The 144,179-nt window shown below is 33.1% G+C and overlaps 1 protein-coding gene across 1 annotated transcript; it reads left to right on the forward strand.

Moving 5' to 3' along the window:
- Positions 1-14,700: 14,700 nt before the first annotated feature.
- LOC128984185 (putative nuclease HARBI1) lies at positions 14,701-15,777 on the forward strand. Its single transcript, XM_054403480.1, has one exon. The coding sequence runs from the start codon at positions 14,701-14,703 to the stop codon at positions 15,775-15,777; it is 1,077 nt and encodes a 358-aa protein (XP_054259455.1).
- The last annotated feature ends 128,402 nt before the right edge of the window (positions 15,778-144,179 follow it).

Genomic DNA, 144,179 nt, shown 5'->3' on the forward strand with positions numbered 1-144,179 from the left:
TCATGATGGTAAAATGACAAACTAACATGAATACTGTACAGTATTTTTACATAGACACTAGAAAGCATAGCCCTATTCTGCTAAAGCTATGTACCATTCAGTATCCACTCTTTAACATTATTCTCAATGTGCGGACATTTTACAGGTTTTTTGCTCTCAACTCCACAATGAGGTGGTCAGCACTAACTAATGGCAGACTTTTCGTAAGGCATAATGAGGAATTACGAGGGAAGACTGTCAATGAATTACGTACAATGGTTACTGATTGCCCATCTTTATTGAAGAAAATTATGTGCTATGGAACAAAAATAAGAGGTTGGTTTACTGTTCATATAAGTTATAAGTATGCCTACTATAGGTCGGCCGGTTAGAAAACGACCTGCGCAAAATTTTTAGCGCATGTAGGGGAGGTAACGGCGAGGTAGGGTATGTTCCCCCTCTCCGCCAATGGCCGTTTTCAACTACACGACACGATACGGGCACGACACTGACACGGCGCCGCCTCGGTGTCGTGGGAGTTGAAATCCTGTGTTACCAAATGGAACTGCTTACACACTGATATAATAACATTTCATGGTGCTCAAATATTGATGCGATTTAGGACAATATTTTTTGCAGGACCTATTTTTCTATTTTTATGAAGAAAGTAATTGTTTACATTTTGATCAGCTGTAAAATTTAATTTGATTAGCTAGGTTTGGGAAGGTTGGGGGTGAGGCGGCAGTGGAGTGGGGGAAGAGCCATAGTCTGTCTCACTCCCACAGCTCGGTATCTCTCTCTCGCACCAATGCTACAAGGAGGATGCTTTCTAACCGGCCGACCTATACAAAAGTAATTTGCACACTAAAATGAATTATTCTTGGCTGCAAAATCAATCCAAACAGTTGAAGTAAGGATTGCATTGTCCCTTATATTGTATTAGTAAAACATGAAGAAACAACAACACAAACCATAGGAGAAAGATTTTAACACGTTCGCTGCTGACTGCTAGACGGCGCCAGGAGCTGAACTAACGCTCGCTGCTGCATAACATTGCCGCTGATACACTGAATTTCAGTAAAAACAACAGTAGTTATACTGGATGGCAATGTTCTGCAATAAAACTGGCTTTGAACATATTACTAAGTGATTCAGATAGCTAGCAGCACTACCCAGGATGCAGTCGGTAAAGTAGTGTCGCTAATTAACATGAAAAAGGGGGGACAAAGCCCTGTTCTAAATGACCCTGGTGGTGATTTTGGAAAACTATATTTTTTACTGTCAGAAAGTACGTCCCCACGAGCTGCAAAGAAATATAGGACACTCGTGACGAGCTGGCTGATCCATGGCAACGTTTAACTCAATGAACGGTAACATTCCGGAACGTTCTAGCTCCTGGCGCCGTGGCCCAGCTGACATTCCGTAACGTCCGAAGCAGCAAACTAATATATAAAAATCATTTTTAGCTGATTAAATAATATTTGGACCCTAAATGTAGAACAATTGCCCCCTTTTAAGTAAGCTAGATGACTATATGAATTTCAGGCAGATAAATTAATTTAATTAATGGCCTAACAAAGTAAACTATTTATGATTTATATAGGACAGAGGTCTGATAATTTGAATTTCCTTCTAAGGCTGAATAGGCTGCATAAATTACACCAAAATATAAAATGTCACTTATTCAATGTCAAAGTATTAATGAAATAGCCCAACTCATCTACTTATTAAAAATGCCTGTATGTACGACTTAGAAATGTTATTATCAATTTATTATCTTCACAATTTCATTAATCAACATTAATAGCTCAGTATAGCCTACCGGTCTGTTTTTGAGCCCTAGATAAATGCATAAATAAAAGTTTAAAATGTTTAAGTTTTCCAGGATTAAAAAAAAACAATTTTCTCCTAAAACCCCAGTTAGTTTTCATGGTCTGATTATGCTGGTTTGGAAAATACATCTGATAAATGTGGCTTTACATTATGCCTACTGTACAAAATTCTATTGTAATCTATATGCTTTGCTCAAGTTATCATTTTATAATTATTTTAAGTTATTAATTTTAATGATAAAAGGACATTAATCAAATGAAAAAAAAAATGATCTTACCCCTAATATGCCATTTATGGTACTAAGCTACATTATTACTGAGAGATTTGATTAAAATAAAATATAGGCCTACTGCAGATTTTTTAGTATATTTTTAAGGAGGTAAACATAATAAACCATGTAGGGATTTCAATTTGGTTTATTTTTAGGCACAAAGGCATACTGGAGAGCTCGACTCAGTGAGCTTTTGGATATGGAGGCACAGTTAGGATTACCCACAGTCTTCGTGACACTAAGCGCAGCTGACCTGCATTGGCCAGATGCAATAAGATTAATGAATCCTTCATTGTCCGACGATGAAATCGCACAATTAAGTGAAAGGGAACGCTCTGTGTTATTGAATAGTTTACCAATAGTGGCATCAGAATTTTTCTATCAAAGAACCGAATTATTTTTGGACAAAATCTTACATAAAAAATTTGGTGTCATTGACTATTGGAGAAGATATGAATGGCAGCATAGAGGAAGTCCTCTTATTCATATGCTACTTTGGCTTCCCAATGCCCCTGATGTTAGTAGGCCTTGTCTTTTTGAGATGTCAGAAGAAGAAAAGGGCAACATTATTAAGTAAGTATTGGCGACATTTTAACACATCAATATATATCATAGGCCTATACCCTACATATATATGTGAATACACACGTAAACAAACACACATTTATATACGTTTACATAGTTCTATTAAACTGACAATTTAATTCGTAGAATAATAATTCATTATATCTATTGAATAGATGCAAAGATACTTAATAAATGAAGATTATTAACTTTCTACTGAAATTTATTTTTTTGTGGTCTCCATATTGTTCCATAAAATTATATCAAATTTAACAACTAATTTACAAACACTACACTAAATATTAACTTTACTAACAATAGATACTTCATATGTAATATATTTAATGTTTATTGAAACAGATACTTTGATGAACTGATAAGTACAGTCAACTTGCAACCAAACCAACGCCCAGCGACAACACATCCATGTCGGAAGCGACTTAAAGAAGTGCAAAATAGAGAAGAAGATCTATCAGAGCTGATTAATAAGGTATATTAAACAAAAACGATGTATTTTACTTGTCCAATCAATCCTAAATCTAAAGCAAGCATCGCCAACTATTTAAGTAAATCAAATTTTAATCTGCTAATTGAATATAAAGAATAAAACCATTTAATGAACATGCTTTAGTAAATTTCACTATAAGGAAGTAGCTATTACCATGAAAGAACGGTAAGATATACTTTTTTAATTTATAATTTACCTTTTTAACCCAAAACTAATATTCATTTTTATTTTGATGTCCCCAGATGCCAAAAACACTATTAATTAATATTATTGTATGTCCAAAAATATGTATATATATAGATTTAAAAAATACAATCAAATTGTATAACATAAATAATGAATATTTTATTTTAGGTACAGCGACACACCAAATGTTCGGAAAACTATTGTTTGCGAAAGAACAAAAAAACTCATAATCTTGAATGTCGCTACCATTTTCCTTTTGAACTTTGTGAAGAGAGCCATCTCACACAGGATGAGAAAGGCGAGCTTAACTTTGTATCAGAAAGGAACGACCCTCTTATAAACAAGTATAATCCGTGGATTCTGCAGCTTTGGAGAGCAAACATGGATATCACACCTGTTATGTCAAAGAATGCTTTCTTGAACTATATTGCGAAGTATGCAAGCAAAGCAGAAGTAAGTTAATTGAATTATTTTACAGATTGTTGGTAAATGTAGCAAATTACCCTAGAGACCCTTTTGGATTTGGAGATACTGTAAGCAAAAAATACACTTTGTTTATATATGCACACCCAAATCTGCATCCCTAAGCACAATAACTCAAGCCAAAATGCTATAATTTCATATAAATTTGCCACAAGCGCCTACAACTATTTGATTGAGTAACAAACCACTATAATCAATCAATTTCTAGGTAGATGTTTTATGGGGCTTGTTAATGGTCTTGTTAATTGCCTGGTGGCATACCATATATAAAATTCTGCAAATAAGCGCACAAAGTACTTAAAGAACTTAAACATTGACAAATATAATAAATATAGACCAGTAATTAGTACTGTGGTTAGCAAATGTTCCAACAGCCACCGCTAGGAGTCACACCTCTGCAGCGTCTGCTGGTAGCATACGGCTCCAGTGTCCTTGCCTGGAGCAGGAATATATGTTGAATAATATGTTGAAAACCGTAGTTATATTTTCTTAAAATATTCTCCTTTAGCCACTGTAGATAATCAGGAGTGTACAGCACTGTAGGTAATTCTTTTGGTGTATAGAAATATAACTGAATAACTTATTAAGTCTCTTAACTAAATAAAATCTCATTTGGAATATTCAATAATATTAAATAATTAGTATATAACCTAATAGTATACTATAAAATAGTAATATTAGTATAATTAGTATAAGAAGGCCCCCTAGCTGTTAGTCGTCATTAGTAGCACGGTAAAGGGGTGTGATTGTTGGAATTGCCTAGAAGCATTTTGTAGAAAGTTTAATTCCTGACCATGAATAATCTTGCAAATCTTTGCTAGATCCGTTTTTGAGTTGTAGAAGTAAAAAAAATGTTAGGTAGTTTCGGAAGGGGGGTTAAGTCTTTAAAATGGAGCTTTTAAAAATTGTAAGGGCTAATTTTTGGTAATGTTGTACATTATTGTAAAGTTTAATTTTCTAGCAGGATTCTAAACTTTTGAGATCCTCATACCAAAGTCAGCCACTTTCAAGTTTATTCTCCATAAGAATAACAAGGGGGTGGGGGTAGTTTGATATTTTAGGGGGAAGGTTTAATGTTGTACAGTGTAACTTTTCGAAAAAGGCGCAAGACCTATAAACGTGCCAAATTTCAGATCTCCATCTTATATAGAAGTGGGTAAGATTATCCTTCAAAAGATTTTTAATGCACTATAATTTAATCTCAATGCTATAGTTTATTGACATTTTATGTTTCAGGTGAAATCCAAGACCATGACTGAAGTATTTGACAGTGTCATTAACAATTTGGATGACAATGACACAGCAAGAAAGGCAATACAAAAGTTGTTGATCCAAACATGTGCAGAGAGGGATTACTCCTCTCAGGAAGTCCTTCATTTGGCAACTGGGAATAAACTATTCTCTTCATCTCGCACATTTGTCAAGATCAACCTAAATTCATCTGAATGGGTGTCAGTTGGAACTGATACAAATCATGGACAAGTTAGTACTACATAGTTTATTGTGAAATATAATATTTTAAAGTGTAATTATTACAAACTTTATTAGGCTTACTATTATTTATGGATGGAGCCAACAACTGTCTAGATTGAGTATGTAATTAGCTATTTTTTGATTATTCTCTTTGATTATTTTTTCCACACTAATTGTCAAATACTACTGTTAAGTGAAACAACTCTGATTTCAGTGTGGTATCTGAAACATGCTTCTTGAAACTTTATATATTCATTTAAGTCCATTAAGCAAATCAGCATGATATGACGATGGGACTAGGGCCAAACTCTAACCCTGAAAATTAAAAAAGTCAACTATTTACCTTAAAGAAATTTAAAATACCAAACAAATTTTCATAATGAATCATCACCAGGGTTTTAAGTGTTGGAAAGATAATTATACAAGATTCCAACATATTGACTCCTAGGATATGGACATATATTACAACATTTGATAAACTTCGGAAAACATGTTTTTAAATAAATTGCTATTTGTCAATAATCCACTTTTGAACCCAACTTATTGCAGTAAACCTAAGTAGTCATTATTTGATTAGGTACTAAAATGTTCTTAGTTTGCAGATTTACTGTGACAGTGGTATTTAATTTTTGTAATCATAACAAATATATTATTTATTTAGGACGAAGAAGAATCAATTGTTGAAGGAGTAGGTAGCACTCGCTCCTTCAGCATAGTTGAAAAGTATAGGCGAAGGCCTCACAATATAGAGGGTGTAAGTTTGTGGGATGCAGCTCGCCTTTACGTCCCTAAGCGTCAAGGACCCTGGTCACGACATCGGAAACCTGCAATAGTGTCAGTATTCCCCAAATACTGCCTCACTACTGACCCAGACAACAATGAGCAGTACTATCGTCTCCATGTACTTCTTCAAATTCCATGGCGCAACGAAACTGATGCAAAAGGTATTACCTCCTACCCCATATTGTTTGATATTGGTTGACTACACATTAGACTGACAAAACTCCAAAGTAATAAGTAGATGACAAATTAGTTACAAAAAAATTATTCAATTTCTATTATGATGTAAAAATAAAACTAAACCTAGGTTTATTTTAAACAACTAACAATTTAAAATTGGCAATAATAATAACCATATTTGCTTTACAGGGAATTATGAAACATGGCAAGGAGCCTATGATTCCTGGAATGCACGGCACGTACCAGCTACAACTGGTATTCCACCTCCCCCGGAAGATGAATATGAAGAAGTACCTGAAGATGGTAATGTCCTGCCATTGGATGAGTGGATGGTAATTGCAGGAAAGGGTCCCAATGACCCTGTCTCAGCTGTTGAACCAGGCTGTAGAGAAATTGACCTCCAATATGATTGGGGATCATCATCTACACTCTATGGGGATCCTGTTAACCTCAGAAGATTTATTGATTAAAGAAAAGAGGAACATCCAGTATCAAATGTTCAACATATTGCTCCTGCAGTGGATTTAACGCATGCACAAAATCAAGTAAATTATTAATTATTAATTAATTAATAATTACCCCTATTAATTAATTTATTTATAAATGGTTAATTAATAATTAATTAGTAATCAATTAATTAATCATTAAATTAAAATTATCATCATTATCATCATGAAAATGTTTTTTTTTTATGTACCCCTTGAGGGAAAAATCAATAAAGAATGATGATGACGAAATTTAAATTATAATCCTAAGTGATTTAGGATGTTTTTAATTAAAATTTTAAAACATAGCCTACACAAATTGAATTTAAAACAACCTGTTTCAAAATATATTATATTACAATATGCAGCTAAGTAAATTATTTGTATTTATTACAGGTAATTCACATCCTTGAAGAACAATTGATGGCAGAGAGTAACACCAACAGGATTCAGCTTTTGATCGTTCAAGGAAAGGCTGGATGTGGCAAAAGTACTTTAATAAAAAGTATGACTGCACGCTTGTCTGAAAAGCTGGGGAGCGACAGTTTTCTGCTTTTGGCTCCAACTGGTTGTGCTGCACTAAACATTAATGGCAACACTATTCATGCTGCGCTCAACATCCCAGTGAAGGCATCGCAGTTTAAGCCATTAGTAGGAGCAGCTTGCAAAAGCTTTTTGAAAATGATGGCTCCAGTCAAATTCCTAATTGTTGACGAGTACTCAATGATTGGCTTATCATTGCTGGGAATGATGGAGCAGCGATGTGCTGAAGCAAACCCTGATAATGATTTGGTAAGCTATTTCAAAAAATAATTTGGTACTTGAGTATTAAATGGAGGCCACATTTTGTCAGTGCGCTGCGGCTTTTATGTTAGGTTGGGTTATCATAATAGAAAGTATAACTCGTCTGGTATCGTTCGATTCATAACGAAGCGAGGAAAGTCCTACACACATAATATTTACGATAACCCAACCTAACATAACCGCCGCAGCGCGCTGACAAAATGTGGCCTCCGTTTAATACTCAAGTACCAATAATTTAAGCAATAATAAATAAATAATATTTTTTCTTTCTCTTTGTATTTTTACACTTCAGCTTTACTTGCAAAGGATAACTATGACAAACAACAGTAGACTATCTACAGACACTCAGATATCAGTTTCATGGAAGGTTAGATTGGATCTATAGAGTTGAAACAATAATTATTATAACTTAAAATTCACAGTAGGTTCATAAATTTTGAATAAACTTTTATTGGATAAACTAAAGTAATTACAATGTCATTGCAAAACTTATTTATTACGTTTATACGTTTTGCCTGCTTGTCAATTAACTAAAAAAACATAAATAAAACCTTCCTTTTGAGTTTTTTAAGGAATACTTTGAATGCTTGGCAAAATATTATCAGTACCAAGCAAAATAAGAATATTTCAAATGACATTTACATACAGTAATGACATTAAAACTCTATATTAATGAGTCATGCTATCTTGTTTTCCAGATTTTTGGTGGAATAAATGTCTATCTTATTGGAGACCTAGCTCAACTGCCACCAGTAATGAGCAAACCTATTTATTCCACTCAGCCAAAAACTGATCTTGAGAAAAGGGGGTGTATTACCTTTTCACAGTTCAACCATGCTGTCATTCTCACACAGTCTATGAGGCAAAGTGATGACAAATACAGGTAAACATGTTTGTTTTATAAAAATCATTGACAACGTTAAACCTCAACAGTTAGGTACAGTAGGTCCATGCTGCATAAATTCTTAATAATTAGTTTGGAGGGTACCAATAATGCATTTTCATGCTCCCTGTTTTCACAGTTTTGAATAAAGTGTTTAGGTTACTATTGAGTTGGTCTTAGCTTGCTATTTCTCTATTTTTATTTTTATTTGTATAAAATACTAACATAATATCGGTATGGCTTGCTATTTTCAATAATTATTTTAATTTGTAAAATACTACCATAATATTGGCATAGATTTGCTAATGACTTGGATACTGTCATTGAAATTACAAAAAAAATATAATATAAGAACTAAAGAAGAGCTTAAACCCCACTGGTTTGCCCATGTGCACTATAACTATAACTAAGCACTATAACTACTTGCCCATGTGATTCCTGTCTTTATCAATTGCTAGATACTGTTTGGATCTTGAGTTTATTATATACAATGTAAAATTTGCTGTGAACAAATATCTTATAATTTTACAGACATGCATTGGACGAACTTGCTAAGGGAATATGCTCGGCAAATAGCTACAGTCTTTTTTGCCAAAGGTTCAAAAGATTTGTAGACAGTGAAGACTTGGAACATTTTGAAGACAGTGTTCACATATTTGCCACAAGAGTAAACACCAAATGTCATAACAAGAAGAAATTGCTTGCTCTACACGGCCCAATAGCACGAATTCCTGCCAAGCATAACAATGCTACTGCAAAAGCAGGAACAGTAGACTGTGCTTGTGGATTGGAGCCAGTCCTATATCTGGCCAAAGGCGCTAAAGTAGTTTTGAGGGCCAACCTCTGGGTTACATTTGGATTGGTCAATGGCTCCATGGGTACTGTCGTAGACATAGTCTATAAGGAGAATGAAAAATCTCCAGAAAATCTCCCAGCAGCTGTAATTGTTCAGTTCGACAATTACCAAGGACCTTCCCTATGTGATAGGATGGTTCCTATACCTCCGCTGCTGAGGACCTGGAGTACAGGAAATGTCAATTGTTCCCGTGAGCAAATTCCTCTTTGCCTGGCTTGGGGAACAACTGTACACCAAGCTCAAGGACAGACCTATGATAAGGTTAGTTTTGAAAAGAAATTAATATATTTAGTTAATATCTAAAATAAGGTTTTTTGACAACGGTTATTATAAACATTCTACTGATAAAAAAAATAAGTGGATTTTTTAAACTAAAATATACTTTTAGCCAACAAAAGAAAACAATTTTGAATATATTGAATGGAGTGTCTTCTCCCACAAAGCCTAAGAACCTTATGTAATGTTGTCACCTGTGCCATGTCTTTTATACGAAGATAGAACTTGAAATCTATCATTCCGTATTTAGAAATGTATTAACTCCTTATACTGGTACCAAGTGTCATTTTTTTACAATACATAGGTACAAAATATTAATCACCTGAGATATAGGACAGTGTGCATGACTACTGTAATGTTTTTGTATCAATGAATGTAAAACCATTTATAACCATTCTTGGTGGAGAAACCCTAAAATTAACTTTCTTTATAATATATGTGTTTTTTTTTTAGGTTGTGGTTGACATAGGACCACATGAGTTTCAAAGTGGTTTATCTTATGTTGCCTTGTCTCGAGCAAAAGCATTAGAGAAAATGATTATCCATCCAGAATTTATCCAAAAACGCCTGGATAACATCAAATATAGAACTTCTCACAAGGTAAGTTTATTTACTATAAAAGAGAATTTGTCATAAGTTATTTCATTACTGGACTCGAGCATTACATTGATTTGTGTCTACAAACATGGAATGTACCATTTGCATGTCTTACTCAATTCAAGTCTTATTTCATAATTTTACTAACATCTTTGCATTTTGTCTTTGACTATTGATACGACCAGACATTCCATCCCTATGTTTAACTTATTACCAGAATTTAATCAATATCATTGTAGTTTTGTGAGCTACTGACAGATGCTGATCTAAATTACTAATTTATGTCAAATACACAAATTTGTTTATCAAGCCAAACTAATGGGACGTCTTACTGTGAGCTATAGCAACAAAACTATTACCCATATACTTTGTAAGCATTAAAAATAAGGCATATATTATAATTTTATACACTAATACATTCTGGTACTGGCTCTCTGAAAACTATATTCTTTTTAATAAAATAATTGGCGTTAGTTGGTCCATTACAGATGGGATGTCACTAAAGTATCCAATTGTCAATGATTTTGTGCAAAATAAGGTCATGGGAACAGGATTTATAGTTTTAAATTTTATAAAAATTATTTTCTTAAATCATGGAAATGCCTAATTTTGATTCCAGCCATATTTTAGATCTTAAATCAACGAATAATTTTGTATTTTTAAGTGTTGTTGTATTTAATGGTGTAATGGGGACAGTGAACGTTCCAAAAGTTTACTCGTCAATAAATAAATAATGATAAAATTTGACAAATTTATTTATTTCATCCTATGATCAAAAATACACTTTTCCTTCTCCCCTCCTTTCCACCTAGCATCTTACTTGACTTCTCATTATGTCTAATTATATTTAAATTGGTAATTTATATATCTTGTTTATGAAAATATTATAGGTAAGTTCCAATCAGACTAATTGAAATTCACTTAGTCTGCAGGTTAGCTCAGCAAGGGTAATATCAATAAATGTATTTTAATACAATTTGCTGTGTTTAATTTGGATCCCATTTAAGCATAAACCCCAGATAATTTTACAATAGCCTAATTATTTGTAAAAAAAAAACAAGTATACACTCTCTTCTGTCTTATGAAAATTTTAAGTTTGATGAAACACAGTTATTGCTGCAGTTGTATGTTAATCATATGTATTGTGATTGCATATTTATACTATTTTAATGAAAGAGGTAGTAATGTGACGAGTCAGGTAGGTAAGTCAAATTGACTTTAATCAAGCACCTCCTCAAACTAAATCAGTTCATAACAAACTCATACGGAGATAGATGAACTTGCACAAATATAAGATGAACTGGGAAAGGTGAACTCACACAAGATATTCATAAATCTAAAAAGCTATTGTTGAAATTAAGTCAACTCACTTTCCTCATTGGTCAAAATTGAACCACTCTTCTCACTTGACCAACAACTGCATCTGTAAACTGAAGTTAATAACCAAACATACAGCTGAAAGTGCCTCTCAGTAGTTGTATGTATTTGGGTTGTATTAAAAACATATTAATGGATGGGCCAATCAGTGGATTAGGATGAAGAAATGTTATACAACACTCACAGTAGCATACAAGGATGCTACTGCATACAAATTATTTTGCCTACAGTATCTAATAAGGAGGGTATTGTAAAGAGTTGTTCCGATATTATAATAACAAGTTTTTATTGTTTTTTTTTTAGAATAAAATGCATGCGTTGAAAAAAATTGAGATGATTTCCCAAAATTTACCCAATTTGTCTTCTAAAGTTCCATCACCACCAAATCCTTCTCCCTCCCCACCTAGCAGATGTGTTCCCTCAGTCCATACAGAAACAATTTCAGTAGCAGAGGGTGCTGCAGAGATAGCTGTTATGCCTGGGGATGGACATTGTTTATTCTCTGCCCTTTTACATCAACTGGGAACATCTAATCCCAGCCATCCTGACCACTTGGATAAAGTTATGCACTTGCGAATCAAAGTGGCTAACTATATTAAAGTCAAGCTCCAGGAGCCTGATAATGGTAATTTTGTAATATTTTTTTGTTATTAATTGTAAGACCTTAAAATGACAATTAAAAAACACCTATACTACTATAGTTAAACAAAATCATGATTGAGAAAAGGATTATATAAATTTCACTCTGAAAACAAACAAGTTATTTTCCAAGGAATTGCCTATCTGTAAAAAAATATTTTACTATCATATGTTTCGACTTTATTCAAGTCTTAAACTCAGTTGCCAACATTTCAAACAAAAAGCCAATAAATAATAGATAAAAATGTATTTCTTAAAAATAACTTAATACATAAGGGTATAGTTCCACAGGTAACAAACATACGGGGTAACCACGGATATTATGGGATAGAATATTCCTTAATATTGAATGTAAATATTCATTTTGAAATATAAATCTTTTAAAAATGACAGTATGTTTACAGTACAGTTAGTAGTAAGTTACGCTGTGACGTTTAGGGTTGGTTAGGTTAGTTTAGTTCAGTTTAGTTTATGGCATTCACAAAAAAGGTACTATTTAAACAACTTATCTTTATATTAACTCTTGAAAATGGAAACAGGGATACAAATTGACGTCTTTCCAAAATTGTACAACTCATACACTTTTGATGTTATACATGTATTATGTTTGTAATATAAAATAAACTATGGTACCGGTGGTACCCTAAACTTGACTAAAATAGACCAACCATTGCATCGCATTGTGAGAAAATCTTCTAGAAAACATCATATGGTCTAAGACATTAATTTTTTAAGTAGAAAAGTGGATAGGCTATTTGTATTGCATGTATTAAGTAGCCTGTATCCATTACGATTTATAAATCAAACTAATATTTCATTCAAATATATGTTAGGTAGTCTGTGAATTTGTACCCAAACATTTTATGAATAGCCTACTTTTTATTGAAAAATAACTTTTTTAACACATTTATTTTGAGTTTTGTAAGTAAGTTAAATGGCAGCCTGAATAATTTAATGATGTTCAAAATCATTATTATCAATCAATAGATGTGTGTGTGTGTAAAAATATACCAATAAGATGCTGTCCAGTGTCCAATATACTTAAAACAATTATTAAGGCAATGAGAAATTTCTAATTATTTTTATAATGCATGTGCCATGAAATAGCTTTGATATGTAATAGACATCGTTGTGTACACCTATACATTAAATTAATAGCAAGGAAATAATTTTTTTTTCTTTTTACAGGCTTGTGGTTGGCTCAAGTGGAAGACAGTATCTCAGCCCAGCCTAACACGTACCAACCAGAAATCCCATTGGATGCCAAAATTAAACAATTTATTAAAAACCTAGAAACGTCCAATGAATGGGGGGGGTGTTGAGACCCTGGTTGCTGTGGCTGAGATGGAAAACGTCCAAATAATAACATATTTTGACAATACCACGCCTGCTCAACACACTACTCCACAAAGTGGAGATGGCCTATATAACAAAACTTTAAGAATTGCCTATCGAAGACAAAACCACTATGATAGTGTTGTACAGTTGATGGTTTAAAAGATTCCCTAGAATAGGCGGATTCTTTTTAGGCTATTAAATAGCCTATTATATACCAATTAATGTCAAGCCACCATTTATTTACATTTAATTAATTAATTTACATTTATTTTTTTATTTATTAAATTATATTTTTATTATTTACCTATATTCTTTTTTATGAGATATTAATCTTTAAGAAGAACACCAAATGCTATTTGGTAATTTATGTTGGTTTGAATATAAATTTTAATCCATAAATTTCATGTAGTACGTCTGCTCGGAATTTCAACCCTATTGATACACAATAACCTGAAAATAGGTCTAATCTCATCAATTATCAATTTATGAGATCCAATAAAGGGTTTCTGATAGGCTTGTCTGATTTTAACATTACAAAACTAAACATTTCAAAGCGAATCTGATTTGCAATAATAAAATTGATTTCATTCTTTTCAGTAAAAGGTGATTTGATTAAACAAAATACATCTAAATTATGTAATCATAACATCATTTTTTTGTCATGTACCTTATTATTTGCAGAATTGAAACATTTTGGTTATGTTGTATCTTTGACTTACTTTTGAATGTCCATTCCCATGTTAAAGCTATTCGCAGTTTAGAAAAATCCTCGTAGTTTATGTGAGCCACAGACTGATTGCAGTGATCTAAATTTACTGATTTCTGTTAATACTTAAGAACTGTTTTACCAAGTCAAATCCGTTAAACGACTAAGGCCCGGTTTCTCCAACGCAGTTTAAACCAATGCTGGCGTTTAAGCTGTGGTTTAAACTTGAAAGGTGTTTCTCCAATGTCTTTGACAAGCTTAAACCGAAGATTAGTTTAACTTCATTCAGGACCATGGTTAAACCAGTGAGTCAAGTTTAAACTACAGCTGTTAGCTATGATATGTTGTCAAATATTGTTTACATTAATAAAATAAATAAATAAAGTCTTCATTTGTCAAGTCTACACCAGATTGTATGCATTTTTCTCACTTTAGTTATTTACTTTTCTGTTTGTGCCCCAAAATCTATGTCCTAACATATAATGGAGGAAGTCATAGATATTCTGGATGGGATAGAAGACGAAGATTTCGAAGAAGTAGTTCAAATTAGAAGAGGACCAGTAAAAATTCGAACAAGAATTGACCATTTTACAAAGTGGGATGAAGCAGAGTTTTTTGCCAGATATAGGATGAGGAAGAGAACGGCTAATATAGTGTTGGAATTGATCAAAGAGGAAATAAAGTGTGCAACAATTAAAAACAGGGCTATATCTCCTGAAATGAAGTTCCTAGTCACACTCAAGTTCTATGCTTCAAGTGGTTTTTTAATAAATGTAGGGGATCAAAATGGCATTCATAAATCAACAGTGAGCAAAATTGTCAAACAGGTATCAGAGGCTATTGCACGGTTACGTCCACAATTCATTTGTATGCCATCAATACAAGAAGAACAGTCAAAGACGAAACTTGGCTTCTTTGAAATAGCTCGGTTCCCAAACTGTGTAGGCGCTATCGACTGCACTCATGTAAAGATTTTGTCTCCAGGTGGTGACAACGCAGAGTATTTTAGGAATAGAAAAGGTGTTTTTTCAATAAACGTACAAGGGGTTTGTGATAGTTCCCTGCGCCTTACAAATATAGTAGCCAGATGGCCTGGCTCAACCCATGATGCCCACATCTTTACTTCCTGTCGGATTAAACAAGAATTTGAAAATGGACTGTTTGGAAACGGTGTGTTGGTTGGAGATAGTGGTTATGCCTGCAGTAATTACTTAATACCCCCTTTAGAAAATCCAGTTCTTCGAGAAGAGCAACTGTTTCAGGAATCACAGATCCGTACAAGAAATCCTATTGAACGTTGTTTTGGTGTATGGAAAAGAAGGTTTCCAGTGTTAGCCCTAGGAATAAGACTGAAGCTAGATAGACTGGAAAGTGTTTGTGTTGCTACAGCAATATTAAACAACATATGCATTATGGAAGGTGATGATACTCCGCCTGTTTCTCCTGATGAATTAGCTGCAATTGAAGCTCTTCATGATCTGCTAGGAAATGACGGCCAAGTTCCAGAAAGGCAGAGGAAAAGAGGAAAAATGGACACTTACAGACCCGCAACAAACTAATTTACGAATATTTCAGAAATATGTAACACAGATAGGCCTAAGAAGTATGGCCTTTATTTAAATCTGTTTATTGTAAAAGTAGGTCCTTATTTGATTTTGTTTGTTTGAGGACAGTCTGATTTTTAAAAATATTTATTTTTTATTTTTAAGATTTTGTGTATTTTGCATCTTTGGAATTTTGTGTAAATATATATCATAACTCACTTTTTAAATGTTAACATAGTATAAACAAACTGTAAAAAATGTGTACAATGCTTTTTTACAAGGGCTCGGATGGCAACGCCTTTGGCCACCGGGAACTTAAACTGAAAATAGAAAGGATGCCGGGGCTCATCACGCCAACCAGCTGCACTGGGCTCAACACGCCCAGTGCGGGGATGGGGAAGCACCAGGCTCAACACACCATTTTACATTGCCAAACCTTGGCCTTCTTAAACACTTCATTACAAGTACAAATAAGTAAATAACACAACATATAATTCAACTGAGAGAAATATTTTTTATACAATCAAAAGAAATTTATTAACAAACGTAAGTTAACATGTTTTTTAATGAACACTGTGACATGGTGATAACTACTTATGCATAATCTCCACTTAAGTTTAACTGGTTTTTTAATTTTACCTCTTCATTTTTTATTTTTAACTGAACTAATCTTCTTTCTTCCTGGAGTAGTTCCATTTTCATGCTATGCTCTTCCTTCTGCATTTTTATTTGTTCTTCAACCATTCTCTTCTGAAGGCCAAGAAGTTCTTCCTTTGCCTTCGCTACTAATTCAATCTTCTGGCCAGCCCTTGAACTGTCTATTATTGTTTTTTTATTTTTAGTAAATAATGGTGCAGATTTTTGTGTCCTAAGGCTGGCAATTGAAAAATCTTTACCAAACCCACAATGCTTTGCTGGTGTTGTGACGGATACCTTTGAATCAGGGATATTCCTTGGTGGTATGAAAGGTTTTTTTTCATTAGGAATTAAGCTTGAATGTTGTTCATTTATGATAATTGAAGAGCTAGGCTTAGAAGATTCAGATTGATATATACCCATGAATTCACAGTTTGGACTTACACTTGGCCTACTATTCCCTGTCTCTGTAATTTCGATTTCTACAGGTATGCTCAGGTTATTCGCAATCTCTTCCTCACCCACAACTTCGATTTCGTCCATCTCAAAACACTGGATCCCGTCCTCAGCATCATTGTCAAACCTTGTTTGAATTCCAAATAATGGGAGCTCCCCTAAAATTTCTTTTACCTTGCAATCTGTTTCTGTAATAATACTCGGTGGTTTGTAGGAGCCTCCACCAGTGCCTAAAACAAACTTTTTGTCCTCAGCCAACTTTTTTTTGAAGTTTTCTTTATATTGTCGTATTTTACTTTTAGAGATTTCCAGTCTCTGTAAATCTGCCCGCTTTCAAGGTTGAAATATTTTTCTATTGTTCGCCAAGTTTCATCTTTTTCTTTGAGCGTTATATGGTCGCTTCTTTTACATTCTAAAATGTCCTTGTATTTTCTCACCAAATCTAATAACAAACTAACCTCACTTTCCTTGAAATTTTTAGTTCTTTTTAGTCCATCCTGTGATTGGGTTTGGTCCATTTTATCAGAGAAACACTACTTATGGAATGTTTAAACTATACACTAGACACAGAAAATAGCCAAATAGTTAAAAAATTCTTACAATTTAATAACATCAACTTGAGTCAATATAAGGTTAAACACAGTTAGCACTGTAAACAAAAACAGATATTTACACTCTGAGCTATGAAATAAACAAACAGGGCTGCCAACTTACTCGCACCCCAGCTTAAACTAAACCTCCTGGGTAGTACAGTTGGAGAAACGACAAAAAAGTTAAACTTAGGTTTAATCTTTTATTTGGTTTAGTTTAAACGTATTTGGAGAAACCGCCCCTTAGCCACAAAATATAAGGTACAAAAAGGACATTGAGACACTAGCACAGTCTGTGACTGGTTAACACAACCATAGATAAAACAAGGCGAGGGACTATTTTTTTTTTATTTATGACACAACTAAGCTATTTTTTAAATAAAAAATTGCCAACATCTGGTCCATATAAATGTGATGTCTACTTCAGTATCCAATAGAAATTAATACAAAACCTATAAGGAGCAGCACAATGCCTTTGTTAAAAATTCAGTCTAGGAATATTTGAATTTCGGATAGTTCCCGCGGCAGCCACTGGGTATAATCATGTATACTATTAATTGCAAGCGCGCGGCCTAATCAGGTGATCGGAGTTAGAGCGGTAGCTGTGAAAGCGATCCTAGCGGTGGCCGCACGAATCTCATTTCGGTGGCAAAATTCCAGTCTGACTATTCTCCATAATAATTTAGCTTCAAGGGGTTTGTCAATACCAATAGTCAACGGTTGTATGTATGTTGTCATGTGAAAAAGTGAGCAATCTTCTATTTTTTATGGTTTGCCATATGCAGACTTGGCTATATGCTATCATATACAAAATTCTATTTGTCTATGATGCTATCTAGCTTTTACCATAGACAATAAAGAATTATTTTTGTCTAAGCTTTTATCCTATTCTGAAGACACTACAAACAGCACAACAAAAGGTTAATTACCTGTGTCCGCCGGTCGATCCTGTAGAATCCTATTGCAGGATATGCATTTCGGCGATGTTAAATCGCCATCATCAGTCCTTAATATAAGAGCTTTTATGTCCGCAGTAAAAGTAAAAAGTAGGCCTACCGTGTATTTATGTGTTTCGTCATGTGTAAAATTTGTGTACGTGTTTTCAAAACTTTAAGACGCACCTAATGGGGAAGTACAAGCTCTTATATTAAGGACTGATGATGGCGATTTAACATCGCCGAAATGCATATCCTGCAATAGGATTCTACAGGATCGACCGGCGGACACAGGTAATTTAACCTTTTATTGATTGTCAACCGATCCGGAACAACAAACAACATAAAATGAAGTTGTCAGCCAGCCAGGCAAAAGTTGTTTACAAATATAAGAACTTGAAATTAAAAGTTTTGAAGACCATACAGAACATTAAGTTTAACACTAAATGTGTACAAAACAACGTCACTCCTAAGTACATCTCTGTGAAAATCAAAAACAACTCATTAGCAGCAAAAAAGGCAAAATTAATCGCAGAACAGTCTTGGTTAAAACATGAAATAAAACAGCAGTACTGCAAAAAGTCTATGTTGAATAAATTACTGCTTAAATCTCACGTTGAGATGCTTAACATTATCCATCCCGCACAACTCAATAATATCTTGTTTACAATAGAATCACAAATTAGCAGAGACATCCTAAGAAAAAAGAAAGTTTTGAACAAAAAACTAGAAGCCCTTTTAAATAAAAAACATGACTTTGATCTTAATAAGGTTAGCCATAAGTTTTACCCAAGGACAATTAACCTCACTGACATTGTTTTTGATGTTGATGAGATAAATTTGCTAAACAAAGGCTTCAAGTATAATCTGCCTCAAAAAGGCGTTAAAGGACTATTTTCAGAAATTATCAATGCTGACGCAGCAATTCAAAGTCTCAGTGATATAAATGATCAGAATACAGTCAGAGTAATGGTAAATAACAAACTGAAAAAGACCTTTAAAAAATCCTAAGAAACTCAAATACAATTGCTTGTATAAAAAAGAAAACGTAATCCTAAAAAATATCCAAGCAAAGATAACAGATAACAACCTTATCATTACAAAAGCAGACAAAGGCAATACATTAGTGATAATGAACCAAGCAGAATACAGTAGCAAAGTTATGGATTTTATTAATAACAATCTAATCGACCAACTACCACAGGACCCGACAGCTAAGTACACCAAAGAGTTAAATAAGGCTTTATCCAACAGTAAGCTTTTGTTAACTGACAGGGAGATCAGAGAGTTTAAACCAATAAATCCCCAAGCTCCCCGCCTAAAAGGCCTACCAAAGCTACACAAAGAAGGCAACCCAATTAGACCCCTGGTTAACTACATGCCCGCTCCCGCTTACAAATTAGCCAAAAAACTAGAATGCATTGTCAAAACACACGTAACTTTAGAAAACAGCCACAGCCTGAAAAATAGTTTTGATTTGATCAATAAAACAAAAACTATCAAATTGAACCCAAGATATACGTTAGCTTCATTAGACATAAGCAGCTTATACACCAACGTTCCTGTCAGTGAAACACTAGAAATTCTACAAGACAATTTAAAAAATAAATCCAACTTAAGCACAGAGGAAATAAATGAACTAATGTCTTTACTAAGAATCGTACTAAACCAAAATTATTTCCAGTTTGACAATATGTATTACTCTCAAAATGAAGGACTTGCGATGGGGTCGCCCCTCTCAAGTATCCTTGCAGAAGTTTTTCTAAACCACATAGAAAACAAATATCTGTGGACAAACGAGAGAAACAAGTACAAAAGCAGAATAATTTTTTATTACAGATATGTGGATGACATCTTGACATTGTATGATGGTAATAGCAGGCAATTTAGAATGTTCAGCAACTACATGAACAGCTTTCATCCTAAACTAAGTTTCACCACTGAGTTAGAAGCTGACAGCAAACTTAATTTCTTAGATTTAACTTTAACAAAGAACGAAGAACGTATTTCATTTAACATATACAGGAAGCCTACAGCAACAGACACAACCATCCACGAAACCTCCCACCACCCTATAGCTCATAAATTGGCAGCTTACAATAGCTTTGTTTATAGATTGCTATCAGTACCACTTAGCCCCGTAAACTTCGAGAACGAGAGAAATATCATCAAATATATAGCTGTCAAAAATGGGTTTAATCCTAACATAATCGACACATTAATTAGCAAACAACGAAAGAAAATTTGTACAGAAACTGCAGATCCAAGGCCTAAAATAAAAACAGAATTTGTCTCAGTTGAATATGGAGAAAAGATCCCCCACACCCTAAAAAGTGAAATCAAAAAACATGGCAAAACTGTAGCATTTAGAACATCCAATAACGTCCAAAATCTCCTTAAACCTAGAGCCCAACAAAGTGATAAAAACCTGAGTGAAAAGTCGGGAGTGTACAAGATAACATGCAATGACTGTAATAAGTTCTATATTGGACAGACTGGCAGACCATTTATTAAGAGATTTAAAGAACACCTTCCCAAAAATAGTCTAACACAACAATCCAATTTTGCCGAGCACCTAGTCAATAGTAATCACAGTTATTCCAGCTTGAACGATAATTTAAAACCTTTTCATCACTCCGTAACGAAAGTAACTATTTTCGATAACAGCTGACATCAATGAAAGTAGCCGTTTCCCAAGCTCTAATTTAGGGCGAGGAAAAATCGATCAGCTGATTTTCCCTCGCTCTAAATTTACTTTCGTCGCTCTCAATTAGTTCTCCATTTATTCACTACGCGCGCTAGTGTTTTGTTACAGTTTAATTTAATGATTTGAATCAGCTGTTTTTATTGTTTGACAATCTAAATGTAAACATAAACAGGCATAAGCTTGTTTTGCTGTGTTTTTAGCTTAGTGCGTATTTAAAAGCGGCCAAAATATGTCTATTATTTCGGACGATTTATCGAAGAAAGCTTTAGAGATAACCAAAAACCTCCTTCCAGAGAAATCGAGAGAGAGGTATAATGAGGAGTTCAGGAAGTTTATGGACTGGTGCCAAGGACACAATGTTTTACCAAAGAATGTAAGTGACGAAGTTTTATTAGTATATTTATCTGAGAAATCTAAAAGCATGAAACCAACAACGTTGTGGAGTAAATTTTCTATGATAAAGAGTGGTTTGAAATTAAAAGAAAATGTGGATGTATCAAAATTTAACAAATCTCTAGCATTTCTTAAACGTCAATCAGTGGGTTATCAACCTACAAAAGCTAAGGTTTTTACTGAAGACGAAATTCAAAGATTCATGGTTAACGCTCCTGACAATGAATGGCTATTGAGCAAAGTCATCCTAACGCTCGGTATTTATGGAGCTTGTCGAAACCACGATCTTATAAATTTAAAAGTAGAAGATATTACAGACAATGGCAGTTTTTTTGTCGTGTTTCTCAACGATGGCAAAACACACATTAAACGCAGTTTTACCATAACCAATGACAACTGTCCATATAGACCATGTGATTTGATTCGCAAATATTTGTTATTGCGCCCCAGACAAATGAAAAGTAACCGATTTTTAATTGGTTACAGGAAGGGTAAATGCGTGGGACAAAATGTAGGGGGTCACACAATCAGTTCAATCCCAAAAAAGGTAGCAGAATACCTTAAATTAGACGAACCGGAGCGCTATACTGGACACGCCCTCAGGCGTACCTCAGCCACCATGCTAGTTGAGGGAGGAGGGGATTTACTTGCCCTTAAATCACACGGAGGTTGGAAATCCTCTAATGTCGCAGAGAGTTACATAGAAAATTCCATTGGAAGAAAATTACAACTGTCAAGAAAACTGTTTAAAAATCCGCATGCAATGAGTTCAACAGCTGCTGAGAATACAAACAGAAATGTTGTAGAAAAAACACATTCAGGAAGCCAAATAGATTTTTTTGACATTGATCATGTGTTTAACAACTCAGAAGATGAAGAATGTCCTCAGAGAAAAGTAAGAAAAGTTGATGAAACAAACACGACCACTACAAACGTTTCAACGATTCAAGAACTTCAGAAAAAACTTTTAAACGAAGGAGTGAATGTCTCCAACAATGAAAACTGTACAATAAACATAACCATAAACTTCTAATTTTTTGATTGTTAAGTAGGTTCCCTTTAGATTTTTTTATGTTTAAAAAAAGATTAATCGAGAAATATACAAAGGTTTCCTTTTAGAAGATTTTATTTTGATGTTTAAAATAAATAATTTAGAAATAAACTAGTTGTAATATTACTGAGGTCTGTTATTCTGTGTTTGTGTATTTTTGCGTCGTGATGAAAAGTATCGTTCATAACTCGTACCGAAAGTTATTTTCCGGCTCTTGCTCCATTATTCCCGTCCTCGGCTTCGCCTCGTACGTGAAAATAGCTCTCACATACTCGGCTTCGCCTCGCATGTGAAATTGGATTTTCCTGTGTTCGGCTTCGCCTCACACAAAAACTTGAGCGCGCTCCGGAAAATGCCACTTTCGGTCCTAGTAATGAAATATACTATTACACGTTTGTAGAAAAAGTCGAGTAATGACATCATTAGAGCAATACGAAATTTACAAAGCCTCAAAAACCACCCCCCACAACCTTCTGAATGATAAAAGTACACTACAATCCAACATATTATTTGAAGCATTGTTAAAGTTGAATGAAACGCCACCTGTAGCTACAAAGGACAGAGACAGGACAAAGGTCAACTCTGCAAGTAAAGTCTGACTCCAGTCGGGACTAGACACACGACCGACGCGCGTCTATTTTATGTCCGCAGTAAAAGTAAAAAGTAGGCCTACCGTGTATTTATGTGTTTCGTCATGTGTAAAATTTGTGTACATGTTTTCAAAACTTTAAGACGCACCTAATGGGGAAGTACAAGCTCTTATATTAAGGACTGATGATGGCGATTTAACATCGCCGAAATGCATATCCTGCAATAGGATTCTACAGGATCGACCGGCGGACACAGGTAATTTAACCTTTTATTGATTGTCAACCGATCCGGAACAACAAACAACATAAAATGAAGCACAACAAACGCTAATCGTTGCTAAATACTGTCCAAGTTATCCTTTACGGTAGACTACTACTTACTGATTATAGATGTGCTTAATCAATTAATATAACTTGAAAGAGTTTATCTGTCCCCGTAAACTATAGCGATAAAAATCAAATAATTGAAGTGATTTGATAGGTCTATATAGTCAACTTATTATCTTATTAAGTAAATGAATTAAAACCAATATAGCTAGGTACCGGTATCCTGATTACTTAACTAAAAGTTATGATAATATATTTCTTGAAATATTAGTTCAGCATTTATCCAAAATAGTATAAGTTATTTCGTACCTTGGGCCAGAAATGAGTATTAATCTCAACTCTCGATTCTCTAAACGTTGATTTGAACAAAGCTGTAAGTTATTGTCAATGATAATCAAAGGACTAACCTCATGAATAATTAACGATTATTTGTCAACATTATCTAATCATTATTTAAAATTTAAATGCTTTGCTCCGTTATAAAATGTCGAATATATGACAACTTTGCGAAACAGTACAAATGGAGTTACAGAAAGTTACAGTTACTTAGATCTTTTAGTTCAGACATCGTTGTTTTAAATCATCAACGTTACACTTCGATCGTATTTCAATAAGTTATATATATGATGAAATGCTCTACTTAATGCAACACGATTAACACAATTTACTCAAAATAATATAACATTGCAACAATGTTTTTTTAGATTTAAGCCTACATCACTATCCTAAATATTTGTGTTTCGTTTCGTCCCCATACGGGAAGAATGAGCGTACACCTAGTAGAATTAGGTAGGGGGCGTAACCGAAATTCTAAGACAGATTCGGGAAGGAAAAGATGTTTTATTCGGCCGTTTTTCATCATTAACCAAACGAATGAAGAATGAAAAGTAAGGCCTAGGCCCTGGGACTTGTATCTTACGAAAGAGACTACACTTACACAAGAGACACATTATGGCAAAACATCAGAAAAAAATCCAATGTAAGCCATTACATAAAACTTGTTTTGAAGTTAGTGCATGGTTTCGTGCTGTTTCTCTTTGGAGGTTAGGATCTACTATTCTAAAAGCTCTTCTAGTTTTTGAGGTGGTATTCGAAATCTTTCGTTGATTTCAAATGGACTTTCAACTGCAAACTTTTTCTCTTGAAGGTGCTTCTTTGGCGTTGTGGAGGCTCATGAGAAGAATCGTCACCATTCTACATTTTTGTCTTAAAAATAATAAATTGTACAATAGCAACAAAGGTTTACAGGCAAAAGAAGCTAGGTAAAGAATTCTTACATTTCTACAGGTAAATGTAAAATTGTAATAACTTTATAGTAAATACAAGTTTACACACCTGTAAAGTTGTTAAAAAATGCCTGTAAATTTCTGTTTTTGAGTAGTTGTAACAAGTATGTAACTTGTCTGGAACTTAGACACCTAAAGCGGTCAAAGGGTAGGAACAACACCAAAGGTTTTATTTGAAGAAAACACGGCCAGTCACTCGAAGAAGGATAAGTTTCTGATTAATATAGATAATTAACAGCGATTTATCAATAATCTCTCAAGTGAATTTCAACACAATGGGTATTTGACTATATCCATGCAGCTGATGATGCGAATTTAGTGATTAGTAAAACAAGCTGTTAAGAGTTCTATCACAAAAAAAAAAGAATTGTTATTGGTGATGACACCGATTTAGGCCTGTCGGCATTGTCGTGCTTTCATGCAAATTGACATCAAGCCCGAAAGTGACGTCCAGAAGTCAGATGTTATGTCAGCAGAAGAAAAAGCTCTCATCTATTATTTTGTATGGTGGCTCCGAAGGTGATAACCTTTGACTGCCTCCACAGGCTTCGCAGGAAAGATTTTTGTCAGAAAACTGCGGAAGCTGTTTCATTTGTAAAGGGTAGGAAACTTTCTCCAACATTAGCTGCTGGTAGCTACCACAGCCAAAAGGTGTATCATCAGGATCCTATTGCATAAAACTATAAGTACAAGTTTGCATGTTTACAGTTTACAGGACCCTGTAATATTACAATTTAACAATTACAGGTGTTGCTAGTATAATTTGTATACTTGTGAGAACAAGTACAAAAATTGTGAACAGCTGATTACAATTTTACAATAAAATTACAGATACGTAATTTTTTGCCTTATCTGATATTGGTTTTCTTAAAGAAGAGCACTTGCACTTGATAAAATGATAAAATTAGGAAGGGAGCGAGAATCGAAATTTTAAAACGGATTCGGGAAGGGAAAGATGTTTTATTCGGACGTTTTTCAAAATTATTAACCAAACGAATGAAGAATGAAAAGTGGAGGGAAATTTACAACAAGGCCCAGGCCCTGAGACTTGTGTCATACGAAAAAGACTACTCTTATGAGACACACATACTATGCAAAACCCTGAGAAAAATCTAATGTAAGCCAATACATTGAACTTGTTTTGAAGTTAATGCATGGTTTCGTACTGTTTCACTGTATAGGTCAGGACCTACTATTCTAAAAGCTCTTCTAGTTTTTGAGGTGGCATTCATAATCTTTTGTTAATTTCAAAAGGACTTTCAAACTGAAATATTTTCTCATTTTGAAGGTCCTTCTGTGGAGGCTCTTCATGAGAAGAACCTCCATTAATCCACATTTTTGTCAAGGGGAGATGCCCAGTTTTTCGGTCAAAAAATTAATTTTTTGTTTATTGCATTGAAAAATTCGTCATCTTTTCCTGATTCAGAAAATATATAATTTTAATATATTTACTACAGTCTAACAATCATAAAAAATAATATAAATAGTACTACACACTCGGTTTTAGTCACAATGGGCTGAATTAGCGTCAATTAAATTTAATGTTAGAAATTTAATTTTTTTGAATGGTTGCACTGAATAAATGTTGTTGCTAGGTTAAATAGTCAACAAAAATCTTCTTCTGTTTGTTTTTCTTTCTTCATAACATATGTGTATATAGTAATAGTGCTGTTTGTGATGAGGAATAATGTGGCATAGGGTAGGCCTAGGCTTGACTTTAAATGAGTTTTTCCGAAACTGTGTTTTTTAATGTTTAGGTACCATTTTCCAGACTACTATAAATACCACTGACTTCAAATTTTTTTCTGTTACTTAGGACATCATGGCCCACAAAGTGTACTAAAAGTTTGCTTCTATGTTTAAAAAAACATTAACAATAAAATTAATTAATATTTGTAAAATAGTGAAAAAAATTATATATTTTAAAAATTTTGATAAAATATGATTTTTTTGGTAGAACATATTTAAATTAGTACAGTTTGTCTTAAATGTCAATACAAATAAGTAGTTAAAATTTGATATGCATAGCTAAAAGGGTTCTTTCTTAAATGGTACCTAAGCAACACGATGTTTACCCATATAAAATGCATTAAATCTAAAAAGTGGGCATCTCCCCTTTAAAAAGAATAAATTGTACAATAGGAACAGGCCAACACCACACGAAGGAGTTGTAAGGTTAACAGGCCAAAGAAGCTAGGTAAAAATTTCTTACATTTCTACAGGTAAATGTAAAATTGTAATAATTGTATTGTTAATACAACTTTACACACCTGTAAAATTGTTTAAAAAATGCCTGTAAATTTGGGTTTTTCAGTAGTTGTAACAAGTCTGTAACTTGTAGTTTATGCAACACCTGCAATTACAATTTCTGATGAGCTCTTCAGAAATTCGCCTGTAAACTTGTAAAATTGTAGTTTTATGCAATAGGGCACAGGTTCAAGTATGGCGTACAAGTCTGGTAGTGTTACTATAGTTTTCTATGGATATCCTGAGGATGATGCCGAAAAGAGTATAAAGTCTGCCGAAAGAGCTAGAAGAGTCTGTTCTGTCAGCATCGTTAGTAATGTTCCAGGAACATACCAAGGGCAACAATGATCGATTCCTGTTGAAGGATCAAAATAAGAAAAGTCTCATCAATGCTAAAAATAGTGATGGACGAAGGCATTTACGTAAAACAAGCGTTGGAAGATGCCGATACTCACACAGCGGGAGTGGACACTGATCTGTTGTTGGTCCTGCTCACTTATCATGCAGGTGTTTATGAAGAGCACGTATCCAACATGTTCCTCATAAAACCCGGAAATAAGAACCAGGAACAATCACCTGCATAAAAAGACAAGAAATAACATGCGATATTTCCTCATGCTTCCACGAGGTACGACTCCCCGTCCTCATTTTACCACCAAGAAAAAATTAAACTAATCAAAAAGGTTATGGCAGACTAAATCCTTCATCAGGCTTTTTTTCTTGACCCGATCTCAAGAAGCAGTTTTTTGATGTAATTAAAACATTGTATATTGGTAAAAGCAGCGAATCCCTCAATCGAATGATGTTTGGCCTCTTCCGCTTTCAAAAAAAAATATTTTGACTTGGCGTCATTGCCTCCTACCGAAGTGGCTACTCGCCAGCACCCCTTTAAAGTGTATTTTTAAGTGCAGCTATGGAGGAGTAATGCGTTAGACCCAGAGAGGTGGCGATGAAAAATTACCGCTGAAGGGTTATCTCCCTTAAAAAGTTACCACCCTTAAAAAAGAACCGAACAATAATTTCTGTAGAATGCGTCATTTAGGAGTTGTAAGCGAAAAAAAAGTGAAGTGTATGAATTTCGTAGTTTCGCAAACTAACTGAATGTTATCCGGTCATCGCAAACTAGCTGCACTGTCGCTGCGTGGGTGTGTCTGTAGTGTGTGGTTACCATTTAAACCGCACATGTGCTTCGAGCACTAGCTTCTCATTTTCCCCTTCCAGAAACTGACGAGAACCTTTTCTGCGAAGGAGTGGGGTATTGTGTGAGAGCCCCTCACGTCGATTTAAGAAAACCTTTAAATTTATTTTAAATTTATTTCGTTAGGAAACGAATTTTTAATTATCAAATTAAACTGGTATAACCTGACCTAACCAACCAAACTTGCTGATAATATAAAAAAGATGTATGATAAAAAAAATGAAGGTTTACTTATAACTTTTAATTGTAAAATTAATTTTAAAAACAGTTAAGAAATATTCGCTTTCTAAGCAAAATCTTGGACAAAAAGTAAGAGTCGCCGGTTGGATTCGAGCAAGGAGCCGGAGCCTCCCAGACCACCAGTTCGAAAAGCTATCAACTGAAAGCCGATCGCAGTCACACCACCACGAGCCACTCAAAGCATATTTCCGTTAATGTGGGCTGCTTTAGTCTGCTTGGGTAACCAGAAGGGGGAGCAAATATCAGTGCGAGAGCTAAATGGCGAGTTTTTTAGGGCGGGTTTCTGATTCAGGTATTAGCCCTAGTTTTAGACTAAAGCTCGTGTTAGTACTGAACTAAGAAACATATCTTTCTGATTTGAGTACTCATAAGACAGCGACTAAAATTATCAACAACTAATTTTTAAGTCTGGGCTAAAGAAATTATAATTCAGTCCACGGATTATAACCTGTTATATTTTATTCCTGCATAGGGGCAGGATTAATTTTATTCATCCACTTTTAACCTAAGCAATTTTTGTGTGTTTTAACTTAAAACTGATATGGATTACATAAATTATTATGATTTCTACCGTTTTAGGAGGCCGCAAATTCGTCGTGAGCGGGAAAATAATCCATTTGATGACTTAAGTGAAGTTGAATTTAAGGATCGGTACAGATTTTCGAAAAACTCCGTGGGAGAATTGATAGAATTTCAAAGGCCTAGTTTGGAAGGCACTTCCACAAGGGGAACAAGGTTGCCTTTGTGGGAGAAAGTGTTAGTTACTTTACGTTTTCTTACTAGTGGAACACTTTTGCGGGAAGCCGGTGATCTGGCGAATACGTCTGAGTAATCGGCATGCCGCCATGTACATAAAGCAGCATTGGCAATATGCCGTGTATTGAGAAAAGATTATTCACAATTTCGTAAGGATCGCTATGCTGCACAATCAAAGGAAACGTTTTAAAGATTGGGTCGTTTCCCTGGCAAACTCAGTGCAATTGATGGCACACATATTCCGATTGTGTGTCAATCAATTGACGATCAGGGGGAGTACCGAAATCGCTAAGAGTATTTCGTTATCAATGTTTTTGCACGAGTTCAACGGCGTGCTTATAGGAGATGATTAGTACGAATGTAACATGTAGGATATGGGTTTGGAATGCTTCTTTTCTTTTAGGATTTAGCCTAATTACAGTCTGTACATTATAATTACAAACTTAAGTTTATACTGTTAGCAATAATAATTTGTTTTTGAATAGAAACTTCAACTGAGACATTAAATCACAAATCCTTAAGCTGTTCTCTAGTAGCCTAGCCTATATTGAAAAATGTTGACTAATTTGCATAAAGCTCGTAAGGAATTTTCAAAAGAGATCATATGTTAGGGTTTCAATACTTCTAGATTATATATATATATATATAAAATTTGGGGAAAATAAGTTTAGCAAATTCAACTCCTAGGCTTGCTGCATTATTTTGCAGGCTTATTATGAAGAGATATAACTGTGAAGATATTTGTCCTGTATCAAACATTTTCTTTTCGATCAACAAGGTATGGCATGTTTTTATTGGGAATCACATAAGGTTGTTTTTATAAATATATATATATATAAATATAAATATATATATATAAATATAAATATATATATATAAATATATATATACATTATATATATACAGTATATATATACAGTATATATACAGTATATATATATATATGAATAGTTTGAACCGAAAAGGATTCAGCCGTCAAAGGTTTGATTAAATTTTTAAATTTCTATTTTTAAGTCAAATGAAGAAAATACTATTTTTAATGATGCCTTAAATCCTCAGGCCCTAAAAATTTAAACTTATCTTGAATAATTTAGATAGGACTGATTCTAAATATTGTTTTTTTAATGTGTAGCCTAATTTATTTCAAAACTTTATTTATTTCATAACATAAGTTCTATCTTACTTTATTCATTTTATTTTGAAAATGTATTCCCATTTGTGTGGCAGTTAATTTTTATTTTTATCGTCTTCAACTGTCAAGGTGAGGGCCAATCATGCAACTCATTACAATACCTACACATTATATTATGCTATCTACATAGCAGATAATATACATACAGTATAAGTCGAATGCAGCATGTTGCAGGGGATATAAAATCTTAACTTCGTTCAGCATTTTTATTCAGATTATAAGAACATATTTTAGTACGGTTCTTTTCCACAGTGAGTTACTTAGAAGTTAAAATTAATTTATTGTCAGCTTGCCTGCATTTTGGCTCCATGTTCTGAATTGGAATAAGTGTACGGTAATTGAAAACTATGGGTCTCTTTATAGGAGAAGATTAATGCTCTACCTGTACCCACAGATCAAGAAACTCATTAATGTGTGCTGTAACTAAACATAGCATACTCCATGTTAAAATCTGCGTGAGAACGTTTTAAAAATAGATACTCTTCACACACTATGTCTTGAAATTTTGATAATTGTTTATAGAATGATAATGGATCAAATTGATTGGTAAAATAGTTTAAAATTTTTGAATAAGTGAACTGTATTTTGTATAGGAGAATTTTGGTTTAATTACATTGAAAGATTCACTTACTGTTCTTGGTAAAATAAATCTTCTTAAATAAAATTTATCTTCTTGAAGTTGAATAAAACTTAAACAATAATTTTCTTGAATTTAGTTTTTCATACCAACACTTTTTTCATGCATCTTCATTCAGGTAATTCTGTCTTCTCTGTTGATCTTCATCACAGTCACATGTTTTTTTTTTAAGATCTAATTGTTGTACATTTAATTTTGAGTAGTTAAACTGCATGCATTTACAGTGTTGCCAATTTTAATAATGAAATATTCTTTTTAGATTCAATGTGATCATAATATGATATAACATGTGATAATTTGTAATATTGAAATTAATTGTAATTTAAGCTTTAATAATAATAATTGGTAAACATAAACATAGATTAATGAATTTTGGTTGACTTGTTTAGTTAATTTAAATATGATTGAAATAAAGAAGACTAATAAATACTTAACACCCTATCAAGGAAAAATGATAATTAATAATTTTGTCGATATAGTTTTCTTGAATCATACAAACATTATTATTATTTGACAAAAAGTATTTTTTTTTTTTTTTTAAATAAAATGATTTACACTAATACTTAACATTTGAAAACATCTTTTTAAAATTTGTATGTTATTTTAACTCAATTAACTTTTCACAGATATCTGGTGACTCCTTTAGCAATCCCTGTTACATCAGCTCAAGCTAGATAACAGAGGTCCATCATAGATACCAGAATCATGGTGGAGAGAATTTTTGGAATCTGGAAACCCCGATTTAGGTAATGCATTTTTGCTATAAATTATGACTAGTTAAATTTTGACAATATTTCAATGTCATGCAAATTTTTTGACCAATCAAAATATTCATGTCCATGCTATTTGATACTTACCTAGGTTTAATAAAAAAATAATCAAGATTAAAAAATATTAATAACTTTGTCTAAATTGTTGGACAAATTGTTAAAGACTGTTTAGACTACTGTCGTTGCCTTTATCTACCACACTCTGTTTTGGCCAATGCAATTGTGTTGGCAGGTGTATCCACTCAGAAAACACTTTGCGGTTTTTACCACAGCGCTGCTGCACCATCATTGTAGCGTATGCTGTGCTCCACAACTTTGGCAGAAATAAAGAGCATTTGCAGGTCGACAATGATATTCCGGAAGAAGAGGAAGGAGAAGTAGCTGCTAGAGAAGATTGGGTTGCTTCTCGTGCAGAACTCATCCAGAGACATTTCTGCTCAAAGTGTTGGAGGCAAAGAATCGTAAAGCATTTTTCTGATAAATAGATTTGTAAATACTTTGACAAATATAATACTATAACCCTAACGTCCATTAATATGTTAATGAACAACTCTATTTTATAATCGTATTTTAAAGTTTTAAATTCTATTTTATACACAGACAAACCTATTTATAAATTAATTTTGAAGATTTATTTAACTATGTTGAATATATAGATTTATTAATTTTTGCTTGCATGAGGGAAACGAACTGAGTAATTTGACTTAGTAAAAAGAAAAATAGCTGATAGAGCATATGACTTCTACAAGACTCCTTCATAAAAAAACCTGTTTATATTGTTCAAAGATTTTTACTAAATATCCAAGAAGCTGCTTTTATTTGATTTAATTTCCAACAGAAATTCATAATCTGTTACAAACGTCAAAAAAAATGCTGAATTTTTATTGAAAATTAAGATTTTGACAACTGACTGGGAGAACGTTTAACAAGAAGCAGATGACACGAATAATAATACTTAACACTGACGAGACATGTAAGTTTGACATAAGATTGACGAGACTTAACCTGAAGCATGGTTAACCTTCCAACATTACAGCTATTTACATCATACATTCGCTATTTACATGCATACAGAAAATATTTCCTTCCATAATCATTTTTATTTACAATTCAAATTGGTACTTTAGACAAACAAGGGCTTCGGTTGTGACAATTGATAAATTTAAATAGATAAATTTCATAAGTAAAAGAAACAAGGTAGCACAAATCAATTTTATGGTTCAACTATATCCCTTATAGAGAACCCATTTTTGTTTGATCTTTTTCCTAATCTTGCCAATATAACAGCTATTGCTGCAATACCTGCATCTGTAGATCATGCTCTTCTTTGAGATAAGCCATTTTTCGATCATGAAATATTTGGGCAAAAGTTGAAATTTTCTTGGAGGTTTTATTTTTTTAATAACACAATAACTCGTTTATTCAACCAAAGTAAAATAAACAGATTTGCATTAGTCATGTCAAACAAAATATATCTTTAAGTCTAAAATTAAAATAAAACAATTGTGTTTCAATCAAACTAGATCTAACGTCATTTGTAATTTTTGGTGGGGAAAAGGGTATTGGTGCTGCTACTCTTTGAGTTGGTGAAGAAATTGATGCATCTTAAGTCATGAAAGAGACAGGTTGAAGGTGTGAGTCTAAGTTGACACTTAGATTTTCCTCTTCTAAGGAATAATCACATTTGTCTGGGGAATCTAAAGGAAAATTAACAAGGAATAACATGGGTTAGAAAGGATGTAATGGTTCTTAAAAGCAAAGAAACCCTTGAAGACTTGGATCATGCTACACCACATTAGATAATATAATTACAAATTAATCAACATAAAAATCTATCAAAGTTTCTTCATAGTTCTTAAAAATAATAATAAGCATTAACTTTAAATAGGGGTGTCCACTATAACTCTTTATTAAAATTCAATTTCAGTAAAGAACTACCTCTTTGTTATCTAGTTTGTACATCGTGAAATACTAAGTGTCATGATCGTTAACAGTTAATAATATTTTTTTTGGACCGACACAATGTTTTAAAATACAATTTTCTACATTTATTTTTAGTTTTTGAAAACTGCTTCGTACTATAAAATCTCCTTGATACTTGGCAAAGTTCCATTGTTTTCAAACTAAATGTTTTCAAACCCTGCATTATATACTAACCTTGTAATTCCTGTGTGTCATCCTATAAAACACACTAAGCCGATGTCGTCATATTGTCAATCGCAGAACTCTGCCCTGCTAAGCACAGTTGTGGTAACTGACATTTTTGGGGAAAATGAAATATGGTTACCGTGTGATTCTACACATACTTAGGATCATATAAATAGCCTTAAATGCCGTATATGTTGTTGTATTTATTTATAAAATGCTTATTTTCTTTGCCGTATCTGCAGTTTAGGAGTGTTTTACTAAGCGCAGTTGTTGTAACTTACATTTACTAGGGTATTTAAGTTGTATCCAACAACAGATACAACGATTCCCCTTAGGACTGATATGTTACCACAAAATGATTTAGCAATCCATCAGTTACGACAATTTAGTTTAGCATCATCCCCATTATTGGCCCAGTATTCCTATAAGTGCTGTGTTGTTGGAAACAAAGTTTCTGTCTCTTTGAATTGAGGTGACCTATTATTATCAAATAATGAATTTAATTTTCTTTATATTGACATTCCACTTGGTGATATTGATAATAGTATATTTTTGACGGCAACATTTTAACAGAGTTTCTTGTAGGCCTATTCAATGAAGAACCTTTCTTTAGAAGAGGTCATTTATTCAGCCAATAAAGTAAGCCTATTAAAAGAAATGTAAGTTAAGTTTTTACAGGCCAATCTGATGAAATAAATTATGACTTGAGTAAAGGGGTTTCTGATTCCGATAATGTAGGATTGATAAATGAAATTGAGATTTTAACAGGTCAATCATGCACAATAATCTTCGGTTGACTTGCTTGGACCATGAGTCCACCCTCTTACAATCAACAGGTCAATCTGATGATCTTAATGAAGATGTACCTACTAATGGAAATTACTCATAACAAAAACGTCTCAAAAAGTTGGTAGAACATATTTTTTTACAACCTTGGGTTATAACAAAACCAATGATAGGATTATTCAAGATATGCCTAAGGAAAATGTTGTCTCACCAAAACCTGATGGGAGGAAAGGATGAGTTCCCCAAAACAAGATTGACAGAACAGCGATTGTTAATCCCCAATGACCATACAATTGTTAAAAGCTGTATTACAATAATTGTTTTACAGCCATTAAAAAGCATTTTGATTTAAACTTCATATTACACAACAATTTTAATATAAGATTGGAACTATCTCTAAATTGTTTAACAATCAGTTTTATGCAGTATACAAAATAAGTTTTAATACACGTTGTAACTATTTTAAAACAATTTTAAAATTGTTTTATTCTTAGTTTTGTTATAACGAATTTTAAAACCATTTTCCAAACAATATTTAAATTGTTTACAAAAGTATTTAACAGTTGTTTGTGTTGGCCTAGTTCTTAAAAAAACAAGTTTCAACAGTTTTAAAATACGATTATTACAATTTTTAAATTGTTTACAAAACTATTAGACAATAGTTTGTGTAGTTCTTAAAAAACAAGTTTCAACAATGTTGAGATTATTGTTTAATTGGTTTGATTATTTGTTTGATTACATATGAGATGTCCTAATCTTAATTAATGGGTTTTATCCCTGTTTTGGCAATTTTTTAAGTTGCCTGCATTTAATTTGGATTATATATGCGAGCTAAATGTGTTTTATCATTCATGTTTATATAACAGCTTACAATGCTTTAAATCTTTTGTTTGAAATTGAAATGAAGTTATTGGAAAAGTATTAAAATAAAAAAATATTTTTATCATTATTGTACAGTTAAAACATGTTAGTTAAGTAATTCTTCTTATAAAGCTTTTTTTTTTGGAAAATATAATACAATTGTTTATAATTTTATACCAGTTATGTACATAAAACCATGTGTGTTTTATGTGTTCTATACCAGTTACCTACATGAATTAACATACATATGTAGTGCCGTGTGCTTCTATTATAAATACAGTATTGAATTACTTGAATAGGTAAATTCATAATGCATAAGTTATCGACTTTTGTGATAAGTTACCGATAACGTTGTGATAGTTGCGATACTAGATTCAGTGGTAGAACACCAGCTTAACATATAATAATTAATAATAAATACAAATATTTTTTTTATATTTTAATTTTCTAACTTATTTGAGAAAACTTTTAGTAGGTAGTTGAACAATTTAAGGGGGATTAATCATGTAACAATTATAATAACATTACTAATGGTATAGTTCATATATATTTAAATACCAGTATCCTCTCCAACCCCCAGAAAAACAATATAACAACTTGTTGCCAAAACAGAATCATAGTATCTAAAATATTTCAATCTAGAAATTTTATTTATTTTGGGAACCTTATATTTTGTTGCATTTGAAACAATAACCATGATTTTGCTAGACCAGTTCGTGGCATCTGCAGAGATACCACATATTGGCTTAGGAAAATTAAGTTGCCACTATACGGCCAAGTATATTTGATTGTAATTGATAAGAACAAAAGCATTATCTAGTTTCTTAAGTATTTAGAATGTTTTAATGTTGAAAATAATTTTGGAAAAAGATTTAGCGTAAACAAATACATAAGATGAGACCAAAAAAATGTTTTAAAGTCAATTTTTGACTGTAGGGCATAGTTTTAAATTTACTTCCCTTATTTTCTCAATTTTACTCAGATGTCAGTTACCACAACTGTGCTTAGCAGGGCAGAACTGTCTACACATACGCTGCATCTGTGACTAGCACTGTTGATTTATTCCTCTGTGTGCTGCAGTTACCAAATACTCCACAGTTTGATTATTTTGCAGTGTTGCATGGATTCAGATTAATCTCTCCCGTGTCAATGTTTTATTGAAACTTTCATCTCTCCATAAATTGTTGGCTATCCAGAACGAATTTGCTACCTGAAAAAATGTTAGTTTCGTTACTTCTTTGGTATGTAATAAACACACAGTCACATATTTTTGGCTTTCCCACACTTGTTAGTATTTATAAAATGTATATTTAGGATGATTTTACTTAAGTTTATAGTTTAAATATGCATAGCTCAAAGAGCGTCTGTGATATTGCGGTAGTGAGTAGGGAGGGGAAGGCTTACAGTGGTCCCCTGGCTGTCGTTGGTGTGATGTATGAGGTAACGCCATTTACACTACACTTTTGTCTCTTCCTTCTCATTCCAGCATCCAAGTGAAATACAGACGCATAATACGCACACGTGACTTTAAACCCATTTTTAAAATTAAATTTGTACCAACAGCTTGTCTCATAAAATAATTATATTGCTAACTAAATAGACGGAAACGATTTATAAATAATTTACAATATTTATTATTACTGTAACACAATTCATTTGCCATTCATAGACATAAATCTTACATAAAAGCATGCTGCTGCATGTTTAAATTGTTTTTATAACTTTATACAAATATAAAGCCCTCTGTCAGAAAAAAGGAATGATCAGCTGTGTGTAGAATGTGTAGAAACAATATGTAATAAGCAAACTCTGGAATTTCTCTTCAGATGGAATTTGCACCCCTCAGATTTATGTAAAAGCGATGATTGTTGTTTCACGTATTGGAATCTCTCAGGAGAAGAGGCGTGTTGCTTTGGAATTTACCGAGATAGCTTTACAACTGCATATTCGGAGAACAGTTCAATGTCAATGTAATCCTGTTATCCTGTAATACAATCCTTTATGTATTTTGAATTCTCAAAATATAACTTAGGCCTAGCTAGTTAACTTGGCTAGATTGTTTTATTTAACTTATAAAAAAAACAAGTTCCTTGAAATTAGGATTAGGAAAATTAATGTTTTTCTAAATAAATCACTTCATAGATGGAAAATTGACTAACTCCACCGATGTTTGTCTAGATTACACATACAGTACCTAAAACTAGACTAAGAAGGCAAATCGACAGCCCGAAACGACTGTTTGTTTTTTTTTTTTTTTAGCATTTTAAGGTTTTGGTTGCAAGCTGGGTTGCAGAGTATAAGGTACAACATTTAACAGAATAACTTAATTCTTAATGTACCTTAACTTAACAACAAAAGTAGCAAAACTCTTTAGTTGAGCACGTGAAAAAAATGTTTCCTTATGAAGTTTTTATCAAAGACAAACGATTAATAGTATTTTACAACCTTTTATTTCCAGAACTCTAAGATGGAGTTGAAAGAGAAGTTGCCATGCGATCATCACAGGTCTTGAGAACTACACCGGGATTGTTTAGTCACTTTAAAGTGAAGTAGGAGGGAGTTGAAAATAACCATACAGAACCTATCGGAAATTTCTAAATTTCGATTCAAATCGTGATTTTTTTATAGACCTAAAGAAGTTTTCGTTTATGAGGGTGCAGCATAAAATAGCATAAAATGTGGGTAGGTAGTGTACATAAAGTGCAATAATACTACTACATATATTTCATTCTTGGGTTACATGTTTAAAACCTTTAGTGTTTTCATGTCGTTGATACCGATTTTCCATAAACCGATCGGTGGATATGGGCCAACCGTTTTATTTCTTCAGTGGTTTTCGATTAAAAAAGTAAAATGATACTTGCCCTCTTTGTTGATGGCAGTAACATCAGCCAAGCATGATATTTTAAGTCCCTAGGGAAAGTTAAAACCTTATATTATCTCATATCATTTAACTATAACCTATCAATAATTATAATGTTCTATAAAAGAAACATTGTATACATTAGTATAATTAGAAGGAAATCCATTACCCATACTTCAGGACAATCTAATCCAAAATTAAATTTTACCTAATTATTACAGGGCTTGTCTTGTAGAGTCCTACGATTACTAAAATTATGTTATATCCTTTTATGAAATCGAGCATGTCCATTTCGTCCATTGTTGGTATTAAATTTAAACAACATTATTAACGACATATTTGAAGGTAACATAATGTTTGCGAATATTATTACTTGTCTTTGTAACATCTTATTTGCTTTGTAATTACACAAAGTAGTGTGTTTAATTATATCCTGGTTTTATTTTGATCATGTAAGATTAAATCTCCCATTTATTTATTTATGAATTTTAATTTAGTTTGAGTTCCAACCAGTTAATGTCCATAGCATTTGGACGTTAATTTTGGTGGTTACTGAATTAATGATCTATTGTAGCTTGTAACACTACGGTAAAATAGCTTTAATCACTCAATCATTGAACCCAACACAGTTCTGCACCCTGCAGATCAAGCAAGCAAAGTAACAATGTTAAGCCATTATAACTTGATAACAAAAGCCTATTGTTGCGCTGACGCCAAAGTCTTTATGTTTCGTAATTAACACAAGCCATTACCGGAAACTTACAGTATAAAAACGTATGCTGAATCTAGGAAATAATATTGTCTAGCTATACTTATTACGATCCGGTTAAAAGGGTGAATATTTCTATTGAAATAATTGTGTTTTTTTATGAAAAAGGTTCATTTTAATCTAGCTTTAGCCGGAACCAAAATTTACGGCAAAGGGCAAACTAAATCTACAAATGGATGATGATAAAATAATCCTTATAAACCTTGTAATGTATGTAAATGATAAATGTGTAATACCTCATGATATACAAACTTTTGAGGGGACAAATTAATTAATTCAATTATTCATATATTTAAAAATATATGAAAGAAGTTATAAAATTAATATATTGTTAAATACTGGTGTGTTAATAAAATACTTGCCAGCCTGAAGGCCATCATCGTGATGAATATTTGTTCTTATCTATTTTGGACTTTTCACAATTGATTGCAATTGTTTCTTCCAAAGGGTGGAACAGATACAAAGTTAGTGACCCAACATTTAGCATAATCGGTCTTCCTAGAGGTGGCTTTGATATTTAATGCATTTTAATGAGAGTAAATAAATGAGAGAGTGCTGTAATGTTTTTTAAACCTTACTTGACTACACAACTGAAGAATAGTTAACAACTAGATATCGTATTCGACAGATATACTAACAACAGTTTGAAGGCGGATACTCAAGAAACAACAGAAAGTAGCATAATTATTTAAGTATCGGACCCAACTGCAATTCCCCCCCCCCAAAAAAAAACAAAAAAAAACAAAAAAAACAAGCAATTATTATGTGTCAATGACAACAAGACACAGTTGTTCCAGTTGCTAAGAAAATGGTTGGAGACGAGTATCCAGGAAAACATGTTCTCTGTACTTATGATGACAGAATCCTTACGTCAACAACTATGGATCTATAAAGCGTTTCTCCAACCTCGCACGAAGAAGCAGATGACCGCTTACTTCTCCATGTTAAGCATGCAGTAGAAAGTGTACATTCTCGCATCTTAATACGAACTATGAGTCCACGATGTAGTGGTTATGTCAGCATTACTGTTCCAACAAATACAAAAAAATTGATGAACTATGTATTGAGTATGGATGTGGGAAATACAGGAAATTCATTTAGATTCATAAGGTTTGTGCCAAATTCTCACTGAAAAATTGCAGAAATCTATCGGCTTTTCATTCCGTAGCTGGCTGCGATACAGGTTCCACGTTTGTTTGCCGTAGGTAAGAAGACAGATTGTAAGGTCTGGATGTCATTTCGTGAAATTGTGATTTTGTATGGCATTAGGTCTGTACAGGAACCTCTGATACTGATGATGAATTGCATGATATGTTGCAGCGATTTCTGATAATTCTGCTTTATGATCAAGCATAAGATGTTCAGAAGATAAATGACTGCAGACGAGTGTTGTTTACAAGAAACAATAGAAAAATGCCTCCTACAGTAGATGATTTAAACAACACCTCAAACTAGCTACTCTCCAGGCAGAAGAATTTGGAATAACAGCCTCGTTGCACAGTACCCAATACTGTCGCCAGTGGGGTGGAGAGAAACTCCAGGAAGGCAACAATCCCAGAAGAGTCAAAAGATTGTGTACAACTTACTTTAGTACTTGCCGCAAGCGATGCACTTCTTGTAAATGTGTTAGGATAGGAATGCGATGTACAAAACTTTGTGTAGTTATGTGAAGGACAGTGATCGGTAATCACAAGTGAATTTACACAAATTATTTTGATAATATAGCATATGGCGGCAAGATATTATTTAATTATTATGGTTAATATTAGTGTATTTGGCAATGTATAGGATATTAATGAATTTGGATATTAAATTGAAATAATATTGTATTGTACACTCTTTTTTTATAATTTTTTTGTATTAAAATCAGTGACAATAAAGTTAGTCACTGATTTTAAAACAAAAGTGAAAGTTTCATATCCCTAAATAGCGCTATTACTTTTAGGAACCTATAAAAATTGCATTTTTGTCATAACGTCTCATTGTGCACCGATATATTTTTGTGGCAAATTTTTAACAAGTGTTTGTATAAAAAATAAGTTGTATATACAGTTAGAAAGGTAATATTCTGTCGAAAAAGTTTTATGTAAGACATTTTTAGCTACATGTAAAGGATTCTATGATACTTAGCAAAATGACTCTAAAAAAATCGAAATAAAAACAATAAATTTAATAAGGTTATAAATAATCATAGTATAAAGCTAAACAATGATGTCAAATATACTATCAGAAATTTCATTTTTCATTATTAATAATCAGGACAATATTAAACTATGAGACCGAGTTTATAAGGAAATTTGAAGCGTGTCACACAACTTTGACGGCCTTATTGATTACGTCATCAACACCCATGGAAAGCCAGAAAAATTTTCATCCCGGACTTTTTAGACTCGCCTACCTATGTACTATCTGAATACAAAGGGGCACGTTGGTTACTAGATGTTATGTTTTTTTCAGCTATCACATCCAACCAAAATGCAAAATCTGGTTAAATACTCATAATATCCTCAGTTGCGCTTAACAACATAAAATCTGCACAACTTCAAAATATGTCTGACATAATTTAATCAACATTTATACTTTAAAGATCCTGCCATTAAGGCAACTCCTTTTTGAAACTAATTCTTCATGGAATGAAAGGTAGAGAAGATATTAGATATAATTTAGATCAATTCAGACTGGCAATAGAAACACATTTACTTTATCATCATAACTATAATTCTTTTCATGATCGTTCAAATGAGAAGGTGAAACCACCAATTATCCCCAAAGTTTTTCACGTGTACACTCTTTTCGATTATTCTTCTGTTTTAAAATAAACGTTTCAACAATATAACACTTAGTAATAATGCTCGTGGTCGCTCAATCAGCAAGGGATGCGAGGACAGGTGGGAAATGTCGACAACTTTTACAATCGACCGCGTAGCCAAGAGGCTTTTATTTGACTGAACTTTCCCAACGGGAGTTTTTAACGTCTGCCTTTGAAATAACTTGCTGGTTCTTTATATCGCTATTCCAAGGAACCCAAGTCTTAAAAAACATTCGTGGGACATTCTTGTGTATTGACTAAACTTATCAGTCTTTATGTCCTTCAATGTAATTGATTTTAATAATATAATAAAACAAATTATTGTAGTATTTAAGCAATATCACTTCTTTAACAAAAAAAAAAAATTAATAAAAAAAACAATATTATTAGAGGTGCAATAATTAAAATTTAATGTAATAACATGGAAAGAATATCAAAATAATTATAGTAATGAATTTATCAAAACAAAATTACACGAACATGAATTTAACAAAATTACATTGGTGTTTTCAAAATATTATTGTATCCATTTGGAAGGCGTAGCCGGCTTTAATAAATAACCGTTATGAAGCTACTTTTAGGCCGTCTGCAAAGTAACTGATCATTCAAGCAAATTACTAAACCGTTTACTTTGAGTCACTTCCTATGTAGTTTAATGGGACACCGCATACGGCGCTACTGTTTGGTGACTGCAATGTGATTCACGGAAACCAGTTAGTAACTAGTTCCCTGTTGACTCACATGTCCAGTCTCCTGTGATTCAAGTTGCAAACTCGAGTGATGGGTGACCAACAGATCAACAAGTGGGAGAAGTAAAAAAAATACCCAACTTTGTATAATTTCAACCTTCCTGGTTATTCAAGGAAACATGAAACGGACAAGTCGTGGGCAGAAGTCTGTAACTTCGTAAAATTGACATGTATGTTCAAGTACAAAAGTAGACTAGCATTGTTCAATTATCAATTAAAGGTTAAGGTTGGTCAGAAATTTACAGGTATGGGTTATGATTTTTCTTCTTCTCCTCCTTCTTATGTAATTATACAATATTGTGGTTTCGTCACCACTTGAGTTGTCCGACATGTCACCTACGATATCCATGATCCTACTGAACTATCGGAGATTTTGGTTAGTGATGATTAGCCTCGTGTGTGGACCCAATTCGTTAATCAGTCTGTAACTGGTTAGGAACTCGAGTTACCATGTGGTTGAGTTACCAACTAGTAGCTCCGTGTTTAGAGGGTCTTAGTGTAGTAACAACATCAATTAATAATTAATACTGCGAGCATTATTCTACAAATACCTTTAAAAGACAAAAAGTTATTGGTACTTTGATATTTCTGGAACAGAATAATTCTTTTTACGGTGAAATCTAAATTTATATGAATAAATGAAATAATTTAACCAGTCAGGTACCATTCAAGAAAAGGTTCTAACTATAGAAATCGGCAGTGAACATAATGAATTTGTAGTGTATTTTATATAGTACACCTTGCTGTATATAACTATTGTCAATGTATGTATCATGATGGCCGTGTTTAAGTGAATAAACCGTTGCCGTGGTCCGATCATCACGCCACCCTCAACCGACCAATCACAACACAGCCTGACCACGCTCCTATTTTCCCGGCTTTTCCTCACAGTCTTCCAGCAGCTCCCGTGATGTAACCAACTCCCGTGTTAGTCCCGCCCGTATCGGCCGCGGCATTTTTAACTGTAAAATGTGTTATTATTTACTTCCATTTCATTCTTAAACCACGGACATTCCAATTTGGCGACGAGGCAGTGAGAATTCACGTAACCGGCAAGCGGAAGGGCTGTCGCGTGTGTGCAGAACATTGTTACCGGCAAGCGGAAGGGCTGTCGCGTGTGAACAATTAATTGTGCGACCAACAGTAGAAGGACTGTCGTGATCGCGTCTTCAAGGAACTGTGTGTGAACTGTGCAGTGAGAGTGAAAAAGTGCAAACTGGACATTAATAGGACAGTAACGGGAGGTAAGAGTTTGCAGTGTAACGAGACATTCGGTGATTCGTAAATTAATTTATATGTCAGGAGTTTCACCAGTTTGTATAGATAGATTATTTAACGAGTATAAAATGGCAGGTCTTATAGGGTCTATGAATGCGTTTGATGCAGCTGAAGAAACGTGGTCCTCATATATAGAGAGGTTATTAATTTTTATTGACGCTAATGATATTAAGAACGAGAAAAAAGTGTCTACTTTGTTAACAGTCATGGGTTTGAAAACGTATAATTTAGTGAAGAATTTGTGCGCACCGGATAAGCCAGCGGATAAGACATTTGACCAAATTGTGGAGTTAGTTGAAAAACATTTAAGTCCAACGCCATCGTTTATAACGGAACGTTATAAATTTAGTTTGAGAACTCAGAGAGAACATGAGTCAATCTCTGATTACGTAGTGCAATTAAAGGAACTGTCGATGTTTTGCGAGTTTAAAACCAATCTGTCGGATTATTTGAGGGATAGGCTTGTGAGCGGTATCCGAAGTGACGTCATCAAGAAACGGTTACTCGGCGAGGCGGAGCTGACTTTTGAAAAGGCGGTAACCATAGCAACCAATATGGAAATGGCGGAGCGAGGTGCAGCGGCGCTGATGTCGGGCATGCAGACAGCGCGGGGTCAACAGCAGACGACGCAACTTCACTACAACGCCGGGAGGAAGGGGCCGGCGGCGGCGGCGCACAACAACAACAGTGGCAGTGGCAGTCAACGTCAACACTACCCACAACAACAACAACAGAGCCAGAGCCGGTCAACCAACTACAGGAGGGAGGAGAGAGTGTCAAGTGGAAGTGATGTGAAGTGTTTCTGCTGTGGAAAGCTAGGGCATAGGGCCAATGTGTGCAGGTTTAAGTCATATAAGTGCAATAAATGTGGAAAGCTAGGGCATTTAGCGAAGGTTTGCCGAAGCCAGGACAGGTGTAAGCCACTTACATTTCATAATTCTAGTCATAAGAAATATAGTAAGCAGCACTATGTTGATGAAAATGAAGATGGACATAATGAACAGACTACAGAGAGTGATTATGATTTAACTAATCTTTTTGCCTTAGATAATGATGAGAGTAATGTAGCAAATGATAGGGTAAGGCCTATTATGGTAAATTTGCAAGTTGAGAACAGATCTTTGAATTTTGAAGTTGATAGTGGCGCTTGTGTAAGTGTCATTAATGAAAATTGTTACAAGGAGAATTTCAGCTCATTGGAGTTACAAAGTACAAATTTAGTATTAAGTTCATATACTAATCAGCCTATTAAGCCACTTGGTAAATTGAGCGTAAGAGTTAAGTACAGAGATGTTATGAAAGAGTTAACCTTGTATGTGATTGCTAAGGGCGCGAATCCCTTGATGGGAAGAGATTGGATTCGAGATCTTGAGGTTGTAATTAAGATACGTAATGTAAGGAGCAACACGGTGTATGCTAACTCAGGTCAGAGTAAAGCTTTTTGTAATGTGATAGAAGGGGAGTCTAAAATCGTAAGTGAGTTGTATTAAAAGTTCCCGGAAGTATTTACAGACAAACTAGGATGTTATAAGGGCGAGTCGGCTAGGTTAGTGTTAAAAGATAATGCAGTCCCTAGATTTCTGAAGCCTAGGCCAATTCCTTTTGCCCTAAAGAGTAAAGTAGAAGCAGAGATAGATCGATTAGTAGAGGAAGGAATCTTGTCACCGGTCAGTAACAGTGAATGGGGAAGTCCAGTTGTTCCGATTATTAAAAAGTCAGGAGAGTTACGTTTGTGTGCTGATTTTCGGGCTTCTTCACTAAATGATTCTTTGGTAATTGATAGACATCCAATACCTAGAATAGAAGATCTTTTTAACACCTTACAAAAGGGGAAAACCTTCTCTAAAATCGACCTATCTCAGGCTTATCAGCAAGTGAGTTTAGATGAGCAGTCAAGAAAGTTGTGTACCATAAGTACTACAAAAGGGCTTTTCATGTATAATAGAGTTCCCTATGGTGTGGCGTCAGCACCAGGTATTTTTCAAAGGATAATGGAAACCATTCTTGCAGGTATTCCAGGAGTAGTTTGTTTCCTGGATGATATTTTGATTACGGGTGAGAACAATGAGGTACATAAAGAGAGGTTAATTGAAGTGTGTAGTAAACTTAAAGCTAATGGTTTGACAGTAAGCAAGAAAAAGTGTGAGTTCTTTCGTAAATCGATTGAATATTTAGGGTATGTTTTGAGTGAGGAAGGTCTAAGTACCTCACCGTCTAAGATAAGTGCTATAAAGAAAGCTCTCATACCAACTGACGTGTCACAGCTAAAAGCATTTTTGGGCATGGTAAATTACTATGGCAAGTATGTACCCCACTTATCAACTATCGCAGCCCCTTTGTATAATTTGTTAAGAAAAGACAGTGTTTTTGAGTGGACAGCCACCTGTGATCAAGCATTTAAGCTAATCAAAAGTAAATTGGTGTCAGCACCAATATTAGCACATTACGATCCTAACTTACCTGTAAGCCTAGCTACTGATAGCTCTAGTTATGGTTTAAGGTGTGTACTAAGTCAGAGACAGAAAGACGGTTCAGAGAAACCGATTTGTTACGCTTCACGTACATTGTCAAAAGCTGAGGTAGGCTATAGTGTCATAGACAAGGAAGCACTAGGTATTGTGTATGGGGTTAAAAAATTTAACCAATATTTGTATGGTAGGAAATTCGTCTTAATTACAGACCATAAGCCTTTGTTGTCCATTTTCGGTCCTAAGAAAGGGTTGCCTGCGTACGCAGCCAGCAGACTTCAGCGCTACGCGCTCTTCCTAACTAATTACGATTTTGACATTAAGTACGTGAGGTCAGAGGCGAATGCCAACGCCGATTGCCTATCTAGATTGCCCTTAAATATAAGAGATTTTCCTTTTGAGTCAGACGATGTAAACTATGTTGGCACGTATTTGCAATACATTTAAGAAAATGACATTCCTGTTAATTTTAATAATGTAAGAGAAGAGACAAAAAGGGATGTTGTGTTAAACAAAGTTTTAGGTTATGTTTTGTATGGCTGGCCAAACTACGCACCAAGTACTGACGAGAATCTAAAACCCTACTACCAGCGACAAAGTGAATTAGCTGTTGAGAACGGTATCATTATGTGGGGGCATAGAATAGTGGTACCTCAAAATTTACGGAAGTTGCTTTTGTCAGAATTACATTGTGGGCATCTCGGAATTGTTAAGATGAAAGCCATGGCCCGATCGTACTTTTGGTGGCCTGGTCTAGATGCGGATATAGAAAATCTAGCTAACAGCTGTTCACTCTGTCTGATGGTACGTCAGAGCCCAGCTAAGTGTAACTTACATGTGTGGGAACACCCCAAAAACGTATGGGAACGCCTACATGTTGATTTCTTGGGCCCCATTAATGGTAAATTGTATCTCATCATAGTAGACGCTCACAGTAAGTGGTTGGAAGTAGAAGAAGTGAGCTCTACGGCAGCCAAACAAACTATTGCTAAGCTCAGACCACTATTTGCGAGATTTGGTCTTCCCCACCAAATAGTTTCTGATAACGGACCACCGTTTACTTCTTTTGAATTTAAAGATTTTTTGAAATCTAATGGAATCACACACACATTGACACCACCATTTCACCCAGCTACAAATGGTCTAGCCGAAAACTCTGTCAAAAATGTTAAGAAAAGAATTAAGCTAGCTATTATGAGTAACGACAGTGTAGATTTATCTTTGTGTAAGTTTTTGTTAGCTTATAGAAATTCTGTGCACTTAACCACCAACGAAACCCCTGCAAAATTGATGTTTAATAGATCATTAAGGTGTAGGTTAGATTTGATCAGGCCAAACCTACCACAGTTTGTACATGGCCGACAGAGTAAACAGATTCAGAATTATGGCGGAAGTAAGACCCGAGTGTTGTTTGAGGGTCAGCCAGTAATTGTTCGTGACTATAGGGGTAGAAGTAAGTGGATAGAAGGTGTAGTAGTTAGACAATTAAGTGCAGTGTCTTATTTGGTTAGGTTTAAAAATGATGTAATATGGAAGCGTCATATTGACCAAATAATAGGGGTAAACAGTATACCACCCACTTTTAGTATTGACAGAGAAGCGTCTGTACCATTGTTGCCACCAGGTCTGTCAAGTGAGCAACGGCCAGTAGTAGTAGTGGGGGCATCAGCTGTTCCAGGTACACCGCCACAACAGGTCCGTGAAGTTGGCGTACCCATATTAGCGTATCCACTTTTGATCATACCAATCGTTAGTTCATCGTTAGTTCTCGATAGTTCCCAAATTTTTTCGTTAGTTCTCAAAAAATAAAAAAGTTATAGCCGATTATAAGTGGGTACGCTAACTTCACACTTCCGGGTTCTAGCACGGCCCGTATTCTGAGGAGAAATGTTTACATCTATATACCAATCGTTAGTTCTTCGTTAGTCCTCGATAGTTCCCAAATTTTGTCGTTAGTTCTCAAAAAATAAAAAGGTTATGAGGCATACAAAGTGGGTACGCTAACTTCACAATTGTACAATTTCCAGCGGGAACAGTTTTTTTACTATAAATACCTATATCTATATACCAATCGTTAGTTCTTCGTTAGTCCTCGATAGTTCCCAAATTTTTTCGCTAGTTCTCAAAAAATAAAAAAGTTATGAGACATACAAAGTGGGTACGCTAACTTCACAATTGTACAATTTCCAGCGGGAACAGTTTTTTTACTATAAATGCCTATATCTATATACCAATCGTTAGTTCTTCGTTAGTTCTCGATAGTTCTCCAATATTTACGTTAGTTCTCAAAAAATAAAAAAGTTATGAGGCATACAAAGTGGGTACGCTAACTTCACAACTATACAATTTCCACCGGGCACTGTTTTATGACTATAAATGCTTATATCTATATACCAATCGGTAGTTCTTCGTTAGTTCTCGATAGTTCTCCAATATTTGCGTTAGTTCTTAAAAAATGAAAAAGTTACGAAGCATAAAAGTGGGTACGCCAACATCACAATTATAGAATTTCCAGCGGGCACAGTTTTCTAAATAAAAATGCTTATATTTATATACCAATCGTTAGTTCTTCGTTACTTCTCGATAGTTCTCAAATATTTACGTTAGATGTAAAAAAAAAAAAATTACGAGGCATACAAAGTAGGTTTGCTAACTTCACGATTATACAATTTCCATAGGGCACCGATTTCCAACTAAAAACGCTTATATCTATATACCAATTTTTAGTTCCATGCACTGTAATTTGATTCATCTTCACACAAGATCAAAATCAAAGTAACACTGACATTAGAATAACTATCACATTATGATTCTCTCGAAGAGAAAGGATTGCTTATCAGTTCCAGGATAGCGCTTATCAGTGATATCCGCAATAGTAGTTGCAGGTGTCACTCGGTTAGATTATTTTTTAGGAGTGATAATTTTGATTACGGTATCAAAATGATTAACAGTTGAATATGTTCAGTTAATTAGAACATCCAAAAAAGACAACGCTTCCAAAAATTGGTTTTAGATAAGCAATGAAATCATTTTTATACCTACTTAGTTGTGTGAAAAAGTGCATTTTATAAAAAGTCCATCATGGAAACAAAATAAACTATCCATCAAAATGAAAACCAGAGTCTGCTAAGTAAAATGGTATAAAGTAATTTATAAGCAGTGATTATTTGAATTGGACTAAGCAGATAAAATATGTACGATCAAAGAACTTCTGTTTGGTTAATTGAACTAATCGTTTGTATTGTTTGTATTTGTTTGTTCGGTATTAGTATTATAAAATTACATCATTAAACGTAACACGTAACGAGTGACAGTTGCACGGATCGAGACTGGAAGGTCATACGGACTTGAACAAACTGGAGACTAGAGTGGTGGATGGAATAAATGTGTACAACACATTACTAGCATGGCGTATTGGGTATGGCGGGGTCGAGACAATATTGATTTAGTTGTATAGTAGTATACTGTAAGCATTTTTCGTTGAATGAAGGTGCGCGCTGGAAATCAGAAGTATTAAATAAGTTTATCTATGCATTACTGGCTATACGTCTATTTATTTAATTTTTTTAGAACTAACAAAAAAAATCGGTGAGCTATCAAGATCTTATGATTAATATTAGGATATAGGCACTTTTAGTCAGACAAGGGTGCACGCTAGTATTGATTTGGGTGTGAGGTTGGCATAACCACGTTTAAGACCTTATTGCCTATTTATTTTTTAAGAACTAATAATAATATTGGGGAACTAACAAGTAATAACGAAGAACTAAAAATTGGCAAATAGATATAAGCGTTTTAGTCAGAAAACGGTACCCGCTGGAAATTTTATAATTTTGAAGTCAGCGTACTCACTTTGTACGCCTCGTAACTTTTTTATTTTTTTGAGAACTAACGTAAATATTACAGAACTATCGAGAACTAACGAAGAAATAACGATTGGTATATAGATATAAGCATTTATAGTCAGAAAACTGTGCCCGCTGGAAATTCTATAATTGTGAAGTTGGCGTACCCACTTTTTATGCTTCGTAACTTTTTTATTTTTTGAGAACTAACGCAAATATTGGAGAACTATCGAGAACTAACGAAGAACTAACAATTGGTGCATAGATATAAGCATTTATAGTCAGAAAACGGTGCCCGCTGGAAATTGTGTGGTTGTAAAGTTGACGTACCCACTTTGTATGCCTCGTAACTGTTTTATTTTTTGAGAACTAACGTAAATATTGGGGAACTATCGAGAACTAACGAAGAACTAACGATTGGTATATAGATATAGGCATTTATAGTCAAAAAACTGTGCCCGCTGGAAATCGTATAGTTGTGAAGTTAGCGTACCCACTTTGTATGCCTCGTAACTGTTTTATTTTTTGAGAACTAACGTAAATATTGGAGAACTATCGAGAACTAACGAAGAACTAACGATTGGTATATAGATATAGGTATTTATAGTAAAAAAACTGTGCCCGCTGGAAATTCTATAATTGTGAAGTTGGCGTACCCACTTTGTTTGCCTTTTATCTTTTTTATTTTTTGAGAACTAACGTAAATATTGGAGAACTATCGAGAACTAACGAAGAACTAACGATTGGTTTATAGATATAGGCATTTATAGTAAAAAAACTGTGCCCGCTGGAAATTCTATAATTGTGAAGTTGGCGTACCCACTTTTTATGCTTCGTAACTTTTTTATTTTTTGAGAACTAACGTAAATATTAGAGAACTATCGAGAACTAACGAAGAACTAACGATTGGTGTATAGATATAAGCATTTATAGTCAGAAAACGGTGCCCGCTGGAAATTGTATAGTTGTGAAGTTAGCGTACCCACTTTGTATGCCTCGTAGCTTTTTTATTTTTTGAGAACTAACGTAAATATTGGAGAACTATCGAGAACTAACGAAGAACTAGCGATTAGTATATAGATATAGGCATTTATAGTAAAAAAACTGTTCCCGCTGGAAATTGTACAATTGTGAAGTTAGCGTACCCACTTTGTATGCCTCATAACTTTTTTATTTTTTGAGAACTAACGAAAAAATTTGGGAACTATCGAGGACTAACGAAGAACTAACGATTGGTATATAGATGTAAACATTTCTCCTCAGAATACGGGCCGTGCTAGAACCCGGAAGTGTGAAGTTAGCGTACCCACTTTTAATCGGCTATAACTTTTTTATTTTTTGAGAACTAACGAAAAAATTTGGGAACTATCGAGAACTAACGATAAACTAACGATTGGTATGATCAAAAGTGGATACGCTAATATGGGTACGCCAACTTCACGGACCTCGCCACAACAATCGCGTAGTCCAAAACAAAATACACCACACCGCGCGAGCGCTACTAGGCGGAAGTCTGACGTCATAGCAGACATTCCTACTCCACGTAGTATAGTAACAGCTGATAGTCCAAAACAAACGGTAGTAGATCGACGTTACCCTACTAGGGAACGTAAACCAACCAAGAAACTTGACTTGTAAATAAAATATATGTACTTAAACCAAATGTTCTGGATATTGTTTTGAGTTATGATGTATTTATGTATGCTGTGTTTATTCATTGTTTTAACAGATTCTATATTCTTTTATTTGTGTGTTACAATTGATTTTTATTATTATTATGGTATCATTTTTGGTTTGAGTGAATTTCAGATATCATAACGGTTCAGTAGTATTTTATTGATTCTATATTATGTGTGTAACTATTGTTGTGTTCTTTTACAATGCGTGATGAGTATTTTGCTGATAATTATCGTGTTATATTTATGTTCTAATTCAAAACAGTTTTATCAATTTTATATATGATTTGATAGTCATCAAAGTTAAGGGGGAGGAAATGTAGTGTATTTTATATAGTACACCTTGCTGTATATAACTATTGTCAATGTATGTATCATGATGGCCGTGTTTAAGTGAATAAACCGTTGCCGTGGTCCGATCATCACGCCACCCTCAACCGACCAATCACAACACAGCCTGACCACGCTCCTATTTTCCCGGCTTTTCCTCACAGTCTTCCAGCAGCTCCCGTGATGTAACCAACTCCCGTGTTAGTCCCGCCCGTATCGGCCGCGGCATTTTTAACTGTAAAATGTGTTATTATTTACTTACATTTCATTCTTAAACCACGGACATTCCAGAATTGGACAACGAACGTTGGACAGTTGAATACAGGCCATCGCTAGCTGGAACTGTACAGCCCTGTTCTAGTTGGATTTGAAGATATTTTCATAATATACTTTATTATTTAGTTTTTGACAGACATTTGTGGTTTTTATTTAATAAAAAAATAACACAACCATAACAAACCCCTAAAGTAAAACTATACGTGGCAGAATTAAGTTCAGTAGCTTGGCGGTTATCTTCTCTTAAATTCAATATAAAGAGGTGATTCTATAACTCAATAAGTTGATATACGTTAAAGACTTGTGCCAATTAGGAAGGTGAGGCGAACAATAGTCTATTGTTATCTACTTGTAATGGCTTGACGTTAGCAGCCTTCCATTATTTTTAGAAAAGAGACGTTGATTCAACAGTTGGCAAGATGTCGACATCATAGATGCATATGTACTAATTACAAAAAAGTGTATTTCCTCATAAAACAAGAGTTACTTTACATTACAAAGTTTTTCTCCAACTTGTAAAACATTAACTTAAAATAACGTACTTTCAGCATGATAAAAATAAAAAAAAACCATTTTGATTATATGTTGAATTGAATTAAAAACTGGTGCAAGACAGTACCATAGTGTCATTATTATGAATAAGAAAAACTGAATCAATTTAAATCTAGGCTTATAAATCTACATTGTAATATCAAATGTTTGAATACAAATATACATGTGAATGATGTTCATAAATGTGGGGACATAATTTACCTAGTATTTCCTTGTGCCAAACTAAAGAGAATATCAAGAATAAAACTTATAAAGATTGTTGTTTCAACCGATCTTGATTAAATCTAAAATGTGGGCTAAGATCAAACAAATCTTAGCTAATGGTAATCTTAGCTAAAATTGATTGTATATATTAGCTGAATAAAATTATTTTATTTGATTTAAAGGTAAAAGAGGCCTATGTTAGGAAAACAAGTTACTTTGATACAATTTAAAATTTTAAAATAGCGGCCGTTTTATTATAATTTTTTATTATTATTGTGTGGTTTGATAGAAAATTTTATAGCATAAATAAATATTTCTATATTTCATAATATGTATTATTTTTTGAAGAAACGTCAAAATATTATTATGAAATAAGTCAATTTGCCGTAGTTGTTTTTAACTATGTATCCATAAAAAAGTACACCACAGCAGTTTACTGATTCTTCATAAGAACCACATGAGAATTGTTGATTTGGATTTTTTAATACTTAACTTAACCAACGTTGCAACAAAATACACAATTAATTGTGTTTGTTTTTAAGCTATAAAACATGACTTACAGAGAAACAGCATAATTTTATGTCATGAGGGTTAAAAATGGGAAAACCCAATTTATACCCACTCAACGTGGTCCCATAGTTCCCAAAGGTCATGTTGGTTTGCGAACTCGTTGGATTAAACGTAGGGTTAAGTTACATTGATGGATATTCATATTCTACGTATATATTCTTTTAACTTCTTAAATGAAATTCAAGACTTATAGTGCATAGTTTGGTGAATATACCAAACAATAACAGTTTGGTGTTAATGGTACAATGTTAGGCTATAAACAATGAATTCAATATGGTCCGCCTTCTGTCATTTCCCTAACGAGTTTTACTGCTAGCCGTAAAAGTCAGTTGCAGCTTAACGTATCAGTGCAATTCCAGGTTGAAGTTGAGCAGCATTTATATGGCGGAAACGATGAACTTTATTCAGGATGTCATAAAACAGGTATAATGTATGTAAATTCAACACTTTAATTTTTAAATAACCCCAACATTCTCAACGTTTTTATTTAGTTTGAAATTCATTAATGGGCCTTAAAACATATCACTAAATTTTGAGCTCTCAGGTACTCCTAGCTATCCTTGGAAGCCCCCCCCTCCACATTATACAGAGATAAAAAAATATACACACTATTGTGCTTGTGAGATAGAATGTCTTCTTTAAAGTGTTGGACAGTCAATTACGTACTTACGGATGGATAGGATTACAGATACGGTACGGATTAAGTACGGATTGTCACCTTGTCTCGTCAGCTTTGTTTGTGTTTTAATCATTTATTTTTTTAGTGCGTTGCAAATTTTTAAAAATCGTGTTTTACCCATAAAAAGGAGGATTTTGAACCGATACAGAGGGTTCTACAGGTCATAGTATATTTAAATAATTTGCCATTAATTAATTAATTGAAGAACACGAGTAACAAACAAAATTGTTCAAAAAACAGAGCCGAACTTGCTGATCTTGTCAAGAGAAGAGCTGAAATCGCTGAAACTCTAGAGCATTTCTCCTTTTGTCTTGCATTATGCGAAAAAAGAAAAGAAGATCTTCATTAACGATAGAAATGGTGAGAAAGACGTTTAACACATATTATATTATCTTCAACAACCCTTACTCAATACTTTGTCTCCAGAATTCATCATAACTATATGTGGGAGTATTCATCAATTTTATGTTGATCGGTAAAAATTTGAAGAATTTTGGGAAAGAATAGGAAGTTGTTGATTTCACACGAATTATTTCTATAATCTATTCACAATTTTAAAGTTAGGTTTATTCATCTTACATATTATCAGTATTTTATAAAGTGCAAGTAGACGTAATATCCTATTGAAAAATCTGAAGCCTGATATATACAAGACGTATTTTTGTATCTGATTGCTGTATCTATAACTTACTTAATTACTTGTATCTAGTAAATGATTACAAAAAAAAAAAAATAATATTGACAATAGGAGTCTAATGTTTAATTAATTTCCCTTCCAAAGTTATATAAATATAAGATATGTCCGTAGTGAATTTATACAAGTCGAACATTGATTTTTACATCTAATTTTATAAAAAAACCCATTTAAGTTTATTGGATTTCTGGCAGGTCATGGAGTATTAATGAACAATGAAGGCTGTCCATAGTATGTGTATGATTTTTCTTGAACGTGTTTTGTAAACTACAATAGTTAGTGATTACAGAGCGAGGATGAAGTGGAATGTGAATGTTGCTAATCTGTCTGTAGGACTCCCAGGGCGGTCGTTCGCCTTGTACTGTCACTTGCAACATTCGTCTGGGAGTAATTGCATTGGACAAAAGTTTGCAAAGCTAAAGTATTCTATCTGAGAGTTCGTCACATCATAAATATAAACACCGCTGCAGTAAGTTTAGATACCAACAGTGAATTATCATCCAACTATGCAATTAATGTAACAATCTATGCAACAATAATAACCACTTTTTACATGCAATACCTTCAGTATCCAAAAGTCAACAGTAATACCTTGATTCTTACCTACCGAAATAAGTGAAGGGTAAAGTGCGGAAATGGGTTAGAGAATTAAAAGATGACCGTAAATAGTTATTTGTGTAACTAGTGGTGCAAGTGGCACTTTGCTGCACACGAGAGCAATGTTTACGCACGAGCCGCAGGCGAGTGCGGAATGATCTCGAGTGCAGCAAAGGCCTTTTTCACTCGTGTTACACATTATATTTTTCCTACAGTCACTATAAAGCATATAAATAATTAGTCTTTCAAACACTATACGACACGTTTTTAGGTTCAGCTGGCAACACAAATGGTGCCTTGCCTTAGAGAAAGTAGTACCCGCGGTCCGTATCACTCCGCTATTTTTCCTCGGCAAGAAATGTGCTCCGCGTTTTGAGAATATAGTTCCGTATGTTTTTGTAATTTGAAGTGGTTTCCGCGCCTAAAAAAAATGCTTTAAAGGTATTTTCTTGTTTATTAAGATCGTAGGAATGTTTTAAAAACGTTTAAAAGAAAAGTCCAGAAAGTTCAGAAATACCGAAACTATAAACACGAAATGACAGGTTAAATCGTAGTTATAATAGTCAATCAGCTGCTCATAGTATTATTATCTTTGTGTTGCCAACCTATTTCCAAGCGTACACGGATTACGTGCATAATAGAACCACGCTGTTTTGTGTTGTTTCGTTGGAATCCTGATGTGCGGCAAAGTATAAACCGTACGGCAAAGTATAAATATGCAGCAATTAGCAGCTTTCTGTACTACAAACAGTACAAGGAAGCCAACTTTGTCGGGTGACTGTAGGAAAAATACTTCCCCATTGTGGTATTATGTGAAAAGTCTCGGTACCCACAAAAAAACATTCTTCCGAAATGGACATTCTTACGCCCATTTTTCTCCTTGGTCCGTTTCTGCACTTTAGCCTCACATCAGTCTGCCATAAACATCAGACATCTGGAGATGAATGTCTGCATCCAACATGTTTCATGTAGTCAAAGAACTTATCACTGACCATATCAGAAGAATAAATACTTGTAAGATTTAAAACAAAAAAACGTAGGAGGCATACAATAGATAAATTACAATTAGCTTCACGTATTGAACTATTGAAGTATTTATTCTCTCCACTTATTTATAAATTATTTTCTACTTTTTAGTGCGTTTTAAAACGTGGCATTTTTAAATAAAAAAGTGTTTTTATTTATAAATTTTGATATAAACTTTAACTTGTTGTGTTCTATTTATTTGAATAGTTTAGTTACCGTACCTTACCATTTAGAATAACTACTGGAAATACATATTTTATATCTTGGAGTTAAAGTTTAAACGTAATCTTCTTAAAGTATTCATAATTAAATTTAACTATTGATTTCTTTTCTTGTTGAAGTTTAAAATATAAAAATTAACTTATGCTCAAGGACGGAATTAATTTTTTCATAAAAAAAAAAAAATACTGAAAAGGGCACCTACTTGCGCAAAATTAAAGATTAGATACTTTGCATTTTAATTTGAACGAGTAGTAATTAAAGAGTAGGAGGTTACTAAGAGGAGGAAATACAATATATAAAGATAAATTAAGAATTCATGGTGATCGTAGGCCACTCCGAAGGTTAAAATTGCAGTTCATCCATAATTAATAGGGAATTGTCGATTCCAGTTCACAAGAAGGGCCGCAAACATTGAACGCGTTCTGAGAACATGTACCGGTGCAGATAAACAGGAGTCTTGGGCTCCCAGAACGGTTACTCACCGGTCTCCGGTGCAGATAAACAGGAGTCTTGGGCTCCCAGAACGGTTACTCACCGGTCTCCGGTGCAGATAAACAGGAGTCTTGGGCTCCCAGAACGGTTAGTCACCGGTCTCCGGTGCAGATAAACAGAAGTCTTGGGCTCCCAGAACGGTTACTCACCGGAGACCGGTGTCACTAGTAAGCAGAACAAGTCTGAGCGGCAAGAACAAGAAGTGCAATTAAAGTTAAATTTACACCGTCAATTTTCTTTTCCTAATTCCTATTATCCTTATTTCTTTTATATTTATTAGTTTCCTCGAAAATGAACGAGTTGATTTTAACAGACGAATTGGCAGAAAATAACTTCCCCGATGCGTTACAAGACGGTTTAGATCTCGGGGTTCCTCTGAACGTGCATGGGTTATTTGATGTGAGAGGAAAAAGATGACCTCACAATGAATATTATTACGAACAAACCATTCCATTGTATAATGTTAATGAGTTGAGGAATCATTTTAGAATGTCTCGACAAACAATGCAAATAAGTATGTATGCTAATTATGCCCCTAAGCCTAATTTTACTAAACCTTTTTTAGTATTATTAGTAGTGGAATACGCTATCTATCTCCGTATGCCGTACTACCCAATTTACTAATATAAGTATGTGATAAAATGGTTATAAATGTGTCATTACTACTGCAATCTATGCTGTTCCAAGTTGCAATGGTGAATATGGTCTTGGTTATGCCCCTTGTGAGACATTTTTAGGAGAATTTAGCTATGTCCATGAAATGAACTTTTATCAATGACCAACATTTTTATGATGTTTTTTTTTGTGACTTTAAATCAAAAAAACATTAAACAAAACTGTATTTATTTCTTTTAGGATTTTTTAATTATGTCAGTCCCTCTACTTTAGTCACTAGCTTCATGACCTTTATATTTACAGGAATTTCCAGTACGCTCTGGAGGATTTTCTGTCATTGTTGGTGCTATTGATGGCACCCACATCCCCATCAGGATGCCAGTGGAAAATGACGTCGATTATTACAATCGCAAGCAGCGCCACTCTGTAATTCTCCAAGGCATTTGTGACAACAAATGCAGATTCATCAACATCTCAACTGGTTACCCAGGACGGCTGCATGATGCTCGTGTCTTCAGATTGAGTCACATAGGCCAAGAGTTGCAGGTTGTTTCTTCCAGGCTTTTGGAGTCTTGTGTTTACTACAGCCTATGTATACAAAATGTATACAAAATTTATCAATGTCCAACTGATCTGATCTGAAGATATGTTCATGGCTTACATAGAATATCGTTGTTTGCTAAAGGCTTTTAGAAATTACTTTTTCCATTTATAGACCAATTAGCAAAAAATATTTTCAGCTTAAATACTCTTCATGTGATTATACCTTTTATTTAAGGTTAAAGCTTTACTTCTTTGCTTTGAGCAGTGAGACAGATCCTCCAGCAAAAATACCAACAATGGAGGTATCTGATGCTAGGGTTATTAAAACTCTCTTATTAAAAGTAGAATCTTCCTCTTTAACTGCCTAGTGAATAAAACTTTATTTATAATATGACTTAGAACCCCCCTTTCACGGTTTTCAAGATCTTCAGGCCTCCATATAATATGAAAATACCAAATAATGTTACCTTGACCTCAACTGGAATTGTTTAATAATTTGTTTTTGTAGCAATAAATTGTTGATTTTAAATGTTGCAGAAGGACCATCTCAGGCTGATCCCTAATGCAGACCACCACCTCATTGGAGACGCGGTTAACCTATTGCCTAACACCTTTCAGAGATACTTGTCATTTATCTGAAAGGCACACCAACCACAACAGAAAACTGTCATCTGCCAGGTCAACCATTGAAAGGTAACCATACAATCAGTAAGTAAAATGGTTATAAGTGTATTGCAAAATGTATTGAATCGGCCCTACATTGAAATTTTACACAGTTAAGTCAACTTTAAAGTATCTCAAAAACTAGGCAAGTAAAATTAAATTTATAAGACAAAAATTCAATGGCCCTAAAAAATTACAGCGGTATAGTTAAACTGCACTTTGGAATTAATTTTCAGTTATGACCCACTTTAAAGGCAAAACTCACTTTAAAGGCATTCAACTAAATTAATTGTTAGACAAATAATGGTTACTAAATTTCAGGTGTTACGGCTTGTTGAAAGGAAAGTTTAGGAGATTGAACCTTCTTGAGTTAACCAACTTGAGGCTCATATCAAATACAATCACAGCCTCATGTGTAATACACAATTATTAATAATGATGGCGAAGACATTGACGATGATGTTAATTACGGAGAAGACTTTCCGGAAGATCCTGATGCTGGTGTCAACATGGAAGAAGGCAGTGTCAAAAGAAACCAAATTGTGGCAACATTACCAGGACCAGGGTTTGGCTGTAATTAGTGTTTGTTATGTAGTCATCAATTTTGAAGATTGATTTAACTGTTTTATCTTTGTTATTTATTATTAGGATTCCATTCAGTATTATCTTTGACCATAAATAACAACTAGACATTCTATCCCCATGTTAAAGTTGTCGCCAGTTTTTTTACCAAATTTGTCATAGTTGATGTGAGCCAACTACAGATTCCGCTGATATAAATTAATGATTTCTGCCGAATGCACTATGGTTTTTATCAAGTCAAACTAATGGAATGATTTATTATGAGCTATAGCAATCTTCCGTTGTCATCTGTTAGTTGTTACAAATTCTATCTCAGTTATTAATAAATACACTGTATTTGTCTAATGTTTGTAGTTTCCATGTTTTTATAATTTAATTTAATGCAGCCAAATCTCAATCTGTGATATTATTTATTAATTATCCTACTGTGATATTATTCTGTGTATTGAGTTTAAGAAGTATGGATTCCATCACAAATATACACAACTTATTTAAATTTATAGCAAGTATTTTTGATTTTTAACACGATTGATATATATACGATTGATATATTATATTAAATTGGTCAGTACTCTAAAACCTGTGTTCTATTCTGATTAATTTAAAACAACAAGCTAATGAATTATATGAGCTTATTCGACGAAAATCGCGTGAAAATTAATTTATAAAAGAATTTCTATATTATTTTGAGAATATCTTAGAAACTAATGCATATACAGAAGAAATTAATATAACCTTTCATGTATAAAATGTTATCATCTTTATTTGTATGATTTACATTTTTCTCGTACGATGCACGGTTTTCTGTGTAAAAAAATTTCAAAAATTCAAAAGTTTTCCCTGACTTAAGGTTTATTTTAAAAACTTTCCCTGACCATATACTTGTTTCCCTGACTTTCCAGTTCCGAGGGAACCCTGTAATACTTCAACAGACCTAGTCAATATTTCATGGAACAGAAAACCCTATCTCATCCGACAAAAGACCTCTGTCTTAAACCGACTGAAGGTTGGTTACGTTAATTTCCTAACTACGCTGTAAAATGTATTAAATAAATAATACCCCCGCCGCAGCAAATCTGCAGACTAAGCGAATTTCCATTTGCCTGATTGGATTTACCCTAAAATGTCTCCTTAAAAATATCATATTTATTTCATATTTAAATAGAATCAGTTTCACATACTTAGGTTTGCTGCAACAGGGAGGCTAAAAGTGTTTTTTTTTATGTAAAATGTTAATAGTTAGTAAGAAATAAAAACATTTTCCAAATTTGGGCAAAATATGTTAATAAACAAGCAAACTACAACAGTTTACTTTTTCTCCATAAGAATAACATGGGAATTTTAAATTAACAATTTTTTGGAATTTTCTCCGTAACCATTAGGCGCATTATAACGCTTCAATATACTAAATTATTTGTTTTTTTAAGCTCTACAAAATAGTTTGGAAAGAAATTCCAAAATGTTATGTTTTTTGGGTCAAAAATGGGAAAAACCCATTTTTACCCCATAAAAGCCCCCATAAACCCCCGTTCCCATGGTCCGATCATGCTGGTTCGCGAACTCGTTCGAATAAACGTAGGTTTACACGTTTGTACCAAATTTCATCAAAATCGGATCATTTTTGCTCGAGTTATCGCGCTAACGGACACATATATATATATATGAATTTGAACGGATGGTGTTTTTGGCCTCTAGGGACCTCAAAACGAAAAAAAAATCGGTCCCGGGTCCAGGTCTTGCCATGAGTACTACGGTAATAGCTTATTCCCTATATGGGAAATTCGCTAAAAAACATTCCATCGTCTCCGGTCGTGTAAATAGATAGACCATTTTTTCAAATTTCTACACTTTTCACGGTAGACCAATTAATTAATTAATTTTCATTTATTTTTATTTCGATGTATTTGTAGCTTATCTTGCGAAATATTGGTTCAAAAATCTGCCGATACGCAATCCACCCGTCTTTGTAAATATCACTTTCAATTTGTAATGTTTTGTTGTTATTTTAGTTATAATATTATTTTTCAAAAATCCAAGAGTTTTCTCAGTAAATCTTAATTTATATTAACTCTTTGTTTTTTTCCTATTATCAAACTATTCATTTTTTTAGTCTCCCATCCCAAACGATTGAGAACAGTTTTTAGGATTGATCATGTGTTTTTAAAACGTCTGGTAACTAGAGACCAAAAGATTAAAATCTTTTACTTTAGTGGATTGTTAGAAAGAACTTGGGACGATGTTTGTCAATTGAATAGGGAGGAAGTGATTACGCAAAGTAAGTAAAGCACCGTTAATGTTACAGGAAGTGGAGAGCGATCCATCCCGACGTCCAGATAACGATCCACGGGGGACTGGAATCGCCGTGAGTGCTGATTTATTGACCTTTACTTAAATCCAAGAATTCTCTCACTTGAAGCACGAATTTGGCTGAATGAACATTTTGTGTATTTAAAGGAAATACACAAGTGTTTTAGTTAATATGGTTTGGACGTAACCCGTAAGTAGTTGTCACCCCCCTCCAAACGTCATTGAGCGATAGCTAAATGGATAAGTATGTTATGTGTTGACAGCTCCTAATGCTCGTGTAAAGATTCTACAGCCACGAGACATTCCCTCATCGGTGACGACTCTTACCTCAGAAGACTGACCGCCTTACCCGTTACTTTTCAATCTACCGTCACCCATCTTAACCATATCAACACACACAAACAAGTATGTGATTTTTGTTATCAGAGTAACTGCACATCAGATTTATCCGTATTTATTGAAGTGTACCTTTATTTTAAGATTTGTATTGTCAAACTATATTTCGTTTCTCATCATCATTCGGATTTTCTCACTCTCTCTCATGAACCACGCACCGAACACTTGCAATAGATTAATTTTAAGACTGTGTCACACTTCTTTCTGTGTCTTGGGTGGTGAGTGACAGTAGACCTTAAGAATTCTGTCGGATTTAAAATATGAGGGATGAATTCTAGTAATGAGTTGAGTAGAACCTGTTGGATATGACTGTGAACATTTAATATATTCTGTTATATTTGGATCAATAAGGGTAAAGTTGTTAAATGGGCAAGGTGCACAAGGAAAGGAAAAACTTCCGGCCATGGAAGAGAACAATTTCACCGTGGGGAGGTACATTTAAAAGGCAAATAGGCTATTTTCCGTTCGAAAATAACTCAATGGATTTACTTTAATTACTACAACATAAACTGTTTTTTAGTTAAAAAAAGTCTCTATATTAATGATCAAAAGAAAATTCAACTACAGCGAATGAAGGATAGTCAGTAAAAAAGCCTCAGCGTTAATGATAAAAAGAAAATAACACTTAAACGAATGAAGGATAGTCATAAAAAGCGTCTCGGTATTAATGAAAAAATAAATTCACCTACAACAAATTAAAGATGACAAAATAAAACGATAAAAAATCCAAGAAAAATATTTACCTTCAACATGGAAAACTCTGAAAAAAGAGACTATAAAATCCGATTATAAGAAATTATCACATTCAACGGCTTAAAGTTTGTCAGAGAATAAGGCAAAAAATGCTATTAAAAACGCATTCACCTTCAACAGCTCAAATTTTGTTAGAGAAATTGACTAGAGAATGCTAGTAAGAAACAAATGCACCTTCAACGGCTTTAGGTTTGTCGGAGTAATAGACTAGAAAATGCTAGTAAAAAACGTATCACCTTCAACGGCTTAAAGTTTGTCAGAGAATAAGACTAGAAAATGCTAGTAAAAAAAACATTCACCTTCAACAGCTCAAGGTTTGTCAGAGAATAAGACTAGAAAATGCTAGTAAAAAACACATTCACCTTCAACGGCTTAAAGTTTGACAGAGAAATAGACTAAAAATGCTAGTAAAACGCATTCACCTTCAACAGTTTAAAGTTTGTAAGAGAAATATACTAGAAATGCTAGTAAAAAACAAATTCACCTTCAACGGCTTCAAGTTTGACAGATAAATAGAATGCTAGTAAGAAACAAATTCACCTTCAACGGCTTATAGCCTGCCAGAAAACAGCTTGAAAAGTACAAAGACTGAAAATCAGTCAGTGTAAAAGAGTACTTAGACTAAGCTATCGTTGGAAACAAAACAATAAGTACAGGCAGAACTATTAAAACTCAAAACACATAACCAAAAACAAATGGAGAACAAAACTCTTTCACAAATGAAAATGCAGTTAGGGATGGACCTTATTAGAATGTGTATCTTGTATTCGTTTAATTTTTTAAAGTTCTGTTAAGTTATGTACAGTAAATATGTTGAGTAATGTATCTTTAGATATGTTGAAACAGCTTATTGGCTATACGTGTTCCTGTTGTAAGAAGGCACTGACAAAAAATGAAAAACCGATATTTTTATTATGTCATAAAGGTTTGAACTTACTTATGTTCTTGAAGTGGTTAAACAATTTTCTCCTTTAGAAGAAGGGTTTTGTGTCCAAGACTTCCATTCATGCAAATTAGAACAATATGAGGCAATCTACAGTATTCTGTAAAGGGCAGAGTTGTCAATGTCCCAACTGATGTTGCCGTAAATATAGATCTGTTACCAAGGTTACCACAAAAAAACCGATGTCATACCAGTGTGGTTCTAAACAAATGCCAAATTGTCAACAAATGCAGTTCGATAAACCAAATTCTTAAGAGGCAAGTCTCAACTGCCGACTTTGGCATCCTTTTATCGGGAAATTACAGAAGTCCAGTAACAAGGTTCAGCTGATAGGGCACTCCTGTCAGCGCTATTCCAAAGAGTATCTGGCATGTTTTAAGATAAGGCTTGATGGCCAGCCTTAATCATAAAAGTAAAGGTGTTGGTCTATAACTAGTATTAGTACGTTAACACTTTTATTCACCTCACAACCAAAATTTGAATATAGACTACCTTCATAAAACCAAATGACCAACAAATGCAGTTCGATAAATCAAATTCTTTAGAGGCAAATCTTAACTGTCGACTTTGGCATCCTTTTATCTGGAAATTATAAAAGTATAGAACTGTCTCTCAAATAATAGAAAGAGTATTTGGCATGTTTAAGAGAAGGCTTGATGACCAGCCTTAATCATGAAAGTCAAGGTGTTGGTCGATAGATTGTATTAGAACTTTAACACTGTTGTTCACCTCACAAACAAAATTTGGATATAGACTAAATTCATGAAACCAACTGACCAACAAATGCAGTTCGATAAATCAAATTCTTTAGAGGCAAATCTTAACTGTCGACTTTGGCATCCTTTTATCCGGAAACTACTGAAGTATAGAACTGTCTCTCACACGATGGCAGAAGGTTCAGCTGATAGGGCACTCCTGTCAGCGCTATTCCAAAGAGTATCTGGCATGTTTTAAGATAAGGCTTGATGGCCAGCCTTAATCATAAAAGTAAAGGTGTTGGTCGATAACTAGTATTAGTACGGTAACACTGTTATTCACCTCACAACCAAAATTTGAATATAGACTACCTTCATAAAACCAAATGACCAACAAATGCAGTTCGATAAATCAAATTCTTTAGAGGCAAATCTTAACTGTCGACTTTGGCATCCTTTTATCTGGAAATTATAAAAGTATAGAACTGTCTCTCAAATAATAGAAAGAGTATTTGGCATGTTTAAGAGAAGGCTTGATGACCAGCCTTAATCATGAAAGTCAAGGTGTTGGTCGATAGATTGTATTAGAACTTTAACACTGTTGTTCACCTCACAAACAAAATTTGGATATAGACTAAATTCATGAAACCAACTGACCAACAAATGCAGTTCGATAAATCAAATTCTTTAGAGGCTAATCTTAACTGTCGACTTTGGCATCCTTTTATCCGGAAACTACTGAAGTATAGAACTGTCTCTCACACGATGGCATAAGGTTCAGCTGATAGGGCACTCCTGTCAGCGCTATTCCAAAGAGTATCTGGCATGTTTTAAGATAAGGCTTGATGGCCAGCCTTAATCATGAAAGTAAAAGTGTTGGTCGATAACTAGTATTAGTACGGTAACACTGTTATTCACCTCACAACCAAAATTTGAATATAGACTACCTTCATAAAACCAAATGACCAACACATGCAGTTCGATAAATCAAATTCTTTAGAGGCTAATCTTAACTGTCGACTTTGGCATCCTTTTATCCGGAAACTACTGAAGTATAGAACTGTCTCTCACGATGGCAGAAGGATTAGCCGATGCGGACAACACTCAACTCAACCAACAACAGGATTTGGTATTTTTGAAATCCAACAGTTGAGGAGTGAATCAGTAATCACTAGTTGAGTCTCTCGTTTTTAGATTCATGTTATCTAGGGAAATCACATTTTAAATAATAGACACTCTCTAGCTTTTGAATGGTAAGACGATAATCAAACTGAGTAAGTAGCCTGGCTTCAAATGCCATCTTAGGAATTGTAAGACCACGAACTTGAGTAAGTAGCCTTCTTATTTCAATAGGAATAAAGCTTAGTTATTTAATATTGATAATAAACCAATTAGGTCTATAGGACAATCCAAAAATCATTTATTGCAGTTACTACAATTTGTTTTTAAACTTTAGACAGTACTTGTTCATTAATAATTTAAACTTAAATGTTGGCTACATCAGTAAACATAACTACTTGGTTCTGTACGTATTTCAATTAGGTAGATTCAAAATAAATCAATGAATTTACTTTAATTACTGCAACATAACCCGTTTTTACTCTCTCCCCCTATACCATAGTATATGAAGAAAGTATTGTTTTCGTTAAAATTTTCGAGTTTGAGTTTTGAGTGGATATATCCATTTTGGGTCCGTCCCCCTGAACCCAAAAAGTGGTTTTCGAAGTGATGTCTGTGTGTGTTTGTGTGTGTGTGTGTCTGTGTGTCTAGATGTGTACAGAGCTACAGAACACACCTGTAGTCATATTTTTATGAAATTTGGTATGTAGGTACTAATCCATGGAATCTCCAGGTGTTTTTTTTTTTAATTTTGATTTTAATGGTGATTTACCCATAAAACCCCATAAAATAACGGAAAAATTAGATTTTCTCAAAAATAGCCCGAATGATTTTGATAAAGATTTAGTATGTTGTAGCTCTTTAAATTCCGAACAAAATGGTATGACTCCCATTTCTGTAAAAATAATGGTTCAAAAGTTAATGTAAATTATGTTATTTTCCCATAAAAAACCACAAAATAACAAAAAATAGGATATTAGAAAAAAATCCGGTTTTGATTTAACTTAGTATGTGATGGCCCTTAAAATGTTCAAACGTTTGTTTTTCATTTTTTGAGATTTAAATTTTTATTGGGGATTTTCCCATAAAACCCCATAAAATAAAAGAAAAATCTGATTTTCTCGAAAATGGCCCGAACGATTTTCTTAAAAATTGGGTATGTTATAGTCCTTTAAATTCTAAACAGAATAGTACAAATCACATTTCCGTAAAAATTATGGTTCCAAAGTACAAGAGGAAACAGATGCAGTTATATGGGATGTAACTTATGTTATTTTCCCATAAAAAACCATAAAATAACAAAAAAATTAATAAGTTTTGGTCCTTATAATAAAAAAAAAAAATAGTACAACACCCCATTGCTGGAACAATTACGGTTCAAAAGTTATTGCAACTTTTGCAATTTACTCTTACCGTTTACCCATGAGAAAGGTTGTTTACGAGCTTATGGGGGAAAGCATGTGTCAGAATGCTGATACCGTTTATTTCGTTATAAATATAAATATTGGTTATACGTACAATACACGATTCCCCCGTGTTTCTCCTGCATAAGCCAAATATATAGCCTAGAGAATATAAAAATCAGAGCGAGAACCAAAATTTTATTCTGCATTACCGGCGATTGTGTACTGCGTTACCGAATCTTATAATTAGTTACTCAAACAATATACCTGTATATATATATTATAATTGTTTTATATACTATTATATTATTTAATAGCCACACCCGTGCTTTGCAACGGGGTCAGGATCAAGGGCCAACTAGAAAAAAACAGGCCATGCTCCAGCGCGGGCAATGCAACACAACGTCACAGTGGTGGATAGCTGTAAAAAAGTAGTAAAACATAGAAATATATTTAACAAAAAGCTTTTATAACTAAATTTGTTTTTATAACTTAGGTAAGTAGATTTTAGCACGATCTCTACAAACATTAATATATTTTGTTAGTTTTCTAGCTAAAACGTTTTATTTTTTATTTTTATTGTCCATCCTGATCACTTAACTATTATTTTAACGTTCAGATTACTCAAAGTTCATGGGTTTTGCAAATTGATATCAATAAAACAATTCTAGGCAAGTATACAAGTTATTAAAAATACTTTCTATGGAATGACATTGAACTGTTCTCCGAATATGCAGTTGTAAAGCTACCTCGGTAAATTCCAAAGCAACACGCCTCTTCTCCTGAGAGACTCCAATACGCGAAACAACAATCATCGCTTTTACAACAATGCGAGAGGCGTACATTCCATCTGAAGAGAAATTCCAGAGTTTGCTTATTACATATTGTGTCTACACGTTCTACACAAGTGACAATCTTATTTTACAAAGGTCACTTTATGGCCTATGTATATATTAATGAAAAACAAAAATGAATATGAGTTTTGTGTACATTTTCCCACAAATTCGTTATTGAATTTGATTTTGAACCGAATTTTAGGTTTGGTTTTAAATTGTTTTAACACAACCTCTAAGCTAAATGTTTTAGCTGTACCAACTCTTAACTTTGTATACCAGATCAATAGTACCAGTAAATTAGCTTTGTTGTATTTTAGTAGGATTAATGCATCTTCAACTGCGAAGGGTCTTATAAAGACGAACAGTCATAATAATATGATAAACGTCCACAAATCCACGAGACGGCTTTACCTAATGACCAAACATAAAAACATATTCATAATTTTGTATACAAATATTTCAAGATTGTTAGTAATGTTTGTGAATTATTTATGAAACGTTAGTGTCAAGCTTGATTTGCAAAATTATTGTGTTTTCCTTATCAAACCAGCCTTTAGTTGTTAGTAATGTTTGCGAATTATTTATCAAACTTTACTGTCGAGCTTGATTTGCTAAATTATTGTGTTTTCCTTATCAAACCAGCCTTTAGTTGTTAGTAATGTTTGTGAATTATTTATCAAACTTTACTGTCGAGCTTGATTAGCTAAATTATTGTGTTTTCCTTATCAAACCAGCCTTTAGTTGTTAGTGATGTTGGTGAATTATTTATCAAACTTTACTGTCGAGCTTGATTTGCTAAATTATTGTGTTTTCCTTATCAAACCAGCCTTTAGTTGTTAGTGATGTTTGTGAATTATTTATCAAACTTTACTGTCGAGCTTGATTTGCTAAATTATTGTGTTTTCCTTATCAAACCAGCCTTTAGTTGTTAGTGATGTTTGTGAATTATTTATCAAACTTTACTGTCGAGCTTGATTTGCTAAATTATTGTGTTTTCTTCATCAAATCATCCTTTAGTTGTTAGTAATGTCTGTGAATTATTTATAAAACGTTACTGTCAGGCTTGATTAGCAAAATTATTGTGTTTTCTTTTTCAAACCAGTCTTTAGTTCAACTTAGGTTTAAATATCTATGTAGAAAAATATTTACTGTTAGTTAACATTTTTAGTAACATAGGATTAGATTCATGTAACAAATACTGGGCATCTTTACTATTACATCTTAATGTTTGATCATCATAAAATAATTCTTTTATGTATTATTTGTCTGTATTTTACACAGATTAGTTCACTTGGAGGCTGGAAGGAGAAGGAAGAGACAAAAGTGTAGTGTAAATGGCGTTACCTCATACATCACACCAACGACAGCCAGGGGACCACTGTAAGCCTTCCCCTCCCTACTCACTACCGCAATATTACAAACGCTGTACAGGAAAATGACGATGCGGCGTATGTGTAGACAGTTCTGCAATTGACAATATGACATCTGCTGAGTCAAGTGTTTCGTAGGACGGTACAGAAGAATTACACAGTAAATATACAATACAGGATGAAGAAATGCTGGTAAGGATTAATTATTTTTACGAATACCTGCTTTAACGATATATTCTATTGAATAGATAAAATTTCCCCATATGGAATTATTGGTTCTGTATTGAGGTAATTGTTAAATAAACTTGAACGCAGACAAGATGAGATTAATTGTGAAACTGAGAGTATACCTGGAGAGCTCTTTTCACTCCATTGCACTTTAATGTGTTGTTTGAATAAATTTATTTTCCCTTCCACTTGACCTCCCAAGAGTTCAGCAATTTAAATAATTCTTTATTTTATTTTAAGAAAATATAAGCTTATTATTTTCTTTAAGCTATAGAACCTAACAAATAAGGTTAGTCTAAAGTATGTTTCTGGTTAAGACTTTGAATATAGTAAAAAATTAATCACAATAAAACCATAAAGAGTTATGGAAAAAAAACTTGGGTTTACAAATAAGTTAACATTTTTGAATAATATTTTAGTTAGAAATAAAGTCACAGTAGCCTTTGATATATTACAAAGTCGTTATGTATATCGAATATGTACTGCCATGTATGGTAGTATAGAGGATACTGAAATAGTCCCTACCCTCAATGTGAAAATTAGTTTAATTGAGATTACTCTATTTTACCTTACCGTCATATACACTGTAAGGTAAAATTTTTAAAGCTTACAAGTAAATTAAAGTTTATTAAAGTATATTAAAGCTTACATTATTAATTATGAGTATTTCATTTCTCTTTCAACCTTTATATAGCTCTAGTGAACTTGATGGAGTAATTTAACTAAAATTAAAATAGTGTTAGCAATAGACGCTTTTCTTATTTGCAAGTAATTTTATCACTTCTCCGATTAATACTGTAATAAGTTTTGGTCAGCTACTAAATCAATCGATAAAATTATTAAGTGAGTTTCGCAAAAATGCACTACATTCTTAAAGTCTAATAAAATTAGATTTCGAGTTAAAATGTCAATGGAAATAATGGTTCTTGTGTACTTTGCTTATGTTGGGCTATTTATATAGTATGCAATACATATTATTTCATTAAACTACTTTAATTAAATAACAAGCCAGATATACTGTTATACAGTGCATAGTTTAGCGGATGTACACACTGTTAATGGTACCATTTTAGGGCTATAAACAATGAATTTAATATTGTCCGCCTGCTGACATTTCCCTAATGCATACAAACGAGTTTTGGTGCTAGCTGTAAACGTATATGTGGAGATCTAGGTCGTAGTTTGAGCAGAATATTTATGGTGTAAAAGGGATCTTCTATGCATCATGTCCACAATACAGGTAAGTTAATACTGACTTTATTTTAATTTCATAATACTTTATCTCTATATTAAAAACAAAAAAAAAACATTTTTTATTTTATCTTACTCAATAGTTTTGAATACTTAGACGGGTACAAGCTTTTAAAATGGTTTATTGATGTTTGACATATTGTCCACCCTTAAATGATTATGGACGCCCCTGAATGCTGACCCCTTCGTTGCTGTGTGGTAATAAAGAACAAAATTTAGTAATATACATAACAAATGGTAATATACATTAAGAAAAAGTGACTGAACTCTACACTACCATAAGAAATTTAAAAGTTGGCTACCTTATTGAAAAGTAGCATTCTTTTTTGAAAACATGGATCTCACGTAGGGTCTCAGAGGCAGTATGTTGACGTACTTCTCTCTAATGATGTTGCATCTTGTGTATAATTGAAGGCATCAGGATATTTTTCCATTATTAGTGGAGAGTTCTTCTGTAGTAAGTTTAAACAACACCAGTTGTATATACTATAGTGATATCATGATGCAAAGAACAGGGAAAGAAGCTTTTAAAATGAACATTTTACCCTTAAAACATAAAAAATACTTTTATTTACTATTTCTGTGCACATTTACCTGATAAAAAAGTACATTGTAAAGTTACTGTGCGCAGGTTTTACAATATTGTATTTCGGGAAGGAAAACTGTCAGATAAGGTTTATTAAAAGGAAAACGTTACTCTTCTGCCCCATGTAACGTTAATATTTATGTTTTGCGAAAAAAGTGTTGGTGTTTCTGACTTCTCATAAAATATAAATAACTTTAATGTTTCAAAAATATAATGTTTTAAGTATAAACATTAATTTAATCACAAATAATTTAATCTTTCTATTATGTATAAGAAATAGTATGTTAAAGTATATTAATATCCTGCCTACTATCCATAAAATGTGTTTCAGCTTAGGGTAATGTATGCCCATTGCAATATTATAGGGAACTTCACTTTGAATCGATAATTCAAATTCAGGTGGGTCAAAATTTGCTGTCATTGTTTTAATGATGTGTATACATACCAAACATAATATGAATAGTTGGACCATAAGTAAAGATGGACGACTATCTCAATTATAAAAAAAATGTCAATTTTTAAGTTCCAGAACATAATATCAAAACAAAATAATCATATTTGACACATGATCGCAGTAGCATGAGTTTGTTCCACTTGTGGGAGATTACAGTCTGATTTATTTGTTCATAACATCTCCTAACTAATTGTCTAAAGATTGTCGTATAAATAACTTGCTAACTTGATGCAAAGTTATCAATAAACTGAAACGATAGTGTGACACATGTGTCTTATCCTTTTAAAGACCAAAAACGCGGAACTAATTTGTTGACCTCTGCGCCTACCTACTTGTTTTACACACAATGTTTTGCCAGTCGTCAATATGGCCCAAACGAATGAAGGGATGTTGCTGCTGATGTTACTAATTTAGAATATAAGGTGTCTTGCAGTTTACTGTAGTTTAGTTTAAACCACTTTTTAGCTGTCCACCTTGTATTTTATATGTTAGCCTGTAATTTACATTGTTTGATGATCTTTGCAGTTTTGAAATAGGATGTTTTGGTACTTTGGTCTTATACCGACCACAGCGATAAATTGTCTTCCAAATACCTGTAAAGAAAAAAAAAAGACTCAAGCATACTTCATGTTAAAGTAAATTATAAAAGGCCTAGAGAATTTAACAAGGGTTCCTTTTTAGGATTTTTAATATATTTTTAATAAAATTCGAAACTTGTTGACCTTTTGTAAAATATTACTGTACAAACATGCTCAGTTTAATATTGTACTGTTTTAATGCTTTTTTTTTTATTTCGAGCAAAATTGTCATGAAAAGATGGAAATATGTTCGTGGGAGCTATGCTAGGGAGATTGTCAAAACGCAACAAAAATCTGGCTCTAGCAGTAAAACTGGAAAGCAATACATGTACTTTGAACAACTTCGCTCCTTAGATCCTATCACGAAAAAACCTCTGATTCAATTATTCATTCATATGACAATGGCTCTGAAACAGAATGCGAAACTACAGAAGTGTTGGAAGATGAAACAAGAACTGTCGGAACTGGCAAACAAAAGAAAACAAAGCGTTAAAACAAACAGCAAGACAATGAGTTAGTTGAAAAATAAAAAATAAAGAGTCAACAGTGGCGAGGTTCAAGAGAAAAGTGAAGAACCTGATGGGGACAAATTATTCTTACTGTTTTGTTCCCAGAGATGAAGCTTATATCACAGGAAAGGAAGTTAAAAGTTCGATATAATATTCCATCAGTGATACCTAATGTACACTGCACAGGCTTCAAAGTTACCATATATACCCTCCACACATTTTCGTCCACAAAAGTCAAATCCTAACCAGCCTCTATTCGTTTTTCCGATCTTCCATTTTCAGTCAGGCAATCCTGCTCATTTATTAACACACCACCCTGCTTCACATATACAACCAACCAATGCCTCGTTTAACCAACAACGCTAATGATAACTCAGGATCCAGTATCGAGTGAGTTAGCCTTCTATATCTGGGATTGTACGGGAAGTTACCAACGAAATTTGAAAACACCTTAAACCAATTTGCTTTCCAGAGTTTAGTGAAAAGATTTGGTTAAAATGGCAACAGAACTTTATAAGAAAAATAATATCCCTCATTGCATTGGAGCTATTGATGGAAAACATGTGAGAGTTAAAAATCCAAAAGACATTTTATTATAACTATAAGAACTATCTATTCCTCCTTAGTTTTAATTGCAATGTGTGACATTTCTTGCAAATTTCCCTATATTGACGTACGTTCATGCGGAAAGTCTGCAGATTCTACAGTGTGGAAAAAAGCACGTCGTTTTATAGACTGTACAGGATGGGTCACTGAACATACCACCACCAAAAACCTCATTTATGGGATTGAATGACGCAATGCCATTAAATGTTTGTAGCAGATGAAGGATGTGGGTTGTCGAACAACATCCTAAGGCCGTATTCAGGAAAACCGACATCGCAAAAGAGCAGAATTTTCAATTAAAGTATCAAGAAGAAAAATTATTGTTCTTTTGGCATATTAGCATAAATAAGCGGTGTATTTTTCACCACCCAATGGATGTTGAAATTTCTTTGTGCGAGGACATAGTGAGAGTGTGTTGTGTGCTACTACACAACATTATTCGAGATAGAGATGGATGTAGAGTTGAAGACTGTCTATTGACGGTTTGTATGATATTGATGTAGAACATTGTGAGCTACCTAGAAAAGCAACAAAGCTGAAAGACAAATTCAATAACTACTTTGTTTCTGAAGAGGGAGCCGTTCAATGGCTGTTGAACCGCATCTGATAAGTTGTAAAAAAAAGCCAACACCTCCAAGTTTATTATTTATCAATTTTAACTTTGTGAATGGATTGCAGAGCTCCAATAAACAATATTTTTTGGATTAATTAATTTAACTTTTTAAAGTAACCTTTGTAACCACATTTTGTTTTGTGACGGCTCAGCCAACTCATAGGTTAGAGAGACGATTTTTGCGTCGAATGGTACCTTGATTAATAGCATTGTTTGTAATTTGTTCATATATTAAGTTGATGTATAGATTGTGAAGACTGTCTTGAAAAAAAAGATTTTGGTAACAGTGCCTGGCAACCGATTGATGAACCTTCGTACACAGGTTGAACTCGTAATGCATCAAGGAGATTCATATAAAGTTCCGTGAGTTTTGATTGTCCTCTTCTAACGAATGCCAGCCATTGTCCCTCGACCCTGCTTAACAAAGAGTGCATTGAAGAAATAATTTACTACCATGTATGATTGGTGATAATTCTTGTGTATCATATTGCGAGAGTTTAAATTGTATACAAATCAAGCTCTTTTTCTGGCAAATTAAATTTATATTATCAATTTCACCTGTTTCCTGCAACCCTTTTGGCTAATTTTGCAGTTCTAGTTAAATACGTTTGGTATAAATTCTCAGATTAAGATAATGCTAACGTAAGATAAGATAAAGTAAGTAAGGTGATTAAGATTATGTGACATAAAGTAAGGGTGAGTAAGAAAAAGCAGGTTTGCATCAATAATCACGTTAATAGTGAAGATACAAAAGTGCGAAATATTTGAGTACTACTTATATCCAAAATTTAAGAATTGTTAGAATTAGGCTATCCTAAATTTCAATTGGTTAACCAAATAAAGTATTCCATTGATGATAACTATTCATTCATAAATATTTAATTAATTAAGAAAAAACCTATTTAAACCAAAATAAATTTACCTATAGGTAACAAATAAAGTCAAACTTTGAAATAAATAAGTAAAATATTTTTATTGGTTTTGTGTAGAGATGACAAAGAATATACTAAATAAAGAATCTCATCTCAAAGACACGAAAATGAATGCAAGATTTAACTTAAATATTTTAAATAGTCTACAGATTTTAAAACACAATAATTTCAAATAGGCAGCCTCTTTGAACGCGAAATATGTAAATGAAATTGCTGTGGCTGAGTCGAGATAATAGAATCTGAAAACAGAATTAGTACTGCGAATAAGCTTTTACATGCGTACAAAATTCATTTGTTTGTATTCCCATAAACAAAAGCTATGTAATATAACATACAAGGTCATTAAAGTAAAGTTCATCTAGAAAAATAAATAATTTGGCATCATTAAGTACTATGATAAAAATATGATAAGTTATTCTAAGCTCATGTATAGCTAAAATAATAACAAAATAAAACAGGATACATTCGAATCCGTACAGAAAATATTACCAAAAGGGTTGATGTTAAAGTTTGGGGGAATCGACCATTGAACTCAATGCAATATGAATGCACGTATCTTTGATGTCAGGTCACAGAATCAGCAACGTTGATTGTACAGTAATGTCACGATCTCAGGAAGTATCACATTTCATCAATTTAGGTAGACATTTTTAAGCAGAACTAACGATTGTCAAGCTGACTCAAGCTTGGTCTAACCGTTATCAACGTATCATTAAATCAATTTTTACCTCCTCCTTCTATACATAGTACATGCAGAACGAATTCTTGTCATCAACATTTTCGAGTTTGAGTTCTAAGAGGAAATTAAAAGGGAAAGAATCAGAAACCATAAATAATGAATACAAACATTGTTTATGCGCTTTGTAATAAAAGAAATAAAGGTGATTAAAACAGTAACCTTTTGTTTATATTGCATACAAACAATTGTCTTAGACCGTCTACGGAAGTTTATACCTTGGGTTTTTATCGGAACAACGTATCAAAAAAAAAAAAAAAAAATTGTTTTATATTGACTAGTTTGGATTCATCAATGTTTTTTAAGAGTTTTAAATAATATTGCTTTCTTTTAAGCATACACATATTGTCCTCGTTCTATTCCCATTCATCGCTATTAAAGTAACTTAAATTTCCTAAATTTGACAGCGAAATCAGTAGTTAACTGTTTAGTTTATTGTGAGAAAGGCCAGCCGGGGGTCTGATGCTAGTTCTAAAATTTGTTGACGCTCTCTCGTAGAAAACTCTGCGATATGTTCTGTTACTTTTCCTAACTAAGAAGATATTTATCGAAAGCATGCCTCGGCGTGTTAAACGCACCATCATCTCTTACTTAAGATTAGATCGATGTTAACAGTTAACTTACGTTAAAAATACACTCTAATTATAATTAAACTTAATTTTAATGTTAAGTTATATTAGGTTTTTAAATAATGAAAGATCAAGGTTACCGTAATGTCTCTATGTTAAATATTTGTTTGTTTCAACGAACAGATGCCATAATATATGATACTGTTATATTACTATTTTGGACAATGTCAATTGCTTATGTGGCTAAAATAAAATAAAGAGATTTTGATTTGATTTTGAATTGATTTAATTTAATTTCCCTCGATACATTTCAGAGCTACTCTTTACATTGTGAACGAACAAATACAAGTCCCAAGATTAAATCACTGTCAATCGAGATCCGCTCATTGCAAGACGCAGTCTAATTTAATTTAAATTGTAAAAACTCTGCTTGACTACATGTTGTATTTTATCAAAACACTGTATTCTACTTAATAATTGTTTGCATTTTTTTTTAAGTAATTGTATTGCTTTGTTTGGGGGGGATTATACTGCAGTATAGCAGGGGAGTCCTAGCACGTCAAACAAAGCTTATTCTGCCTGCATGCCTCATTCACCACTAACTACATAAACCTATACCCGTGACTTTCAGGCGCATGAGATTTTTCCTAATGCTCTTCACCTGGCTTGTCACTAAACAGATCCCTTATCCAAGTCTGTCGCAGTCCAGAATGGTGTGTTTTGCAGTCGGATCGGGCTGGATGCTAAGACGACACTTCTCATTTACATTGATTACTAGAGTGTGGAGGTGTTTACCTGAAGTGACCGTGTCCAGTATTGAGACCCTGAAGTACCTGCTTGTCCTGCCCTCTGGCCAGTTGGGCATTTAGCAGCTAAGGAGTGAAGAGGGTGCTAGGTTCTGAGAGCAGTTTCTTGTCAAGTGATTGCAATGCAACCTAGTATTGCACCTTGGTACACATTGCAGGGTCGTTAAAATATTCCCATATTTAGGCTAATATTTTGTTTTATCAGACTGCCTAGGGACTGGACTTTCATAATTTACTTGAAATCAATTCACTGTTGAGACAATGAAAAAGAAATTGTGGGAAATGTTACATAAAACAACCATAATATTGCGTATGTCACAATTTTAAAATATTGAGAAATCAAATGTATTTTTCCGCAGATTAATCATTTAAATAAATAATAATGTACATCAATATATCCTCTGTAAACTATTCTATTTACTATTCTATTTACACACATAACACATAACCATTTTAAATTTTAATTGGTGGCTACAACGCAAAAGTAACTCATAACTTATAAGGCTATTGTAATTCATATTGTTGCTGTCCAACCTCTTCATAAGTAAGGATTTCCAAGGTATTGCCTCGCTAGTTCAACTGTTACGTGTTGTACTGAAAACCAACAAATACATATTCTGGTATTATTCGTTTTAGAAATTAAGCTGATACATTTACAAAACAACCCCTTTTAGAGAATAACTTTTTAACTTTTTTGTTTATATTTAGACATTCACTGTTTCACACATCGCATGATTTTCAAGTTACTATTTTCATAGATATAAGATTTATCATTTTGATATGAACAGTCCCGAGTCAACCTCAGTCCGATTTCCTCGGACTACGAATCCGCACAGACTAGGTTAAATCTTGCCAGGAAATCAACGTTAGGGCAACCGTTTACTGATTGACTGATTGAGTAAATTAACATTAGTACAGACATTAAAAGCTAACTGGCTTCAGTGTATTGAATCCTTTTTGACACACGTTTATTTAATGCAGAATCATATTTTAGGCAAGCCATTCGACATCTTCTAAAGAATTTCCACTATCATATTTTATAGGAAGAAGGATGATCGGTTATTCACGATGTCTAAGCTGTCACGAACTGACATAAAAAGGTGATTGAATACTGAACAGTCGAAATTGTTTCTCGCATTAACTTTAAGATACGAATCTATTCTCCTTTACTTGTTAATTTATTCTTAAAACGCTAAATATAGTTTTGAAATGCACCGAATTTGTAATAGAAAACGTATTAACATCTTCAACTCACATAAATTAGAGGTATTCCTAACTTAAATGTTCATTCATTCATTTTTTAAAGTTATAAATAGATAATTCCTGCTTTATTAGCCCGTAATCAGTATTGTAATGTTTGCCATATACATTATACCAAAAATAGTTTTTTTAATAATTATTTTGGCGAGACCAAAAAATACGTTTTAAGAATGATCAAAACTAACCGCTATACATGTTTGCAGCAGCACATTACAACTATGAAGACAAACACATGTCTATAAAAGATTCGTATCACTGCGATGTCCATTGGGTTCAGTTTAAGGTGAGAGAAAGAAAATATGCATTACTCAACTCGAGCAGAGCTCCCTGGACAGTCGTTCCTGCTTCATAATGACTATTTTAACACCTCCATATTTGCCACTCCAAACGACTTTTATATAACGGGCACTTGGACGTGGAACACCATCCAAACACATGAAAATCACTTTACTACCTTTTTAACTCAGAAATGTTTGCTTTAAACTTGTTGTGACATATGATGTAAAATACTAGCTTTGACTATTAATACAACAACAATAATACTAGTTTTATACAATAGCATACAAATAATTTAGCATGTCCAGTCAATGTTTGACTCCATTGACATTTAGTGTTTTAACTCCAATTCTTGATTTAGTATTATAGACATATTATGAAATTATCCAACATTTGCCAGTAACATCTCTGATAGAACAACATTTCTATAGATAAGATCTCTGATAAATTGAAACTAATAAAAAATGGCAATGGAGATAATTTTGGGACCAACCATAGTCAACTCATAAGAATGCCTAATAAATAAAACTAAACTGTAGATACTATAAAATAATAAAGATTAATAGCTTTTGTGTGTAATCTTTTAAACTCCTATTATAAATTTAGTTCACTATATTTAAAAGGCATTAAAAATCTCAATTATAAAAGGGAAAATGTTTCTTTCCAATCCCATGTACCAAACGAACAAATGTCAGTGAGAAAAAAACTGTGACTGGGAAAAACACAGTTTACAAAATATAGAAGTAAAAAGTTTGTTTAACGGCCATCATCATACGTAGTCATAGGTTTTAACTTAGCAACCATCTCAATAATGTTTGAGTGTCGCTATAAATAGTAATTGGTCGGATGCAATGAAGCAGAATTTCAGTGATGGCAGGGACAATCAACTGTTTCAGCCCGGGCAGTTGTCTCGTCAAGGCTTTCATTAGTGGCTGTTATTTGCCTGAGTGCTTGACGCTGTACTTGACTTGCTAATACCATTCTATTTCATGCATTTCCATTAATAGGACGGATGAATAATGAACCAATGGATAATAAAATAAAAAAAGCTAAGTTCCTAAGAATCCATGCTCAAAATATATTATTGAGTAACAAATTGACATCGAGTGGTTCATTTATTTCATAAATTTAATTTTTAATATTTACCAAATGTTTACCAGGTTTATAAGTTTCACATTTTTCTTTATCTAAAACATCCCATCTGCTGACACCTACGGACTTAGTAAATTTCTATTGGTTTGGTTTTCAATAATACAATTACTTAAATTTGGCGAAGAGATTAAGTGAACAGTTGACAAAGCCGCTTAGGGAGTCGCTGACCTTATGCCAAACGTAAACATAAAAAATACTCATTCGCAGCATAAATGAGTGTATGTGTTGTACCTTAGTGATGGAGGCTATGGTACATTTCACGTTTGGTTGGTTCAGGACAACACTGCTATTGGCATCTCTAGTCGTCCATATGTGCTTCATTATACCTCCCAGATACTCTTTGGATAAGCGCCGCCAGGATTGTTCCATCAGCTGATATAAGTACTGCATCAGCCCCTATGAGTACTGCATCAGCTGCTATAAGTACTGCATCAGCTGCATCAGCCGCTAAGAGTGCTGCATCAGCCACTAAGAGTACTGCATCAGCCACTAAGAGTGCTGCATCAGCCACTAAGGGTGCTGCATCATCCACTAAGAGTGCTGCATCAGCCACTAAGAGTACTGCATCAACCGCCAGGTGCTGTTTCAACCTCTGAAGAATTTGATTTATCAAACTGCATTTGTTGGATTGCTGTATTTATGATATTTCCAGTGTTTGTGCGGTGGTCTTTGTACACCCAGTGATGCAGGTTTTATTTCCACTTGCAGAGCTGAAGAACGATAGAGTTCTTCATTAAACATCAATTTTACTTGCAGAATTACGACTCGTCATCAACCCTTCAGAAGAGTTATGGCTTCGGCTTGTAAAACATATTTCAGTAAAAAAGTGATTATTTGAATGTTAGAACAAATTGTATATTTATTATGATAGAAAAATGTAAACATAAACATTTGACAGATGTTTCAGATAATTGTTAATATTAAATTATAAGCCAGGTATAATTGAAATATATTACAGTCTTCCCATCTAAAAAGACAACAACAGGTTGAATTCTTGGTGAGGAAAACTCATAGCTGATACTTGTATAGCTTACTGGAGTCGTTGAAAAGTAGTAGGTTTTGTCTGGAACTGGAGTAGAGTATTCAAAATGGCCAGGAGCGAGAGTTAAATACTGAACAGGAGGGAAATCAACTAGGGGTTTTAGAATTGACGTGGTCGATTTGTAACCGTTTGGAATGGAATACTCGTAGCTCACTGTCGGGGGAGAAGGAGTTAAGTACACATTGGGCTTCAATGGTTTTACCGGGGCAGGAGGTACATATTCACAGCTAACTGCCTTCAGTGGAAATGGAGTAGAATGTTCAGAGTATGGGGGAGCAAACGTCATGTACTGGACTGGTTTCAGTGGTACAATTGGTGTTTTGAGAACTGTCGGCACTACAGGTTTTACAGCTGGGTAAGAGTACTCGTAGAAGACAGCCGAGGCGGGTGGTGTGTAAGTTACTGGTCTCAATGGCATTTCGAAGGTTATTAGTTGTACTGGAACTGCAGAGTAGCCGTAGCTCACAGGTTTGACAGAGGGGGGTGGAGGTGGCAAAGAGCAAGTTACAGCAGGCATCAATGGTGGATGAGCTACGGTGGAAGTGGATAGTTGAGAATCTAGGGGAATTTTCAGTTTTTGCAACCAATCTCGACCTAGTAATGGATTAATAATGTTATCAACTACAAACAAGTTCAGGTTTGTAGATTTGTTGTTGTACCATACATCAACTTTGGCTACACCAAGATTTAAAGATTTCACTGGTAACTGTTTTAAATTTTGTCGATGTTGGCTGAAGAGTTCTGTTGGGGCAAACTTTAGAAGGTCTTTGTTATTAATTATCGTTACTGGACTCCCAGTGTCGATTTCAAAGGTAAGCTTACCATTTTCAATGTTCAATGTCGTCGTGAATTTTTCCGTTGGTGAAGTAGTGGACGCAATACGGACAGGAACAATTCTTCCAATAGAAAACTCATCATGTTCTATGTTTTCTTGAATTATGGTATTTACCTTGCGATGATTTGATCTTGTTAAGGTTGATATGCAAACTTTAGAGATATGACCACGCTTATGGCATAAACTACAAAATAAGGTGTTAATGTCCCTGTCACACGATTTTGCCAAGTGGTTACTCTCACCACAACGCACACATAGTTGTAGTTTGCTTGTTTATGGAAATATATTGATTAAACATGGAAAATTTATCTATTTTATATTACTACTAACATTTTACTAAAAATACATTTTACTAGGCTAGAAGGGTTTACCTAAATATTTTAACCATCCTACTCAAGAACCAATAGAAGCGTTCGATACATTTTTGCTCAGACGCTTGACAGCCCGGCCGTTTTCGTCACATTTCCCTTAAAGCTCCAAAGTTTTGTTTGAACGTTGTGGATATAGTAGACTGGATCATTCACTAGTTAATATTACCACTAGATTAACAGGTCGTCATGTTTATCTTCAGTAACTGGTAGTGTATTACCGCACCCAAATCCTGCACAGTGTCCGCACATATGAGAATAAGATAACGAGCTTCTTCGGCACAAACAATACTTCTCGCAATTGCCTTTGCTTTGCAGTTGCAGAATATAAGATTAAGTAGATTTTGATGAGCAGGTTGTTGAAGAGTTGTTACAGATATTAGACCCTGACTAGCACTTAGCTTCCAGCCCCAGTCCGTAGCTGGGAGATTAACACCTTTCCACTGCTGAATTTAATGATAAGCCCTCAGGGTGTATTGAAGGACTGCTGCTTTGGTTGGGGGAATAGAGGCGAGGTTGAAATTTGCACTAAGTCTCTACTTTAATTGCTATCGTTCTTATGTACATGTGGTGCCTTGCAATGTTAAGGTCAGTTACTTCTCTACTAACACCATATATTTTGGCTATACTGACGGATTCCCGAAGTCCTGCATCGTATTGGAGCTTCTTCTACGCGTTTTTTCCTTTGCTGAATATAACATAGGTTGTATCGCAACCTGCGTGAATGCGTGTAGCAGGAAAAGAAAATATTGTAACTCACCTAAACCTTCTTGCAGTTTCCTAATATTAAAAATGCGGTAAGGTTTGTTTCCTTTGGCAGGAATGAGCATGGATACGTTGCATCGAGTGAGAGTAATCAACAATACCAGAAGGTATCTTTCTTGTCCCACTAGTACCAAAGTCTTTGTTGGGGAAATATGCAGAGCTGTTGAAACAATGAGAGTGTCTGCGTTAAAATGAGAGTGTCTGCGTTAAGATGTAGCTTGTGATACCTGACATCCCACGTTTGTGAGTTGTACAGTTAATAGTGCAATAAATCGTGATTTGTTGGTGGGGTTAGCAGGGAACTCTTTTTGAAATGTTGGTATTACTAAATCATCCTCATTTTTCTCATTTTTGACCCTCAAAACTCAAAATTTCCCAAATTCTCTCTAGACCTTTTTAAGATACTAAAAAACAAATAATTTAGTATATCAAAGTGTTTTTGTACGATTAATGGTTATGGAGAAAATTCAAATAACTGCAAATTTAAAATTTCCTATGTTATTCTTATGGAGAATATTGTAAAATGTTGTAGTTTGCTTGTTTATGGAAATATATTGATTAAACATTGAAAATTTATCTATTTTATATTAATCTACTAACATTTTACTAAAATTACATTTTATTAGGCTACCTGTAACAGCAAACTTAGGTACTCATTAAACCTAATGTTATTTAAATAGATTTAATTTAAAATAAATTCAGGCAAATGGAAATTCGCTTAGTCTGCAGGTTTGATGCGGCGGGGGTATTTTAATATTTAATATCTAGCCTGGAGTTTACAAGACATTTTTTTGGAAACAGGAGGTTTTTAAGTCAATTAGTTTACTAGTAACACCCATTTCCGTAAACGCTTGCATAAATCCAACATGGCCGACTTATTTTTCAAAATGGCGGAAAAGTCCCCATGGGATTTTCTGGGACTTTCTTCTGTGGGTTCAGGAGACCATAATAAATGATTTCCAACAGGTTTCAACTTTTTTTTGAATTTCCTTACTCAAATGCTATTTGCACTGGACTAATAATCCAGTCAACAATATTCAAATTGAGATAGTGGAATTTTCCAAATGTTTTCTTTGTGCTATACCTGATCAAACAAAGTACGGAAACACAACATTTTTATATGGATGGCATTTAAAAGTTTTTGTGAGACTTTTTGTGAGAGCTATTGAAGTCTTGAGTTTGTTTAACCTTTATTTTGAATGTAAAAAAACTAGAACAGAATTTACTGATTAACCGAAGTAGTAAATAGGCTAACAAATAAAAATTTCTTTTATTACCCAGCTAAAGACATTATTACACATTAATATACAGAATAGCATGCAAACAGTTGTCAATAATTGTGTGACACTATTTAATTTGTCATTGTGTATACTAATGTTTTTTTATTACATTTGGGCCTACTGTTTTGTAGGCCTACTCGTGGTTTATTATTTAATTAGATGTTTTTTTTACTTAAAAAGAGGTTGGCGGCATCTTTTTAACCTTGCATTTGCCCGTCCACATTGACTAACTGCCCGTGCGTGTATCGTATACAGCAAAGCAAGGGGTCATCAGGTACAGTCCGAAGGTTAACTGTACTGATAAAATGTTTGCGGCGGTGACCAGGCTCCGAACCCACGACGTCGCCGCATTGGGACTGAAGTCAGTGACGCTACCAAATGCGCAACCGACTCACCTAAAGTTATAATATAGCTTAGTAATTATGTAAACTAGGAAAGACAATTTATAAATAATTAATATACTCCGAACATTATTACGTAATATATGAAGTTTTTTCCTATACTGTACACACACTAGGGATAGCATTATTTTTTGTTAAGCTGAATTACGTAAGCCTCTAATTGTTATCATGTCACTGCAGCACTACGTAAGCTGTACATCAACAAGTGGGACCAGTGAGGTGACGGAAGCTCATTATTGTGATAAACAGTTATCTGCCACCTTGGGGCTTACTTTGTGATAAATTACCTCATTTTTCTGTGGCTTTAATACAACTTTTTGTAAAATGTTGTGCTTCTATTGCTGAAACACCTGGCTGATGAATAAATGTGTATTTTATAACTAAACCCTTGAGCGAAACTTATTAGTAAAAACCAGAGAAATATTTGAGAATATATCATTTTTAAGTAGATTACTATTTATCATTCTCACTAAAAAGGTGCTAATTTTATTCCTTTTCATTTACATAGTAGTAGTAATACAGGGGAACCCAGTTAAATTGAACTATCATAAATTTAATTCAATTAATAAATTAAATTAAATTATAATTTCCTAATACTCATTTATAATTAATTAGTTTACTTATTATTTAATTAGCATATTGTGGATCACATTTGGAAAATGCATTTATTTCATACAAAACTATTAACATTTTACAAAAAAACACTTTTTTACACTCCCTGTTGCAGCAAACCTAGAGTACTCGTTAAACTAATGCTATTTAAATCTTACTAATGTTATAAATGTGAAATTGTTTGTTTGTTTATTTGTTTGTTAAAAAGTTCAATCACGCATTAACTACTGGTCGGAATGAGCTGAAAATTGGTATGGTGATATTTTTATTGTTCTCGTAGCATCAAACGTAGTTATGCAGGACGCATTGTTTCTTATGAATTGAACACAGTATTATGTAATTGATTAGACCATATATCGGTAAGGGATAAGGATAACTGTTGGAAAGGGATAGAGAAGCACTTCAATCAGGGAAGAAGAAGAAGAAGAAGAAAAAGTGTTTATTGAAATAAAATACCAATACAATGTTTTTACATAAACACAAAGAACAATGGTCAAAGACCGTCTGTTTTGTGGTTGACATACTGATTTTACAATATTTTTAACACTTTAAAAGAGTCCAAAAATCACAAACTATAATTCATTAAATAAACTGATTTCTAGTAAAAAAAATACACAATTAGCACTACATAGTAAAAAAGGATCAGTTAACAAATGAATCAAAAATAAAATTGAAATATAGCCTACTGAGAATCTGAATTTATTCTTTTTATCTTGGCACATTGACTTTTACTTTCTGCTCTCGTAAATATATCCAATTCTAAACTGATGTTCACTGTTTTTTCTAATTACATTTAATGACTTAAAAACTCTCTTTCGTTGTAAAAAAAACAATCAATATCAAACCATGGTTGCCTGAAGGTAAGATTATGTTTTTGTTGCTTTGTAACATTATCAGTTGAGTCTTTTATTATTTTAATCAAATTACATATACTATCCTGATTACACTCGCCTATTTCAACAGTCTGAATGTTTACGTCAATTTTTTCAGGGTAATATCTGTCGTCTTTCGCCTTCCATTTCAATTTAGGTAACAATGGGAGTATTTTCACACCCTCCGAACCCTCACCATCAACTGCAACCGGACTCACACATTTCAAACTCAGTTCAATTAGGAGGTGATCTGGCCCTGGCTAGTTACCGGATGCTGCTCTGTTGCTCGTCCTGGGATGTCTTCGAGATCGGCGTGGCGTCCTCACAATCCATTGGTGGCGGCGGCGTAGCTGAAGGCGGCTCCTCTGTTCACAGCGAGCGTGGTCGGACTCATCGTCGACCCGTGGTCCAGAGGCAAGGATGCTGCTGTCGACTCTCTGGGTGGAATATCAGGAGCTTGTTGAGGCTTTGCTTTCGTGGGACCATCTTGCTTAAGCTTCTCTATAAATTCTCTGAAGTCATGTTTAAACATCTTGCTTAACTTAGGGCCCAAGACCTACACGCGTGCCAAATTTCAACTCCCTAGCACTTCTAGAAGTGCTCAAACATTTGTATACCTGAGTCAGTAACACATCGGGCTGTATATAATTTAGATATCATGATCATCGGGAAAGTGTGCGATTATTAAGTTTTTGTCCTTCCCTAGTGGATGAGCGCGGTTAACCCATAACGCATTCCAAACTTGTCATTGCAGAATTGAACAATTAACTGCCTAAAGTCCTTGGTTTGAGGAGAAAATTTTAAGCCTTTAAAAATCAGATTATTCCTACGGGACCTTGATTCTAGATCAGTGAGTTTGTCCATGATTTTTTTCTCACTCAATATCAGAGACATAACCTCCTCACGCAAACTAACGTTTTCTTCTTTCAGCAGATTAATTTGAGTTGAAAGTACACTCAAGTCAATTTTTGTTGCTAAATTAGCAAGTTTTTCTTCCAATAATTTACTCAAACCTGCAACTGAGAGCTGTCCAACTAACTCGTTTTCCATGTCGTCCGATTGTAGGCTAAGATCACCTGGGGAGCTCGAACCACGTTGACGTTTAGGGTTTCTCGACGCTGGCGTGAAAAACTGTTCAATTGTCGTCGACATACGAATCTGACTAGGATGCACAAACAGTTAGTAAAGCCACTAGACACAGAACACGACACAACACTGATCGAGATCTGAGAATAACCTTTGAACACGGGCGAGCGTAAACTGATACACGAGGTCGGACCCGCTGTTATCAATGTTCGAGTTAACCAGTTTTAAGCACTAACAATCAACGTTATAGCTAAGTAATCACGATCCAAATAGGTTAAAATACTGATTTTATAAGTGATTTGTCACAAACAAGCACTATAGTGCTATAGTTTTTTTAGAGGTTGGAAGTCCTAAAAATGCAAAAGTTATAACTTGAAGAAAATCTCAAAAAGGAAATGGGCTGACGAGTAAAAATTCGTTTCCGGCAAAGAGGGTGGCCCAAACAAACCATTTCTAACAACTTCAGCGGATTTGAAAATAAAAGCGTTGTTCGGAGATCTTCCAGTTGTTGGACAAGAATCCAGACATAGATCACAGAAATTGAGGTTGATGATGGTGGAAAATTAATTTATCAACCAATCTCATGAAGTTTCCTAAAAAATGCGTACGTATAACTCTTTATCAAACGCACAGTTAGCCTGCTAGAGCGTGCTCCAAAAAGACAACGCCCTCTCTGTATGGCAAGGGGAAGACAAGGTTGTTGAAAGTACTCGAACAACGCCCGAAGTATTCTCTTGCCCCCTACAATCGTTTAAAACACCCTTTCAAGATTACCAGTTGGATACTACGTTAAACATTGGGGAGAAGTTCATAGCAGCTGTCTACGGTGACCAACATGGAAACAGTAACAGTAATTTCCCAAAATCAAGTTTAACTGTGATCGCGGTTTAAACTCTAGTTTAACCTTAGATTCGCTTTCCCCATAATTTCCCGGTGTAAATTAGGTTCAAGTTATCCCGTTCTCAAGTTGAACTGCCGATATATGGATTAAGGTAGGACAAAATAATAATAGCTTGATTTTGATTGACTGACTTTTGAAACTGTTGACAACAATTTGGTTTAATTAACTTTGATTAAAAATTTACACATAACCTAGAAAGTACTGTTATTTTCAAATAAAAACGGAAAAGCTAGGTTTGCTTTATAGAGTATTTATTAAAACTCGATGTATTAAATTGAGGTCAAGTAAGCCCATTTCATGCTATTTAGTTTTTTTCATATAGTAGGCTAGTTTAACAAAATTATTTAGCCTATTTAAAATTAATACATTTATTTATTACCATAGAACCTAATTTCTTATACTTCAACGTGTAATTATCATTATCAATGGAAGACTTAATAGAAATATTGAGCGGGTGTGAAGAAGCAGATTTTAATATAACCTTGCCCAAAAACAGTGGACCAACTAAAATAACGGACCGAGTTGATCATTTTGAAAAATGGGATGAGTTTGATTTTTTATACGTTTAGAATGCACAAAATGACTGCAAATTTAGTCTTAAGAGTTGATTAAGGCTAAAATATCTACTAATATGACCCAGAATCGTGGTGTGCCACCTGCCTGCCTGGCTTCTTATATGTCTTAGATGTTATTCCTCGGGCAACTTTCTAATAGATGTAGGAGAGCTAAATGCGATACACTACTCTACAACAAGTAAGAGTGTAAAGCAAGTATCATCGGCAATAGCTCGATTAAGCTCTGAAGCTATTCAGTTGCCAGCAGATGAGGAAGTATTAGGTAAAATAAAGAATGGACTTGTTTAGAAAGCCCGGTTCCCGAATTGCATAGGAGCCTTAGATTGTACCCATATGTTAAAATCTAATCGGCAGGATGAGACAAATACAGAAATAGAAAATATTTTATATTATAACGTTCAAAGTGTGTGTGATAGTGACCTAATTATAAGGAACATTGTGGCTCGATGGCCAGGATCCTCAAATGACTCATATTTTCAAATAAATCGAGTATCAGGCATAATTTCGAGAATAAAAGCTACGGTACTAATTTATTCATCGGTGACGTGGTTATACATGCACTAACTACTTGATAACACCATTAGATGTGATTCCCACACTCTCGTTTGGAATAAGACTAAACTTGCACAGAATCGAGGGTTGAAACTAGAAACTTGTTGCAAAGAGAAGAAGGATGTTCCTGAAATCACCGAAGACGTTTACCAAGCGATTGCAGAACTATCTAATGTAGATGAAGAATTTGCTCACACCTGAGGAAGATCTCTTCCAGGAGCCAGTGACTAGGACAAATCCTATTGAGATGTGCTACGGAGTATGGAAAAGGAGATTTCCAGTACTCTCTCTTGGAATTAGACTAAACTTGCACAGAATCGAGAGTTTAAACTAGAACAAGAAACTTGTTGCAAAGAGAAGGAGTATGTTCCTTAAGTCACCGTGTAGATTAAGAATATTTTTACAGGAACCGTGGTGTAGCTGAAAGAGGGAACACAGTGACAAGGAACAATTTTGTTTATCAATATTTCAGCTCCCTTTTAGCAAGACCTCGGATATAACATCATTGAGTGGCAGCCTATCTTTGTGATAGAGAGTTGTAAAATATGTTTAGTTTGTATCATTACAAACAACCAACACAATGACGGTCTTTTTTAAATTGAAGTACAAAGGAGAAAATTATTTAGATATTGTATTAAGGCCAGTTTAATAAAATTAGAGACTCGTAAATAATATTGTAAACAATTTTAAAACGATTGTATTGTTTAAGACAATTACTAATATGTTGTAGCCTACGGTAACCTAATATACTGTACTGTTCCCAGATCATATCATTCACAAGATGTTTGATGTTTATTTTACACATATTATTTTAGTTCCTTCATGTTTTATTTTTAAATCAACTAGTTTAATTTTTTAAGTGTTTTTTCGATAAGTTTGAGGTTCTTCATTTTTAGTTTGTGTTCTTCTTTAGGTAAGTGTAACTGTTTCTGAGCAAGTTAGTTTTGTAATTGGATAAGCTCAAATTTAGCTTCTGAAAATTTTTCAAATTTCTTTCCAGCTACCGATCTATCTAACACTGACTAGGTTTGTTTTCTTTTAAACTTGACAGGAGATGAAGCTTTGGTTTGTAATTTTTTCCCGAAAATTTATTATCATAGATTGGTACTGCGGGTTTGATTGAATCTAATGGAGCTTTGGAGGCATTAAACAGGCCCTAATGTCTTTAAGGGTATAGTTCCACAGAGAATCTATGATATATTTCAATTGATATGGTAGCCTATATGTTGCAGAACACTGTTTTTGTTAACCTACTTCCACCTTAACAGTAAATATTAAAAGTAATATAAAATATAAGCAGTAACATTGAATTTCAGTATTAATTTTTAGAAGGGGCTTTTGCCTGCCACTTTTTTACAGTGTGCTGAGACATTTAAGCTAGGTAATAGGTTGGTTTAGTTAAGAAACCTATGAAAAGGATAACTACAAATACAAATCGACATCCGTGTAACTTAAATTTACCGTATCTGTTTAACAAATGTCACAAAATACCAACTTTTGTTTTTTACCTCGTTTGTTTTATCCTAAATTAAAACTTAGCAGTACTGGACTAAACTAACTTAACCTAAGCACCGCAACCTAGCTTATAACTCACCGAACAAGAGTTTTTGGTAACTTACATTGGTTGATAAAAGAATGTTCCAGCATCCTCAGTCCCAACCTCAATTTCTGCGATGTAGGTCTGGATTCTTGTCCAACAACTGGGAGATCTCCCAACAACGCTTTATTTTCAAATCCGTTGGAGTTATTCGAGATGGTTGGCTTGGGCCACCCCTGAGCCGAAAACGAGTTTTTTTCTCGTCAGCCCATTTCCTTTTTGAGGTTTTCTTCAAGTTTTCATACTTCCATTTTTAGGATTTCCAATCTCTAAAAAATAAACCACTTCTCTGATTGAAGTCCTTCTCTATCTCTTTTCCAACAGTTGTCCTTATCCCTTAGGCTACTGATGTATGGTCTGATTATTTGTTTTCAAGATTTTCATATTTTTTACATGGTCAAATAGTAGTACCTCAAAATGCAAGAGACATTTTGTTGGATCTTTTCAGATTCTGATTCATCGCCAAAAAATATATAGAGTTGAACTAAAATCATCGCGATTGTTTTGGTAACGTTCAACTACCAAAGATTCAGTACAACAAAAAAATATTTAAACAGAACTCTGATTTGCGAAATAGTTGTTTTTAGTTGTTGTTGTATAAATAAAATTGAAAATATATTTACGATTTTCGTTTTCCTGTAACTATACGAGAATTTTAAGAACATAAAACTGAAGTTCGTCTCTTATACACACCTGAGACAGCGACTGTTGACGTCTAATGATGTAACACCTTGTATCAGGAATTACCACGTCACAATATCATCAGGTGATTTTCTGTTTTACTACGTTATAAAATGAAGATGACACATACTTTATCCATTTCAGCTAAAAAATAAATTGTTGAATTAAGCTATTGATTGGTCTATAGAACAATATTTATATAAAAATAAATCATAGTTCTTTATAACTTATTTAATTGATAGTTTTTATATAATTTATATAAAAATAAATTATAGTTAAACCATAATATTCTATAGCCTGTTATTGATCTTTAGTTGGTAGAGCGATGGCAGTACAATGTATCTAGGGGCCCAACAAGATTATTATTTAATTTCATGTGACATCCCTGGCGGTACAACATATCTAGAGGCCGAACAAGATTATTAGACAATGTCTATAACATCCCTGGCAGTACAACATATCTAGAGGCCGAACAAGATTATTAGACAATGTCTATAACATCCCTGGCAGTACAACATATCTAGAGGCCGAACAAGATTATTAGACAATGTCTATAACATCCCTGGCAGTACAATGTATCTAGGAGCCGGACAAGATTATTATATAATTTCCTGTGATATCCCTGGTGGTAGAATCTATCTAGAGGCCGAAAATTAGACAATGTTATATCTAGTGGTACAAGATATCAAACATCCGAACTTCATTATTAGCCATTACATTGGCTGTGTTATTAATTATGAAAAATTATTAATTATGTGTTATTGGCTTTATTAATTATGAAAAATGTTTCAAGCTGGATATGATATCTAGTAATATTGTAGAAGATAATAGATTTAACTATAGACTAAACTTCCTACCAATGTTTAAATATTAAACACCTAGTACTATTGTATTCGATGGTAAACTACGCTTTCCTTTTTTTGCGATGTTACGAGAAAATATTTATCTCAAGAACAAAACATGAAATAATCTGCGGTACAGTGTTTGGTGAAACACAGAATTTCACATAAGTGGATTCTGTACGCACGATGGTATATGAAACGTTTCTTTGGAGGGTTTTGTTCCACCCTAAATTGTATTATATTCAGTTTGAAAAGCAAATTGTTACTATAACATGGTTTCGGGGAGAAATAAATGGGTATTTATGTCAATTTTGATATGACATAAGAAATATGAATAATGAATAATGAATTTTATTTCCTCAAAAACAAACAATCATCAAATCATAAAACAATTCGGAAATTAACTGACCACTTTGTCCAGTATTTGTGGCCAGTGTTACACAAAACTTATCTTATCTATACATTAAATGAAGAGTTCAGTCTTATCAATCCATTACTAAAATTATCACTCCTGCTGCTACCTGTAGCGTTACATATTGAAATTAAGCCTACTTCTAAAAATTAAAATATACATATTTGACTTCCTGAAATGTAAATATATAAACACAAAATACAACAAATGAACACAAAATATATAAAAAACGTTCTACAATTAAACGATGTGAAAACATAGATTTTATTCTAAAACATTACGAAGCAACGAAGTATCATTTATATTACATAACCATTCTTTCAACCTTTTACAAAAACTGTTAACATTATTACTTCTTTTTATATCAATTGGCAACATATTAAAAACAAAAGGCCCCAAAAATAAATACGAATGCTTGAACAGTTCTTTGTTGACTTTAGGGGTCCTGTAAAACAAATTATCTACACTTCTGGTATTGTAATATAGATTATCAGTTCCATTATTCCCACTTTTAAGATAAAACAATTTCAATACTTTAAATATAAAAAGATTCTGAATCGGCATTATTTTTGATTGAAAGTATAACGGAAATGAGCTTTCTCTCAACTGTTTATTAAAAATAATTCTTAAAAAAATGATTTTGAGTTGTTCTTAAACGATTGATGAAACTTTTGAAAGTACCTCCCCAGCATATTAATCCATATTGCAAACGTGAATGTATTAGTGCGTAATAAAGTGTTTTCAATAAATGTTCTTCACAAAAATGATTTAAGAAATAAAATTTTCTAATTGATCTTTTGACATTTGCATGCAGAATTTGAATGTGTTTTTCCCACGTAAATTTTTCATCAAAGTGTATCCCAAGGTTTTTAAATGACTTAACTTTCCCAATTTCCTCACATTGGCAATCTACACGTTGGCAGCCTCGTATGTGATACAAAATAGGAGCTGAAAAAGAAAATTCTCTGTAGCCAAAATTTATAAACTTTGTTTTACTAACATTAACTTTCATTTTGTTTTTTAAGCACCAATCTTGGAGTATGTCTAAATCAAACATTAAATTCATTTTTAAAACTTCCTTATCCTTATTAGAATAAAGAAAACCAATATCATCGCAAAAGCTTGGATTTGACCTTTAAACTTCTTGTCAAGCAAATCGTTAATAAAAACAAGGAATAAAATTGCTGAGGTAACCGAGCCCTGCGGCACACCTACAGTTACGGGCAGTGGTCTGCTGAGGCAGTCACCTACCCGTACCTGCTGTTCTCTGCCAGTCAGGAAGCTGCGGAACCAATTGAGCGCCACACCTCTGATACCAGCTGCCTCAAGCTTAAATAGTAAGATGTTATGGTTAACCAGGTGAAAAGGCCTTCATAAAGTCAACAAAGAGACCTGTCGTTTTGTTGCCATCGTTAAAACTTGAATATATTAAATTTGTAAAATTCAACAGAGCATCTTCTGTAGATTTTCCTCGCTGAAACCCAATCTGCCATTGAGAAAAAAAGTTTATTTGATTGAAATACTTTACTAGTCTGTTAACCATTAGCTTCTCCAATATCTTCGAAAAAGTTGAAAGCAGACTGATTGGTCTTATGTTGTTCAATTTTATTAAGTTTGGCTTCTTGAAAATTGGTATTACGACACTTAACTTTAACTTAGTAGGAAAAATACCTTCACTAAAACTTTTATTAAAAATATAGGTTAAAACAGGTGCAATGTATTGAGCTATTTTTTTAATTAATAATGCATTAAAATTGTCGAACCCCGATGATTTTTTATTTTTAAAACTATTAATGACACCTATAATTTCGTTTTCAGTGGTTGGCACAATGAAAAAAGATTGGCAATGCTGATGTAGACCCAGGCCGGTCAGTGAAGGTGTATCGTTATCAGGTTGCACAATGTTCATCAGATAATGATTAACTCTATCTGCTACACTTTGTGAGTCACTGTCAATAGTTCCATCCTCGAGCTCAACCTTATCAAAACACTGATTACGGGTTTCACCAGTTAGGCTATTTATGACCCTCCACTGTCTAGCGGGGTCACCATCAGCATTTCGAATATGATTTGAATAATACAATTTTTTGACAGTATCCATTTCAAGTTTTAAATTATTGTAGAACATTTTATAGTGATTTCTTAAAACTAAATCATATGGCCTTTTTTTAGTTAACACGTACAGTTTTTTTCTTCTACATATTTTTTTTAAGAGACTTGTCGTCATCCAAGGACTTAGTAGTTTGGCCTTAGCAAGATTCTTATCTATTGGAATGGTTTTAGAACACTTATTTACAACGTCAGTTAAAATTAAATTAAACTTCTCATAACATAAATCAATATTTTTTTCATTAAAAACTTCTTCCCAACTAATAGACTTTAAACAACCAATAACCTTATCAAAATCTATAGTCTGCTTCTCACAAAATACTTTTTTTTTGTCTTGGTCTAAAGAAATGTCATTAAATTTAAGACCCAACAAACAATGATCTGTTATATTCAAATCAAATATTGCTTGCTTAAAACTATTTACTTGCCTATGTTTAATAAAAATATGGTCGATTAGTGTTTTAGAATTTGTTGTGATTCTAGTAGCATTCATAACTATTGATAAAAACCCATTGTTCTCTAAAAGGTACTGATAGTTTTTAGAATTTATTTTTCCATCTAACAGGTCGATATTAATGTCTCCTAACAAAATAGTATTTGTAGTAAAATAATTCATATAAGATTCTAGTTCGTTTACAAAATCCTTCTCAGTAAACTCTTGCAGTCTATATATACAAAATAGTTTAAAATAATGTTTACTAATTTTTATATTTAAGAGGAGCGTGTCAGCAGTCCTCATACTGTTTACATTTGCCTCTGTGACACATATATCTTTTAAAGCGTAACATATGACACCACCTGATCTGTAGGAGTCATTACAACGTGCAAATATGTTGTAATTTGAAATATTGAATAAATTTAACTCATCGGTGTTAATCCAAACTTCACTTAATACAATAAAGGTAATATCTTGTTCTAATTGAGAAAATTCTATTAAAAAATTATTAAAGTTTTGGCGTTAGCTTCTAATGTTGCAATATATTAAGGTGAATACATTATTTGAGTTGACATCATCTAATTAAAAAAAATTGCTGTTTAAGGATAGTAAATAATCACTTTTCTCTACCATACAAATTACGATATGTACATTTAAAATCTATTCAAATTGGAACTAAAACTAAATATGAAAATAAGGAAAGTGAAATCCCTGGAAGCAATAAATGATCTCAATATAGGACAATATGTATCCATTGCTTTTGACGATGGTTTATTTGAGCTTTTTGATGTCAGCCTCACTGTAAATCCTGCGACACTTATCCTTATCAGCCTTCCTGATAAATAATTTTCCCTCACGGCACCACGCGTATTTTATGCCTACTTCAGCACATTTCTTTTTTAAGTCAGACAAAAACACCTTATTAGCTGGAGACAAGTGCTCATTAATGTACAGTTTCGCTTTTGGGAAAGACGAGTTTACCTGGTCCACAGTCACAGATTCCTTGAGCTCCCTGAATTGTTTCAACCACGTGTCTCTGGTGGATCTGCCGATGAACTGGACCACAAGGGAAGGGACCCGGTCTTTGCGGAAGCTGGGTACTCGGTGTGCTGCGTTGATCTGGGACTCCTCCACCTCCAGGCCGATGACTGCACCCACGTCCTTCACCAACTGGATGACGTCCTCCCTGGGGGTGACTGGGATACCGCTAATCTCGATGTTGCTGCGTCGGGTATATTGTTCCAGTGATCGAGTCCGGTCTTGTAGGTCGGTGACTGTTTCTCGCAAAACCTCATTCTCCTTTTTCAGAACTTGCACTTCCGATCTTAAATTTTCCATCAATTTGGTAGATTCGTCCACTTTTTCTGAAAGAAAATTTAGGGATTGCGACATTTCGGAAACTTCTTTTTTTACGTTTTTTAACTCAGTAAAAAGTTCTTTTTTTAAACTCTCCAAAACTTTAAGCAAAAATTCCTTTGTTATCGGCGTACTTGAGCCGGAACTTACACTGCCTTCTCGGCACTCCCTTCACCTCCATTGCTTTGCTGTACGAACCTTCTTCTCTTCTATATCTTCTTTCACACAGTTTACATGAAACGATTTTTTGCAATTACCGGCACAACTTATCACTTCAGTAGACTTGCAGCTGCCAATGTCCACGTTGCAAACGCCACAGGTAGCTGGCATTTTAATTTATGTACGTAAAAAGCACTTTTTTAACTACACAAGGCCGTTTAGACAAACACGCCACACACGTGAAGTAGCAGCGCGACGTGAGCTAGCGAGACGGTAGCGGAGCAGTACGTCTTATCGGATCGGCTGACCCGACTGAACTGATAATAATAATAATATAAATCATTAAAAGTTGTGTAGCAGAAAGATATACTATTTTGCTTGTTCATAAGAGAGGAAAGAATTTATTTATAAATTAAACTCGTCTACCATAAAAAATAAGGTTGCCAATGACAAAGAAAAAAATATGCACTTAAAATATTGAAGGATTATAACAGCTATAAGACTGATTAATTTTTATGTTTGCCATATAAATGATTTCTCATTATAGTCAATGAACCTCTTAATGTTTCATGGATATTATTTTTTTAAGGATCTTTCCAAATCATATTGTTTTCATAAGTAAAAAAAAAAAAATGATTATGTCCCTCTAGAACCAATAAACAATCCGATCAAGTCCATTTGTGATATTTTGCTTGAAATATTCAAAGGTAGATTCATAAGTTTGTTTCTTTAACTCATTTACTTCATTAGGTTGATATTTCTAAATTCTTGATTATTTATAATCGAATTGTTGAATCTAGAATTATCCCTTTGTTTGTTTCTCAATCGATCAATAAAATATCTACTCTTGTGGGGCTTCCGTTAGAAGAAAGACAGTGTCCTTCTTCATGCACTGCCCATGTATTATACCTTTTACGGAAGGCATTTGCTATAATACATCTTATTTTGAGTTACCTTGTGTTTCTTAGAAGTTCACCAAACGGACAGAAGCCAAGGGCATGTGCAAGGGTTTCAATCTCACCACAGGCATGCTTGCAGCTGTTATTGCCCTGACTTATTCTAGTATTATTATTAATAATACTTTTATTTCCAGGAGTATAATCCTTGAAAAGTTCAACACCTTTACTCATCTGTTTTAGGCTTTTCCAGTTATCAAATTCTTTTACCCTTAAGTTATTCCTTAATTTTTGGGTATTTATTGTTTTATTACAAATAATTTCTTCTAGGTGTAATTTTTTTAAACAAATTGTTTCTATCGGTTAAAATTTTTCTTCTATTATTGTATAACAATTTTTAACCCGCCTGAGTATTTGTATAGAATTGAGTTGTTCCCATATGCTTCCCATTGAGCCTTGATTAATCCAAGTCCTTTATATTTTTTTGGACTATATAACATAAAATCTGGAGAGTAAGGGTTGCAACACTTTGTTTGTCTTTACCAATAATAACTAAATCATCAGCAAACCCCATTATAGTTAGTCTATCTAAATCCGGTAAAAGTTTGCATCCGTAAGCCATTTGAACTTCTTTTTTCACTTAGTTAATTTAAAATGAAGTCTGTGCACAAATTATACAGCGTAGGGAATAAAGGTGCTCCTTGTAGTAACCCTCGTTTGAAGGGAATCGCTTTTGTTTTACTTCCACCAGATTCAATAATAGTTTGGTTGTCTAACTGAAGATTTGCTATAAAGGGTTTTAACTTCCTATGAATGTTATGTGATTCTAGCGTTTTTAATCGGTGTTCGTGTCCAACACAATCATAAGCTTTGTTAATATCCAGAAAAAACCAATAAAACTTCTTTTAGCGAATTTCCCTATAGGGAAGTAGCTATTACCGTAGGTCTCATGGTAAGACCTAAGCCCGGGACCGATTTACTTTTTCATTTTGATGTCCCCAGAGGCCAAAAACACCATTCGTTCAAATTTTTATATATCTATATATAGATATATATATATATGTATGGACTATGGGAACAGGGGTTTATGGGGTAAAAATAGGGTTTTCCCATTTTCGACCCTAAAAACACAAAATTTCACAATTTATTTTTAAACCATTTTGTAGAGCTTAAAAAAACAAATAATTTAGTATATTGAAGCGTTGTTATGCGCCTAATTGTTACGGAGAAAATTCAAAAAAATTGTAATTTTAAAATTCCCATGTTATTCTTATAGAGAATAAGTCAACTGTTGTAGTTTGCTTGTTTATGAACATATTTTGATCAAATTTGGAAAATACATTAATTTCTTACTAAACCACAGTACCTTTTAATATTTTACATTAAAAAAAAACTTTTTTACCCTCCCTGTTGCAGAAAACCTAAGTACCCATTAAACTAATTCTGTTAAAATAGGGAATAAATGTGATATTTTTAAGGAGATATTTTAGTTTAAATCCAATCAGGCAGATGGAAATTCGCTAAGTCTGCAGGTTTGCTGCGGCGGGGGTATTTCCTCTGTCTTAGCTTTTGTTAAAATGGAGTTCACTATTTTTACATTATTTGTTGTTCCTGGTGTACTGGTAAAACCTGTTTGGTTTTGGGTTAAAACGTATATGACCTCTCAGTCTTTTGTCTAAAACTCTTTCAATACTTCTTCGTAAGACAGAGCAAATAGATATAGGTCTCCAGTTTTTAGCATCTTTAACGTCACTTCCTTTATAAATTAAAACTGTTCTTGCAGGGACCCAACCTTTTAGCATCATAACTGTACATATCTTTGCCGAAATAACCAACACTTTCTTACATTTTATAATTCTCATTAACACTTTGTCTACACCAGGATAAGTGTCAACAGCAATCGATTTCATAGCCTTCATAATTTCTTTATCAGTGACAATTATTTCTTCAAAATCTTCTTCTTCGTCAAAATTATTTGATTGGGTGTTTTCGTAGTGATCTCCAACTGATGTATTTTGCGTAGCTAAACGATTGTAGAACTTCTTGTACAAATCATATGTGTAGATATCTTACAAGATACATATCCAGATCCCATAACCATCCTGCAAGCTTTTCGCCTTTGACTATAATACAAGTATTGTGAAAAAATTTTTCTTTTCTTTTCGATTTTTCTCTTTTTGAAGCTCGCATTGGATTGCTTGAGGTTTTAAAGGTTTTACCATTATTCAAAGTTAGGTTTAATCTTCTTAAGTTGTAATATTTCATCGCTGGGTGTTTAGGTACAGGCAAATAGTTTACAGCTGAAGCTAAAAATGTTGTAAACTCGTTCATTTTTTGATTCAAATGTTCAATGTTATCTAGATCTGTTATTTTATCGAAATTTTCTTCCCAATCACATACATTATTTGAATGTTTGTGTCTTTTGACTTGGTATTAACTTTGTGGGTAACATTATTTTGTACGTCATCAAAGTATGTACTGTTGCATTGAGTCTGCTTATGTGTAAAACTAGACTTTTTACCGATGTTCCACAATGGGGGCATGTTATACTTTTCTTTTTACTTTAATCAATGTTAGTTTTTTTACAATGAATGAGATTCTTATGACGTTAGCTAAAGGTTTGTTTTATTTTATTGATGCAAATGTGTTGCCACTGTAATGGTCTGTTATTTTATAAAACAAAACGCTAACATAAAAAAATAATTGTAATGTTACATATAGTGGAGCGAGCTTGTTTAGTGGTTAGAGCGTGGGACTTCAGTTTCAATGGATTTTATCCAAGTAATAGTGCCACTACCCCTAGGTCTAGCCTGAAGTAATGTGAAAAAACATTACCGGGCTCGTCCTAGGGGAAACGATGTTTCATATAGGCGCATGTTTTCCAATTGGTACTTAATAAGGCGATGTCACTAAATGACTATTTCGTTAAGATTAGAATGTTGACAAATTTTATACATTCCCTTATATCTATACTAGCTGTACCCACGGGCTTTGCCCCGTTTTACTTCATAAGTGAGCTCGTTCGCATGGCTCAATTACGTCCTGGTTGAAGTTCGTTCGCTACGCTCACTCACCTATAGGTTGGAGCTCGTTCGCTGCGCTCACTTGCCTTCAGGTTAGCTCGTTTGCTACGCTAACTCGCCTCCAGGTTGAAGTTCGTTCGCTACGCTCACTCACCTTTTGAATGCAAATTATAGCTGTAGTCATAAATTTTAAAATATAGTGCTGCAAATTATAAAAAATAGTGCTGCACCCTGTTGGTAATCCTTGTAACTTAAATGCTATTGCACATCATAGAAAAGAACCAACTTGTTTAATTGAAACAGCTGTTAATATTCATTTATTCCATTTAAATATGAGTACTCATAAGGTTAACATGGGAAACTCCAGAGCCACTGGGGCGGAGCCCGAGAGTCCGATCAGAATAAAAATAGCTTAGTTTTCCTATTTAATGCCTAAAGAATCAGTGTACCAAATTTCAGCCTCCTAGGTAAATGGGAAGTGGGAGAATTAGTGATGAGTGAGTGAGTGAGTGAGTGTGTCAGTGAGGGCTTTGCCTTTTATATATTTAGATTTTCTCCTTCACCAAAAGTACAGATTTGACTAAACGGTTGTTGATCCAATTGATTAGAGTGGCCAATTTTCAGTTTTTTATTTTCAACTGTTAGCAACATTAATTTGTGTTTTAGAAATTTATAAGGAATTATTCATGAATAATTTGATTACGAATGATTAAACTTAAACTAAACAAAATTCATAACCTGTTTGTTGAAATAGTTTTGGTGAGAGTCATAAAAGCCTATGTTAATACAAAACTGTAACATGGACTTTTGTAATGGTTTTATGACTAATGCTCCAAACAGTGATGTATAAGGTGACAATAGAGTTCGTAGTTAGAATTTGTTTAGAGAAGAATGGAAGTTGTAGTCTGCACTTGGTGCCTGTGGTTAGATGTACTAGGTTGAAGAAGAAGCGGCTGGCAGAACTTGGGGAGTTTACAGTTGGTAATTGCTGAACTCAAGTTATCTAGTCAAGTTGGTAACATTTGTTATGGTTTAATCGGCAACACTAACTTGCACCCTCCGAAAGCAGTATAGCTCTCACCTAAAAACAAATTAATAGGTTTTATATCATAATCTTTCCACTATCTGTTGTTACCAAAATTATCTATCAATTCTGTTGACGTTGAAACAAACAACCGTGTAGCTTTTTTGACCTACATGCCGATACCTGAGTCACAATTCTACTCCAAAAACAAAGTTATTAACCTTAATTTAATGCAGTAGAATTGTATCAAATTCATACGTATTTCAAACATTTTTGAGCGAAGTTTTAAGTCAAGTAACAAACTGGAATATTAAGCATGTAATTTGTCTATCTACAGTAACATCAAATACTTATTAGCGAATTAATTTTACAAATATTTTTAGTGGGAATGGAAAAGATATCATCAATGTATTAATACTATAGGTGTGACATACTCTTTTATTATCTCCGTGATCGAAACATCTCGAGAGAAAATATTAAGTAATATTACAAATAAATCGATGGTTTGAAAAGCTTTATTAATACTAGAATCTTTACGTATAAAACAGTTTTCGCAACAGGATCAGAATACTGAGAATAATATTGTAGTTTTTAAAATCTACACACGCATTATTGACCATAGAGACAAATCTCAGTTGTGCCTTACAACTTGTTATTAATTAATATCTCTTTGGTTTCTGAAATTGCAATCAATTGTGTCGCAGAATAAAAAGATCATATCAGAAAAAGTAAACAAGCAAAATATGAGCAAAAAGCAGAAATAATATTTAATATTATAATTATTATTTTAAATGTGATTAAATACAACCTTTTAGTCAAGGTTAGTGTCCTGAGAAGAGGGTTTAACTTTGATGTCAGGTCACAGAATCAGCAATTTTGATTATGCAGCAACGTCGCGATCTCCGGAAGTATCGTATTTCATCAATATATGTAGACGTTTCGAGCGGAGATAACGATGGTCAAGCTGTATAAGATATATCAACGTATCATTTCATAAATTTTTACTTTTTCCCTTATACATAGTATCATAGATAAAACATACGCTTAGTCTATGATAGTATATACAGTTTTGTTTTGGTCAAAATGTTTGATTTCGGGTTTTGAGGTGGAATTAAGGGTCAGAAAAGGAAACATTTTAGCAATTTGTAATTTTACTGTAGAGATGATTACAACAGCGACCACTTGTTTCAAACGCATATAAACGATTGCATTAGACCCTCCACGGAAGTTAGCGCTGGGTTTTTATCTGAACAACATGGTAATTTTTTCACATTGGCCAGTTTGGATTAATCAATATTACGATCGATATTATTAATATACAATCTTAATGCTCTCGTTTAACTCCTGTATATACTTTCTCGTTCTGTTTCTATTCATCCCTATTAAATCCATGTAACTTTTAATTGGAAATGTATTGGCGTAGTAACTGTTCACATTACTTAAAAGTAGATCGCTGTCAAAAGGTATTAAATATTTAAAATTAAACTTCAACGGCAATTAACCTTTATTTTAGTTTAATTATTGTCATATCGAGCTAATCTATGTATAGTACGTTGGTTGACTTACCTAAATATAGGAAGTCGTGAAAATATACGTTAGGTATCTTGTAAAAGCTAGGTATGATTGGTAATATGAAATTAAGTCGACATTAGCAAGTACAGCTCCGCAATATAGACGGAAAATAATGTCATTCATAATTTTGTCACGCTTTGTTTCGATTTCCCTCAATGCATTACAGAGCAGCTCTTTACATTTTGAACGAAAAAATCCCAAGTCCCTAGTTAAAATCACTGTCAATCGCAATTAGATTAACGCTAGATACAGTTAAATTGAATTTAAATTGAAAATATGTCTGCTTAACTGCAAACTGTCCTACTTGTTAAAACAGTAATCTGTTTATGAAACGTATTCAATTAATTCTTTAAGTACTTGTATTGTTTTGGTCCGCAAATGACTTCAAAATAATTATATTTTCGCTACATTCCTGTGAAATAAACTGTTTTCGTTACATGTTTATCACATGTGAAAATTCATCATTACATTGTTTACTACGGAAAAGAATGTTTACTATGCAAAATAAATGTTTACTATATTTTTTGGATGTTGCTGACTTAAATAAAGATTTGTTATTGTTTTATCAACTGTTTTAATTTTTAACAACCAAAACTGTAAAACCAAAGTAAATATTAACTTTGAATTGAAGGCATAACTTAAAAAACTCTATGAGTTTCGTAATGTTCCGAACTGTAATAAAGAAATATCCAAAGTCTGTTTTAATTAAGAAAATAATTAATCTTTGTAGTGGAGTGAAAAGTAACGTCCAAAACACAATTTAAAGTTGGTATATACATATTCTAAACCATTAAAAGTGCTCGATAAATCTCGCACTTCTAACATGGTCTCAAATATGTAATGACGCAATTTCTATTTAACAAGCTGCTATCTTTACCAAATTTTCGACATAGGGAATACGGGGGTGTGTGTGTCCCCTTTAGCACGATAACTCACATAAAAATCATCAGATTTTTGAACAGTTGGTACAAACTGCTACGTTCTTTAAACACGTTCGCGAACCAGCATGTCGGACTATAGGAACTGAATTTTACCGGAATTTAACATAAAACTTTAAACATTTTTTTCCAAACTATTTTTTGGAGCTTAAAACAAATAATCAACCACTACCAAAGAACCGAATCAGAACTGAGAAAACCCGTTCACTGTAGGTAACAAATTTCGATAATTCCCTTTGAATATTAGGCGGAAGGATTCGGACTTAGGAATTGTGCACCCATCATGGCAGTGTCATTATTACATTCTAAGAAAGAGGCATTTATGCTTGGAATTCTGTTTAAAAACTTCATTGAATTTCAAACGCACGTTGTTTGATATCCAAGCTTATTAAAGAATGTGCATACTAACATGAGAAGGAAATCGAAAAACATTGAAATTCTTTATCCCATATTACTGTTAATAATGTTGTATATTTTTCGGACCTAAGAGTTGTAAATTTTTTTAATATTTGTATTATCTGCTACATATTGTATTTAATGTAATTAATTATAATTATAAATTAAGTATAATTATAATAATAAACAATTAAAAATTAGGTGAGCATAAAATCTTTACTTTTGTCAAATGTTATTCATTTTTTGAAATATCAATAATACTACTGTTTTAGAAATTCACAAACTGTATCCATAAACTGGCCATAAATTAAACTTGGCAGAAGCGGACACAACCTTCACAAATGATATCAATTAGTACGCCATCAAGGCACGCCTGTGCCGTTGTATACAATTACGGAAACATAAAGGACCGAGTGAGACATTGTTAACATGCGCGTTCATTACAGAACAATGCTGAGCTAGAGGAAACATTACAAACCACACGTCCGGTGACAAAACATCATCGTTGTGTTTTGTATTATTATAGCGACCGAGTTAGGCTTTATGCTTGTTAATGTACTGTATATACAGTATGATTATAGTATGTGTTTGAAAATGTATTGAATTTCAAGATAATTGTTTATTCTAGATAAAATCATAATGATGACAAATTCTGAAGATCAGGTGTGATAGTTCAATAAAGTTGTCATCCAGAAAGATGAAAGAGGTGTGATTTTTTCTATGCGGTTATCCAGAAATATTAACCGTGATATCCGAAGCAGGACAATAGGTATGGTGGCTTGAAATAGGAAAAGACGAATAAATGCGTCTAAGGAAGTAGTAAGCTTGTAATATATAGAGGGACGGGAAAAACTTCCCTGCTGTCGTTAAAATACTAAAATAAACGTTAAAAAGATTACACTTAGAGTTTACATTGTTTTGAGTTGTTAGAGTTGTTTATGATTTAATTTAGTAAGGATGAATCGACGCATGTTCTACGTGGGCCTAAGTTGTATGATTTGCAACAAATACTTCATCAGATTTACAAAAAAAAATTAGAAAATGAGCTATGGAACATAATCTCAAATAGTAACTGCCCTTATTTTTTATAGTCAGAAATAGATGATTTCTCCAAAGACACTCTATTAACGCTAGACAATTTTTTGTCTAGCTACAAAAATGTATTTAAAAAAACCTATAAAAATATAGAGATTTTCCACCATTCTGAACAAAACGACCTAATAAAAAAAACACAAAAAAAATTAATAGGGTGGCCAAATTTTGGAATCAAAAAATTAGGCTCATGAGAATACTTAGTTTGATAAAACTTAAAGGCTGGTACTATGAAATATTTAGGGCGCTTGAGATTGTAATTTTTCTAAGTATCATCATACATTTAGTTCATTGTATGAAAAGGCAATAAAGATTTCTTTAATAAAAAGGAGTAAGTTTAAGTGTTTTTTTAAGCAAGTGAGCCAAAGAAACAAAGAGAGGAAGTAAAACTTAGACGGGTGACAACCCACAGTTTGCAAAACAAAGAAGTAAATTGTAAGCTGTATGGATCACAAAGTTAAAGGTTTGTTCCCAACCGAATAGTTTCATCCAGATTCAGTCTTTTATTTGTCTAGACGGTGAAACCTGAGATTTTACATCTTACTTCTTCAAAGAAATAAATATAAAGATTGGAACACGCAAGATAATTGAAATACTAATTAAGATATATTTTGGTAAGAAAACTTTGTCAATGCAGTTTAACTAACAACATTTTATTTGCTGTTCTGAAATGTTTCTATTAACAGCCCGAATTCCATAATACTGACACAATCTAACATGATTTCACAGGGTTCTAGGGATAGCGTAGCCAATAAAGGGATCGTGTAGGAACAAATTAGAGACAATCAAGACTATGCACCAATCATTAGTACCAAACTGGATAACGTTTTCTCAAAAGTCCCCTTAAACCCCCAGCCCCCTAGTACCTTCATACCAAATGTCATCAAAATTCAACTAACGGTACAGGTGTGGTCAGTACGTCTGTACAAATCAACGTATACAAACATACAAAGACAAAATATGTTTAAGTTGATAGTAAACAAAAATTCTAGATTGTTGAAAACCAAAAAGTGATGTGATTTAAAACATTAAATAGAAGAAAGGAAAAATATACACTATGATGATATAGGCTGCCAGACAGCTATTCTGTATTACTAGGTGAAACCCGTCGAAATCGACGGTTACTTTCAAGGCTTACGTTAATTCATCTAACTGCGATAAATTGGGTGAAATATACATATTTTGAGCATTTAGCATTAGTTTAAAGGGTAATAAGTGTAAAAACAATAATGATTTTAATTGCGTTAGTAGCCAAATTTGGTTGATTAAAATATTTCCCATACCGTACGTCATCGGAGTTATTTTTAGTACGTTATATGACATCTCTTCCTTTGGAAGAACCTATGCAGAAAATAAAAATTATTGAACTGTGTACAAACAGACAAACACAGACACTCACACACACACTCACACACAAACAGACATCACTTCGGAACCCTCTTTTTTGGGTTCAGGGAACACCCAAAACGGATATATCCACTCAAAACTCACAACTTGAAAATTTTGACGAAAACAATACTTTTTCCATATCCTATTGCATAGGGGAAGAAAGTAAAAATCAGAGCATCAAGGTGCTCCCTCCCACCATTTAAGACGTTGCTAATAGTTTTTACTTGCGTTGTTGCTGGGTCTTTCTAACAAAGAGATTCAAAAACTTCCGTGAGCAAAAAAAAAATAAGAGTTTTCAGGAATCGGAGGAGAGGAGTGGTCGTCATAAAGTCAATTTACTACCCGTAAAATGAAAAATTACGCGGAAAAAAGTATAGGAAGACACATTAAGGTAAAAAACTACAAGCTGTCTTTAAACTATATTGATTGTATTATTATGAAGTATTGTTCGTTTAGAGAATTTTCATTTCGAAATCTAAATTATATTCCTATATTCCAAGATATAGACTCAATTTATTGATATAGGTTTAGGGTTATACAGGACTCCAGGGAGGAAGAACCATTCGAAAGCACATACAGGGTGTTGAAAATGTCTGGAACCAACATTATATCTGGTGAGTGGTTAAAGAAAAACAACTGATATTTTGTGTACGGATATACTATGGTTTTACCTATCTTTTAGTGCTTTATGCAATTTTTTACCACTTATAGAGAACGTCTTGTGGAGGATGCAGTAAAAAGTTTTAATGGAAGCCTATGGTAAATGATACATCATTTTAAAGGCCATTTTTTTCTGAGTAAGGAGCCACAAGTTTCAGCTCAAAAGGACCACCCTAGCAAAAATGGCGACTGTTTGACGTTTTTGAAAATAATTGAAAGCTTAATTGGTATCTTTAATATTAAAACGAAACAGTGTTTTTTTATTTCACGATTCTGAATCAACCACTCGACTAATTTTCATGATTTTTGTGTTGAAAGAAAGATAATTTTGAGGGAATGTCGAAGCCATAATTTTAGTTTAGTGCCCCAGTTTTTTAGAAATTAAGTTTTAATTTTTAAAAAGTCTAGCAGCCGACGCTAAGATTCTAAACTAGCTTTTGGTATAAAATAATTTGCTTAACATAACAGCTATAAACATTCAGCTTTTGTGTCACAAATTCAGCATTTGGATAAAAATGTAAAGACATACTAAGGGTTGACTTATTTATACTGTGTGTAATGCTAATCATTGATACGTTAATTACTTCTGTAAGAGGATGACAGATTAATTAAATATACATAGTAAAATACTAGGATGTTCAAATTATTTTTTATAGCAATCTTTGTAGTCTTCGATTTGTTTTAGAGCAATATAATTTGTTTTAACTAACAGCTGGTTAAATATAAACTATGGAACTATGAGGTTATTTTATTTACTCTTATTTTGTCATTTATTATAGGAAATAAGTAAGATTAGTAGAGATAATTAGACCACAGTTTTAACCTAAATTAATTAAACCACAGTACAAATCGAGGCTCTGTCCACGAGTCTTAATAAAAAAGGACAAATGCAAATTATTTTACTGCTACACTTTTCAAGGAAAGATTAGAAAATAACAATGTTTACATGTTTTAATTCTTCATGGTAGCTTTTTGTTTACAATTAATGTTTGTCTGCTTTAACTATGTTTGAATTAGGCCCGGAAATATTGATGTCATAAAAAGAAGATCAAGAATAATCAGGAATCACGATTTTAAATTACCACCACAACCTCAGCCGGGTTTCATACAAAGATAAACAGATGGATGACATAGATTGAACACAACGTCAACATTGACCTAGGATACTGCAATTAGACAAACCATCCTTTTATGAAATAGTGTTCAGTTGTGGTTACGTTTGGGGGCGCCTATACCAGCACCCCAAACGTGAAAATATCACTTTCATTTCAACTATGAATATATTGTAGTTTAAATTAACTAATATGGGAAATTACGATGTACATTTATTCATTGAGGGTGGGTTATTATCAAGGATAGAACTGATAACGGTATGGATAATAAACATTGACAATTACGTCATTAGCTTTACTAGGTGTTTACTTTTTATATTCCTGCTACATGTGATCAGTTCTTTTTTTTCAAATGAATGTTATTTGAACCAAACGGCTGTTTCAAAACAAACTGTTATTGTTTTTACTTTTCTTTGTTTACGCTTATTTATTTAGCAATTAATGCAGTGAAATTGATATAAAGGATAGGTGTGACAATTAGTTTTGATGTAAGGACAACAAAGTTAAATTATGTGTACTGTGAATTTTATTGGATAGTATCGTTTTATTTTAGGTCGTTTCTATTCAGACCTACTGGAAATTGTGTATAGTAGATGTATTGTGGTGATAATAATTATGGAAGAGGCAGGTATGCTACGGAAGGTGGTATCGTTGACTAGGTCTATACACTTCTCAATTGACTATTATTACTCTCTCTACTGTAGGCTACTTATAATCAGTGTGCGTCTGTGCGAATCGGCTGCAAATATCACTTCAACGCTTTTCACATCGTAAAAATTGCAGAATTTCTGTTTTATTGTAAAATTATCGGATTTAAAATGCATATCGTATAGGCCTATGATGGAATAAAAACATATTTGGTCACACAACATTTGTTTACAAGATGATTTTCACATTAAAACTGCAAGAAACTTTGTCTTTATATGTGTAAACTAGCCGATCTGAATTGTACACGGTTTTAACTGACTACTGATTTCCCGTACGTAGGACGGGCTAACACCTCGTTTCTGTTAAAAATAAGTTTAGTAAAACAACACAAGCAATTTAGTTAAATGTTTTTTTTTTTTCAGTAAGTGTTTATTAAATGTACAGCAAGACAATTATGTTTTATAACTGTATTATTTGTTTGTAAATGGATTACATTAGGTTGTAGAATGACAATAACAGGTCAACCTTCTGATAGCAGCTGCTTTCTCTTAACAAAAATGTTTGCTTGTTTTGGGAAGTTGGGTTTTCCAAGGTCGTTAGATAAACTTTTCATTCTGTTCCTGAGTGGAGTTCAGACCAGGTAATAGTGTGTTCTTCTGCTTTGTTGTTGTATACTGCAATGGAATTAACAGAACGTGAACGCGTGACGCTATTGATGATGCGAGGCTATGGTGACCGTGTCAGGCCCTTTCGTGAAGTGCGATACTCGTTTAGTGATTTATTTCCAGATAGGAATCCAATATCTCACGCAACAGTCATAAAAACTGTTCAACGGTTTGAAGAGACCGGTAGTGTAAAGAACCGTCCAAAATCTGGAAGACCAAAAAGTGCGACAGACGACGAACATTCCCTGGATACCTTGCAGAGTTTTGTAGAAAATCCACATCCTTCCCTCAGAAAGGTAGCCCAAGAGCAGGATGTACATTTTACTTCAGTGCGCAATGTTTTGAAGAATAACAATTTTAAGCCATATAAAATCCATTTATTACATGAACTAAATGAAGATGATTTTGATAGGAGAATGGAGTTTTGCGAAATAATGATGAGGAAGTGTGATGAAAATCGTGATTTTTTAAATTGTTTAGTTTTTTTCTGACGAGGCCTCATTTACCCTGCATGGGCACGAAAATAGGCACAACTGTAGGTATTGGGCAAGTGAAAATCCTCACTGGATGGTAGAGTCTCATACCCAGCATCCTAAAAAATTAAATGTCTGGGCTGGCATATGTGGACGCCAAGTAATTGAGCCTTTCTTTATAAATGGTAATTTAAACTCTGAGATTTATCGAAATATGCTCCAGAATCAAATACTTCCTGCTATTGAGAATCTATTTGGCCAAAACCTGCCTACCGTCTGGTTTCAGCAGGACGGAGCACCTCCTCACTATGTACAACAGTACGACACAAGTACAACACACTTACGACACAAGTACTAACAAGTACGACAGTACTTGAATGAAAAATTACCTCAACAATGGATTGGTCGAAGGTGAGCAGTTGAATGGCCTCCAAGATCTCCTGATATGTCCCCACTAGACTATTTCTTTTGGGGGAATTTGAAAGACAATGTTTACAAAACATAACCACGTAACTTAGATGATCTGAGGCAGCGAATTATGGAAGAAACACGCAAAATTTCTGAAGAAGCTTTTCACAATGCTGTATCTGATTTCTACACTCGAAGTGCACATTGTCAGACTGTGGAAGGAAAACATTTTGAACGTTTGCTATAATTTTGTATAAACACTTTGGAACTGGAATTTCCATATCTTCATTTACAAATCTGTAAGTCATTGTTTTATTTATCTGTTTTCTACATAAAAATTTAATAATTAGAATTTTAAATCTTATTCAACACTTTAAAAGTCATTTTTCAGTTCACCACGTGATAAACTACTGTACTTCGTAACTGGCTTGTAATAGCATTTAAAGGAAACAAATCTGGACCATTTAAATAGCAATGTTTTTAAATTTCAAACAGTCGCCATTTTTGCTAGGGTGGTCCTTTTGAGATGAAACTTGTGGCTCCTTACTCAGAAGAAAATGGCCTTTAAAATGATGTATCATTTACCATAGGCTTCCATTAAAACTTTTTACTGCATCCTCCACAGGACGTTCCCTATAAGTGGTAAAAAATTACATAAGGCACCAAAAGATAGGTAAAACCATAGTATATCCGTACACAAAATATCAGATGTTTTTCTTTAACCACTCACCAGATATAATGTTGGTTCCAGACATTTTCAACACCCTGTATATGCACATGATACATCTGAGTATTCCACATGTTTCTCTTACAATTAATGGTGAGTTTCTTATTTTCAATAGGTGACATTTAGTACTGTTATTTTGTGTTGGTCGAGTAAAATAATTTTATTAATTATAGCTCTTAAATTGAAACATAAAAAAGAAGAATAAGGTGTTAGTATACCTTTATAAATATTATTAATAATTATCATTGGCTATAAATAGTGATTGGTCGGATGCAATGAAGCAGAATTTCAATGATGGCAGGGACAATCAACTGTTTCAGCCCGGGCAGTTGTCTCGTCAAGGCTTTCATTAGTGGCTGTTATTTGCCTGAGTGCTTGACGCTGTACTTGACTTGCTAATACCCTTCTATTTCATGGATTTCCATTAATAGGACGGATGATTAATGGAAATAATAAATTATAAAATGAAAAGGTAAATTTTAAATTGAATCCAATTTCATTCTTTCCGTTAGAAAATTAAAATGTATATGTCATAAAAAGGAGTTGATAGCAGGCTACAATAGAGATGCCTTTTCAAGTGATATCCTATAAAAACTGATTATATCAATCCTTTTTTGCACAAATCGTATCTAAACCATGTTTTACTATGTATAGGGTCCTTTTAATATTTACACTGAAATATTTGGTATATAAAAAGACTACATAATTTTAATAATCAAACATTGTATTATTTATAACACTCATGTTAGGTTCAGCGTAAAACAAGTATAAGTGAACAAGAACAACAATATCGGAGACAAGCAGTATGTGGCTTGTACCGGAGCGTAACTCAATATTGGTAATTTAATTGTAACGTAGGTTTCAAAGGGCGTTTTTTATTTATTTATCTTTTATATTTGTCCACATAATTTACTTTGACATGTGTTTCGTAATTTTTACCAAAGCTATATTTACCTTTTTTGTTTTATTTCAGTTATAAAAAATTGGAATTGTATATCATTACTAATATGTGTACATAATAGTACAGTAATTACAAGGGCCTCTCTCTATGCGTGGTCAGTCATCAATGGCTAAGTAATAGTTTTAAGTTGAGAAAGTCTTTATGTGTGTGTTTTTGCCCCGTTTCAATCATGTTCTCCCTAGTGTTAGGATAGCTGGTTTTTTTTTATCTATTTGAAATATTTTTTTAGATGGCATCACACAAACCTTATATCATAAAAAGCTTAGTGAAGAAAAACTCGACCTACAAAAAATATTTGTGTGGGTAAATATAAACTGAGGTCTATATTTAAATGACGAAACTTATTTTTTCGTCATACCGCAGCAAAAATATATGTTTTTAATAGAAGCATTGTGGATCTAAAATAGTTTTATTTTGCCCTAGGGAGTAAAAAAGTTTGAGTGATACATTATCACATGAATTGGACGTTTCTAAAATATCTATGGATTAATTTTCGTAGACTGTAGTTTAGTGTTGTATTGTTGACTGGAATCTATAAATTATATCATACAAGTTGTATTCAAACATTTTGTTATACGACCTTATATAAATTAAATTGAAAATCTTATTTTTTATGTTTGTGTTACTTTTTTAACCAAACGATGAATATTAAAGCTTACATGGTGATGGCATTTATTGTAAGAAATCCTATTGCGAAAATGATTAACAAAAGATTTTAGTGTTATCTTTACTCGTTTCTAAGTTATAGCTAATTTTCTAAGAGACTGTAAATTTATCTAAATACCCCCGCCTCAACAAACCTGCGGACTAAGTGAATTTCCGTTTACCTGATTGGATTTTTGATTAAATCTATTTTTAAATAACAATATGTTAAACAAGTACCTAGGCTTGCTGCTAAAGGTAGGGTAATAATGCGAGTTTTTAGTAAAATATGAATACCTTAGTATAAAATAAATAAATTTTCCAAGTTTGATCAAAATATTATCCATAAACAAGCAAGTTATGACAGTTAACTTATTCTCCATAAGAATAACATAGGAATTTTGAATTTATAATTTATAAAATTTTCTCCGTAACCATTAAACGTACAAAAACACTTCAGTATACAACATTATTTGTTTTTTTATGCTCTTTAAAAAGGTGTGACACAAAACCTATATTGAGGATTAGGAAATAATGTTGGATTAAAATTTATTCTGTAAGTCTGCAGGGTGAGATTATAAAATAATAATAAACAAAATTAAAAGGCTTAACATATTGGATAATAGTCTATTTTACTATGTAGATCGTTTATTTTTAATATTTAAAAAAACTGAATGTATTGGGACTACGGTCATTCTTTGTGAATACCGTGCAATAATGAGATTTCCATACGTCAATGGACCACCGAAAACACAAGCATATAACATTAACTTTACAAGTTAATTAGATTTTATTTATGATAATATCGCTCACTATTTAGGGATACACAAGAAAGTATTAAGGACTTTTATTATGATGAATATTGCTGTCTGCTGAGATTAGTTTAGTGAAGTCTCCGACTTAAGGGCATTAAAGAAGTCAGGGATCATCAGTCACAGCTGCAGCTTAGCTTGACTGTGACAAACATTAATGACTACTGGCCGTGGCCCGTCCTACGCACAGGAGGCACCTAGTCAGTAAAACTGTATTAACTCGTATCCACAATTCAAACCTGTTAAACATGTCAGAGCTGCAGACAAAATCACAAACACACACCTTGCAAACAAATGTTGCGTAGTCGCGTAATATTTGTGAAATTGTGTGTACACTTTAAATCTCACCAATTTACAATGGAAAAGAATTTTTTTTGCAGCTCAGCTTGACTTAGAAAAACATAATTGACTGAGGTTACTTTAATATCTGCCATCATTAAATTTGTGAACTGAGGAGTTATTAGCCACCACACATGTTGCTGATAATATTTAAAAGTAGCAATCTATTGGAATCATAAGTAACTTAAATTCACAGATCATTCTGTTTTACAATAAAATATAGGAGGAATAAAAATATATGTTGAGGTTCGGTATAACTATAAACAGGTGGTGTCTGATAGAAAGGAACACGATAGTGTCATATAACCTGCTAATGTCAAGTATTTTGATGCACGTCTTGTGCAGCGAGTCGTCTCATTCAGAATGTTAAACACCGCTCCAGGTTTGCACGGTGCTGAGCAAAGCTTTTAGTCATAAATGTGTTTATGACCCAGCTCGTCAACTCATAGTGTTCATTATTTATACCTCTCAAGACACTCAAATTACAGCTATTATGACTAGGTTTACGTTAAGTATAATACTAAATAATTAGCGTATTACCTTAGTAATATGTTCATTAAAATTACACTGAACAAAGACACTTAAAGATACTTAAAGATACTTAATACTTAAAGATACTTAAAAGATACAAAGATACTTAAAGACATATTATCAAGTTTTAAAACAGTGTTTTCCAATATATAACGCTATACAGCTGGATTTTAATCTATAGTCGGTGGCTTAGTCGGTAGGGTCATGGACTTCGGGCCCAAGCCAGTGAATTCGTGGGTTCGGATCTTGGTCACTGCCACTACTTGTTATCAGTACAGTTCATCCTTGTACTGTACCACCTGGATATGTTACCCGCACGCACAGGTCCATAGCCTGTGTGTTAAAAGAGGCTACAAACCTCTTACAAAAATGTTGATTCTGTAAATAGTATCATGTAGTTTTAGTTGTGTGACGACCGCGCACAGGCAGGGCAGGGAATTCAATTATGATCGAAGGCCGGGCTTGGATTTTAATGCTAGGTTTATTATTAAAAACATTAAAGTAAATTTGGAATAAGTTCTATTGAAATTATCAGTTATTTATTGACACATTGGATTTGAAACTGGAACATTTTAACCCCGACGAACACTGCGGGAAGAGGGTAACGCAGAACTACGCCTCAAGAACTCTTCTAACCCAACTGACTCCCATGTCGCTCCTTCACGTCGTCATATGGAATGATGACAAGTCTTGTCAGTAGAACAATTAGGCCACACATTCCATGTCACGACCATTGAACGGGACGTAGCAATATATGTGCCCAATACTTTGAACTGAAACTGTATTTTGGTCTAGTATTCATAATATTCAATATGTATTCGTAATTAATACCAGATCGTCATGGTTGTATGCGTTCAGTTTATTTATCAGTATTTGTAGACTAAGTTTATCTAACATCAATTTGAACACAGTTTCGTCAACTTTAAGGTGTATTTAAAAATAGTTTTACCATTATTTACCTTTAAAAAATTAACATAATTTTTAGTTTGGTGTAAATTTTATTATTTATTATAGTTCTTAAAATAATAAAAGAATTATCATTGTCAACCAAACAAAACAATACATTTTGTTTAAATTGGAAATGTTTATCAAACAAATTACAGCGCTTTAACAAAACTGTCACAGTCTGCAGTGAAGCTGGTCTATTTCCAATTACAATTAAATATAACTGCTTATCGCAGACATCTGACTGCGATTGGCAGCGATTAAAACTAGGGACTCGATTTTGTGTGTTCACATTGCAAAGAGTAAGCTTCAAATATTTTGATGGAAATAAATATTGAAGTGTGGTATATTCCCACAACAACGTATTCAGAATACAACAATAAAAAGACGTTCGGTTTGGATGAAATCAGCTGCTGATGTTCTAAGATGTTCTACTACGATTCCCAAACAAAGTAAAGTAAAACTACTTCACGTACTTAAAGAAACACTATCCTAAATTATTTGATAACATTGTGTAACTGAATAGAAAAATGTATATTTAGTACGGGAGGGCGTCAACAGATGTTACAACCACCATCCAACACCCGGCTGGCCTTTCCCACAAGTAAACTAAATAGTTAAGTACTGGTTGTGCTGCGAAATTTAGGTAAGGGAAGTAACGTAAATAGGCATGAGTAGAAATAGAACTAGACGTTGTGTGTGTAATAAACAATATTTGTGTATACATATGTTTGTTGTGTCAAATGCAATCTGTTTATATCAAAGAAAACGCATTGTAATTCTCAACTCTGAAATGATAATCCCGCCGCAGCAACCCTGCAAACTAAACAAATTCCCAATTGCATAGTTGAATTTTTAATAAACTATTTATTATTGAATAAGGAAGTAACTTTTGCGGAGGGTCTAAAGCGATCGTTTGTATGCCTATAGATGGATTGGAAACAAGTGGTTGTCGTTATAATAAATCTCATTCCATCTATTACAACTCGCTTAAACCATGTTTGTATTCGTTATTGTTTCTTTTTCCGTCTTTGATGATTTCCCTCTCTTCTACATTAGGTCTAGAAGTGTTACAAAAACACCTAAGCTAAGACCCAAATGAGATTGTAGGTGTTAATATTAGGTAACAAATAATACAACTCCGATGTTCCTTGTAGTGTAATTTATTACTTTTTTGTTCATCGTAGTAATTCACGACTACGACAACTATTGTACATTCAGATACGAAGAATATTTATTTAATTTCTTACGAAACCTATTTTTACTATCAACAGCCTATGCGTATCATAATTTTTACAATTCCATTTTGAAAACACGGTATATCAACTACACCGTAGATACATCGATCTCAACGGATTACATATTACGGAAAGAGAAAATTCGGCCAAGTGAGTACTTTGTTGTTATATATAAAGAGATCTAAGTTCCATGTTAAAATTATCGGCGAGAAAAAAATATATTCCATTCTAATCTACAATCTGTACATATATATTTATATACAAATGCAACAAGAAAATCTAGTTAAAACCCTAATTGAAGTTTCATAGCAGGAGTAGAAAGTGAGTAATTTCATGTGTGAGACCATGTTTAAAGTTCAAGACTTGTGACCCTCTTTCACTCGTGTTTTGAATATTATTTTTCGCTAAGCTACAAAGACTAATTATTTATTAATTATAGCTAGATATTGGAATATTTATTTATAACAGTTAGGGACATTACAAAATTTATAGAATTTTTAGGTTAGACCTTATTTTAAGTTCAAATTTACACTGATTGTACAGTTTTGGTTGTTGAAAACTAGTATAAGTTTATATAATGATAAGAAATGTTTGTTTCTTTATCTCGGAAAATTTTTCAAAAGATAGTAAACATTCTTTTTGCATGGTAAACAATGTTATGAGATTGGTTTGTACAGTCAATGTAATTCTAATACACGTCAGTTCTAAAACATCTGTAATTTTGTCTATATGGATGCACGCAACGGGATGTATAAAGGATTGTAAATTGTGAATATTGTTAACTGAATTTATGTAGTAATTTGAATGACCAACGAAATTTGATTAAAATACAGGAAAACCCTATAAGCTTTCCGTAAAACTTTTTAAATGCAAAGGTGACCCATACGTAAGTAAAAAATAAGAAAAGATTTAATGTGTCAAATGAAATAAGCAAAAATAACATTATTTAAAAAAAAACCTCTCGTTAGCAAATTCGTCAAAATAGTTTTTACATTTATATCTTAAAAACTATTGATGATAGGCCTACATTGATGAAATTTTGAGATGGACAATATACTGTATTTCTGTTTCAAAATTATAGTCAGTTAAATTTGTATAACTTAAATTCCTAATAAATTACAGTTTTTATAAAAAAGCTGTATATAAACTTTTATGAACATTAATACATTTTCTATTAAACTACACCAAGTTCCAACAGATCAAATAATAAACAGCTGAGAAATGCCATTTTATGGCAAATTGCAATATAACATTTTCAGAATGAGAAATTGATAAAGGTTTGACTGAGATCAAGTTTGACAATCGTTAGTTCCGCTCACTGTTTTGACCTGAATTGATGAAATATGATACTTCCTGAGATCGTGGCGTAGTACAATCGAAGTTTCTGATTCTGCGACCTGACATCAAAGATACGTGCATTCATATTATAAGGAGTTCAACAGTAGATTTTCCTGAACTTTGACTTTAAACCTATTATAAATCCATCTCCTCTCTCTGTCTCTCTATGTTTTGTTTTACGGATTCCAATTGTTCATGATCTTTTTTTTTATACAGAGATTGATGCTTTATTACCTCTCTTGTAGCAAGATAGCCTAAGAGGTTCCATGACTTTTATTTAGTTTAGATTATGTACTACTTTTAAACATAAACAACTACTTCAGATAGCTGTTGCCTTTATATATAGTTTATACTTTTAAAAAATTAATTTGTTAGTACTTAATAAATCTAAAAAAAACCTCTTGCTCGAATTTGTATACCCCCACAATAAAAACGTTCATATAAATAAATGAATATATATATATACGTGCATATATTCCATATTTAAGGGGTATTTACTGACACTAATAAAAAAAATTATACAAGCAGTTAACCAACATTGTAATATTTTGATTTTAATGTTGGTTATTGGTTTGATAAATTTAGTATACGTATAATCCAAATAAATTATTTAAAGATTTTTTTAACGGCAGTAATACCAGATAGGTAATTCATTCAGGTGCATTTTTTTAGAGAGCTTTGTGTTTCAATGTTAATGCACTCTAAAATGTAATGCAATCTGACTACGAGACAACGAGAACAGAGTAAATATGGCTAAAAGCTTTAGCAACCTCTGTGATACACACACCAGTCCTTGTGACAACGACCAGATATTCTAGACTGTAACATACGTTGGCTCAGCGCTGCATTTAAGTCAGTCTGTTAGTCAACATATACGAAAATTATATAACCATTCAAATCTTTTGTCATGGTAATGTTTTGAAGTGTGCTTATCGTCACGTTTGTTTTTAAGTAGTACCTTTTCGTATTTTTTTGTCCTAAGACGAAGTAGGCAATGTAATCAGAGTAATGGCAAACAACATGGTTGAAGATAGCTTTGACGTTTTCCCAAACAGTACAAAAAATTTTATCTCTAAATTAAAATAAATAAATAAAGCCCTTGGAAACAAACGTTACAATAAAATTAGCAATATTGAGTTACGCTCTGGTACAAGCCACATAGTGCGAGTCTCTCATATTGTTGTCCGACTGATTCAGCTATTACTTTGTGTGTGGGTTTGTTATTCATTTCAATGTTAATTTTTTTATATTATGTGTTATATTCTTTTTGCTAAAGTTTTAAACTGAAAGTTTTAAGGATTGCATAATGCAATACTAAAACATGTTTTAGAAACGCTTTTTTGAAATAACAATAAATATGGTGGGTTTCAAAACTCGCTAGAGTAATTAATGCACGAAGCACCATTATTGATCTTTATGTATACAGTGTGTAAATTAAGTATTGAAACAAATCTGTATTTTTAAAACCGAAATAGATAGAAATATTCTGTTTGTGGCAATTATTGTTAACAAAGGTTCCGCAATTTTTTATATCAAAAATATTTTTTAACCCCCCTAACAGGGTATGGGGTAGGGGGTGACTTATTTTTTTCAAATAGCAACCTCTATTGAGTGACCCTAATTATCTCACCCCTAGCCAAAATGGCGGACATTCCAAAATGGGGGCTTTTTTACAAAAATTAAATTTTGTAATACCCGCCATTTAGGCTAGGGGTGAAATATCTACCTCGGGTTTGCGTCATTGTTTTTCTTTTAAGAAACCCTTCAAAATGAGGGGTCACTCAATAGGGGTTGTTATTGAAAAAAGTCACCCCCAACCCCTACCCTGTTAAAGGGGTTGAAAAGATATTGTTGATGTTAAAAATTTCGGAACCTATGTTAACAATCAATTCTACAAACAGAATATTTCTATCTATTTCGGTTTTAAAAATACAGATTTCTTTCCATTATTTGTGAAATTGGTGCTGTTTCACATACAGTAAATCAAATTTTGAAATTCCTGCTTTTTTGGCTAGGGGTGAGATATCCACCTCGGGTTTGCTTCATTGTGTTTCTTTTAACAAACCCTTCAAAATGAGGGGTCACTCAATAGGGGTTTCTATTTGAAAAAAATAGTCACCCCCTACCCCGTACCCTGTTAGGGGGGTTAAAAAATATTTTTGATGTAAAATATTGCGGAACCTTTGTTAACAATTATTGCCACAAACAGAATATTTCCATCTATTTCGGTTTTAAAAATACAGATTTGTTTCAATACTTAATTTACACACTGTATTACTGACCTTCAAGATATAATGTACATTTTCATCGCTGCTCGCTAAAAAAATATGTAGTAAGGTAATTATTTCAAATGCACGGGTTCATTAGTTTAATTAGTGCATAGGGTACATTAAAATCTGTTAATGGTGCTTATCTGTTCCTAAATAATCATGGTAAAAAACGTAATGGCAAGAATACAAACCATACAAACAAGTTAGTGATATCGTAGATTCGTTTCCTGGTGCCAATACCTTTTATAAGTTCAGTTCGTTGTTGTACCTTGCTCACTCACACCTTGCTTTGTTGATGCGACCCACGCACTGGCCTCTTGGGAGAGCAATACGGGTAAGTAAGTGTATAAAGGGGCTGCCAATTCCTTGAAAGATCTTATAAGGAGCTCAAAACACCCAACGTAGATTGAAAGTTATTCGCTGACGTGAAACTAGTATTTATGTTACTAAACGCCATACTTTCTAAAGCAGGGTATTTTAGTGTATTACCATTTGTTGAAGATATTGATGAGATTTTTAATAGGAACATCAACAACATGGAAATAAAAAAACTTCAAAAATAAAGCCCGAAAAATTCTCCTTATTTTGATAGTAATTTTATATCAAAGTTTTTGTAATTCCTCTAAATTGAGACAAACGTGAAATAATAAACTTTTGCAAGCATAATTTAAAGGCAGTTCAATCTAATAACACCGTTCGATGATACACACAAATTTAGCTCGAGAATCAATGAAAGAACTAACTATTAGCGAATTTTATTCATTTATTTGTATTTATTGTTTCCATTATTCATCCGTCCTATTAATGGAAATGCATGAAATAGAATGGTATTAGCAAGTCAAGTACAGCGTCAAGCACTCAGGCAAATAACAGCCACTAATGAAAGCCTTGACGAGACAACTGCCCGGGCTGAAACAGTTGATTGTCCCTGCCATCATTGAAATTCTGCTTCATTGCATCCGACCAATTACTATTTACCAAACAAAAATATTAACAAGATAATAAATAAGATGTTAAATATAATATCGTAGCATCTTTCCTAAAATAACTGGAACAAATGCTTTTTTTATAAAGCAAACCCACCAAAAAACAAGAAAAAACTGTGGGTTGTTAATAAATTATATCAACTGTGTTAAGAATTCTATGTACTAGACTTCTTGTTTTTAATTCTAAAATATCTAAACACTATGATGAAACTACCTGTTCACTTGGCTTACCATGAATTTTGCTTTAATTTCTATCCAACAAACTTAGCAAATTTCACATTCTTCGACACATTCTCCAGTTATCAAATCGATTCCCTTATAATCTCCATCAATTTCCGCATCCTACAAACACTTAGATAGCCTTATCAACTGTGCCAAGCCCCAATCCCTTGAGCTTATAGTTGGTATTATTACCAACTAACATCAAACCATCCTTAGATTTATGATAATCAAATTTTACCTTTATGCCTACCAAATAATGTCCATTGGATCAATTATATCCCTCACATACAACAATATTTTTTATACCTATCTTTAACTTGTCTTTAGGAAAAAAATAGAACCTCTCCCCCGTTTCCTATTGCTGGGTTTACTGAGAAACTGAAAGATTAGATACCTATATACATTATTTTAGATCGAACTCTGATCCCATAATTCGTTGTCTACAGACTTAATGGATTCGTGGCTTTTTGCAAGTATTTTGATATGTTTTTTTTATTTGTAACATATATGTTATTCCGTGAAGTTAACATTTCGCTTACACTTTCATTGATGAATATACTGCATCCAGAGTTCAAGTATTCAAAACATATGATTTAAATCTAGTACTAATGTGATAGTTAATTATTTACATAATGAAGTACATCAAACAAAAACGTCACAGCTATGCTCTCCACGTAGACAAAGCTTTGTGAAGTGCGATTTCCTAACAATTTACCTACAAGAAAGTTAATTTACAATCCTTTTGTAATAAGAGGATGTACGTGTCAGGTTCGACAGTTAATGTAACAGACCAAGTTTAGACTGTGGTTAAGTGAAACTTCCAACTTTGACCGCTTCGTTTGGCGCTCTACTTCCTCCGTGCACAGCCTCTAGCGAACCTCGTATCGTATTGCTTTTGCAATTTGTTTCATACAGGGACGGAGAAAAATATGAAATTACGAAAACTGCACAACTAACAGTAAATAATTCATAAAACAATATTTTTACAATGATATTTCTTTGTATCAATCTTTATTTTATATTTAATTACAATGTTTACAAATTTGTCAATAAATAGATTTATAACTGAAAAGCTTAATAAATAGCTTGGCCACAATATAAAATCTCTGTCTAAGCCTTAGGCAGAGATTTAATATTGCAAAGAAGTTTCAATGATTCAGTTATTTTTTAAACGAGACTGGGTGCCTGGGTGATACTGGGAAAAGTTTTAAGATATCGGTGTGGGTGCAATCAACACCATAAAATCCATCTTGTTCTTGAGCTCGTCTTCTCAATTTACTCCAGACCTTTCTCATTTGTCTGATAGTGTTGGTTACTCATCGAGAAATAAAAATCGTCCTTACTAAATTTTTATTCAAGATTTGAATTCAATTATAAGTCAAAATATCAAAATTGTCATGCTGAGTGACAGAAATGGTTCGTAATATAGTAATATGCCTTATTTACCATACGGGTTTGCTTAGTATCACACAGCATATTTATTTATTTCGGTGTCTTATACCATCGCAGTATATTGTTTGTGCCCTCATCGAAGCAGTAGTACTACAGTAGGAGCGCTTGGTATTCTTATTAAATGCTCCGACTGTGGGCTTTCTGTAACGAGGCTGAAACGTCAGCTGTTAGCTACAAATTGATATTTGTAACTCGGTCCAAGGTCCCACTAGAAGAACAGGACATGCTGCAGGATTCATGAAGTCACACTTGTGGATAGATTCACTGCCATATCCCATATATTTTAGGTAAATAAGATGGCTCAAGGTTTGTTTTATATTTACGTCTGGCAACGTTGGTACAACTATCCACCAATGTGACGTAGTGTTGCGCTGCCCGCGCTGCAGGATGGCCTGCTCGGTTGGACCTTGAAGAAAATGTTTTAGTGATATTATGCATTATCACTAGATATAGTGTTCTATGTAGTTAAAACAGCCGTCCCCTCATTAGTATTTTTTAACAGGACATTAATAACAATAAAAATAAAAAAATAAAAAAAATTTTAACAACAAAAAATACGAATTTCTGAGTAAAAGCTTTCCTCAACTCCGTATAAACCTTGGGCATCAATCACAGATCTCTATATGGTACATGGTGTTAAAGCATTAAGCATAATACAGTGTATATTTATGTAACAGATTTAGAGTATTTCATACATTATTTGTGCATTTCTTACGTATATCTACTATTGTATTCACATAAATTTCCTTCAAGAATAAACTAATTATTAAAAGTATGAGTCTTCATGTAGGTGTTTTCAAAGTAAAATTTTTTTAAATTAAACTTAAACATTTAACTTCATTAAAAGACGTTTTCAAATTACATCGAATATCAAACAAAGGATGTTTACAATTCAACATAACAAACTAAATAGACTTAAAAGCATAAATGCTCCTTTCTTAGAATGTAATAATAACATTGCGAAGATGGCTTCCCAATTCATGAGTCCGAATTCCTCCGCCTAATATTCAAAGGGAATTCTCGGTATGAGATGCAAAATAGTACTAACAATAGGAATAGGGTATGCTTTCGAGTTTCACGATAATCGGTTTATCCCTTTAGCTTTAATTATATTTGTAATTATACATAAACAATTAACTGAGATCGGTTTAAGGCTCACTATTCACAATTGTTGACTTGTAACATTACTAGTTTCTTACATTACTCTTTGAAAAGATAACTCTGGAGGGTTCTTGTAATTTTTCCAAGTTGCATTTTAAACTACGAATGTTTAAATATTTATTAAGTATAAATATCCCATGCAATAACTAACTTAGGAAAGTCATTTTGTTTATAATTAAATGATTAGGATAATGTAACCAAAATCCTCCGACGTGCCTTAAGATATTCAATATCTAATACCTCTAACTATGAAAAGTTTCAATATTATATCCAATCAATTCTCAATAAGGGTGCCGTTAAGTTAAAGAAACATTTGTACTAATCCAAAACCATTATTAATTGGCAAGATTCTCTATTCCATATTTTTGTCGAAAAAGAGCTACTTCAGGACAAATATTAAGGTTAAGGGGATAGCCTTTGAAAAATATCCTATTTTACTTTAAAATATCTCAAATTAAAGTTATTTTTCATCATATGGTTCCCCTTTTTTCAAAATTAGAGTCGTAAACAAAATACCTATAATTATTTTCTTGTTTCGGTTTTATCTAAAAAAAAACATCTTTTTGTATGCTTTACTATTCGGTAGTAAACTTGAACAATAACAAATACATTGAATCCACATGGAAGCCGACATAGTAAAATGAATTTTAATAAATACATAAAAAATATTATTATGTATAGCCTATCTGCAAATTTGTGTTACGCTCTTAATAATAATAATAATAAAACATATTATACCCGGGTGTTTCAAAATGACTCATGAAGCGTTGAACTTTATAACTTTTATACTATTAAACTTACCGCTATAAAATACACATCAAACGAAAAAGCAACTCAAAGAGTTTATGCCCACCAAAGACACATTATTTAATAAAATCGATCCAGCAGAACTGTATATTTAATTGTACAAAGTTAAAAAGTAATCTCCAACTTTTTTTAACACTAGAAATTTGGAGGTTACTTGATGTTTTTGCAAATAACTTCTAAATGGTGAGGAAATCGACCAAAGTGGAAGGTAATATTTCGAAAGAGAATAAAATTACCTACAATCCACTGTTATGCATTTCTTGAAAATACTCAATAAATGTAGCTTAAATTTGCCTTAAAATAAAAAAGTGTGAAATTTAATGTTTGCTATGTCTATTGTCTACATTGAAGGCAGGGATTTTCATTTTTTTTTTTTTAAGCAATTTTTGGTACCTTTCTTGAGTATTTTCAAAAAATGCATAGTAGTAGATTGTATGAAATTTTATTCTCTTTCGGAATATTATCTTCCACTTTGATCGATTTCCTCACCATTTAAAAGTTATTTGCAAAAACATCAAGTAACCTCCAAATTTCTAGTGTAAAAAAAAGTTGGAGATTACTTTTTAACTTTGTACAATTAAATCTACAGTTCTGCTGGATCGATTTTATTAAATAATGTGTCTTTGGTGGGCATAAACTCTTTGAGTTGCTTTTTCATTTGATGTGTATTTTATAGCGGTAAGTTTAATAGTATAAAAGTTATAAAGCGTTGAAACCGGGTGAGTCATTTTGAAACACCCGGTATATTACTGATTGGCATGAAATAATTATTGCATTTACACATCTATAAAAATAGCAAAACACATTTGTTTGCGTGAGTCTATAGAAAGACTCACCTTTACCTTTGCCTCGCTGGGGGCCCTAGGCGTTGTTTTTAGAGGGTCAGTAGGGAAGTTTCAAAGGGGACAATTTGTCATTGGGAAATTGGTTAAGTGTTAATTAATGTAATATTTGTTTGTATTTACTAAGCTCAACATTACTTGTGTAAAAGTAGAGTACACCATCTCTAACATTACCTTTTACGTTTAAACCGAATCATAAACGTGCTTTAGTCCCAATGTGATATGATAGTCATAACAGTCCGTGTGATACGTACATGATGGGATGAATGTCACATCGACGTTTAATTATCGCCATCATTGTGGCAATACTCTTATCGTTATGAGAACTTATAGGCAATCAAAGTCACGTGGTCACGATTGAAACTGCCATATCACTGTAATTCAGTAAAATGTTTAAAGAGAACAACATCCTTTCAAAAACATAGTAAAAAGTAGATTTTAGCATTTGATTCCTCATAACCGCATGTGTGTGTACATTATGCCCACATAGCATTAATTAAAAAAATGTGTCGATCATTTATCTAACGGTCTATGACAGTGAACGTAGACTAAGTTTAACGTTGGCTTAAACAAACCGTAGCCTATACATAAACATTGACAATAATTACATACAATATAGCTCATTTTACAAGACGGGGCTTGTAATTAGAGAGCGGAGCTCCTGTCATGGAAGTCCTGATCCAAACCATGTTAATTACCAATGGCCTTTTTGCTGTTTGATAAACGTTTGACCAGTGTTTCGGAGCTATCTTGAAGCCCCACCAGAGCCTTTCCCCCCTTTCTTACTATTTTTAATGAACTTGCATAGCTCCCTTGTATGATGTTCCACAAATTGCGTACTATATCATCATTAATTACTGGTTTAGAAAGCTGGGACACATACTTGCTTGATAATTGTCTTAGGAATAGGAAGTTTCTCGAGACTGGGGTCAAAAATGTTACTTTCAAGGTGTTAATGTTTTTTTGTCAACTTAGCTCTGATTTTCAATAAATGAAAATAATTTTGGTTTCTGCTATACCGATCACACCTGGATATTTAGGGTTAGGTCAATTGTACATTCCTACATTTACATTCATTTAAAATACTGTTTTTGGTTACCTAACCTAACCTAGCCTCACACAAGGTTGATGTAACACAGGAGGTTGGTTTGACGGAAAAGTACCATTATATTTTACTTTTTTATTTTAAGGCTATTTCCAATATACCACTTTTTAAAAGGGACGATTGATTTTATGATTAGTAAAATAATATGACTTAAGAGTTGCAACTTTGCTATTCTGTTTTTTACCATTAAATATTAACATTAAATGTTTATGAGATAAAAATTCTTTGTGGTTTTTTTAAAGATGATTAAAGATGTATTTATAATACTGCGTAATGATTTTAACCGTCCAATATTAAAATTTTCTCCAAAGAAGTTTTGTCCAAGCCGATACTAAAAGACTGCGACAGAGCTATCATAAATAATTCCACCATTAAACACTTTATCATTCTACAAATACTTTTAATATTATTCATAATTTTGAAATTATCGTAGATAATTAACTTAATTATAATCTAATTGTAATCTTAATTAATTAATTGTAATCTTGACATTACATGCTTAATTTTCCAATCCAATAGAAATTACAGTTTTGACCAGGTAATTTCTAAAATGTTTAAACATTTATTTAACAACTCTTTGCGTTAAATAATGATGTAACCTGAATTTGGGAATAAAATTTTGACTGAGATAACTGATAGTTAGCTAAAGATTAACACATTTGTTTCTTTGGACGTAAAAAAATTACAATTTTAAATTTTTTATCAGCGGATATATTTATTATAATATAAACCTATTTCTCTTCTATGTGCGCTACTCTGTTTTCAGAGGATGAAAGTTAGTGTTGCCAATTAAACTATAACAAGTGATACCAGATAGACTGCATGAATTGTGTGCAGCAATTGCCAACTGTAAACTCTCCAAGTTCTGCTAACCGTTTCTTCTTCCACCGAGTAGATCTAACCACAGGCACCAAGTGCAGACTACAACTTCCATTCCTCTTTAACTAATTTTGAACTACAAACTCTACAATTGAAAGATAAATCACTCGTTTTGAGAGCGGTTGACGTTAGTTTTTGTTTAAAGTATCAACAAATAACTCCCTCAGATTTATTAAACTCAAAAGGTTCTAAATTTGGTCATAATTCATTTAGGCTTGAGAGAATTCTCTGCAATCCGATTCATCATAAATACAGTAGTTCTTGATCAACTTTAAAGTCATACTTATGAACTTGTTTTTCTTTACCCTTTAATGCACTGTTAGTCCAGTCAATAAAGGGGTTGTAGAGGACATGGAGAGGGGGAAATTTTTTTTCTGCGGGAATGTGTTCGGGGTAGTTAGAAGATAAAAATACCAAAAGTCCCCGCCCCTGGCCCTGCTGCTTCAGCGGGGGGAGGGGGGGAAAGACCCCATTTTTTAGTTTTTTGCTTCTACACTGAAAACCGTGCATCGTACGGAAAAAATGTAAATTATAAAAAGAAAGATGATAAAATTCTCTACAAGAATGGTTATATTCATTTCTTCCGTATATGCATTGGTTTAAAAGATATTCTCAAAATAATATAAAAATTCCTTAATAAATTGATTTTTCACGCGTTTTTTGTCAAATAAGTTTATATAATCCATTAGCCTGTTGTTGTTTCACATCAATCACGATAATGTGTAATGAGTAATGTGTTGATTATTTTATAGTGCATAAAAACCACTTTGCAAGATCAACATATTGCAGCCGAATATTGTAGGCCTATCCCATTTTAATCTAATAGAGTAACTTCGTCACAAACTTTAAACAATGTCCATTGTGAGAGCTTTGCGTGAGTTCTAGCAGATGCAAATTACTGCCATAGTTACTGTACATAAAGCCGAGCGTTACTAGGAAATTCCCTATAGTGTGTAGAGGAAGTGTATTAATTATCTTGAAAATAACAAATTTAAACATTCACTGATATCACGTATGTTATAATTTATATTTAAGTCAAGCATCCCAATGGATTATGCGAATTTGGTTCTTTATCCCTAAAATAATCCGATAGTGTGAACATTTTATATTGTAAGAAAGAGTTTAAACAGAATTGTGGTGCTCCAATATATTTTAGTACTATAAGATGTAGGCCTACAGTAAAGTGAAACTTATATTAATTTTAAGGTTATATTAAAATCTTCATATTTTTTAAAATCCCTATTACATGTGATAATCTTCTAAATGTAAATTAACTTGAATGTAATAAGAAACATTTTATAAATACTCGAGAGTATATTATGTTGACTATGTGCAGACGTCTTCGGTCTGCCTAGAAGTCCACATTACTTATTGTTCTCTTGCCTAAATAATATTAATGTAAAAATAAATGTTATATTGTTAAACACTAAACATACTAATTTACATGTTGAATCAACTTAAATATCTTTTGGTAACAGTATTACAATAAGTTCACCTACGATGTAGGTAGGGTTATAAAGAAACAATGTAATACGTTGGATGTTAGGATGCTTATTTAGGATTTTTATTGTATTGAATAGAACTCATGACAATCTGAGATTTGAGGTGAATATTTAGGACGTCACCTTTTTATGTCATACCTAAGCCTAATTGAAAAAAGGTTTGTTATTATATCTGAAAAACTATGTTAATGTAACATGCTTTGTGAAACGAAAACAAATAATGGTGAAATAAAAATTTTGACAAAAACGTTTCATATGTGCGTACAGAATCCACTTAGATGAAATTTTGTGCTTCGCCAAACTCTGTACAGATTGTTTTCATCTTTTGCTCTGGAGATAAATATTTTTCATAAGCTAAAGACAAAGATTTGCGATTATTACGGCTACAATAAACAATACCTCCGCTGCAGCAAACCTGGAGTCTAAGCGAACTTATATTTATCTAATTATACATTTTACAAAAATATCACCGTAAAAATGTTATATTTACTCCCTATTTAAATAACATTAGTTTAATCAGTACATAGGTTTACTGCTACAGGGAAGTTAGTGGTTGACTATATAAAATACAAATCTTTCAAAATTATAAAAACATGTTCGTAAAAAGCAAACTATAACAGTTTACTTATTTTCTATAAGAATTCCATAGTAATTGTAAAAGTATATATGTTTTAAATATATATCGGGTAGAAAAAATTATCGGGACGTTTAATTTTTTATTTGTGTTGAGCCACTAGGTATGTTTTGCCATCAGAGATGCCACAGGCAATAGGCTGATAATATTTTACAGTCGCTAGGCATGTTTTGCCATCAGATATGCCACAGCCAATAGTCTGATAATATTTTCAGTCGCTAGGTATGTTTTGTCACCAGATATACCACGGTAAATAGTAATCTTGTTCAGTCGCTAGGTATGTTTTGTCACCAGATATACCACGGTAAATAGTAATCTTGTTTAGTCACTAGGTAGGCCTATGTTTTGCCCCCAAATATGCCACAGCCAATAGTCTGATAACTTTTCCAGTCTCTAGTAATGTTGTTCCAGAAAAGGTGCCATAACTACTATTAAACCCCAAAATTCAAATATTCCAATAACCGACTGACAAAAAATTTTCAATATTTCATACTGATCCTTGCAAATTAAATAGCTTTCACACGGTTAAAATATGTTAACCATGTGTACAGCTTTATGGTACGATAAACATTGCTTCATTCTAGGGTTGCTGTTGCAGCTAGAAGACCATAAAGAGCTATAAAATATATACATAAACTATTTTGATCAAATTTATATTGTTGTATCGACTAAGACTAATTTTTTTGCGGAAAAGGTTTTTTATTTTACTTTTTTGCTTGAAGTGAAAAATTACGAGCGTACTTCATCTTATAGCGTAGAGAAATTTAAGGAAAGGCCTTAAGATATTGCAAGAAGGTAATGTTTGTTACAAGATGTTACGTCATTAGAGAGGTGTACGTCAACAGTTGCTGTCTGTATAGGAAGTCCAAGGGGTGTATACGAGACGAACATCAGTTTGACGTTCTTTAACTTAGGTCTATGATACATTTTTAGAATTTTACTATGCGTATTACAGGGAAAATATATTATTCCTGGCTATACCACCAGTCCAAGACTTATTTTTTTAAGCAGAACGTAGTTATGCCATAAGTATAAAGGTGTTTTTGGTGCTAATTCCGCGATCGTACTAAAAGTATACTAACTTTAGATATATAGGATTGTAAACTCAATTTGAATTGTTATATTGCACATTCACAGTATTTTTGGTAACATCCGAATATTTTTGTAACGAATCGATTATCTTAAAATTTGAATGAATAAAAATTATTGGTTTCCTAGACGAAACTGGTTGATATAAACCAGTTATAGATCTAATCCAATAATATATTAGATTTATATTTAAATGTCCAAAGGCAATGCTTCAATAGAAAAACGCTGCATTGAATAAAAATACAATAGACGAAAACTAAGCACTGCGTATTACCTACTTATGAACTCGTTTTTTGTTACTCTTTAATGTACTGTTTGCATTTTATACTGTATATCTAGACTTATACTATTATTTTACAAATCTAAGTTGTGATGTATCACTTTGATTACAACAACTATTTGGCCGTTTGACTCTTACTAATGAATTTTAAAATGGTATTCACACAAGTCTATAAATTAGGCTTATGAAGAGAATTTATCAACGACTTTGTGCTAAAAATCCTTATAATCTTGATAAACAGCTACCACTGGGATTTTGACCTCACAGGGTACTTTAATGATACACCCTTTTGCATTTACATAAATTTCTTGCAAAGTAATCGAGTTGCTGGAGTTACTGTAGTGTTTTCAGAAAACTGTCGTAAGCAATCCAACTTAGACGTACAATAAAAAGTAGCTTTGTTATTTTACGTAAATAATTGCACATTTATTATGTCTTCTCGGTGTAGTGATTGTTATGTTTTAAGTATAAACTCAAAACGCTTAAAAGTTTGAACTTCTATAATATTTTAATTTACATTACATCAATCACTTTCTATGTATAAAGGGTGATTGGTACTCAGTGTGACAAAAACTTTTGGTTGAAGTACAAAGTAAATGTAGTATGATGATGCAATAAAATGTTCCAAGTCAAAAAAATTAGCTTACCAAAGAATTATTGTATGTTTTTCAAAAACAACTATGTTTTTAAACTTGATACAGCTATTTCTCAATTACCTGTAAATGGATTTGAGGTAATTTTTATCTTTGAATCTATTTACAATGGAGTTTTTACAACTGATCCTCTGTCATTTTGTATTATTCTTATTCCAAATTTAATGTAGAACACGAAAATGACATTATCTACTCAAATCCATATACAGGTAATCGAGAAATCACTGTACTAAGTTTAAAAGCATAGTTATTTTTGAAAAAAACATAAAATAATTGGTTGGGACGCTAATTTTTAGACTGGGAACATGTTATATGCATTATCACACTTCATTTACTTTGTACTTACACCAAAAATTTTTGTCACACTGAGTACCAATCACCCTGTATAAACTTAGCTCGTAATATTGCACCTAACGTATACTATTAATTATACAAAATGAAAATTGCAATTTTTCTATCACGCAAAAACATTAGGTTAAGATAAAATACTACACTTTATACCAAAAAAATATATAATGAGGATTTGTATTTTAATTATTGACTTTATTTAATTTATTCTACCAATTTATTGTCAAGAGATGAAGCTTGGAGGTGAACAATAAAAATATATTAAGAACGAATAGTATTAATGTGCTCAAAGTATTACATGCAATGTTTTATTACAGGAAATATAATGTAGGTTTATACATTTGACCTAGGTTTGTAGGCTACAAAAATAAAGTGGTGATGTTTTTGTGATTCGGCTGAGATGAAACCCCTGCAGAATTAGTTTTAGTTTACACTTAGTCTATATTTCTGCTAAAAGAATAGAGGTAAACTTTATATCAAAAGATTTAAATTGGCATAGATTACAAATGTATGACGGTTTTGAAAGTTTACCAATAGTTACAGTTAGCAATACAGCTTACAATTTAATCCTTAAGGATTAAATTAGTAAACCGTATTGGATTCTAAGACCTAAAAATGTTATTTGTTAATATTCTTCTAAAGGAATTCGATTTAAAATCTTCACTTGAACTGCCATGGTAGAAAAATATAAAATAAATGTCCACAATTTTAATAATCCAAGCTCTCCCAGTAGTTATCATGTTTGACTCGGAAATTTATACATTAAATCACCGTGACTGAGTTGGGATATTGGAATCTGAAAACAGAATATCTGTGAAAGAGCTTTCTTGTGAGCTGATTATGTTTATATGTATTCTTACTATCAATATCAATTTATTTCCCTATTCAATGCTATCAAAACCAATTTTCTTTTACAAATCTAACTTACCGTGTTCAATTCCGGCATTTGTTAACGAAACAAGAACGAATAGTTTATTTACATTAAAAAGCAATAATCGACATCAACAATATAACAAAAACCATTAGATACACAATAGAAAAATCTATATTACTCAAGGTAACATTGTTATTGGTAAAATTTTTCACGGTACCATAACACTGATATAGATACTGTTTAGGAGCCACTATCACGCCAGAACATGAAAGACAACAATTTGCTAGAGTTTTATTTTTAATCAAATTTACAAAAGTCTTAAGTTTAAATTTCTCTGATTGCTGCACTCTTGGTTAAACGATTATGTTCAGGAAAATATACTGTTTCTTAGGATCAGCAACGTCGATTGTATATTAACGTCACGATCTCCGGAAGTATCACATTTCATCAATATACGATACATCGAGCAAAACTGACGAATGTCAAACTTGATCCCAGACAATTTCTTATACACTTATTTTTCCACTTCACGATACTAAATGTATAAAACACTTGGAATGTAAAATTCCTTATCAAATAAGTATACAATGACAATTTTTTCATTGTAGCATTGGTTATAATCCATGTAACTTTCCGACAAGTAGCTATAAATAGAATTATTGCTCCTACAAAATTTTAAAAATCACCTTTATAAAAGGTGAAAAAAACCGAACAATTTGTTCAGTATTTATTTCTTAGCACCAGTTTTAAGGTTATATAATTAGCGAATAAACGTTATTATTATTTAAACCTATCCTTCTTCTATTAGAAAAGTACTTGAATATATTCGGAATATCTAGGACCGCATAAAAGCCTGTAAACATTAAGTTCACTAAAAGTTGTAAAAACATCCTGCCATTAAAATGGCGTAAACCACTGCTAAACATTCTCCAGACGCAGTCTTTGTTGTGTTTGCTAAGAAGAGGCGGACTTCCTTTAAAACTACGTGTGCATACTGCGTATTCTTGGTGAGATAATTCTACAGTGAAATGTAAATTTACCTAAGTTCTCAACGATTTACGAAGTTCAATATTTTTTCCGCACTAGAAGTTGTTAATTGCTTACATTTCAAACCAACTGAATGTGTAAAAAAGCTTTTATTGATTATCCCTTATTATATTCATTACACTTTATACATTTTTCTGTCATTATGATAGGAATTTCAGTCATGATTACATTACTTTTTTAAACAACCAATTTAAAAAATATTTAAGAATTACTCAAGTATGTTATATTAATCCACCTAAGGAATTACAAACAATTTAAAAATTAATAACGTTGTTGCTTTCTCAGGACAACCTAACTTCTTGGAGAAGAAGAGTAAACTAAAAAAATAAAGTTGTCTTGAAACGTAAGTAATGTTAAATATAAAGAGCCAGTTTTAGATTTATATTTTGTAGGTACTGATAGTATAAAACTGGGGGCACCTTTGGTCTTTCACTCCGATTAAACCGCGCTAAAATGTTTGTGTTTCCAAATAAATACGATTAACCACGAATACTACTAGAGGTTGAATTGACATGAAAGATAACTGCAGCTACATACTAAACCAAATTTGAATATAAACTACAAAGATATTTAAGAACTATACAAATTATTCAAACTTTTATTTGAGCTATAAAGCAAGATTCAACCTTATTATGTTATAAAGTTAGACGCCGTGCATTCAACCTCTTTCAGTATGTTTTGGCAGTAATGGTGAAACCTTCATAACGAGCGTCTGAATGGCGATGGAGATGTAGGTGATAATGATATCCGCGGAGCAACTCACTGAGCCGGAGTTGTACGAGTACAAAGAAAGTATCTCGGAGTTATTATAACAAGAACGGTGTTATCAACATTTTACTGTAGGGAGATTGTTGTTAAAAACACGAGAAAAACATATGACTGAAAAAGTAACATTTTGAGAATAATTTAGAAAACACTCTGTCACATAAACCAGTAACAATTCGTACTCTAAATTTAAAGATGATATAATGTTGATAAGAAAATCTTACAGTATATTACTATTCAATCGAAAACGTGACTAAAACATTCAATATGTATTATCTATACATTAGAAAAATCTCATTTTTATTCTTATTTAAATATTCATGCATTGTATTGTAAAATTTACACAATAAGAGTTGATATTTATTATTTTATGATTGAAAAATTTGCAAATATCTTTACTGTTATGGAGCAGTATATCGACATTTTCAACTAATTAGCGATATTGTCTAGTAAGCTGTTTGGACGATACAGAAATGGTTCGAATGGAATATTTTGTTAACATTAGATTTATAAAATAATGACCTTTACGTACCTCATAAAGGTATAATATCCGTGTTTCTACGTAGATTACATATATATATATATATTTTTTTCATTTACTTTTTAACTTTGACCCACGAAAATTGTTGAACTATAATAAGCGTAGCTATTTATTGTCATAGATTTGGGTTAGTTGAAATAATAATAAAATAGACAGTATTGGTCAAAAGGGTCATAATTATGTAATTTTATTCGAGTATAAATCTCAAAAAATACAAGTTATCAAATTGTCGAAAGATAAATCCTCAGGTCAGACTCCTTCTGTTGATTTTCAAACAGCATATTACATAACACAATAAAAGAAAAGCTTTCCTTTCTATTTCCGTTCACACAATACATATCATTTTGAAATCTGTTAAAATATGATATGGCATTGTTTGATTAATGGAAGGATTAATTGTTACTGAAGCGTCTATCTCTTCCTAAACTTGAGAGCTATAAAACTTGTCAGTTTAGTATAATTGATAACGGTAAGTTAAAAAACATTGGTAATTTGTGTTGATAAAGCCAGTGTTGTTATTAGTAATTTAAATTGTTTATAGAACCTTATTCTAAACGATCAGTGATAAATAAAACCACTCTAACATATTGAGTTAAAGCTTTTAAAAATCTACTACAGATAAGAAATTATGCTTTAAATATTTACATGCACAGCACCATGGGAAATAAGCAAATCTGAAATCTCACAACCCTGACATAGTATATCGGCTTCTTTTTATCTTTATATATAATTGTACTAAACGTGAATTCATGTAATGGTTGACTATCAAACCATTATCATAAAACTAAAAAACAAATTACATTAAACTATAATAACAAACTAGTATGTAGTATGTAGCGTTGGAAAGTATGTTAAACAATAAAAGGTTATTTAGTTTATATTACAGGGTAAACAGATAACAAAGTGAAATGGATAGCTAGAGTAACATAAAAATTAACATAACAGTGCCCGATAAAAGTCAAGTTCGTTAAAAAAAATGCAAGCATTTAACACATTACTTGGTCTAATAATGATAATAAATAATAATAATAATAATATAAGTGCTTTTATAGAAAATATTTATAATCTATATCAAGTCCTAATAAGAGAGGAAAATAAGCAAATTTGAGAGTCACTTGAGGTACTCCAGCCCCAAAATAACCAGACATTGGAATAGTTGTTTATTATATATATATATACAGGGTGAGTTTTAATTGTCCCCCCCCCCAACTTTTTTCTACATTTTTTCAAATATCAATCCCAGACCACTTCCAAACATTGTTGGGTAGTAAGTACTTCATTTTGACAAGGTGGCCATTTCCGGCCGCCATCTTGGATCCGCCATATTGGATGCAAATTTTTTTTTTCAAATGTAAAGGTGGGGTTGTGACCCATTATTTCGAACTAAATTTTTACCCTGATTACAATGCCGCAAACCATTTAAAAAAATCTTGATTCATTCTAAAGTTATGGGGGCTTTTTAAAACTTTATTTTTAGCCCATTTTAACATTGTGCATTTACAAACTAAGACCATAACCTCAAAATAGTGCTAGATAAAGATAAGTATACACTACCAGTAATTGTCGACCTATTTTCACTTGGTTATGACTGATGTATTTTTTTCGGCCGCCATCTTGGATCCGCCATTTTGAAATGTGATAAATTATTTTAAATATGAAGGGGGTGCTGTGACCCATCATTTCGAACTACTTTTTTAAGCTGAAGACAATGCCGCAATCCATTTTTTGTTATCAAGTTTTATTTATGAAATATTGAAATTTGTTTGTTAAAAATGTCAATATTTTAAAATCAAAAAATGAAAATGAAAAACGGATCATGGAATTAAGTTCAGCTTAAAAAAGTAGTTCGAAATGATGGGTCACAACGCCCCCTTCATATTTAAAATAATTTATCACATTTCAAAATGGCGGATCCAAGATGGCGGCCGAAAAAAATACATCAGTCATAACCAAGTGAAAATAGGTCGACAATTACTGGTAGTGTATACTTATCTTTATCTAGCACTATTTTGAGATTATGGTCTTAGTTTGTAAATGCACAATGTTAAAATGGGCTAAAAATAAAGTTTTAAAAAGCCCTCATAACTTTAGAATGAATCAAGATTTTTTTAAACGGTTTGCGGCATTGTAATCAGGGTAAAAATTTAGTTCGAAATAATGGGTCACAACCCCACCTTTACATTTGGAAAAAAAATTTTGCATCCAATATGGCGGATCCAAGATGGCGGCCGGAAATGGCCACCTTGTCAAAATGAAGTACTTACTACCCAACAATGTTTGGAAGTGGTCTGGGATTGATATTTGAAAAAATGTAGAAAAAAGTTGGGGGGGGGACAATTAAAACTCACCCTGTATATATAAAAAAAAAAAAAAACTCAACATGGAGTGACAAGGACCCTTCTCTTCAAGCTGAAAAGAAAATGTCACAATAATTTTTTTAATTTTGTTGAGGATCTTTTTTTATTGAGAAGGAACAGATTTATAGTTACAGTATAGGAGGAGGATGGTAGAAGTTGTGTCGACTGGATACTTATGACACTAGTAATTTTCATCCGTAAATGCTTACGTCAAACAGTTTAAGTGTTTTCAAATTACGGATCTTTTAATTTTGTAAACTTAATTGATAGTAGGCAACATAAGGTTACCTTAATAAATAACTTATTAATGCAACTATTTAGCTAATAGAAAATACTTCTTACTGAGATATTAACATGAACCAGGTGTGGTTAAGTATGCTGATAAACTTACAGAATACTATAGTGATCCTTTAATTCAGATATTTAAAAATGCACTTTCATGGTTAATATACATCCATTATATATTGTGGCGTATATATTATAACTTAGATGAATGCAATTTTAATCCAAACCATAATTAACAAACTTCTAATTATGTTCCTCCCTTTGGCCTAACAAACACATAAATTGAAACAAACATGTATTTAGACTATTAAATGCTCATTAAAAGATTATTGTAAGTGGTGACAGACTGATAATTGTATGCGAGATATACAGTATACTTTGTAATTTTTATTACAAAGCTATATCCTGGATTAAATCTAAGTAATTTCCATATTAAAAAGTAATTTAATGTTGGTACATTGATTCAGTTACTGTTTACATTTTTACTTCAACATGCGGTACATAATTTCGCCAACAATCGATTTTCAAACCAATAATAGAATAGTGAATAAAAAGAATATCTTGTTATATAAATTATGAAAAGTAATTGATCTGAAGGTTCTACTTTGTATTTATTTTTATACAATGACGACCTAATTGGACATTTCAAGTAAAAGAATCACACCGCTTTTGTCTGATATGATAACTGAAGACGAAATATCAACTGATAACTAACGAGTTTTAAGTAAACTGGAAATGCTACAACTCTTTAACTAATAGATCAAACCTGCACAGAAATATTTACATTATACTAATGAAGCGATTTCCTAGAAACCTTACTTTAGGCTGTGACTTAAATGACACTGACATGTATTATTGTACTACCGTTGGAGAAAAGTAATTTCAAAACTCAACCGATTAAAGAGACAATTGAAAGACACGGAAGACAATGCACGACTCAGGCACAGAGAGATGGCCACCAAGTCAACGTGAAATTTCTGAACCCATCAAGGGAGAAGGCAGAGGTAGGAGAGTTTAAGATAGCAGCATAGATTTAACATACTCCCTTAGTATGTTTAATCTATAATAGCAGTCTCTAAGAAGTAGTTGGTCGGTCGTGCGAAGGTAAGTTCCAGTTCTGTTGTGAGTGTGTCCGTATTAATAAGGCAGATATAAAATATATGTGTTATCCAGTGAGATGTGCAGTCAACTGAGGTATGTAAAATTTAATTCGAATTTTAACTACCTTTTGAGTTGAAATCCTACTAGCTAATTTTAAAGTAGAAAAAATGTATTTAAGGTTTTCTTGAACCGAATGATTTATACTCTATTGAATTAAGTCGTTTTCGACAGTTAATTCTATACCAATTAAGTTATCGGTGTTACCCGGTCCAATCGATTGAAAGAACCCAGAATTATTTACACGTGGAATAGAATTTTCCTTCTTTAATTTTTTAAGGTCCCCAAACTTGTCATGTTGTAAAGAAAAGTGGTCGTCTGAATGTTTTGAACAATAGCGAGAAGAGAAAGTGTAAAGAAAGAGGTATAAGAAACACACTCCTGATCAGATTACGGATGAAAATAGTTGGTCTTCAAAAAGTCTTCGAGTACATCTTGCGTCATCTTGGCACTTCTGCTGAAAGAGTGAAAGAGTTAAGATTTTTCGATTGAAACCTCTTAAACATTCACAACTAATACCAGAATTCAGATAATAATTATGAATTTTGTCAAACTAACTGTCATCATAATAAAAAATATATTAAATGAAATCATATTAAAATAATAGACAAATTATAAAAATGATAAATAAAAAATAATTAATATACTGATAAAATTATATATTATATAAAATTAAATGACGTGAACATTTTGGTAAGAAACAGACTTTCCGAAGTTTTTTTTAATCTTGGTCCCTTGACCTTTATTGTTCAACCCTATACAGAAAATGTCACATTACTAACTTTAAAAAAGTGGAAACTATTAACCTCTGATCTGTACAAGGTATCTAACTCTCCTGAAGCTAAAGCAAGATATTTGCGTATCAAACATGAATACCAAGAAAGCCTTAAGCTTAAGACAAGACAGTAATGTTAAATTCATTGAATCTGCGCAAACATCTTGTGCTGCAGCTTGGACAGTTGTAAAGAGAGAAGTGGTCCCAACAAAGCATTTAGGCCTACTGTCGACCAGCCTATCAACCGGTGAGTTCAATGGCATTTAAGTGAACTCAGTCCAACAGACCATTGTACCGACCATTGTTTTAAAAATTCATGAATGGTGACGCTGTTGGAATCCCCCATACCTCTGGCCTAGAACTAATAGAACAATATCCTCCACCTACCAATACCTTTCATATCTCCCCGGTTTCACGTGATAAAGTCCTATCTGCAGTGCAAAAACACATTTTCTAGCTAGGACATATTGACATTTCTACTAGTGTTGTAAAACAAACCATTCTTCCTATAGTTAGTGCATTAAGATATTGTTTTATTTGTTGTATTTTAGAAGTTATTTTCCCTGGTTTTGAAAATTTCCAGGTTTGTGTATATTCACAAGAAAGGAAATTCCAACCTGACAGAGAATTTTTGACAAATATCTGTTTTGTCCTTTTACTCTATGATTCTTGAATTTATTATTAAAGAACAGCTCTGTATGCATTTTGAAACAAACAATTTGTTCTCAGCTAAAATGCGGTTTCAGCCTTACCGCAGCACAACCGATGCAGTTGATAGGTTAATAAAAGCTGCTTTTCATGAGGATAGGGGCTTTGCTGGGGCCACTCTTTGTGACCTCAGCAAAGCCTTTGACATGGTTGATCATGACACTCTCCTGAGAATGTTAAAATTATATGGTGTAAAGGGGAAACTTTTTGAACAGTTCACTGACTGGAGGTGGGCAGCTAGTTTGTAAGAATGGTAAACGATCTAGTGCATGGAAATTGACTCATGGTGTCCCTCAGAGATCAATTCATGTACCCTTATTTTTTAATGACATGCTAAATAAGCTCGCTTTGTGTTTGCGGCAAGGTGTCATCTGTTACGCAGATTATACTACTCTCTTTAAAGCCAGCAATGAGCTGGGAGATCTTGAGGAAGCCATGAAACGGTCTCTTGAGGGGCATCGGCCTGGTTCCGGGCAAATCACTTTTTTCTAAATGAAACAAAGACTAAGTCTATAATCTTAAGCCTAATAAATTTAGAACATAAGGTAAAATCTGTCAAACCTCTAGGCTTACATCTTGACAATAAAGTAAACAAAAATTAACAGAAGAGCCATGTTTGTGTTGACTTTCCAGAGATCTGCGTTTACTCAGAATAATGTGATATGTTACTACAAGACCAGCTGAAAACGGCTTACATTGCATTTTTCAGAGTATCTATATCTATATCTATACTGTATATACAGGGTGTTTGTGAACTCTCTCGAAAAAATTCACAGGATTATTCCTTGGGTTAATACATGAATATTTTACATTATAAACATGGGTTGCCGGAGCCTCGTTTTCCGTCTGTCTGTCTGTATGTGTTTTTTATAAATAACCTTATAACTCGAGTGTGAATCGAGGTACAAACTTTAAATTTGACACACTTGTGTATTTTAACGTGGTACACAAACATGCAAAATTTCATTTCGATGACTATAGCCGTTTCAAAATGGCGGCCATATTAAATCTTTGACCTCAAATTACATGAAAACCACTAGAGTTACAAAAGAAAAAACACAAGAATAACAAAATGTAGGAAATTTTATTCCAAATCAAATGACACATAGATCTTAAAGATCGGACAACAAACAGCTGAGTTATTAATTTGTTTAGTAATTAATAATTTCTTTACTGGCTTTTAATTGTTATTGTTTATTCATTAAAAAATCATCTGATACAGAGTACATTACGTAACCTTAAACAGATCTCAATAGTTAAGGTAAAAAAAGGACACTTAAAACATTTACTATCTAGTAAAAAAACTAAATGTTGTTGTTAGGGCAAACCAGCTGTCTTATATTGTTGTAACAATTTAGAAAGGATCAGATGATTAAAAAAATATAAACAATAACAATTAAAAGCCAGTACAGAAATTATTAATTATATAAAAAACTAATAACTCAAAAAAATCATCTGATCGTCATCTCAAAATCATCTGTCCAACCAGCTGTCTTACATTGTTGTAACAATTTAGAAAGGATCAGATGGATGGAGAATAAACAATAACAATTAAAAGCCAGAAAATAAATTATTAATTATTAAAGAAATTAATAACTCAGCTGTTTGTTGTCCGATCTTTAAGATCCATGTGTCATTTGATTTGGCATAAAATTTCCTACATTTTGTTATTCTTGTGTTTTTTTGTAACTCTAGTGGTTTTCATGTAATTTGAGGTCAAAGATTTTAGATGGCCGCCATTTTGAAACGGCTATAGTCAACGAAATGAAATTTTGCATGTTTGTGTACCACGTTAAAATACACAATTGTGTCAAATTTAAAGTTTGTACCTTGATTCAAACTTGAGTTATAAGGTTATTTATAAAAAACACATACAGACAGACAGACGGAAAACGAGGCTCCGGCGACCCATGTTTATAATGTAAAATATTCATGTATTAACCCAAGGAATAATCCTGTGATTTTTTTCGAGAGAGTTCACAAACACCCTGTATATATATTACGTGAAGCCGTATTTTGTTAACGCAACTTCCCCTTATTTGTGGACCAATTTCAACGTTTAAGGTGTCAAAAGATTCGTCTCAATATGTAGTTTTGCAATAAGGTTTTAGAACTTAAAAATGTCTACTCTTAAGGGCGCGACCCCCTCTCAAAGGTTGGGTTCTCCCCATAAGAAATACATAGAACAAATTTAAAAACAAAAAACAGATGTTGATAAAAAGAAACCTTTTAGCTTTTTGGGAGTAAATATGGATGTTTTAATATTCAGTAGGTTAAGACC

The sequence above is a fragment of the Macrosteles quadrilineatus genome, unplaced genomic scaffold (genome assembly GCF_028750875.1).
Source record: "Macrosteles quadrilineatus isolate MER2022 unplaced genomic scaffold, UCM_ALF_1.0 Scaffold_2__2_contigs__length_208266976, whole genome shotgun sequence".
In the NCBI taxonomy this organism is placed as follows: domain Eukaryota; kingdom Metazoa; phylum Arthropoda; class Insecta; order Hemiptera; family Cicadellidae; genus Macrosteles; species Macrosteles quadrilineatus.

Bases quoted from the DNA above. Each gene is read 5' to 3' on its own strand.
- LOC128984185 (XM_054403480.1), top strand. From the start codon at position 14,701: ATGGAGGAAGTCATAGATATTCTGGATGGGATAGAAGACGAAGATTTC.